Source organism: Podarcis cretensis, assembly GCF_951804945.1.
Source record: "Podarcis cretensis genome assembly, chromosome: 1".
NCBI classification, from domain to species: Eukaryota; Metazoa; Chordata; class Lepidosauria; order Squamata; family Lacertidae; genus Podarcis; species Podarcis cretensis.
In genome coordinates this window covers 88,668,429-88,810,528 of record NC_137170.1, presented here as the reverse complement: position 1 = coordinate 88,810,528, position 142,100 = coordinate 88,668,429, and the positions used below count along the sequence as shown (strand labels likewise).

Genomic DNA, 142,100 nt, shown 5'->3' with positions numbered 1-142,100 from the left:
TTCATTCCCTCTTTCCAGTTTTTCAGGAACATAAGCACACATTTTATTTTTATTTAATGACCATTGGTTTGGGAGTAGACAACAGTCAACCGACTCATTGTTTGACCATGGACAAATAGGTCCCCAAACGAAGTCCTTGCGAAAATGATAGCCTTTCTTTTTCATTTGTTCTTTTTTATTGCATCAAGATGTCATCTGATATAGAAGAGGCCAGAGGGATCGTTCAAACAAATTGTGTATTTGTTGCTGGAGAGATCCACTGCCCAACTCCCAGGCTGATCTATTCAACCAACCATAAGATGATGTTTCCAAGACAATGTGTGAGCGTCAGAACTCTGGCTAAAGCCGATCCCTCCCTGCCAAGCCACACGATTTGCTCACCCAAACCAAGGGCAAAGGTTTCAAACAGGGGAGGTGGGAGGACATACTTCCTTGTCATTTCAGAGGTTGCGAAGCCATCCACCTGTCCCAGCTTATGCAGAAGCGGATGGAAGCCAATGCCTTTGATTACCAGGGTTTTTGCACACTCCTTTGCAAGTTATACAAGGGGGGGCCATACCAGAAAAAATGCAGAAAAAGGCATGGCACACCTCTCCCACCACAGTCATGCAGATGATCTATCCCCCAGACCAGACACAGTGTGTTTGCACACCTTTGTAGCTCTTCAGAGTACTAGGCAGGGGGAATAATTAAAAGCTTCTCATCCAAAACTCCAAAATATTAGCCCTCGGACAGTCGGGGAATAGGGTGGCAAAGCTTTCCCTTCCCAAAAACATTAGATGCCCTCTTAGGCGGGATGATAACCACCCTGCCCACCCCACCACAGTCCCACTGGTGTGGCCACTTGCATCCACACGGGGCTGCTTCTTCACAGTGCCAATCACTGCTCGAGAGGAGCCCTGTTAGCGGTCAGGGCGCTGCACACAGAAGACCTTGGCCTGGTGGTCACCAGAAGTGGTAACCACAATGGAAGCGTCTCTGCAAGAAAGAGGCGACAGGAAGAGAAAAAGGTTTACCCCCAACAATGATTACTAATCACAGTGCAAGTTTCAACGGCCCAAGCCTACCCTGGTTTTACTCAGGAGCAAGTCCTGTTCACCTCAGTGAGGCTTAATCCCCAGCAAGCAAGCAAAAACCAACCAGAATCACTATTTCACTTGCCTTCACAACTCCCGGGTGGGGCAGATATCAGCAAGTCCCATTTTACATATAACAAAGGAAGGCAGGGAAAGCCAAAGTGCCCAAGGTTACCTAGGGATGAACCCTTTTTCCAAGTCCATTCTTCTCTGTGCCAAACCACATATTTCCATTTTAGTGTACGTGCACCGCTCTCTGCAAGAACCACCGGTGGAGCCCTCCCTCCAAATGAAAAGGACAACTCTGAAGGGAGCTGGGAGGAAAAGAGCCTTAAGAAGACAAGATGCATTTCCTTCCCCAGGAACCCTACTCACACCCACACAAAAACAAGCCATAGCTTAATGTATACTGTTCCGTATATCCTTGCCTTCCAATGCTTGCTTTCTGTGCTTCCCTCTGCACCCCTCCACACAGCACCCAGCACCTCCCCAAGGGCTCTTGCTCCAGGAACTCACTTGTTCAAAGCAAAGTCCAGGATTTCCGCTGAGTGGCCCCGGTACTCGCTGATCAGCTTGCCTGAGCGGGCGTCCCAGAGGCACACGGCCCCACCCAGGGTGCAGGTGTAGACCACAGGGGAACTCTCTTCCCATAGGAGCTGCACAATCCCCGACTGAAAATACAGAAGGAAAGGGTCTATTAGTCACCAGCATTCCCACCCGCTTAGCATTTTTAACCAGGCCTTTTGTTGATTTGACTGACATCCTATGCCCTTTTAAAATGTGGGGTTTTCTTGGGGGGGGGGCGTTACTAGGTTGTTGTTTTTATTTCGATTATGTATTTGGTGGTTTTGTATTTTGATTTTGTTTTGTGAACCACCCTGAGACCTCCAGGTATGGGGCAGTATATGAAGAAGAAGAAGAAGAAGAAGAAGAAGAAGAAGAAGAAGAAGAAGGAGGAGGAGGAGGAGGAGGAGGAGGAGGAGGAGGAAGATCCTTCGCCCACCTAAGGTCTTCCTACCCTGAAATGTTTAATGAAACAAACTCTACTGACTACCTAAATCAGAGGTGGTTGGACGCCAAGCCTGGACTACAAACTCAGTGCATGTTGCAATCAACCTGTCACAGCACAGTAAGCTTCCCGGGAAAGAAGACCGCTCACCCAGGAGAAGAGAATGAATTAAAGGAGACCTTAGAAAATATGACCCTTCCCTCCATTATGTGCTCGCCCATAATAGGGTTTTTGGGTGCTGTTTGCATGTAGGGGATTTAACTCAGGAAAGTTTCCTGCTGCAGCAAAGAAAGGGAGCCTGTGGCCCTCAAGATGTTGTTGGACTCCAACACTCATCATCCCTGACCACTGGTGATGCTGCCTGGGGACGATGGGAGTTGTGGTCCCAACATCATGTGCGGGTCACTTCCACCCGAGGCACTAGGGACCTGTCTGAAGCTCCTGTCAGCAGCAGGGCTGCAAGGCAGAGGCCAGGACCCAGGACTTCTGTGAACAGCTGCCCTTGGCTATTGCTGCATTCCTCCTGGATTGAACTGCTTCCTCCTGCCAACAGCAGCTCTTCCCAAAGCCCCCAGCAATTCCCAGAAGGGTCTTCTCCACTACCTCATGCTGGCAGTTGTGTCTCAGGGTCTGCGTGGCGACGTCATAAATGGCCAAGGTCCCGTCCAAGTAGCCAACAGCAGCCAGCGGCATCCTGCATGACAACAAAGCCAGAGAAAAAGGAGCTTTTTTTTAATGGGAGGCTTCTGGGTGCAACTTTTTGTGGAAAAGTAGGCAATGCGCTTTAATAAATAGTCCAAACCTCCCTGCAGGAAGGACAGTCATTCAGGAGTCACCAGGCTGGCTCTTGTTCCTTCAGAAAAGGAGCAATGCAGGAGCTGCCTGTGAAGGAGTCTTCTTGAAATTTGGTGACAGCTTTCCCCTTAAATGAAGGGACGCAGGTGGCGCTGTGGGTTAAAGCCTCAGCGCCTAGGGCTTGCCGATCGAAAGGTCGGCGGTTCGAATCCCTGCGGCGGGGTGCGCTCCCGCTGCTCGGTCCCAGCGCCTGCCAACCTAGCAGTTCGAAAGCACCTCCGGGTGCAAGTAGATAAATAGGGACCGCTTACCAGCGGGAAGGTAAACGGCGTTTCCGTGTGCGGCTCTGGCTCGCCAGAGCAGCGATGTCACGCTGGCCACGTGACCCGGAAGTGTCTCCGGACAGCACTGGCCCCTGGCCTCTTAAGTGAGATGGGCGCACAACCCCAGAGTCTGTCAAGACTGGCCCGTACGGGCAGGGGTACCTTTACCTTTACCTTTTTCCCCTTAAATGCGTTCCACAAAATAGCACTTGACTTTGGCAGAAATGCTCACAAATATTCTCTTATTTTTTTCAGTCCTTCTGGCAGAGGATAGCCTTGAAAGCCTGTGGGCAATGCCTGGTGAAATCTCAGAAGCCAGTAGGCTTGCAAAGACTCAACCATCCCAACTACCGTGGGCAGGCCTTTGCCTTCTTGGGAAGATGCTTCCATCTGAAGTTTGTTTTCAAAATAGTCTGCCTCTTTTCCAACGTAATTTTACTTGATACAGTGGTACCTCGGGTTACATACGCTTCAGGTTACAGACGCTTCAGGTTACAGACTCTGCTAACCCAGAAATAGTACCTCGGGTTAAGAACTCTGCTTTAGGATGAGAACAGAAATCGTGCTCCGGTGGTGCGGCGGCAGCAGGAGGCCCCATTAGCTTAAGTGGTTCTTCAGGTTAAGAACAGACCTCCGGAACGAATTAAGTACTTAACCTGAGGTACCACTGTATAGTGGTTTCAAGATATTGCTGTTTAATTGTTGTAAGCAGTCCCAAAGGATGCGTATGCATTCAAAGGGTGGGTGAAGAAAATGCCATGTAAAATAAACAATTAAGATTTCATGATGCAGTGGTATCTAGCCCATATTGATCTTATACTAGATCAGACTTTGGCAACCTGGTGCCCTCCAGGTACTTTGAACTGCAACTCCCATAAGCCTCAACAAGCACTATCATAGTGGTTGGGCTGTTTATAATAGTCCATAACATCTGTAGGGCACTGAGTTAGCAAAGGCTGCTCTACATTATGTTGCAGGCAGTTGTCCCCTTCCGTTCTGTTCATGCAAACCAGGGATGGGGAACTTGTGGTCCTCAAGACATTGTTGGACTACAACACTTATCACTCCTGACCACTGGCCAGGGCTTGTGGGAACAAAATCCAGCAGGGCTGCAGGTTCCCCATCCCTGATGGAAACATTTCACTTATTTCAGCAATCAATTCCGGGCAGTTCCCACAACCCAGAAGGCAATACTCACACATTGCAGAAGCCCAGAGATTCAACTGAGTTGGATTCAGCCTCCTCAGCAGAAGACTTGGGGACAATGGCCTCCTCCTTGAAAACAGACACAACCTGCAGGAAAGAAACAGCCAATGATAAGATAATGAGGGGTGGCCAACTCCCAAGGGACTGCGATCTACTTTCAGAATTAAAATCTGACAGTGATCTACCCCCCTTCCTAAGGGTTCAGGTATAATCTTAATATTTACAACGAGATGAAGGTTTCATTTTTGGAATAATAAATTTTCAGAGTAGTTTTTACAGTTATATCAAAAATTACTGATTTGGTTATACTATCAGAAATACATAGACTTTAAAAAAAAAAAAAACTTAGACTGAGTTTCAGCACTCATGAAAACTTAAAACAAATCCTTATTCCCTGATGGCCTTTGGACTATAATGTAACTTAAATAGAAAACTATCTTTAGAAAAATGTTTTCCTCCAAAAACATTTTATTTTAAAAGTCCAATTTAAATTTAAAAAAAATTATTAAAATAAAAAACATCCAATTTAAATTTTTAAAAATCTGCCTTTTTTATTATTTTTTTAAAAATCATTGATTTTTATTCACCCTGGTGTAAAATCTGGACTAGGAACGGGGAGACCCAGGTCACTTTCCACCCAACCTACTTCGCAGGGTTGTTGTGACGATGAAAGAAGGAAGGGGACAGAACTCCGGAGCTCCTTGGAAGAAGGGTGGAGTAAAAATGCAACTTCTATCCAAATGGGCAATACAAGATTGTGCCGCAACAAACACAGTTTCTCACTCTCACACCCTGTGGGCTAAGGAAGTTCCCATGTATATTCATTCCAGCATGGAGGGGAAGAAGGCACCCACCTTGCCTGTTGCAGAGCTCACTAGCTTGGCATGGCAGTCAACAGAGCCTGTCAGGATTAGGCTGCCATCCTTATTGCTGGCCACGCACGTCAACGGGCCCTGGTGCCCGTCCTGACCTAGAAATGTGAGAGAGCAAAGATCACACATCAAAGGGTGCCTAGGCGTGTGCTAAGACCTTCCACCTCCTTCATTGCCCTAAATAGTTGCTTGTGTCTTGGCTCACCATTTTTATTTTTGGATTTGCCAATTCTGAAGCACATTACAGCCACAAGAGAAAATAACAAAAAGACTATGACTTCATATAAGAACATGAAAACCATGAGACAGGCTTGTGGCCTTTGCCTTGACTCATAATATAACACCCTGTTATCTGCAAGCAGAAGTGGCTCAGTGGCCCTTGGGTGATGCTATTTCACAAGAAAGATTGACCAACGCACCTCTCTCCTCTGCACCAACCCAGTGACTGCTGATACTTTTCAAAGCAATCCATCTCAGTCTTTGTTGCAGTTTAACTGATTCTCATAGAAAGGCAAGCGGATTCCTGCTGGATCAGACCAAAGGCCTCCAACATCCTTATTCCACAGTGACCAACCAGATGCCTCTGGGAAGCCCACAAGGAGGTAGGAAAAAGCAGGCAAAATCACAGGAACCCCCCCCCAAATGACCTTTGTCCTGGTTAAGCTCACAAGGACAACACAACGGCCTCTCCCAATACTATTCCCCAGTAACTGGGGTTAAGAGGCATACTGCATCAAATGCATACGGCAATCGTGACTAAGAGCTATAGCCTCATCCTCCATGTCTTCTTCCCGTTTAAAGGCAAATAAGTTGGCGACCATCATTACATTCCCCCAAGCAGAGGATGCCAATATGCCAAGGTACAAAGAGAAGAAATCCTGCAGAGGCTGCACAGTGAAAGCAGGGTTTTATTGTTTTTGTTTAGGCCTTGGGATTCCATGTTTCTTGAAAGCCATCCATATTCCTCCCCCTCCTCAGGTTCTTTCCTGCCTTTACAGTCCCCGTGCAAAGCTAGTACTCTGAAAGAGGCTTCTGAGCAACACCTCCCCTTGCTCCAGCTTCCTGACAGCAAATAAATGGAAACAGGCAACCGAACAGAACCTTTGGTACCTTTGAGAACGTGCAGCGAGCTGCCCTGCTTCAGATCCCAGATGCGCACGGTCCCATCTTCGTAACCGACCACAGCTCTCCTCCCTGCATTAAGCGTCTTTGTGTTAGTCAAGAGTCAACCCCGACTGTAATATGATTCTTTGCTATTACAGCCTTCCCCGCCAAATGTTTTAGACTACAGCTTCTTTCCCTGCTGGCCATAGGCCATGCTGGTCAAGGTTCAAAATCTATGGAGGGCACTAGGTTGGGGAAGGCTGCCTCTGTGCATAAAGAAACAGAGGATGTGCTTGGAAGAGGCAAATATCACAGCAGCTGCAGTCACACATGACAGTAAGCTATGATTTGTTTTAACCATTCCACCCCCACTCTCAAAAAAATCCAGGAGTTGCCTTATAATCCAGCAAACAAGCCATAGCTTGTTCCTCCAAAGCTTGGTTTGTTTTCCATCTAGCCTTGCCTTCTGCCTCTGTAACTTGGCCAGTATCTGGGACGGAGTGGCTGAAAAACTGATTAAGCAATGCTGCTGGGTTCAGGCGTAACACAAAATCATAGTTAAAACGGCCAGGAGTCGTAAGTTGCCAAAACACAAACCATGGTTGCTCTGTTGGCTGGGTTCAAAGATTCAACCAACCAATAAGCCAGTGTGGTGTAGTGTTTAGAGTGTTGGACTAGGAACTGAGAGACCAGAGTTTACACCCCCTACTGAGCCATAAAGCTCACTGGGTGACACTGGGCCAGTCACTGTCTCTTAAGCTTAACCTACCTCACGGGGTTGTGTGGATTAAATGAAGAAGGGGAGAACTGTGTAGACCACCTTGAGCTCCTTGGAGGAAAGGTGGGGTATAAATATAACAAACAAACAAACCATGCTTTAGCATCATGGGTGAACCAAGCTGATGTATTCTGACATTGGACAGGCCTATAACAATTGCCAGGCCTATAACAATTCTACAAGCCCATCCCCATATCCCAAGCCCTGCTCCTCACCATCAGGAAGGACATGACCACACGTAGCTGGACAGGATGGGCCTTGGAAGGTCTTACACTCTCCACTAGGGATCTTCCACATCCAGGAGTTGCCGTCAGCAGTGCCAGCCAGAAGGACATGGGACTGAGGGTGCCACTCCATCCACTGGGGTCAAGAAGAGAAAGAGAAAGCAATAGGCTGGGAGCTAAGCAATACCAGAAAGGAGCCTGCTGCTTTGCACATGACCAACAAATTCTTTCTCACTGTGCAAAAGTTATCCAACAGCCAACTCTTAAATACGTACCCCAAAAGTTTAATGTATAGCATTTATACAACACTTGAGATGGTGAAAATAGCTTCCCGTATGCTCTTCTCAGTATTCCGTGCAACCACACTTTAAGAGAGGTCTCCATACAATGCCAACAGGGGAGATGGAGAAGGGGCCAAGGCTGAGATGGGAGCTTGCCTAACATTACCTAGCAAATCTGCAGCCAAGGCGAGATTTCAGCTGGAGACTTCCAGCCTCCTAGCTCCCACACTTTAGCCACAACATCACACCATCTCACCAGTACACCTTGCTTACGACTGCAACCTAACATATAGGTTGTGCAATTGGCACGCTATGACATTGCCATGTGGTTTTGTGAGCCTTTGTATGACTAGGGCAGAGTGGCAAAGAACACGGAATGAGTGAAACTGACAGCCTTGTTGTAGCAATCGTAACACTGTAGCTTGCACAGAAAGCATCAGTTTGTTCCATATTACATTGTTGCACCCAAACAAATTAGAAACTGTTCCAAATGACAGGCCTATAAAGCACTGCATTTCTGTCAGAGGAAATAATTTATCTGAATTATCTCACAGTTTTCTCCCTAGAATCAAGATCATGCTTTCCCCTGGAAAATCTTCTCATGGTGAAACTTTTGCCCTGGAATTTATAGGCCCTATTTCTCACCTCCAAGTCGCCTGCTTCGAAAGACCAGATGTCCTCTTTGGCATCCACCCGCCAAACTTTTATCAGTCCACTCATGTCACCCGTGGCCACGAATGTGGAATCATGGCTGAAACCAGCACAAGTGACGGAATCTTTGTGTCCTGGTGATAATGAAAAGAACAAGAACATGCATATTCTGAAATCAATCCCTTTAAGTTCAATGGAGAGTCCTCCAAGATAAGCAAGTATAGCATACCAGGAAGTGCCTGATACCTCTCCTTTGCCATGAACACACTTCAAGGCCTGTAGGAAAGCCACCATCTTTCTCTACATCATTCTCTCACAGCCTCAACCCACTCCCTGCCAACATCAGGGTAATAATACTAATCTACCTTACAGGTCTGTTGTTGTGAAAGATAACGCAGAGAGAGTGCTCTGGACACTGTAAAGCACCATATACTTTGTGTTTGCAACAGTGGAAGTATTAGTGTCTTGCTGTTCCTCCAGGGAGCTCAATAATATCACACACATCCTGCCTCAACACAATGAACAGTCCTGAAAATAATCATGGTGCAGGCAGGTTATATATGGCTCTTTCAGGCTCTAACTCCCGTGAACCCCAGCCACCATTGCTAATGGTCAACAATGATGAGTGTTGTAGTCCAACAACATTCAAAGCCCACAGGTGCCCCAGCCCTGTTGGAATTATTATTTCTTCAGTAGAGCAGGGCCATTATAGAGTATACCCTTAATGTGGAGCTATCCACATATGGCAATCTGCAGGCAGTCCTTTCAATGCCAGAAGTAAAAGGAGGGGATATTCAGTCACCTCAAAAATATAGATGTTTTCCATTGCTACACCTTCCTATCCAAATCACCAGCTGAAGAGTTACCAATATATATATTTTTAGATATGGATCACTTTATCCCCAGGGCTATCCAAGATAGAGTGAAGTATTTATTGTTAAAACTGTTTTATGCTGACCCCAGCAACACAAAGCAATTCAAATATTGGCATTAGAGTTGCAAGGTATTACCCAGAAGAGCCTCACCTGAGCATTCAAAGAGGAGCTCACCATCACTGAGGCGCCACACAAAAGCCTTGTCATCTTCACCGCCTGTCACTGCCAGTGTGTTTGTCTTGGGGTCAAGACTGACGCAGAAAACAGATGCTAGGGGGAACAAACAGAACAATGTTAGCGACAGAAGCCAGACATACCTCTCTCACACACTCATGGTCCTATTGTGGGCATCCAAACAAGAGGAACCAAAAGGACCAGAGATGCAAAACCTGCCACCCTCCAAATGTCATCATTGACCATGCTGGCTGGGAGCTGATGGGAGCTGGGAATCCAACAATATCTGGGGTGACACAAGTTCCCCATCCTTGACTGGGGCATAACTGTGTTGCTCTCTCCCAGCAAAAGGTTAACGAAAGAACAGTGAAAGTGAAGCACACTCTCAGCTGAAACAGCACCATCCTGTAGCCACAACAGCGCAGCATTATAGAGAATGCAAAGGTGCTTCCCCTCCATTCCTTGCTCAAGGGCACCTGGCCCTTTTAAGGTAAAAGAGAAACATGGAAGAGCACCATCTTGGAAAATACCAACAGAGATGATTCACATCACCACCCCTGGCTTTAAATTAGCAGGGCTGGGACTTAAAGTAGAAAGCAGGCTCACCAGCTAGTGTGACCTTGCGTCAGCAACCCACCAATGGAATACCGTGCTAGCCACTGACAAAGAGCTGGTTAAATCCTTTATCAACCAGGTTTCTTTAGCAAATAATAATAAAGTAGTCTTGCCGGGCCACAAAATAGGCACAGAATAGGTAGGCCCAAACCTAGGGCACTACATAATGAATGAGATGCCTACTCTCATTCCTCTACCAGCTCACCCGTGTGTTTGGAGAACGTGACCTCACTGTCATCTTGGGCCTCCATGCCTTCCTCTGCCTCAACGTCCTCCCAAGCAGCCTCCTCTTCATCTAAATCCACATCTTCCATTTCATCAGCCAGATCATCTGCAGACGCAAACAAAAGAATGCTATTTTACAAGTCAGCATGAAGGTTCCCCCCACCAACCCAGCATAAGAAGTAAAAGCAGGTGTGCTAAACTGCGGCATCTCTGTGTGCGCTCACCGTCCTGTTTAGAGGAGAAGAATGAACCTTATGTGGTAAACTGCCAACATCAGTTCACAGCTAAGTGCCGATAAGTCATAGTCGCAAAGGATTCAGACAAGTTGTAGAAATCACCAACCCTCATCTCCTGAGCCCCTTCCACTCCATGTGGTCTGAAATGCTGCTGTCACTAGAACCTGAGCCCCTCAATTATATTCTTATGTCAAATTATAGATTGTAATGCATAATAGCCTTCCCTAACCTACATGAGACATCAGTTTTGATAATTATGGACCCCATCCTCCCTCTCTGTTCTCTTATTCATTGCCTCCAAACAGCTCCCCTTCTTCCATTCCCCCTGCAATTGCTACTCCATCACCTGCTTTGTACCTATACCTTTTTTAAACCAAGGCAGCAATCCTATAGCAAAACCCTAGCTCAACCAAAAATAACTCAGTGTACCTTGCTCATTCTGGCTCATTCAGCAGAGCTAAGAGCTAAGGCCAATATAAATCCCTCAAAAGGTGTGATGAGGGGGCAGAATTTGGACTGCACCCTAAGCCCATTCAGCTCAGTCATGTGACCTGGCAACCCAGCATAAAACACTACTTTAAATGCTTGTTTTCTCTCTACCAAGCTTAGGCAGAAAGCAGCCCCCCAATGCCCCATGATGTTTGGACCTAGTGTAACTTTACGCTGGCTTAATTTACATCAGCTTACTTTATGGCAGCTTCTTGCACACAGAATTTTTCCCAAAGCCAAATAGGATGCAATTGAAATAATCACATGTATTTCCCATGACTCCATTTCCCCCTTTCCCTGTTGTTTCACTGTGTCCATTCTAGATTGTAAGCCTCTTGGGGTAGGGACCTGTCTTTGTAATATTCTTGAGCTAGAGCACCTCCAAGTGGCCAGCTCTAAATCCATCCTATCTCTGGGTGTATAAATAACAAAGATGTTGGTGAACACCAGAATATCGGTAAATGTATGTGCATCTGTGACCAAAAGATTGTTCACAGTGTATTATACTGTTTCCTGTATAATCCCCTAGGGATGGGTTGTGAAAAAGATTCAAGGGCCAGTTTCCTCTTTTTTTTAACATTAGGGAGAAAGCGTGCTATTTACTACTTGACAGGCATATAGTATATTACATGTAAGGTTTCTAGGGTGGCTCTAGGCACCCAACGGATGAACCAATGATTTATTGCACAAAACGAGGTCCAACGTGCTAGGGGGTGATTTATGTTAAAATGTTTCGCTCAGCTAGGCTGTAGTTGACCAAAGTCTCCTAACATATAAATCTGACAGACTGAGTGACGATAATGAGGATGGGGGTGATGACACCTAACCGGTTAGCCCTCTTACTACTTTTCAGGGTGGTCACGTTTTCCTCTGCAAAAGTCCCTGGAAAAGGACCTCGATCCCAAGTCCCCGTCCCAGCCACCCAGTCCCTCGCCTCTTTACCGGGTCCAGCCGCCTCAAGGTCCACCACCTCCACGATCTCCTCCGCGGCCCCCTCCTCGTCGCCGGCTGCCATCAGCAAGAGCCCCTCCGAGGCCGCCTCCAAACCTGCCCCGTCTGCGGGTTCCGCCATGCTGACGACTTCAGCCTACCAGCAACCCGCACGCGCCTACGCTGATCTCCTCCTCCCTCCCTCCCGTCGCGGGGGGGCGGGGTGAAAGTCTCCGCCGCCAATCAGCGAAGCGGATCGGAACGGGCTAGCGAATCGGAGGAGGGGTCATCAGCGCGGACTGCCTCATTCGCCAGCTCCGCGTTACGAGCCAGAGGGCCGCCTCCTCCTCCTCCTCCTCCTCCTCCTAGAAGGAGCGCCTTCGTTGCCCATGTGACCCCTCGCCGTCGCGAAAGGGAGTCATGGGAGTTGTAGTGTCGGGTTCGCTTCCTTCTCCTCGACCTTGCTAGTACCTGGCGCGCAGCGGGAGGAAGCGAGAGAGAACTTTTCCCCGAGATGGCGGCCGCTTGCAGGGTTCGAATGCAGGGTAGGGCGAGGAGGCGCGGCTGCCCGTGCAATGCGACCTTGGTGGGGAGGAAGCGGGGTCTGGCATCGGGGAGGAAACAGCGAGCGGGTCGGCTGGTGAATTAGGCGGCGGAGGAGGAGGAGCAGCTGCTGGGGCTGGTTAGGAGAGGAAGAGGTGTCGCCCAGAGAGCTCTGTGGTTGTGCTGAGATTCCCAGCCAGGGCCCAGGGCTCTGCCCCACAGTAGTTGTTTTAAATGTCACTTTTTGGTGCAACTCCCCCAAAAAACAGCGGCGAGCGGCAGACTCAGACCAAATCCGCTGCATAAATGCCGTCAATCAGCTGGCAAGCAAAACAATGCAGGGCAGCAAAGCCCCCGCCCGGCACAGGAGGGTCAGAAAGAAAGGCTTCCCAAGCTGGAGGATTCTGTACTTCTGCCCTCCGTAAAATATGGGGGCTGAAACAATGAACATTTGTGAATAAAAATATGTGTTGTTTCCCACCGTTAGGTCAGGTAAACGGAAGCAAAGGAGTAACAGGGAAAGTATACCTTGGCTGTACCCACACTAGGGCATTGATACATAACGGGGGTGATTTTTTGTGTGTGTTGTCCACACAGCACTTTCAATTTTATGCCACTTTTTTCCTGTCCCCATTAGTGGGTGGCACTTGGTGGAATATATTCACACTGTATGTGGTTGACCCTCCTCTCAATTAGTATTTACCTCCATAAGTTTTGGAAATTGGAGGTCCACTGTAGGCATGCATGCAGGAATTTATTTAGCTATCCGCATACACCTTAAGAAAATTGTCTGTGGGATAGCCTGACAAGCTTTCCAACAAAACCAACTTTTCAGGCAAGTTTCAAAGTAGGCAAAATGACCAATGATTGATTGATTTTTTTAATACAAGGGGTTTTTTTTATTCTACCAGATGTGTGCAAAAAAAGCAGGTTTAAAAATGCTCCCTGTTTGTTGTGCCATGCTGCAACAACAGCCCATGGAGGAGCACTTGGCCAGGTAGGTGAGGGCACAGACACCTCCAATCCCCAGAGCCTTGTTTTTATTTTAATAGAGCTCCTTTGCACTTCAGCAGCTCTGTGAAGAAGAGGACAGTCATGCCTGCCAAAATATCCTTCCATGGAATTTGTTCAAAGCACAGAAGCCGTATTAATTTTCTGCATCTGACTGGCATTTTAGTCTCCTGCCAGGATTTGTTATACCAGAATTGTCCCAAGGATCAGGCACATTAAAAGACACTTTGCAATATGCTGACAAACACACTATGGGTGACCTCTTAAAAGACAGCTTAGGAACTTTGCTGAGGCACACCTAGAAGCACAAATGCATAGGATCAGACCACTAGGCACATTTTCATGTACATAAACTAAAAGGGTCAACGTTACTCAGTGAGTTTAGGACATAGCATTGGTGGATAAATCTGGATGAAATGTTTAAAAGTACAATTTCACTATAGTGTGTCTCCTTTGCAGGCCTTCTTTCTGCCACTATGAACCGAGCTGTAGGCTTAGGTGTGCCTTTCAGAACTCCTGCCCGATCCTTCCACAGGAGCTGCAGGGCTTTGGAAGAATTACAGACAAAACCACAGTCTGGTGGAAAGACCTATGAACATGTGGAGTATATTCCCACAGGGAGGAAGGGCAAGAACCCCATGAAGGCAGTTGGCATTGCTTGGTGAGCATCATTTCATCAGTTTGTTTTATGATCTCCCCAGGTTAGCTGTCAATCTTGCAGCCTACAATGCCAGGCAACTTAGTCTGATGGAAATGCTAAGGAACCCTTGAATATATGGGCTGAGTATGGGAGTGGAAGGATATCAGGCTGTGGTGTGAGACTGAACAGCCCCAAGCAAAATCTTCCTGGGAGCAAGTTGTGGCTTATGTATTCTTTGCCTCTGTCCAGGGCCATTGGTTTCCCTTCTGGCATCATCCTTTTCCTCCTCACTAAACGAGAAGTGGACAAGAACCGTCTGAAGCAGCTGAAAGTCCGCCAGAAAATGAGGGCATCCAATGAGGGAGACTATGAAAGAGAGCGATACAGGACGGCATTGCGAGAAACAGAGGGACTTGCTCAAACGAAGTCCTAGCCCTGGGATGAAAGTGGCTAGAACTCTCAATCGTTGCCATTTTTAAGATGCTCTATCTCTGTACCAGAGTACTTTGCAGTGTATTGGAGTACCTTGCAGGTATTGGCTTCTGCCACCATCAGTTATCCTGGTGCATTCTCTGAATCTGCGTGAGACACCATACAGCGCTGTATGAAATATGGTCAGCTGATTTCTCATGATGCCTTTGTGTGGGGTTAAGCAGAGGTTATCGATAAATTCCCTACCATCACCAACATTAGATGTGTCCTAGGAAAACAGCACTGCAGTCTGGCTTGGCATCAAGTTGTAGGTATCTTGGGTTGAAAGATGATCTTCTTGTGGGTCTGAGTAATATTTAGGCGGGGTGTGGAATTATAAGCGCAGGGACAGTAGTTATGTAAGAAATGTTTGGCAGCGAGGACCCATTAAGTCCATCTTCTTGTACTTTCTAGATCAGCAGCATATTTAGGAATAAAACTGTGTTCTCATCACATTTTTTACAAAAAAATTGGCCAGAGGGGAGACCTGGTCTCACCATTCACACCTTGTCAGATTGGCATAAAAATGTCCCATTAAATCCTTGAAATTGAAGTGTGAAGTCTGATTCATTGCAGATGCAGGTTTATTTTGAGCATGCGGTGAACCGACTGGCTATAATCCAACAATCTGTCATTGATGCTTTAGCTCAGATTCCTGCTTTGCTGGGGGTTGGACTAAATGACCCTTGGGGTCCCTTCCAACTCTTAAGATTCTATGATTCTTGTGTGTGAATAGCACAATATTTGATTTCCTAAACACTGGCGGTATCATTACAGGGTCCTTTCTAGCATATTAAATCAATTGCTGTTTATAACCATTTTTGATAGTCAAATATATTGTTCCCATGTCTCTTCCACAGAGTGCCTTCTGCCATCCTGCACACCTATAAAAGTGTGGTGTTAGTTCCACTGTAATGTTACAGTTGGCACAAACACCACTCACAGATTTCAATAACTTCCCTAATGACTAGGATTGTGTAGCAATACCAGCAAGCTGCGAGATGAAGTAAAAGGAACAGCTGTTTCTAGTCAGTTCCACAAACCATTAAGTGTCCAGACACTGCATTTATGGTATTATTAAATTACATAGATTAAATGTATAATTTTTCAGTGTTCTTCCCCCACCCCATACATGGGTTTTAGAGCATGTGTTTTAATTCTCATAATTAATAGTTGGGTGCATTTCATTTTTTTTAAAAGAGGCGTTTGTATTTTTTGTAACTCATGCCAATTTGAGGGTGGGTCAAGTAAGATAGGGGGCTAACAATCCTGCAAAGGTCATCCTTAATCATTCTTGCTCTCTACAGGGGAGGCATTTGTTTTATGAGAAATAAAAGGGACTATGTGGTCTTATTCTTGACAAAGAATCCATCTTTCACTCATTGAGGGCCGTGTTCAGAGACATATATATATATAATGCAATAACTTTTAGGAAAGATTATTTATTACAACAGCAGTCATAAAGAAGAAACACACGGAAAAATTGCATACACAGGTTAAATTGCCGTGTTGGCACTTTGCGATAAATAAGTGGGTTTTGGGTTGCAGTTTGAGCACTTGGTCTCTAAAAGGTTCAACATCACTGACCTACGTCAAACCAGTGGCGTAGCGTGGGTTGTCAGCACCCGGGGCAAGGCAAGTAATTTGCGCCCCCTAATCTGTGGATTTGCGCCCCCTAACCCGTGGATTTGCCCTAACCCCAGATGTTGCGCCCGGTGCGGCCGGCCCCCCCTGCACCCCCCACGCTACGCCACTGCGTCAAACAGTGCTATATTAAGACAGTTGCCGTAATCTCTAATATGTAACAAGAATGGACAGTTAGCTTATTTTAAATATATATATTTGCAGTTACAGCTAAGAGAGCGGAACTTCACTGGAAGGTCTATATTTCTTGCCTGCATATGTTGCAGAAAAATGTAAAAATTACAGGCTCCAATCCAGGAAATCAATTTGTGCCCATGACACTGAAACCAGCGGGGTTTAAATCAATTGTGACTATAACACATCTCATGGATTTCAACATGACCTAAGCGCAACTAACTCTCTGCAATTGAGCATTTTCATGCAGTCAAATTTCATGCAAAATTTTAATGGCCATACAAAAATGCCTTAGTGGCGGAGTGGTTATGCATCAGCTTTGTGTACCATCAGTATAGGATCTTTGCAAACAACAGACTCATGTGCTGGTGAAGAGGGAAAAGGTGAAGAAACTTTTCGCCCAAATGCTGAGACAAAGTCCTGGCCCTAAGTACAGGTCCCACAGTCCCTAATTCCTGCCCACAAGCCTTGTGAAGGAGAGGAAGATGTAGATGACATCTATGTAGATCTGGATGGCTCCATAAATGTAATCCTCGGGACTGATGGCGTATTTCCTGTTCCCCAGCAGCAGCTGAGTATCATAAGCAAGGAACTGTAAGGAATCACAAAGCAGCATTTAGCCACATCATTCAATAAACGGTCTATCTTTAAAGCTTCCTTCTTTCCCCATCAACAGCCTTTGATTCCCACCTCAACCATTGGGTAAAGCTGATTTGATTTCCTGCTCCCCACCTGTTCCTGATGTAACTCTCCACTCACTGCTTCTTCCCTGGCTAGGGAACCATTTTGTGGTTTGCCTCAGGTGCCAAAATGTATTGGGCTGGGGCTGCCATGATCCCTCTGATTTTCCCCTCCCCACACCAGCTATTAATTAAGGTGCAGGGGGCAGCTATGTGGGACCAAACTAAATGAAAAATGCTGTGTCTAGTTTGGTCCAGAGTTTCCCACTTAGTCATCTGTAAACTTTTCTTAAGCCTATTGCAATATAGCAAGGCCCTGTCTGTACACCCTTTAAAGCCCACGTCTTCAGCAGCTGCATGGGATGGGTGTTGGGAGCACTTTCACCAACCCTCTGATCACAGGAACGCAGGAACAGCAGAGCACAGCATTCCTCTGGAACAGGTCCTGGTGCAGTGGACTCACATTTGCTATTGTGAGCACCTCAAATGCAGCAGAGTAATGGAAACGAAACAGTGGAGGTTTTGTTGCATACCTAACTTTATTACTACTACAAAACAAAAGAACATAACGGACATGCATGAGAGAACCAGCTCTCTCATACTGCCACCTAGTCTCTAGACAGATCAAAGAAAAACCAGCACAGTGCTAGGGACGGAAGTCTGGAAGAGTGGTTTCTGCCCCCTCCTTTCTCTGAGACAGAAAGTAAAACAAACATGATCTGGTGATCTTTGCAATGGGAGGGATGAAAATACTGACAGGCCGAAACCAATTCAAAGTAATTTGCAGCTGTAGTTAAGCATTCGTTGGTGTCTGCAAACATAGTGAAAGCTACAAAGCCAAGGATCTTAATGTTCCAGCATCTTCCCACAAAATTGGTACCCACCTCCTCAACGCAGTTGCCATTGGATTTAGCACACATCTATTTGCTATGAAGCTACATTGCATACAGTAGTACTGTCAGCCGTACTTGTCTTTTGGCTGAGGAGCAAGGTAGAAACGTAAGCAATAAATAAATTTTGCTAGAAATCTAAAGATGCTAGACAAAATCCACTCTCCAAAGCCTTTCCTTGTTTTTGTGCCCCTCTAGCTTCATTTGCCTGTTACGCTGCTAGTCTGGGACAGCCAGAAGATTCTTGAAGGGTCTCCACCTCAAAGAGGTGGTGGCGAAACAGGAAACTCTTGAGTTGTTGCCTATCAGAATTAACACAGTACACCCAGAATATTCAAAATGCTGCACGTATATTATTTCAGGAAAAGGGGTACCTCTATTCATGCAATCAACAGTAAATCTCTACTAACCAGGGTGAAGACTACAGCAGAAATGGCCGCATAAAGCAAGTCGAGCCAGTACATCTGCAAGAAGAGAAAAAGAGCGTCAACTAATGAGTTTCTACATCTCTGAATGAAAAAGGTTAAGAGACCTGCCGATATGTATTTATTTATGTTTACGAGTCGCTGTTTCTCAAAATGGTCCAAGGCGACTTAACAGAAATAGATGTACATTTAAAAAACAAAAATATTCCCATGGAGAACATATTGCGTACTGAAGGGATGCTTAAGGCAGCAGGCAAAGGGAATAAAGCTGAACTTCTAAACAGGCCTTGGTCCAAAGGAAGGGAATGAACTCTTTCAGGAAAGTGAGAGATTGGGCAAGGGCAGCCATTGCTCAAAGCCTCCTGAAACAATGCAGCAGCCCCCACCGAACACACACACACACACACATCAACTGGGATTGCTTTGCCACTGGAAGCTTTGTTGTATTGCTGATCCCATAGGCTAGCAAGTTCCCCAGCCACTTACGTATTTGCAGCTCAGGACAATGGCAGTGGCAATGCCAGTCACCATGAAGACAATGGCCATGATACAGAAGAAACCACGCCAGGTTGTGAGATCCACCTGTCAACGGAGGAAGTGACAAAAATACCTTATTACCTCTGGAAGTATTACTGCCCAAATGTATTCAGTTATGAAGTCCTCCGTCAGGGGTGGGCAACCATTTTTGTACTGAGGGCAACAGGTGGGCAGAGCCAAAGACAACAGTGTCCTGGATTAACTAACCTGACATAAAAACTGTCCACTTTCCACTTTCAGCCATGGCTACCTCAGATTAGAATTCCCAATTCTCTGCAAGTCTGTTCAGAAGCCCCACTAGGTATGATGGAGTTCCTCTCAAATCAGTAAACAGAGGAACTGTGGGGGCTTTTTTTTTTAGCACAACAGACAAGAAAGCAAGAGAAAGTAATTCTTTTCTGATTTTAGTGTGTTACATACACATGGCGGAAGCCTACTAATTTGCTCCCAGATGCCTGGGGGGGACTTAAGAACAGGATCCGGCCAAATGCCCATATAGTCCAGCATCCTCTTCTCACAGTGGCCAATCAGATGCCTGTGGGAAGCCCAAAAGAAGGAACTGAGAACAACAACACTCTCTCCTCCATCCCTTTCTGCCCCCACCAAGCCATGTAACCAGGTTTTTACAATCAATTTATTTTAATGAGATAAAATATTGCCTGTGCAGTCTGAAACTACACACAAAGAAGGGTCTACAATATACAGCTGATGTGAAAGTTTAAGGCAAAAAGCAAGAACCGCATAAGCACCCTGGGAGACAACTACTTTGTATTGAGTGTTTCCATGTTCCTATCCATGGAAATCCAGTGTGTGAGGAAAAGGAAGGCCTCTAGTTTAGAGCTCGCCAGGCTGGAACCAGTTTTCTACCTGCATACACCATTTTTTAATGGAGGGTAGTCACAATTGCAGCCATTAGCCTGCATTATTATATCTATGGTGTCCCCCCCCCCCCCGAAAGATCAGCTCATGGGAGCATACAAAAGAGAAGGGTGGCTGTCTAGCCTAACTCATGAAATGGAGGGCTGCATGTTGTAATGACAGGCCAGGTGTACATAACACCATGACAAGGAATTTCTTGTTTATGACAAGGGCCTTGTATTGTAAGGGTGGGATCCAAACATGCTTAGCTAAGTCACCATTTCCACCACAGGGCAATCACCCTTCCTAAGCCTGCTAACTGTACTGGAAAAAATGGGCTTTCTCACCTTTGTCTGAAAGGAGAAAACAGTGACAGTGATGGTTACAACTGCTGTGATGATCATGGCAATGACTACAGTCTTGGTATCATACACGCTGGTAACAAAAAGGTAAAAAAAATAAATCATACATTTTTGTTAAAATAATTTTATTATAATGCAACAACAACAAAATTAGGCACAAGGTACTTTTCAAACGGTCATAGTGGAGAGTTTTGACCAAACGTGATCCACCTGGAGGAAGAACCGGCAAGCCACTCCAGTATCCCTGCCAAGAAAACTCCATGGACAAAGACAACAGGCATATAAAAGTTATGACGCTGGAAGATGAGCCCCTCAGGTCGGAAGGCATCCAACATGCTACTGGGGAAGAGCAGAAGACAAGTACAAGTAGATTCAGAGCTGATGAAGCGGCTGGGCCAAAGCCGAAAGGACGTTCAGTTGCGGATATGCCTGGAAGCGAAAGGAAAGTCCAATGCTGTAAAGAAAAATATTGCATAGGAACCTGGAATGTAAGAACCATGAACCTTGGTAAGTTGGATGTGGTCAAAAATGAGATGGCAAGAATAAATATTGACATCCTGGGCATCAGTGAACTAAAATGGACGGGAATGGGCGAATTCAGTTTGGATGACCATCATATCTACTACCGTGGGCAAGAAACCCGCAAAAGAAATGGAGTGGCCCTCATAGTCAACAAAAGAGTGGCGAAAGCAGTACTGGGATGCAATCTCAAAAATGATAGAATGATCTCGATACGAATCCAAGGCAGACCTTTTAACATAACAGTAATCCAAGTTTATGCACCAACTACCTTTTAACATAACAGTAATCCAAGTTTATGCACTGAACCACTGGGCCGGTAAGATACAATCTAAATCAAATCCCTTATGAATACACAGTGGAAGTGAGGAACAGGTTTAAGGATTTAGATTTGCTAGACAGAGTGCCTGAAGAACTATGGATGGAGGCTCGCAACATTATATAGGAGGCAGCAACGAAAACCATCCCAATGAAAAGGAAATGTAAGAAAGCAAAGTGGCTGTCCAATGAGGCCTTACAAATAGCGGGGGAGAGAAGGCAAGCAAAATGCGAGGGAGATAAAGATACAGGAAACTGAATGCAGATTTCCAAAAAATAGCAAGGAGAGATAAGAAGGCCTTCTTAAACGAGCAATGCAAAGAAATAGAGGAAAACAACAGAATGGGAAGAACCAGAGATCTGTTCAAGAAAATTGGAGATATGAAAGGAACATTTCGTTCAAAGATTGCCATAATAAAGGACCAAAGTGGTAAGGACCTAACAGAAGCAGAAGACATCAAGAAGAGGTGGCAAGAATACACAGAGGAATTATACCAGAAAGATATGGATGTCTCGTACACCCCAGGTAGTGGGGTTGCTGACCTGGAGCCAGACATCCTGGAGAGTGACGTCAAATGGGCCTTAGAAAGCACTGCAAATAACACGGCCAGTGGAAGTGATGGTATTCCAGCTGAACTATTTAAAATTTTAAAAGATGATGCTGTTAAGGTGCTACACTCAATATGCCAGCAAGTTTGGAAAACTCAGCAGTGGCCAGAGGATTGGAGAAGATCAGTCTACATCCCAATCCCAAAGATGGGCAGTGCTAAAGAATGCTCCAACTACTGCACAATTGCACTCATTTCACACATTAGCAAGGTTATGCTTAAAATTCTACAAGGAAGGCTCAAGCAGTATGTGGACCGAGAACTCCCAGAAGTGCAAGCTGGATTTAGAAGAGGCAGAGGAACCAGAGACCAAATTGCAAACATGCGCTGGATTATGGAGAAAGCTAGAGAGTTCCAGAAAGACATCTACTTCTGCTTCATTGACTATGCAATAGCCTTTGACTGTGTCGACCACAGCAAACTATGGCAAGTTCTTAAAGAAATGGGAGTGCCTGATCACCTCATCTGTCTCCTGAGAAATCTCTATGTGGGACAAGAAGCTACAGTTAGAACTGGATATGGAACAACTGATCGGTTCAAAATTGGGAAAGGAGTACGACAAAGCTGTATATTGTCTCCCTGGTTATTTAACTTATATGCAGAATTCATCATGTGAAAGGCTGGGCTGGATGAATCCCTAGCCGGAATTAAGATTGCTGGAAGAAATATCAACAACCTCAGATATGCAAATGACACAACCTTGATGGCAGAAAGTGAGGAGGAATTAAAGAACCTTTTATTGAGGGTGAAAGAGGAGAGCGCAAAATATGGTCTGAAGCTCAACATCAAAAAAACGAAGATCATGGCCACTGGTCCCATCACCTCCTGGCAAATAGAAGGAGAAGAAATGGAGGCAGTGAGAGACTTTACTTTCTTGGGCTCCATGATCACTGCAGATGGTTAAGAGACGCCTGCTTCTTGGGAAGAAAGCAATGACCAACCTGGACAGCATCTTAAAAAGTAGAGACATCACCTTGCCAACAAAGGTCCGTATAGTAAAAGCTATGGTTTTCCCAGTAGTGATGTATGGAAGTGAGAGCTGGACCATAAAGAAGGCTGATCGCCGAAGAATTGATGCTTTTGAATTATGGTGCTGGAGGAGACTCTTGAGAGTCCCATGGACTGCAAGAAGATCAAACCTATCCATTCTTAAGGAAATCAGCCCTGAGTGCTCACTGGAAGGACAGATCGTGAAGCTGAGGCTCCAATACTTTAGCCACCTCATGAGAAGAGAAGACTCCCTGGAAAAGACCCTGATGTTGGGAAAGGTGGAGGGCACAAGGAGAAGGGGACGACAGAGGACGAGATGGTTGGATAGTGTCTTCAAAGCTACAAACATGAGTCTGACCAAACTGCGGGAGGCAATGGAAGACAGAAGTGCCTGGCGTGCTCTGGTCCATGGGGTCACGAAGAGTCGGACACGACTAAACGACTAAACAACAACAACAACTTTTCAAACTTGAGGGGTTGTATCCAATGCTCCAGCCACATGATTTTGCTGGTGCAAACACAGGTAAATAGGAAGCTGCATTATGCCAAGTCAACCTTTCAGTTCATCCAGCTCAGTTATGCCTACACTGACTGGCAGCAGCTCTCGAAGGTTTCAGGCAGGTTTCTCTCAGCCCTAGGAATTGAAGCTGGGAGCATCTGCACGCAGAACAGGTCTCTATCATTGAGCCAAGACCCTTCTGCTTCCTCTCCTCACCCTGTGCACCTACAAAATGTGCTCCATAGGACCCCCCAATGCTCCAGAGCTGATTTTGAGGGCATGCAGGGGGCTGGAGGGGACAGGAGAGGAAGCAGCTCTGTGGCACACAACCAAGTTCATTGTGCCAGCAGAGCTGCAGCATTGAATATCATCCTCTTATAGCCAAAAACAAGGCCACTTCGAAAATTGCATTATCAAAAACTTGCCCATATTTTTTCACCAAGAAGGAACACCATTTATTTCATCAAGAATCCACTTGATTGTTTGCTTCTCTCACAGTGCAATCCTAGGGATGTTTACTCAGAAATAAGCTCCACTATGTTCAGTGGAATTTCCCCAGTAGCAATTAAAGAATCTAGTAAGGGGGGGTTGGTTAGTGGTTTTTTTTAAGGAGAGGCTGGACAGCCATCTCCCAGGGAAGCTGTGGCAGCAGACTGCCTGCATCAGCAGGAAGTTGGAGTAGATGACCTTTGGTCAGTTCAACTCCAAGCACCCATAATTCTAGGTTTGTTTAGGATTGCAGACTTAATTTTGCATTATTGGCTATTGTTTCCCTCACTACTACCTCCTGTACTTTCCACCTGCTGAACTTTTCACATTCTGTCAGGATGTTAAATTATTTCCACACTTTTGCTATGCAATTTTTTATTTTATTTTATTTTTTTGCAGCCACAACCATAGAAATGAGTTCCATGCAGAGGGGTGAAAAGGGATGTGCAGTAGCGTCTGGGGATATGACCTATTTGGAGACATTTTCTAAATCCAGCTCAGAAACAGCTTCCCACTGTGTAGGCCTTTACTGTATCACTTCCATTTACCACTTTGCACAGTACCTTGCGATTGTGCCAGTCATGAATGCCGTGGACATGGTCTAGGGAAAATCAGAAAACAAAACAAAAATTAACAGAGCACCATCTGCACTAGAGATGGTGAAAATGTGGCCTTCCAGATCTAACAGATTCCGTAATCTGTGGCCACTGACCATCATGGCTGGGACATATGGGAGTTGGAGTCCAACAACATCTGGAGGGTCACAGGTTCCCCACTTCTGACCTACAGCATCCTTTGACCCCCTAGTTACACATCAGGACAAATAGTTTCGGCTTCTTCCATTATTTACATAACAGAAATACTTTATCTGCTACTCTGTGCTGGCCCTTTTCCTATCACTATGGCAATCATCCAGTCAGCACAAGCTTTTCACCTCACCAGATGGAACAACCCACCCCCACCCCACTTTTCCCTACATACTTTTCTGTGTCTTCTCTCATACACACCCAAAGTCAATTTTGGGGGTGTGGGGAGAAGAAAAGGGGGAAAGCCCACTTCCACTAGCAAGGCTAGTTAGTTGATCCCAATATTTGATATACAAAGGTGTTCTGAATTTATGAAAAGGGGATAGAATTGCAAGTATTTATTTTTTACATACTAAACCAATTTGGACAATTTATTTTGCTTGAAAATTTGTGGCGAGTCAAATGCATTGTCCTACACTTCATCTTAGACCCTTCTTCCACCATCTCCCCCCAATAGAGATTTTGCATCATTCGAATGCAAACCACACAAAAAACTGTACTTACAAAGATAGTCATGAGGATTATGTTCCATGGGAAGCGCCTCCTGAAAGACACCGGCAAGAGAGTCAGAGAGTACGTGCAGGCGGTCTCACCTCAAGAAAAGGAGCCTTCTGAGAGAATTCAACATACTGATGACACTGCACTTCAAATCTCCTAATGCATGGGTAGGCAAACTAAGGCCCGGGGGCTGGATCCAGCCCAATCACCTTCTAAATCCGGCCTGCGGACAGTCTGGGAATCAGCGTGTTTTTACATGAGTAGAATATGTGCTTTTATTTAAAATGCATCTCTGGGTTATTTGTGGGGCCTGCCTGGTGTTTTACATGAGTAGAATGTGTGCTTTTATTTAAAATGCATCTCTGGGTTATTTGTGGGGCATAGGAATTTGTTCATTCCCCCCCCCCAAAAAAAAATAATATAGTCCGGCCCCCCACAAGGTCTGAGGGACAGTGGACCGGCCCCCTGCTGAAAAAGTTTACTGACCCCTGTCCTAATGGCTGCTCCCAGCGGCTTTATGGAGATGTTAACTTGGGGAAAATACAAGTTCCCTGTAGTACCCCACAGCACAACTGACAGGGAACTGAGTCAGCCAGTAGTTCTCTCTCTGAACTGGCCCTATGGACAGAAGTGAAGCCACTGTACCAGAGAGCTGGCCAAGTAAGATACCAAGGCAATTTATATCCAAAGCCATTGTCCTTTGACAAGTCCATCTTCTGTCGTTGTCCCCTCCTTATGAGTCCCAGCAAATGTTGAAACTCTGTTTTTTGTGTGATCACAAATGTCGTCAACAGATACGTACTGGATGCTTCTACACAAGGCCAGCACAAGGTAGCAGATCAAGAATACAGCACTAGGGATGAAAAAGAGAGAGAGAGATGACTTATTTAAAACTAGCTGGCAACTCTAATAAATAAACAGCTTTCCAAATGTAGGAGCTCCCTCAAGCCCTTCTTGAACCATGAAGGGAGATAGCCTCCATACAAAAATAATATCCCTCCCATCAATTGACTATGCATGTTTGTTATTTAATTTAATAGAATTTATATACTTTCTAAACATCAACAGCATTTTACATAAAATATAAAAAGCGCATTAAAATTACCAGTAAAATCAGATGTCAACGTTTCATCAGGAAACTATGGATGAAGAAGGCAGGTTTCCTCTAGGGAAGGATACCATGTGCAACTTATTCCCCAGAGGCCCCCTGCACAACACAGCCATTGTGCTGTTATGAAATGGTAGTGATGGAAGTTACAGGAGAGACAGGGTGAGAGAATCTGACATGAAGCAGCTTAGCTGGCCAGTAGAGCAATCTGTCTTGGCAACAGGTCAAGAGTGGAATTTGGCTCTGCATCTGTATAGGGAGTGATACTTACTAAGATACATAGTACAGGGCAATATTCCTTTGCACATAATGGCTCACAGGGTGTCTGTGGAGAAGGAAGAGAGCACAAGATGAGATACCTGCCCTGGTTCTTGCAGTTCTGTACTGCCAGAATAGTTTCTGGATCAGAACATTGTGGGCAGAATCCAGCTGGATTTTGGAGGGGCATTTTGCCATTTTTCCGTAGTGAAAATGATGAAACTTTGAAAGGACAAGGTTTTTAAATTTATGTTTTCCATTTAAAAGACAAAATTATAACAATGGAGAAACGATGCACTGGTGAAATTCTTTCATTGCATAATTTTGCATGTTTTTTTTTAATGGGCAAAAAGAAAAAGGGGGAAAGAACCCATTCAAATATCTCTTTATTAAAGATTTTGAGAAAAGCCAAGGTCACAAAATAAAGTATCCCCTCCCATCTAGAAAAAAGTTCCACAAAACAAGCCCAAATGACAGAGAGGCAGATATTTGAATAATTTCACCACTTTAAAATTGCAGGACAGATTAAAAAATAAATAAATAAATAACAAATCAACATAAAATACTTTTTTTCCTGATTTTAGGGAAATGGCACAGGTACAGAATTTCATCTTCTACAATCTAGAATATGAATTTTCAAATGCAGCTAAATGGGAACAGAAGTAACCAGATGTCAGAATAGTGGGGTAGAACTGGTTCATTCTGATAACCCCTACCTTTAGAGTCCCAGAACCCCTCCAGAGTTCTAGCAGAGCACCAGAAAACTTACGAAAAAGTGAAGAGTGCAACGATGCCCACAGTCACCAACAGCTGAAGGGTGATGATGCTGTAGACCTGGTCATGAAGACAAACAAGATGTGAGCATCTGCATATATATATAAATGCAAACAAGCATGTTGCAATTTACAGATGCCAAGATAACCCAGTAGCAAGATCAGATTCCCATGAATGGTGACTGTTGCTGAACTGTGTACTAGAGCACCTTGACCCTATCATATATGCCTTCTCCCTCTCCCTCAAAGTGCCTTCAGACTTACCTTGCAAATGAAAGTTTGCCGGACATTCTTGTCAACCCAACAAGCAATGCGAAAACCCCCATCTTCCTCTGCGAGACACTCCAAATCTGTTGTATCTGATGACAAACAGCAACATTTGTTAATGTAAATTTCAAAGCCACAAGATCTGGATGGTACAGATTCCACCCTAGGGCCCATAGACGCTGCTGAAGCATTGCTTTTCCACACTTAGCATGAAGTAGAATTCAAACAGTGGTTCAACAGGACCTTTAACATGGCACTATATTATCCATCAATACCCACTGCCATCCCAATAGTTGTTGGTAGCCCCCACTAGTGGCTACCATTTGTAGTTTAAGAAATATACATTCATACCTCGGGTTAAAGTTCCTTCAGGTTGAGCGTTTTTGGGTTGCGCTCCGCAGCAACCCAGAAGTAATGGAACATGTTACTTCTGGGCTTGCCTAATACCTGGCGCCTCTCTTCATACCAGCTCTCAACTTTCCTCCCTGTTTGTGGAGATTCTCCTGTCCCCAGCAATTCGCAATAATCTCACCCCTCACCCCTCTGCCACCGTTCTTGCAGAATCTCTGCTTTTAACCAGGTGAATCGAAGTATGCTCTCGCACCTGCAGCTCCAGTTTTCTTGCCATCATAGGGAGGTGGACTCTGCTCTGCCATGATGTGTCAGGGAGGCTTAGCACAGCACCTGGAAAAAACCAAGGAAGTAAACCCTCATTATCACTTGGAGAGTGAAAACAAACATAAAATACAGGATGCAAAATACAACATGCCCATCCCTGAGGCAGCACCCCTTCTCTGAACTGCTGGTTTTGGGAAAATTGGCTTCCAGGTGGAGAAATCGAAATTGGAAACAGAACTGTTAGAACCCAATACTAAGAACGTATCAAGAATGTACAATTTGTTGCTGAAGTGGAATACAATAGGTGAGACAGTTAAATCAGCCATGATTAAATGGGCACAGGACATTGGTCATGACATTATGTTTGCTGACTGGGAACAGTTATGGACCACCGGTATAAAATTCACGGCATGTAATGCCCTAAGAGAAAATATTATGAAAATGATTTACAGGTGGTACATGACCCCAGTCAAACTTGCGAAGATTTATCATCTGCCCAATAATAAATGTTGGAAATGTAATGAGACTGAAGGCACCTTCTTCCACCTTTGGTGGACCTGCCCAAAGATTAAAGCCTTTTGGGAAATGATTTATAATGAAATTAAGAAGGTACTTAAATGTACTTTTCATAAGAAACCAGAGGCATTTCTCTTGGGCATGGTCGGCCAAGTGGTGTCAAGGAGGGACAAGAATTTTTTTACGTACGCCACTACAGCAGCAAGGATTCTCCTAGCAAAGTATTGGAAGACACAAGAATTACCCACACTGGAAGAATGGCAGACGAAAGTGATCGACTTTATGGGACTGGCAGAAATGACTGGCAGAATCCGTGACCAAGAGAAAGAGACGGTGGAGGAAGATTGGAAGAAGTTTAAAGTATATCTTAAGAACTGTTATAAAATTGAGGAGTGCTAAAATGTCAAGGGGAAGGAAGATGCAGAATTACAGCTGAAATTGTTTGATGATTTAAGGTGAAACTGAGAAAGATAACAAGTTTAAATTTAATTGGTAAAAAGGGTTGCTGAAAAATTGTAAAATAAGGATGCAAAAAGGGTGAGGTATGGGGAAGTCCGAGAAAGGAGGTTTATGAAAATGAGGTTAAGAATTTATATTTGTGTGTTTGTTTGTATTTGTTGATGTTTTTACGTTGTTGTTGTTTTGTTTTTAAAATTGGAAAATTAATAAAAATTATTATAAAAAAAAAAATGAACTGCTGGTTTTGAACATACCAGGCCAAAGGAGCCCAGCAAGGTGTGCCAAGCATAAACCGTAAGGGAAAAGGTGTTGAATCCAGAGTGCAGCATTCAAAATTCACCAGGTACCAGGGGAATTTTGCTCCTGGCTATCAGCCACTTGCAACCAAGTGAAGATGCCCAGGTGCCAGGATGGTGTCTGATGTCTCCACCATCTGGAGCTGCATGCCTAGGCATCCTTGGATCTTGACTGTTTTCACCCACAAGCAACACATTCTGTAGAATTCTATCCATTATATTTGAATTTCGGAAACCAAAAAGTCATATTGAAAAATACAACTTCCAAGCCGTCTGGGACCCAAATGACAACTAGGCATTCTGTTTTGGCAACTGTAGCCCTGGTTTAAAGAGCCATTTGAGTTTCTAACACTGCCAGAGTGACTGCTTATTTCCAGAGAGGCTAGCCTTCAGGAGGCTGTAAAGGCAGGACTATAAAAAACAAAGATGAGGGAGTTTCTATAATGCATGAGTTCCTGGTGGTGGGAATTTGGACAAGGGGCTGCCGCCTACTGAAATGGTCTCTGAGGTAGCCTATCTGTAGGTTCAAACTCCTGTTCTTTCCCCATAGCCTGTTGCCTTGTCTTCTAGGCCCATGGAGGAAAGGTGTCTGCACTCCATGACATAGCTTGGGCGCGGAGAACCTTTAGCCCTCTAGATGATGTTGCTGAACAACAATGCCCATCATCCCTGGCTATTGACCATGCTTGCTGGGGCTGATGGGAGTTGTGGTTCAGCAATATCTGGAGAGCCAAAAGTTCCCCACACCTGACATAGCTGAAAGTATCCATCACGACACTAGCTGCCTGATTTGCAATGTTTCTTCAAAGAGCCGTACATTTTTAATAAATGGAACATTGCAATGAAAAGGGGGGTGGGGGAGACATTCTGAATTGGACCCTGAAACTAACCATCCTTGTTTCAGGACTGACCCTCTGCAACCCATCTCCCAGCAGCCAGATTCTGAACTCTTCAAAAATAGCCCCAGGAAGAGATCTGTGATCTGGCTGTCACTAAGGCATGACTCAATGTTGCTGCTCAACCTATTAAAGGAAGGGCATATGGTGGATATACCCACCTAAACTGAGGGGAAAGGCAATCCTGGCCACCACCATCACCTGCTCATTTAAAAGCAGTTCCATATAAAAAAAAAAATACTCACATTGTGAGTTCTCACAGGAAGCGCAACCCTGAGCAAAACAAACTCTGTGGTTAAGTGGGGAAAGGACTGTCTGCTATTGGTTAGTCATCGCCCCCTTTTTTCCTTAGGGGTCTGTCACTTCTGAATGCAAGTATTCTCAGAATAGATACATATATTATTGTAATCTTAATACACTACCACCACCACCACCACCACCCCCCCGACATCTGAACAGCACACTGGCAAAATGGAACAGCATTTGGTTCTTTCCCCCGCCCCCCCATTTCCTCACTAACTTTACTGGACAGGTTCAGGGACAGCGTGAACAAATAATTAACAATATATATACCATGTTTCAGTTCTTCTTTTCTTCCAATTAACTTCCTTCATCCTCAACATGGTTCTCTTTTCATTTTTTGTAAACTGTCTCCTTATTTCATTATTACCGCTTTTTCCTTTCTGTTTTTTAACTTAAAGGCCATAATTTATTTTGCAGAAGTTAATTGAAACAAGTCCAAGTTTTAATTTGAGGGCACTTCTTTTTAAGGTATTCTCTATATTTTCCCCATTCTTTTTGAAATTTTTGTTTGGACTGACCCCTAATAGCCTCTGTCAATCTGCCAAATTGATAGCGTTTGGTTCTATGGCAGAGGGGACATGGGCCTGACAGTTCTCTTTATTATATATTCACATTCCAAATCTTTTAGAGAATGTGTGGGGAACTTTTAGCCCTTCACATGTTGCTGAACAACAGCTCCCAGCATCCCTGGCCATTGGCCATGCTTACTGGGGATGACAGGAGTTGTCCTTCAGCAATATTGGGAGGCCCAATGGTCCTCCATCGCTGTTTTTGAGACTATCAATGTTTCTAAGAACAATTAATACAACTACAAGAATACCATGATATGTTAATAACATACATGCTTTAAATTGGCACTGCATTTTACATCCGTCAAAGTCATGGAAACACAGGTGCCTATCTAGTTCTGTATCCTGTTCTTATGGTGGTCAACCATGTGTGTGGAGCAACAGGTGATTTCCAGCAAACAGTTATTCAGAGGCATACTTACCTAGTGTTATCTGGCTCCCACAGATATACTTATCCCTCCATGACTTTGTCTAATCCTCTTTTAAAGCCATCCAAGTTGGTGGCCATCACTTCCTCTTGTGGGATTGAATCCCATCGTTTTGACTACATGCTGTTTGAAGAACGTACCTTCTTTTACCTGTCTCGAAACTTCCAGCATTCAGTTTTGCAGCCCAGTTCCAGTATCAGGAGAGGGGGAGACGAACTTCTTTCAATCCACTTTCTCCACATCATGTATAATCTCATACAACTCTATCTTGTCCCTTCTTACTCAGTTTTTCCAAACTAAAAAGCCCCCAAAGTCGCAACGGTTTCATCCACACAGGAGAGTTCCTCCACCCATGATCATTTTGAGTAATGGAGATCTACTTTCTGCAGCAATTCACAGCAAGCAGCACTGCACATCAAAGAAACCTCAAAATACCTCACTGACAAGGCCATCTTCCTCAAACAAGTATCTTCCATAAACTTTGAAACACTGCAATTCAAAGGAAATGGCTTCAAGACATACTCAAACTTACGACTCTCTGGGGCATTTCTTAATATTATTTCTTAATAGCACAATTTCATGGCATACTTTTGCCGGTTTGCCTGAATCAGCGGCTTACATGAACGTGTTGGAGCAGGTAAAGAACCATTACTGCTCCATTATGGAACAAGAGCATTCGAACAGACTCACCATGCTTAGTATCAACTGTTGCATGGCACAAAAGCTACATTTCCACCTCAATAATTAGTGCATTTGCACAGAAAAGGAAAGCTTCCGTTATTTTTTTTTAATCAAATGACGTCTCACTCTTTTTTTAAGAGCCTTATTTTGATATTTTTGCATTGTCGTTATTATGGGCTAAGGATCTCTGAAGCTGGAAGTGTCCTGGCCCTGTCTGGACCCGAGAGGGTCTGCTCGCACGTGCGATGATGTGGGTTTGAGAGTAGCGTTTATCCCATAGTAGGTCCCGTCGGAAAAGTCACAGCCGAACACAAGGCGCCGGTGGTCCTTGTGCCAGTCGGTTTATTTCCAGGCAAAAATGTGCTGGAAGTTATTGATCCCCTCAAGATCAAATTAGACTCCACCCCCGCCCCTGAATCTTAGCGTGGGAATTAAAATTAGACCTGAACTTTGGAGACTGAGACTTTTTCGCTGGCTAGAGCGATGCCCGTCCAAACCGAAGCGACCCCCTACGCCATGTGACCGAGCACAGGTACCCAATCCCTTGCCCCAAATTTCCCAGCATCCTTACCTTAACCCGTGTGCCTAGCTCCGGCACCCTCGTCTCCCGTTGCCAAAGTTTTAGACCGAAAAATGACCTACGGCTCTTCGAAGTAAAATCCCGAGAATGATGGGAGAAAAGTTCCCAGAAATGACGAGGAAGTGATGGGAGGGGGAACGTTTGGTCCCCTCCCTATTGCATGAAGCGGGCTATGGGATGGAGCGGGAGTGCCCCCAAGAGGAGAGCTGGAGCTATTGCAAGCTCCCCTTGTGTCGAGAGCTCAGAGAGGAAATGTTAGCACTGAGGTCAGAGGAAATTCCCTGGTCACCTAAAAAGTAGCACTAGAAGTCTTGGAAGGCCCCACATCAGCAGATTTCCTTCTGGATTCATTCCTTGTCCTGGAATCATGTACTAGCCACTACTGTTTGAACCAACACGCTGCTTCTGATAAACACTTTGGGCAATTGCAAGGTTAATATTCCTCCAAATTGCATAAATGCATAACACTTGCAGATAGACACACTTCTGGTTTTTGAGCACATCAGGGACAAGTCATTAAGGTAAGTCATAAATGGAGTCTGGTGTTGTAATCCATGCAAATAGACCGCGTAGGCTTCTAGTAGTCTGGGAGTATAATACATGAGACTTTGTGGTGTCAGAGTGATCAGACCTTTGTGCCTTATTGAGACTGCAAGTGCACCTCAAAGTTGAAGAAAAAAACAGAATGCAAACACAAAGGAAACAGGAAACCCACAATAACAAAAAAGATTAGTTCAGAAACCACACTATGTTTCCCAGATCTTCTGAGACAGAAGGAGGAGTCAACCTGCTAAGCAAATGGGCAACCAGTGTATATCTCTTGCCTAAAGGCTTTACATGCTCAGAGTCCCACTCCTGCCAGCAACAAAGCTGCAGTATTCTGCATTAACTGCAGTTTCCAAGGGAAGTACAAAGTAAGCCCCACATAGAGTGTACTGCAGTAATCCAGTTTTGAAGTCACCAGTGAGTGCACTACTGTGGTCAAGCTCTCCCAGACTAAGAAAAGCTGTAGTGGTTGCACCTGTTGCAGTGTAACATTGCATGCCAATCTGGGGAGACCATAAGTAACAAAAGGCACAGCCCTTTCAATCTCTGACTTGGGTTCCAGTTGCTTCAGAACAGGTACACCCTTCCCCTCCCTTTCTCACTTTTTTTTGAGCATGAGTCTGTGGCAAATCGTCATGCTTAAAGTCTCTCTAGACTTTTGGGATAGATAGGGATCCTTTAACTCTTTAGAACAAGGTGTGTATGCTGTATGATTTACTGTGCACATAACTACTGTCTGAAGGAGCACCCAACTATTGTCAACACTATCCTTTCCCCAACGTGGTGCCTGACAGATGTTTTAGACTACAACTCCCATCAGCCGCATCTGCACCTGGGTGACCTCATCAAATTCCACGACTTTCAGTATCACCCAGTTGTATTACTTGTTTTTGAGAAACCCATGCTCGGTCTCGGTAATCACAGCATCCTTTTCTAAGTGCATTCTTTATTCTAGGACCTTTGCTGGTATTGATGTCCAGCTGACCAGTCGGTAGTTATGAGGGTCTTCTTTTTTCTCCTTTTTGAAGATGGGGACTGTCATGAAGGAGTGATTCTGTAAGCAAGTATTTCTGGGTGGGGGCCCTCAGAGAGGTGTTAACAATTACCGTATTTTTTCACCCTGTAGGATGCACCGGCCCATAGGATGCACCTAGGGTTTTTTTTTGGGGGGGAGAAAAAAATTTTATTCCCCCCCCCCGCCGCGGGAACTCCCGCAGGGCTCCCTAGGCTGCGGATAGCTTCCCGAAGCACGGGGCGCTCTGCTTCAGTGTGCCCCGCGCTCCGGGCAAGCAGGCTGCTATCCGCAGCCTAGGGAGCCCTGCGGGAACTCCCGCGGGCTCCCCAGGCTTATAGATAGCTTCCTGAAGCCTGGAGAGAGAGAGGGGTCGGTGCTTCAGCGAAAGCCTGCATTCGCCCCATAGGACGCACACACATTTCCCCTTCATTTTTGGAGGGGAAAAAGTGAGTCCTATAGGGCGAAAAATACGGTAGTCACCAAAGTGGGAGCAGATAATGGGGCTGCCTGCCAAGGGGAGGGAGAGAACGTGCTGTAGACTAGACTACCATTTGATTTCTGTAGCTGGTGCCAGAGAAGATGGCAATAAAGCCTGATAACCCATTCAGTGCCTACGTGTGAGTTATTAGAAGTATCTCCTCCTTGACAGGGACAACATTTGCCTGTCTCCAGCCTGCAGGGACACCGCCTGTTCTTCTCAAGAATTCTCATAGAATTCTCAAGAATTCTCAAAGATTATATAGATAGATATAGATTATATAGATTATATAGATAGATATAAATAGATAGATATAGATTATATAGATTATATAGATAGATATAAATAGATAGATATAGATTATATAGATAGAGGCTCTGAGTTTACAGCTGCAAGCTCTTCTAGTTCTCTTATGTTTGTTTTGTATTTCATGCTGATGAATGTAATTATTACATTTGTATTTTTTATAATGAAAGTTAATAAACATTGTTTTAAGAATAATAATAAATAATAATAATAAATGCAACCCACATAACGCTGCCCCCATCACATCAATCTGGGAGATCTTATTCAAAAATATAAATTTTATTTGCAGTTGTATAGTTGAGCCCTGGATCTTTGGATTTTCTAGCTGGAAGGGCCATCTACATTTTAGATAAGTAAGCTGACCAAAAACAAACAACCAAACAAAAAATACAAATAAGAGATAAGTCGAGAGGGCTAGGATACATCACTCCAAAGCAGTGATACAGATTCCTGTATCCAGGGCATCAGATACAAAAAGGGTATTCCACATGTGGAAATGGAGAAATAAACAACATCTTACAAATTAGAGTCAATATCTACAGCGAATACAATGTATCATATCTTATCTTTAGCTCTGTCCACTATGTGAATCCCTTAGTAGCGTCTATACATTCTAGGAGGCGAGAGCAACGCGGCGGAATATTATATTAAGAAAGTCGAAGTCAGGGATCCCCTGAACTTCTAGGGAGGGTTGCCAAAGTTCTAGCACAGAGGCACGGCCTCAGCTTCCTAATCTCTGCTGCCCACAATCTGCAAGAGGAAGGTGAAGATGTAGACTATGTCTGTGTAGATCTTGAGGGCGCCGTAGACATATTCCTCAGGGCTCATGGCGTGTTTTCTGTTGCCCAGCAGCAACTGGGTATCATAGGCAAGAAACTGTCAAAAGCCATGAGGAAAGCAGTTAGTCACAAGTTTGAAGAAATTACCAAAATTTTCTTCATTCCCCGAGTTAGCAGCCACAATCCATGCATTATTTTGGTACACACATACTGCGTTTGTCATATTGCAACCACACCCATTGCCCTAATTACTACACCTACGCTCTGAGACACTTGCAATTAGCAACCTACCCAGTCACCCAAGATAACTAAAATTATATCTAGGTGGTGAGGCCAAGTCTTCACTGCTGCAGAGGGTGAGCCACAAATGTAGCAGCCGTAGCACTGCCCATCACACTATGATGACAGCAAACCAGAATGAACCAGAAAGACATTAACTATTGTTTGGGAGGGAGAGCCACCACACAGCCCCAATTGAAGCTGTGCACTGGGCTCTTTCTTGCTCTCTGTTCTTACAGCCGTAAGCCTTTAAAGCTATCAAGGAAGTTGCTATCTACCCCAGCTCCCCTCAGGGCATAGCACAAGATACAGGCAAGGTTATGTTCTCCCACCAATATTGACTGCCTTGAGTCCTATTGATGTAGAGCAGGCAAGAAACCTAAATGACCAGTAATTATATATACACACACAATTATATATATCTACTAACCAGGGTGAAGGCAATGGCACCAATGCCTGCATACAGCATGTGGAGCCAATAGACCTGCAAGGAAAGAGAACCAAATGAGTCGTTGGCCTGCAAGCGGAGTGTTCTGATTGAATTAAAACTTCACTGATAGCATCTCTAGGCCTGTCCACGGAGCACAAATAGGAGCAGCGGCTGGGAGTGAAATGTGAGCATCAGTACAGAGTCAGGACCCATTTGGAGGAACTGGAGAGTGCGATTTGAACATTTCAAAAAAGAAGGTTGGCAGGACACTGATTATCCAGAACCCACACATCACTGAGCCAGACACTTGGTTAGTTGCAGTGATTTATCAGTATTAGCTGGTAACTGATGGGAGCATGCAGTGGTCAAATGCAAATCACACACACGTGACCAATTGCTTGTAGCTGTAAAGCAGGGTAGGGAACCTGTGCCCGCCAGATGTTGCTGGATTCCCATCACAGCCCCAGACAGCATGGCCAATGGTCAGAGAGGATGGGAGTTGAACTCAAGCAACACCTGGAGGGCAACAATTTTACCATTTACATCACCAATCCCTTGCCAGGCCAAGCTTTCAGTGTCAGCTACTTACGTATTTGAAGGCCAGAACAATGGCTGTGATAATCCCAGTCACCATGACGACAATGCCCAACACACAGAACAAGCCGGTACAGGATGTGAAATCCACCTGCCAACAACAGCAAGACACATTTTGGGGGAAAGATGCAGATAGCAAGTAGCCCGCTCTACACAATACCACAATTTGCAGGAGACCTCTTTGCTCTACCAACTCCATGATACAGAAGACACACACACCAGGGTGGATTTGATTTAAATCACTAGTCAGTAAGACTTGATTTAAATCATATTTTCACAGAAAGACTCATTCTCGCTGGCATAGTCTTAATATTTACAACCAGATGAAGGTTTCATTTTTGGAATAATAAATTTTCAGAGAAGTTTTTACAGTTATATCAAAAATTACTGATTTGGTAATACTATTAGAAATACATTGACAGATAATTATAAAATTATTGTGAGGTTTAATAAGTTAACTGTTTATATATGGACAACTTTTCTGCTGTACTTTATTGGAAGGAGAAAAATAATCATTTCCTTAATAACAATTTAAACAATTTATTTAACTAAAACAATAACATTATAGCATATATATCCATGTTTGTTAACTGATGTGGTTAAACTTAAAAAAAAAAGCTTAGACTGAGTTTCAGCACACACAAAAAACTTAAAACAAATCCTTATTTCCTGATGAATAACCTTTGGACTATAATTAACTTAAATAGAAAACTATCTTTAGAAAGATTTTTCCTGCAAAAACATTTTATTTTAAAAATCCAATTTAATTTTTTTAAAAATACAATTTATTTTTTTTTAAAATCATTGATTTTTATCCACACTGGACCACACCAATGTTACCTTCAAGGAAGAAGCAAGCCTCACCTTGGTCTGGAAGCAGAAGATGGTGACAATTATGGCCACAATAGCTGTGATTATCATGCAAATTATAACAGCCTTTGTAGAGTACATGCTGAAATAGAGAGATAAAGAATTATTTTTACCTAAGGGTCTGGGGGGGTTGTTTTTTACTTTATGATAACTCTTTTGCCACTGAATCCTAAGTGCACAATTTAGATCTAAACTCAGGACAATTTACATACTGAATAGCAAGGAAATGCAAAGTTGAACATGTCTCAATAGAGCAGAATTAATACCGTTTAGTCATTAAGAGACAGAACATTGTTTTGACTTAGCATTTCAGTTTTAAATGCATTTATTTAGAAGCAAGTCTGCTTACAGCTTTCTTTCCAATATATACCAGTCTCAACCCTTAGGATTGCAATCATACCTCCCTGCCGCAAACACCTCAAGGCAGGGAACCTACAAACCTTCCTTTCTAGATGGGCTCAGTGTGGAGTGAGACTTAAATGAATGATTTCGGTGTAGGCTGGACACACCAATAAGGCTCAGGTATTGGAAATAGTTATATAGCAGCAGGTGATACAAGCAGCAGAACTATACTTGGGCCAAAGTGGCGTCCTTGAGGTGATAGAACAAGAAGTTTGTGTAGCATCATCAGGGTCCTCAGAATCCTGTACCTGATTTAAATCACAGCTGTGAGATGTGAGAATGGATGTCATCTTTGTGAAAGTAACCTCTAACCAGAAGCTCAAGTTTAATTGCTAGAGAGCAAGCTAACGATGATGATGATGATGTTTATCTTACCTAGCAATGGTGCCCGTCATGAATCCCATGGCCAGTGTCTAGAAGAAAAATAGAAGGTAAAAGTGAACATTGCCTTCCTGGCATATCACTATAACCTCAAAGAGCTTCAGTTCTGCAATAGCTTCAGATTAGGATTTGTCAAGTCTGAAAACCAGGTGAAACTTTTGTTTCTCATACTTTCTTCTTGCAGATGCTCTCATCAAGTAAGCACAGTCCTGGGAAACAGCACAAGCTAGTAAGACAAGGAGGGAACTGTAGCTCCAAAGCCCTACACATCTTAAGACCAGGGTGCCTTAGAGCAGGTGTGGCTAACCTGTGGCCCTCCAGATGTTTCTTGACTCCAACTCCAGCCAGCCCCAACCAGAATAGCCAAGGGTCTGGACTGAGGAGCTGTAGCCCAGCAACATCTGGGAGGTGCATGTTAGCCACATCTGCTCTAATGTAACCTGGTCCTAAGCTGTTTGTCAGGCCTCCTCGTTGTGTCTTTTTCACTAGTAATGGAAGGCACTTGTATGTAGACAAGTTGTTAATGTGTAACTTCTCATTTGATTGCTGCCAGTTTTAAGGTGCAACATCTTTTATCTCTGCTGCTATTTTGAGTTTGTCTGACCTTTATTTTTAAGTGTTTGGTTGTACTAAGTTCTTTAGAAACTGGTTGTTTTATTTGTACTGATTTTGGTGGAAGAGTGGGATATAAATAAATTGTTTTATTATTAATCCCTTAACAATAACATTTTTGCCAATCCATGACTACATAGTCCCTGATGACACCTGTTACATTCACAAAGTGGGGCCTCAAGAGAAATATAAATCTTTGACTGAACTGCATGGAGTTGCTGCAACAAAGAGTCTCCAAAATTTAATATGGTGAGATATCCCCAGAAGAGTCTTGTGTACATAATTAGACATAGCCTTCAGAACTAGACTGGGTGTACATCCAAAATAGCTGATTAACCTTTTGCTCAGGTTAAGCTACATACAAATAGTTTCAGGTGTTGACTGGAGTATAAAGCAAGACTAGGCATAGATAATTTAGTATCCCTCAGCGCTCTGGTTTTTCTGGAATTTTTATTTTTTAAAAGTTTCCATCAAAAACCCATCGTATCTACGCTACATAGTCCATCCCAGGACTGTGTACACTGGCATCACACTAGGATCTGTGTTCAAATCCAAACATAGCCTTGAAACTCAGTGAGTAAGACCTTGACTCAAAACAACCCCTCAGTCTAAAATGCATGTAAAGATTCAGGTAGGTAGCCATGTTGGTCTGACACAGACGAAATAAATAATAAAAATTAAAAAATTGTCCAGTAGCACCTTAGAGACCAACTAAGTTTGTTCTGGGTATAAGCTTTCGTGTGCATATGCACATGAAATCTTATACCCAGAACAAACTTAGTTGGTCTCTAAGGTGCTACTGGACAATTTTTTAATTTTTATTTATTTATTAGCATATAAGGCTACAGAGAGGATGCTATGGGGCTAGACCCATGTAAATGACTCTGAGCAGTGAGGAAGAAGAGTGGAATAAAAATGTTTAAAATAATAATAAAAAAAAATGCACCACCACCACCACTGAGGGAATTCACGGAAAATTCCATTGCCCAAGCCCCATGAACAACTTGCTTACTTACAAAGATGGTCAGAAGGATAAGATTCCATGGGAAGCGTCTCCTGGAAGAGATTGAAAAGAAAGGAGATATGTAAGCAGTGTCACCAGGGCCAAGTGTTTCAGCACATCCTCCCAGCTGTAGGCATTTTTCACCAGAAGCAAAGAGGCCAAGTGAGTTGCAATCCTACTCTAGACTCCAAAGCAGCCTCTGGGTTCAGGCTTCATTCAAAGTGGATGCACACCCCTCCAGACACTGCACCGCTGGCTCCAAACCACCCACAAGTAATGGAAGAAAACGGTGTTTGGGAAATTGTTGCACAGCCTAGTTTTCCCATGTTGCCCAGCTGCCACTCATTTCAAAACCCCGCCTCACATTCAGCCACTCACCTACCTATACATCCCACAGTCACCAAGAATATCCAATGTAACACTCACCGTGGGCCCTCACAGCATGCCAGCACCAGATAAGTGACGAAGAACACAGCACTGGGGGAAGGAAACAAGAGTGAGATGTTTGAGTCATAGGAGGACCTTGCATCTATCAAGAACTTTGCATCCCTCCCTAAAGACACAAAAAGGCTGGGATTTCAGATGCACAAGAGTTGAATATTAACCACTAAACCCTGTTTAGTGGTTAATTTGGCTTCAATTGTTGTGGTGTGGGACCTTGATATGTGACATTTGCTGACTTAGGAGAACTCAGGGCACTGGTGCCACTCCTGAGACCACTTCTGACGCCTCAGGGGGAGTTTAGTCTCTGTGGTTTTCTCTCTGCACATCACATCTTAGCAGAGCTAGGCTTGTTTACCACTGCTTCTACTACGAGCTCTACTCTCTTGCACATGGAAGTTGGTGGGATAGACCAGGGACAGGGAACCTATGACCCCCTGGATCTTGCTGAACTACAACTCCCATCATCCTTGGCAATCAATCATGGTGGTTGGGGCTTATGGGAGATGGAGCCCAGCAACATCAGGAGGGTGATAAGTTTAACATCCTGGGACAGATGCCCAGCTATCTCCAGGCTCGTTCCACTTCTCATAGGATATAGGCTATTTGCAGCCCAATCTGATTTCCAAGTAAACATGGGTAAGTCCCACAGAGTTGGAAGCGACTGCCAGGCAAATGCTCCTCCTACGCACCATGTTCCATGGCAAAGTTCTGTACTACTCAAAACAGCACTAATGAGAAATGGAGGGGGAAATGCAACCACATAGGACACATCAGCACCAAGGCAGGATATCATTGCTGACTTCTAATGATCATGGACCTTCTGCCCCACCAATCATGCCAAAGGGTGACAACAGATACACACTTGGCCTTTGGGTGATGCCTGTAAACATGCAGTGGCGTGCCCTTAACCCTGTGGTAGCAAGCTGTGTGCCTGCAATGCCTGGACGGGCAATGAGTTGATTTAACCTGAAGTTCCATCCCTGCTTCCACAAGCAGAGTTGCCAGCTTTCTGGAGAACCCTGGACAAGAGGCTTTCCCATCCCCAAAGAAGGGTGTATCTATAGTCACCCAGATCCACGATAACAGAAAATACTGATTTAGCCCAAGTTGTGCCACGGAGCTCAGAACAACTCCATGAAGGCTACTGAAGGCTACTAGCCCTGGTGGCTGCATTCTGCTTCCATTGGAAAACCACAGGAATGCTCTTGTGCTCCGGCTTGCAGGTTTCCCATGGGCTTCTGGCTGGCCACTGTGAGAACAGGATACTGGGCTGCATGGGCTATTGGCCTGATCTAGCAGGCTCTTCTTATGTTTTTAACTGAGCAGACAGACAGCACAGCCCTGTAAGCATATTGGAGAGAAGCCAATACTTACTAAGATACGTAGTAAACAGCAACATTTCTCCTTACAAAACTGGATACAGGTTCACTGTGGAGGGTGAAAATTATGTAATATAAATATTTTCTCTCACATTAATTATCACGGGAGGCAGGATGCTGCTTCTGCAAGAAATGCGTATGATCCCTTCATACTCCAGTCTCTATCCTCACTGCTACGTATTAATATTTCCCCCGTGTCATCCTCATAAGGAATAGATCATGAACAGAAGACAACTGTTAAGGACATGCTCCAATTGCAGTGCAAGGCCTAAGATAGAGGTCTCCCAAACTGTAGTCTGAGGGTCACTGGTGGTCTGCAAGCTTTATTCAGGTAGACTGTGGTATTTCCACATTAATGACACGATTCATATTTAGTTTTAATTGTATTTCTATTGCTTCTTTTATTTCTTATATTGTATTTCATTGTACTACAGTCCTAATTCTATGGAGTGCAAATTGTTATACAATATAAGGAACAAAATAAGCAATAGAAACACACTTAAAAACATACAGCATCTAGCACAGCGCATTGCAATTGCTACAACAAGCAGGGAGGAAATCATTAAGTGGCCTGACAAGACCCTCAGCAATTTTCAAGTGGGAGTTTGGGAACCACTGTTCTAGTAAGTATCTAGAATAAAGTCAGAACCATTTTTTCCTGTGGTTGTAAAAAAAGGTGTTTCTATTTCCCTGGTGGTACTAACTTGAGTAAATAATAATTCCAAGCATTTAGTATAGTGCTACAACTAACTGCTAGAGCGAGAATTATGGCTCTTTTAATTTTACTACCAAAGATGCCCCTAAACTGTTTGTTCTCTTTCCTTATCACCATAGACTGGGTTGGAATTGAATAAGAAGTAAATTATAGAACCAGTATTATTCCAATAACACTATTAACTATTCTGGTGTCAGCATGGTTAATACTACTGGTGGAAGCTGAAAATAAATGTCCTGAGCTTCAACATGAACAAAGGGGAAATAAAAAAATACATTGCTTAGCTGAGCACCATTATTTTGCGGACATTTCTCAGTAGGGAAAAGCACTACTGGTCTGTGACTGCTGGAGCAAAAACTTACACAAAGGTGAAGACTGCAATGATGCCCACAGTTATCAGCAGCTGCAGAGAAATGATGGTGTAGACCTGGAAATGAAGACATGTGGTATACATGAAGCTGTGTAAATGCACAGCAATGCCAACCTAGAGACTGGAAATGAATGGTGCTCATTTCACTGTCTTTTGAACTGCAATAAATCTTCTAAAGCAGTGTTTCCCAACCTTGGGCCTGCAGCTGTTTTTGGACTACAATTCCCATCATCCCTTGCCACTGGTTTTGCTAGTCAGGGATGATGGGAGTTGTAGTTCAAAAACAGCTGGAGGCCCAAGGTTGGGAAACACTGTTCTAAAGAACCCCTGATTACAGAGAGGGCCAGATGCTTCCAACAGATTATGCTGCAGCCACCTGCAGTTCACCTATCTGTTTGCGGGCTAGGAGTTTTTTCTAGACTCTTGCCCTAAAGCACAGGTGGGTACCCTTTGGGCCTTCCGATGTTACTCAACTAAAACTCCCATCAGCCCCAACAAGTATGGCCAATGATCAGGGATGATAGGGGTTGTAGTTTAGCAACATCTGGAGAGCCCCAGGTTCCCTACACTTGCCCTGGGGGATATAAACTGAGTTTGCTACCTACCACATACCATTTGGGAAAGCAAGAAACAATGTATTTCTGAACTGCTTCTCACCTAGGTGTTTGGATGCTGTGCTCAGCTGTCCTTCCTTACAGTTCTGCATTTCTGAAAAGTTACACAGTCACCCAGGGATAGCAGAAGGGGGTGCTTCAAAATGCTAGCTGAAAAAGCAGCATGGTTTGTTTTATTAACACTGTTAGCAAAACTTTCAGTTCTCTAAAAGGAGGCCCTGCCCCTATCGAGTCTAAATGCCTAGTTGTCGCCTTGTAACCACAATTCATTCATTTCTGCAGAACAGAGCAACACTCCTCCTAGCAGAGTGAACAGACTCCTTTGCAAAGATACCAAGGATTGCTCTCTGCAGATTCTCTCCCTCTGACACAAGGCAACAGACTAGCTTCTTCCAAGAGAAGTATCCATTAAAGCAGAGGCTGCAATGGGGGACCATGCAGTGGTAGTTCCTCAAGTTATTACCTTGCGGATGAAAACGTGTCTGACTTTCTTGTCATCCCAGTCTGCTGTAGTGAAAGTCCCATCCTCTCCAGCAGCGCCGCCACCATAGACATCTCCTGTCAAAAGGAAGACAAAATTGTCGTATTTATTCTACATTAACTTCACCTGCTCTAACTAGAGAAGAGGAGAACCAGGAACAATTTCCTGGCCTGGGTTGGCATAGTATTTTCAGAACCTTCTAAGGTGGGTGTGCAAAGACTTGCCTCCCATACAGTCAACTCTTTGAAAGGCTGAAAGTCTCTCAGTGCCCTCTGAGCTCTAAATTCACCCTCTCTAGCTACTCATTATCTTCCGCTAAAATCACCATCTCCCATATGCCTTTCCTCTGCACTGATCATTCAGGTTACTTAGATCTCAGCACCTGGGTATTTACTGCCAGGGAGCTGCTACTGAAACCAAGCCGCTTGATTGCAAAATCTCCTGAAGCTGTGCATTAAGTACATATTCTTCTCAGACCACTTTATGTGGCTAGAAGTGTATTTGCCTCAAAAGGCAATTTTAGCTGCAGATCAAAAGGAGTGGCCTATTATAGCATAAGCCTTTCTTTTTAATGCCTCCTCCATGATACACACACCCTTTAACTTCCTATTAACATAACCTAGATTTGATTACAACACCATAGTTCCATATTCATAGTCACTAGAGCAAATGAGAATATTCACTTTACCCATTCATCCATATAAGTATAATGTAAGCATGAAGGAAACCCACCCTTTTAACCAGGTTGTTTGAAAGTATAATATGGCAATTAAATCAGGCAAATATATCAGAGGTAGGGAATTTGTGTCCCTCCGGATATTGCTGGACTACAACTCCAGCACATGCATGCATGCACACGCACACACATACAATTCTGTCCCCTGCCAGTTGCCCTGGGACTACAAAGCTGGATAGAAGCACACTCCAGCCCCAACCACATCAGCTAGAAGATCAAGGGGTCACTGGGAGGCTGGACTCCCTGCCTCTCAAGAAGACCATAATGGCAAAGCCCAATCTGGCCCCTTTTCATAAGCTGCAGAAAGGAGCAGCTGCTTTTGTGCTTGCTTTATTCTTCCCTCCCCATTCTTCTTTCCTTTTGTGTTATCTCCATTAGATTGTGAGTCTGCGGGCAGGGCAGTGCCTAGAAAAGCTAGGAGGAGGAGCAGAAAGAAGAGGAATATTTAATACTTCCTGCTTTTGTAGCCATCTAGTTGTGGCATTTCGCTACTCCCTTTTCCATTTGTTTTTCAGCTGGCCAATCCCCCACCCACTCATGAATGTATTCCCCCTTCCCCATCATAGGAGGAAAACATATCAAAATGCATACCAAAGCCCATTGGGACCGTAGGCATAATAGGAACCGGCTGTGGATAACCCCCTGGTTGCGAGTAGCCTCCAGGCTGTGCGTACCCACCACCGTATGGTGGGGGCTGTGGCTGGGGCTGTGGGTAGCCTCCTGGGTACCCCGCAGGATATCCCCCCGCTGGTGGAGGATAGAGGGGGTTCCGATCATCGTAGCCTGGCGGAGGAGCAGAGGGGCGTGACATGTCTCAGCGAGGCTCCCAGCACTGAAAAACAAAAGAGGTAAAACCCTAATAGCGCACCTGCAAAATAAATTCCACCATACTGAACAAAAAACCATGCAGATCACCCTTTATATATATGCATCACCTCTTGTGTCTCGATGGTGCATCAGAACCAAAAATGGCCAGTGGAGGGAGCCAAAAGGAAGTCACAAGGCAGCAAATGTCATGCTGAATAGAGCAGTCCAGCAGAGCAGGCTTCACCAACCTGGTGCCCTCTGGAATACAACTCACATCAGTGCTACTGCTGATGCAAACTGTGCTTCGAAACTCCTGGAGGGCATCAGGGGGATGAAGGCTGTAGTAGCAGAATCCTAAAACTAAAGGAAGAACATATTACTACCTGAAGTTGGCTAAGCAAGGGTTGGAGGGCATGTATCCTTCAAGCGCAATGCTTTGGCACTTATTAACTGTTTAATTTTTAGGCAGTGTCATTGATAACCTCCACCAACTTTGCTCTTTATTTTTTGTCCTCTGCTTTTAAAGGAATGTGTGAATTCCATATAGGACTTGAGAGAGAACTAAGTGACTAGTAACTTCTCAAAAAACCCAAGTAACGTCCCTTTTTTCTCGTCCCAAGAGTCCTGCGTGCATCTTATGATCCGTCTTGCATCTCAAAAGGCGAATCTAGCTATTTCTGAGAAACCCCTTCCTTCCACATTATAGCTCATGATTGTTACGAAATGAAGACTTTGAGAATGGCACCACACAGACACAGCTTTTTCTTCGCCACCTCCTCTTGCCTGATAGGGTGCTGCTGCCTTATTCCAGATCAGACTATTAGCCTATCTAGTTCACTGCTGTCTATATGCTGATGAGTGGTTGCTCTCCTGGGGTTCATACGGCTGTCTTTCCCAGTCCTACCTCAGGGAGGTGGGCTTCAGCATGCAAAGTAGGAACTCTTCCACTGATATATTGCCCTCAAACCTCCCTCAGACCATAGTTACATAGTGGAAAACATATATAATTCGGCTTAAATAAATTTGAAAAGCTTAATAAGGGCAACAGGCAAGATGGCATAGTATATTTTCATTGAATCACTGCCTGCAGCCTAAAACTGTACAGCACATTCAGTCATTTAAAATTGTGTCCACAATTTAAAATACTGTATTTATGTGAATCTAATGTGCCATCGAATCTAACACACACTTCAATTTTCAAAAACCTTGAAATGAAAAGCAGTTTTTTCTGGCAAATGTAAATGCAGCATCAAATATAATGCATATCCTAATTTTTGCGACATAAAAAGGTAAAGGTAAAGGTACCCCTGCCCGTACGGGCCAGTCTTGACAGACTCTGGGGTTGTGCGCCCATCTCACTCAAGAGGCCAGGGGCCAGCGCTGTCCGGAGACACTTCCGGGTCACGTGGCCAGCGTGACAAAGCTGCATCTGGCGAGCACACGGAAATGCCGTTTACCTTCCCGCTGGTAAGCGGTCCCTATTTATCTACTTGCACCCGGAGGTGCTTTCGAACTGCTAGGTTGGCAGGCGCTGGGACCGAGCAGCGGGAGCGCACCCCGCCGCAGGGATTCGAACCGCCGACCTTTCAATCGGCAAGTCCTAGGCGCTGAGGCTTTAACCCACAGCGCCACCTGCGTCCCATAATTTTTTTTTGCGACATACTTCAGCCCAAAAAGGAGTGCATTGCATTTGTGTAAATACGGTATAGGCAATAGCTGTTTTGCACATGGGTTGCATCCCTGACCCCCACACTTGTCGGCAGAGCATATATAAGCTCGCCATGCTACTGTGACGCTTCCTTTTCCAGCCACTTCTGGGTTGTGGTGATGTGCACGTGCATGGTTGTGCATGCTTTGAATGCACATAAAACAGTCATTGCCTATATGCACCTCTGGCCTGGTACTGGCAACGTATTTACCGTATTTTTTGCTCTATAAGACTCACTTTTTCCCTCCTAAAAAGTAAGGGGAAATGTGTGTGCATCTTATGGAGCAAATGCAGGCTGCGCAGCTATCACAGAAGCCAGAACAGCAAGAGGGATTGCTGCTTTCACTGCGTAGCGATCCCTCTTGCTGTTCTGGCTTCTGAGATTCAGAATATTTTTTTTTCTTGTTTTCCTCCTCCAAAAACTAGGTGCGTCTTGTGGTCTGGTGCGTCTTATAGAGCGAAAAATACGGTATATTGAGCAGTAAAGAAGGAGTTTCTTTGCTCCACAACTTCTGATCCATTACATTTCACTGTAGAACAGCAAGTGGTGTACAGTATATGTACAGCAATGCGTTGGCATGTCAGCAGCATATCTTTTAAAAGAAGCCAAACAATTCTCATTTCAGATTTCTCCAGTGACTCCCTAAAGGAGCTGATCTATTTTATCTGTTGCTCATATATGTATGACCTCCCAGGAGATAGGATGGCCCTTTCGAATGCGTGTGGTGCCAGGGCAAGAAGAAAATCAGAAGCCTACCCTGGACCAAAAAGCAGCTGATTACCCAGCAGTTAGGGACGCAGGTGGCGCTGTGGGTTAAAGCCTCAGCGCCTAGGGCTTGCCGATCGAAAGGTCGGCGGTTCGAATCCCTGCGGCGGGGTGCGCTCCCGCTGCTCGGTCCCAGCGCCTGCCAACCTAGCAGTTCGAAAGCACCTCCGGGTGCAAGTAGATAAATAGGGACCGCTTACCAGCGGGAAGGTAAACGGCGTTTCCGTGTGCGGCTCTGGCTCTGGCTCTGGCTCTGGCCAGAGCAGCGATGTCACGCTGGCCACGTGACCCGGAAGTGTCTCCGGACAGCGCTGGCCCCTGGCCTCTTAAGTGAGATGGGCGCACAACCCCAGAGTCTGTCAAGACTGGCCCGTACGGGCAGGGGTACCTTTACCTTTACCTTTTACCCAGCAGTTAATATTACCGGTGTTATAATTCCTGTCAAATGATTATGCACACAAGGACTTTGTGCATGATGCTGGTCAGAAGAGAGAGAGGGAGGGAGGGAGACCAAGGGAGAGAAGTACAGCCTCAGGATAACTCAGGTTTGAGACACAGGAAGAAATTGACAATCATTTCCACTACTGGCCTGAGATTCCTTTTAACATTCTTCAGGGTGGACAGCAAACCAGCCCTTTTGTGCTGATGCCAGTTAGCAATTCCAGAACCATTTCTCAAGAGTGCCCTGCCCACAGTTGGGCACTTGAATGCACAGCTTTTATTTATTTATATAATATATTTATATATCCCTCCCTTCTAAGGGAAAACAAGCACAAACGAGCCCAGTGTTTTCACTTACCACCGTACATGGATGGCCACAACAGAAAGATGCTCATTAGCAAACCCCTCCCCAGCCCCAGCGCCTGCTTATCCCATGGCTTGTCAGCGCTTCTTGCATGTAAAAGGAACAGAAGCTATCGCTGGGGTGAAGAATCTTTTTAAGCATTGGTTTTGGGCAATCTTCCAGGGGCTGCATGTCAGTGGGTGGTGGGGCCAGAAGCATAAGCAGGCAAAGCAATGAATGTAACATTTCACCCTTGTAGAGTAGGCAAGATTTCTACACACGCTTAACCCACCCGCCTCTATCCTCCGCTCAGGCCAAGTTCAAGGACACATTTCAACTGGGCAAAACCAATTGAGGAGAATGTGAAACACGGCCAGTGAAGGGCATGGCCTGGGGAGAGTCCCAAAGCCCAGGCAGAGAGGCCTAGGAGGCCACATTTTGCCTTGGGGCCTAAGATGCCCCACCCTGTGCTATGGTTGTGCTTGTATCTACAACAGGACAATGCCAGAGTTGTATACCCAGTTGCCCAGTCGTATGTACACACCATACGTTTAAACTATGTGGCTTCCTTCTAAGGATCTTGGGAATGGTAATTTATCCAAGGTGCTGGGAATTGTAGCTCTTTGAGGAGCAAACTACAGCTCCCAGGATTCTGTTGTGCTTTAAATGTATGGTGTGCATGCAGCCTGTGTGGCATGTTAGAATCACACCAGGCAATCAGTGAAGGAAGCTTTTGTGAAAGCTGGAAGAAATTTGGTTGCCTCCCCATCCCAGTCCCCATTCAGGGTGTTGATATGCTACAGATGTGTGGGGCAGGCAAGGCAAGCAGAGCAGTTACTTCTGCAGACTTATTCACAAGGCTAGAAAAATTCCAATCAGGAAAACAAGTCCTTTTTTGAAAAATTGTATCGTCCACAATCTTGCTACGATGCTAGGCAATGACTGGATATACTAAGGCTACAAACTCAGGGATTAATGAATCTGTATGTCACAAATTCAGCCTTAATGGCAGAGCATGTGTTTGGCATGCAGAAGGTCCCAGGTTTCAATCTTCTCCAGGTAGGGCTAGGAGAGACCCCTGCCTGAAACCCTGAAGAGCCTCTGCCAGTCAGTGTAGACAGTATTGAGCTAGATGGCAATTTCCTTCCTATGTCCCAATGAATATAAAAAACAGATGTTGCTGCTCCTAGGCCTCTTTAGGAACAAACTGTACCTCAACGGCGGCTGCTTAAACAAAAGTGCCGACTATGAGGCCAAAGGCTGCCAAGATGGTACGCTCCCTCAATTGCAAAACACTGACACTCCTTTCTAGCTTGTTCCCACTCACCCACAGCTTCTAAGCAAGCTAGTTCTCTAAGCAAAGAGGGCAACTTTCTCCTGAGGAGACTCCTTGCGGAGAGGAGAACCTGTGTGAACAGATTAATTTTGACCAGTCACAGGTGGGCAAACATATGGAAGCCCCCTGGGGAGGAAGAAGAGAACATGGCAGCCAGCCATGCCACAGCAGATGCAATATTTTCCGTACACACACCCCCGTACACCCCCCCCTTTTCCAAAAAAAAAAATTCCCTTCCAGGGGCCTATGGGGGGAAGAGGGAGAAGTGAAAGAAAGTAATTTTGCAAGACAACACAACATTGTGAGTAGCAGTTCAGAGGAAGGGCAAACAAATCCTTTCCGGGTGTATAAGGGGGCACTCGCCGAATAAACAGGGAGAACTTGAACACAGAGAAAAAGGAAGGGTCTGCTTGTTTTGCAGAATTGACATTTGCAAGGCAGTGCTATTATTCCCTAGTCAGTTCTGAGTACTGAAAAGAAATGGAAGGAGGGGTCACGATAAGCAGTTTAATGATTACTTTAAAAACTGGTGCAAAGGGCAGCATTCTTCCTCATTTTCCATGGCTTTTTAGTTGGAGGGAAAGTGAGAGAGAATGTGGTCGGGTCCAGAAAGACAGATTTGTCAGGAAAAGCTTTTTGCCTGACAGATATAATTGGGTTCTTCCAAAGTGAGGTTGTTGAGATCTTGGCCTTCCCGTCCACCAAAGACTAATTTGCACTTTATTGTTTATCCTGCCTTGTGTATGTACATAAGAGGTTGGGTACTGGCACCTCTAACTGCTGCTATGACAATTCATATAGTTAAAGGAAGCGGGAACTGATAGGCCAAGGAAGTTACATCTGCCAGACTACTGACGCTTATGTAAAAATCACCCTTTCCTATCTCGAAGCATTGCTTTCATCTTCAGCACATGTTATCTGCTCTCCATGTACATGGAGGAAAAACACACAGAAAAGATGCCCCATTCATTTCCTGTCTGGCTAGAATGAGACCAAGGGAGATCTCCTAAATCATAATGAAAAAGGTACTGTGACTATAAAGTATCTTCTCATTGATATCATCTGATCAAACCCTAACAGGGTCGAGGAGTGAGGGATAATGAAAAGTACTAATGTCAGTTTCTGCAATGGCTTAACAATAGTACAAGTCAAAGGAATTAACAAACTGAGAGAAAAATTCAGTGGCAAACCAGGAGTGGGGAACCTGTAGCCCTCTGGAGGGTGTTGGATTACCACTTGCCATATTTGGCTGGGGCCGATGGGAGTGATAGAATCATAGAATCATAGAGTTGGAAGAGACCACAAGGGCCATCGAGTCCAACCCCCTGCCAAGCAGGAAACACCATCAGAGCACTCCTGACATATGGTTGTCAAGCCTCTGCTTAAAGACCTCCAAAGAAGGAGACTCCACCACACTCCTTGGCAGCAAATTCCACTGTTGAACAGCTCTTACTGTCAGGAAGTTCTTCCTAATGTTTAGGTGGAATCTTCTTTCTTGTAGTTTGGATCCATTGCTCCGTGTCCGCTTCTCTGGAGCAGCAGAAAACAACCTTTCTCCCTCCTCTATGTGACATCCTTTTATATATTTGAACATGGCTATCATATCACCCCTTAACCTCCTCTTCTCCAGGCTAAACATGCCCAGCTCCCTCAGCCGTTCCTCATAAGGCATCGTTTCCAGGCCTTTGACCATTTTGGTTGCCCTCCTTTGGACACGTTCCAGTTTCTCAGTGTCCTTCTTGAACTGTGGTGCCCAGAACTGGACACAGTACTCCAGGTGAGGTATGACCAGAGCAGAATACAGTGGCACTATCACTTCCCTTGATCTAGATGCTATACTCCTATTGATGCAGCCCAGAATTGCATTGGCTTTTTTAGCTGCCGCGTCACACTGTTGGCTCATGTCAAGTTTGTGGTCAACCAAGACTCCTAGATCCTTTTCACATGTACTGCTCTCAAGCCAGGTGTCACCCATCTTGTATTTGTGCCTCTCATTTTTTTTGCCCAAGTGCAATACTTTACATTTCTCCCTGTTAAAATTCATCTTGTTTGTTTTGTCGACTTTAGGAAAAGTGTAATGAGCACTGTTGTTTAAGTATTTGATGTCTAATTTTGAATATAAGGATTTGTTGAATTAAAAATTTAAATTGTAATACAAGAAGGGGAGGTGAGAGGAGGTCTGAGAAACAAGCTAATGGAAATAAGTATTGGAAATTGTATCTGTTTTAATTTTTGTTTTTTGTATCTTTGCTGTTTTTTCTTTCTTTTTGTTTTTAAAACTAATTTTTGGAAAATTCAATAAATATATATCTTGTTTGTTTTGGCCCAGTTCTCTAATCTGTCAAGGTCGTTTTGAAGTGTGATCCTGTCCTCTGGGGTGTTAGCCACCCCTCCCAGTTTGGTGTCATCTGCAAATTTGATCAGGATGCCCTTGAGTCCATCATCCAAGTTGTTGATAAAGATGTTGAATAAGACCGGGCCCAAGACAGAACCCTGTGGCACCCCACTAGTCACTCTTCTCCAGGATGAAGAGGAACCATTAATGAGCACCCTTTGGGTTCAGTCAGTCAGCCAGTTACAAATCCACTGAGTGGTAGCATAGTCAAGACCGCATTTTACCAGCTTCTTTACAAGAATATCATGGGGCACCTTGTCAAATGCCTTGCTGAAATCAAGGTAGGCTACATCCACTGCGTTCCCTTCATCTACCAGGGTTGTAATTCTGTCAAAAAACGAGATCAGGTTAGTCTGACATGACTTATTTTTCAGAAATCCATGCTGACTATTGGTGATCACAGCATTCCTTTCTAGGTGCTCACAGACTGTTTGCTTAATGATCTGCTCCAGAATCTTCCCTGGTATTGATGGCAGACTGACTGGGCGGTAATTATTTGGGTCCTCTCTTTTCCCCTTTTTGAAAATAGGGACAACATTTGCCCTCCTCCAGTCTGCCAGGACTTCGCCTGTTCTCCAGGAATTCTCAAAGATGACTGCCAGTGGTTCTGAGATCACATCTGCCAGTTCTTTTAATACTCTTGGATGCAGTTCATCTGGCCCTGGAGACTTGAATACATCTAAACTAGCCAAGTATTCTTGTACTATCTCCTTAGTTATTCTGGGCTGTGTTTCCTCTGCTGAATCATTTGCTCCAAATTCTTCAGGTCGGGCATTGTTTTCTTTATCGGAGAAGACTGAGGCAAATAAGGCATTGAGGAGTTCAGCCCTTTCTGTGTCCCCTGTTTGCATTTCACCATCTTCTCCTCTGAGTGACCCCACTGTTTCTTTGTTCTTCCTTTTGCTACGAACATACCCATAAAAGCCTTTTTTGTTGCTTTTAACCTCTCTAGCAAGCCTGAGTTCATTCTGTGCTTTAGCTTTTCTGACTTTGTGTCTACACGTGCTGGCTATTTGTTTGAATTCCTCTTTGGTGGTTTCCTCCCTTTTCCATTTTTTGTACACATCCTTTTTTAATCTTAACTCAGTTAAAAGTTCTTTAGATAGCCACACTGGCTTCTTTAGGCACCTTCCATGTTTCCGTCTCATTGGTATTGCCTGAAGTTGTGCTTTTACTATCTCCCTCTTAACAACTCTTAACAACTCTCCCTCAAGAGCTCCAACAACATCTGGAGAGAGTGGACACAGTTCTCCCACCATTGCTAAACACATTTGCAAATAAACTGAATTTATACTGCTGCAAACAGCACCCACACCAGGGAAGAAGCTGCAAGGTCAGGGTTAAATTAGGTTTACTTAAAATATTTACAGATAGGTAGCCGTGTTGGTCTGCCATAGTCAAAACAAAATAAAAAATTAAAATAAAAAAATAAAAATAAAATAAAATAATAAAAATAAAAAGGAAGGAATTTTTTTATTTTGTTTTAAAATATTTAGAAATACAAAAGGCATTTTGGATCTATAGTGTTGACACAGGGCAAAGGCATGCCCGTTATCTCCTGCGGGAAGTTTATTTTAAAGGACTATCCCTTATTCTCTAATGTCACAATTTCCTATCACATAATGCTTTCCTAAACTGGCTTCACAAAGTAAGGATTGATCCTTTGAAAACAGAGCAAAGGACATCTAGCAATCCTAATTAGGCTTAAAGAATACAGTTGAGGGGAGACGCCCAGTCACATTAGCAGAGAATGAACCTTGCAGTGTTTGGAGAGCATGGGTGGGGACCCTCAGGCCAAATTCCTTTATCGGGCCTCTCCTCAAGCCACAGCCCTCACCAGCCCTGCACTGAAACCTTCTTCAAGGTTTTTGCTTGGCTGGAATGCGTCCATGAACTTTGAGAATACTGCATCTCCTGCTTGGATGGATCACTGGGAAAACGTGCACTTTTGTGTGGCTGGAACACAGCCTATGGTACAAAAGCAAGTGTTACTTCTGTTGTTTGCCCACTTTTACCTCTGGCTACGCCCACCACAGGTATGTGGTTTCCCAAAGATTTCCTATGAGGAACTGGGGCCCTTGGATGGAAAAAGCCCACCTCTATAAATTTACAATTCTAGGCAGCTGCAAGGACTCGAGTCAAAAACAAGACTCCAGCAGAAGTCAAGGGATATAAAGGTTTAGATCCTCCATACTAAACTGAAATTAGACAACACTTAAATCAATGGGATGCACTCACCTTTACTTAAGCTTCTGTTGAAACTGATGGGCCTTAAGTGAATAGAACTTGCCACTTGGTCCAACCTCATTTTTCTTTTTTTGCACTCCCCCTCCTCTCCTCAATAACAAGCAAATTCTTTTATCTGACAGTAAAGCAAATAGTTCAACTCCAAAGGTCATAAACTACACTGGATCAGATGCCCAAAGAACTGCCAGAAGGAGAAGATGTTGCAGAAATGACCAGTTAAACAGGTAATGGGTGACTGGAACATCCCTACCTGCCTGGAGCGGGGCATGTGTGTGTATGTTGTTGAAATCCAGAAGGGGGTATTTGTGAGAACAATTATCAAGGCCCCCTGGGCAGGCCAGGGAGCAAGAGCAAAGCCAAAGGAATGGAGGAAATAGTGGTTCCTATTCCCGTACAGTACTTAGAAATATAGGTAAGGTAAAGGTACCCCTGCCCGTACGGGCCAGTCTTGACAGACTCTGGGGTTGTGCGCCCATCTCACTCAAGAGGCCGGGGGCCAGCGCTGTCCGGAGACACTTCCGGGTCATGTGGCCAGCGTGACAAAGCTGCATCTGGCGAGCCAGCGCAGCACACGGAAACGCCGTTTACCTTCCCGCTGGTAAGCGGTCCCTATTTATCTACTTGCACCCGGGGGTGCTTTCGAACTGCTAGGTTGGCAGGCGCTGGGACCAAGCAATGGGAGCGCACCCCGCTGCGGGGATTCAAACCGCCGACCTTTCGATCGGCAAGCCCTAGGCGCTGAGGCTTTTACCCACAGCGCCACCCGCATACTTAGAAATATAGCATGCATTAAAAAGAAACTGCCAGAGTTGTTGGGGTTTTTTTTTTGTAACAACTAAACAATAAACACAAAACTATATGGTGCAAGACCTCTCTGTCCAAGTACCAAAATACTGTGGAGCTACCATACAGGAACTAGTCAAGATTAAAGCAGATACAAATACTTAAACGCACTCAGGTAATTTTCTCTAATGATCATTTGTCATCAAGGTCACATTCCAGTCGTCACTCTTTGTTGTACTTGGCAAAGTGCCAAGAGTAGAATGATGTCTTATGCACCTCCCTTTCCTATCCTTGAAAATTTGTTTACATTATGTTTAAAGAGCGATTTACAGAGCAGATTTCTAGAACCAACAGACAATGATCAAAGGATTTAAAACAACCATTTCTACTGGCCTAACTCACCTCCTGAAATCATTTTGGAAATGCTTTGCTAGATGGGAGACCTACTTACGTTGCAATACCACTACTCTACAGATTTTATATTCCCCCTGCTGTCGCTACCACCACCCTGGCAGATATATGTACGTTTGGGATGGTTCAAGCCTCTCTCTTTTTTTTTATAAAGCTCTTTTGTTCAAAATTAAAACAAGAAATATTATCCAAAAGCATATCATCCTTGTTCCCCCCCCCCCATTTTTCCTCCCTGTGCTAGAACAGTTTCAGGTTAAGAACGGACCTCCAGAATGAATTAAGTTCTTAACCAGAGGTACTACTGTACAACAATTAGCAAAGAAAACAGGCGGTGCAACTATTAAGCAGGTTGCAGCTCCTTGTGTACACTGGTGCCACATGCAATACAGATGTCTCTTCCTGCAGAGTTTGTTCTATTCTTGGCTCTCCAACCTGGCAGCGGGTCCCTCTGAGTCAGGCCTCAAGCATGAGACTAATTGAGGCAAAGGGAGTGGCGCAGAACTCCACCTCCCAACACACTCGGCTCAAAGAGAATGCTCTGGAGGCAGCAGCTACAGTATGAAGTAAGGCGCTACCAAGGAAAGCCAGGGAACTCTGTGCTTGAAAAGCCTCGGTGTCCAAGGGCTTCATCTAGATTAAACAGCAACTGCTGCAGCAGCAGAATAAACCACCAGTCACCACCTTGTCTACATTTATCTGTTAAGTTGTGTTTTCTGCATTTATGAAGCCGCCCCATCGTAAGAAGTTCTATGGATGGCTCACAAAGTGGCCTGGGAGAGCAGGGACGGCACAATTAACAAAAGTGACACAATTTAAAAATACAATTTAATGCTCAATTTAAAACTAAGACCATAAAAAACAGGGTATTTAGAAGCTTGGAGTGAACAGGAACATCTTCACCTCCTGGTACCCAAAAGGCCATTATGAAGGTGGAAGAAACTCTGTAGGAAACTCAGTCCCTGAACAGGGTGCCAGTGCTAAAATGATCCTCTCACCAGTCAATTCCCAGGGCCAACTGGTTTTTCCCACCCCACTTCATTTGGCAGAGGCACTTTAAGCCAGGGCTTTGGCATGGGATCTTACAATGTAGTTAGGTCCATATGGCAGAAGGCATTATTTCAGGTAACTATATCCATCATTGCCCTACGGTGAATGACTAAGGAAGTTATTTAACCACGTAGCTTCATGGGTGGGGAGTTGTGGTTGGCTCCAATAATAAGGAAGAATCTAAAGACTCGTCTAAAGCACTGGAAAAAGCCAATGACTAAGTTCACGGCTTAGGATGCAAAACCAGGAGGAAGTCTAGTCTGACTGGGCCCATGTGAGTTCTGTGAGCTCCCTCCATTTGCCTTGCTTATCTGGGTGTGCTCAGCACCCTGTCCGATAACAGCATAATGTTACCGGCTGCAACTCAGCCAGGGGAACTCTCTTTCATAATGAGCACACCACAAACTTCTTCAATGAAGGACGAAAGTCTCTCCTTGGGAGGAAAGGGGGGGCGTAGTAGAGAGTTTCTGGCTTCAACAACATTAAAAGAGCATATGATTTCAGCACTTAGATCAAGAATACACCAGCCAACCCCCCATCCCTGCAGCTTCAGAATCTGTTTTGACTATTCCTAGTTTACCCAGACAAGTGTTATATTAAATGTAATTGAGGGTATCTTGGGGGAGCATTTTCACCACGTCAGGAGCTGGTGTTTCAGAGGAGCTGACGCTCTTTCTTACTCACAACCAGCTCTTAGGCATCTTACACACAGCAGCAAAAAATGCTGATCAGCTCATGCATTGACATTTCATTTATGGTAGCCATCATCACATTCCTCAGGCAGCAGAGCACTAGAAAGGAAGCTGTTAGTGGCATGTGTTGCACCAGAATTAGGTTTGCTTCCCCTCGACCCACACTTCAGAAAGCCAAAAGATCACAGCTGGGCTCTCTTCTGCTGCTCTCTCCCAGAACAGAGCTTTTGTTGTTGTTGTTAAATACTTATTTCCAGACCTGCCTAGAAATCTCATGAGACAGGTGGTTATTGGGGCAATTATGAACATATCAGTTGCATTTCAGATTTGCATAAAGACTGAAATGAGTAATAATAATAATAATAATAATTTATTTTTTGTACCCCGCCCATCTGGTTGGGTTTCCCCAGCCACTCTGGGCGGCTTCCAACAAAAATACTCTAAAATGTCACACATTAAAATCTTCCCTGAACAGGGCTGCCTTCAGATGTCTCTTTGACATCTGATGGGAGGGCATTCCACAGGGCGGGCACCACTACCGAGAAGGCCCTCAGCCTGGTTCCCTATAACCTCACTTCTCACAATGAGGAAACTGCCAGAAGGCCCTTGGCACTGGATCTCAGTGTCCGGGCTGAATGATGGGGGTGGAGACGCTCCCTCAGGTATACAGGACCGAGGCCGTTTAGGGCTTTAAAGGTCAGCACCAACACTTTGAATTGTGCTCGGAAACGTACTGGGAGCCAATGTAGGTCTTTCAAGACCGGTGTTATGTGGTCTCATCAGCCGCCCCCAGTCACCAGTCTAGCTGCCACATTCTGGATTAGTTGTAGTTTCCAGGTCATCTTCAAAGGTAGCCCTACGTAGAGTGCATTGCAGTAGTCCAAGCCGGAGATAACTAGAGCATGCACCACTCTGGCGAGACAGTCTGCGGGCAGGTAGGGTTTCAGCCTGCATACCAGGTGGAGCTGGTAGACAGCTGCCCTGGATACAGAATTGACCTGCGCCTCCATGGACAGCTGTGAATCCAAAATGACTCCCAGGCTGCGCACCTGGTCCTTCAGGGGCACAGTTATCCCATTCAGGATCAGGGAGTCCTCCACACCAGCCCACCCCCTGTCCCCCAAGAACAGTACTTCTGTCTTGTCAGGATTCAACCTCAATCCATTAGCCGCCATCCATCCTCCAACTGCCTCCAGGCACTCACACAGGACCTTCACCGCCTTCACTGGTTCTGATTTGAAAGAGAGGTAGAGCTGGGTATCATCTCCATATTGATGGACACCCAGTCCAAACCCCTTGATGATCTCTCCCAGTGGCTTCATGTAGATGTTAAAAAGCATGGGGGAGAGGACGAAACCCTGAGGCACCCCACAAGTGAGGGCCCAGGGGTCTGAACACTCATCCCCCACCACCACTTTCTGAACATGGCCCAGGAGGAAGGAGCGGAACCACTGTATAACAGTGCTCCCAGCTCCCAGCCCCTCTAGACAGTCCAGAAGGATGTTATGGTCAATTGTATCAAAGGCCGCTGAGAGATCCAGCAGAACTAGGAAACAGCTTTCACCTTTGTCCCTAGCCCACTGGAGATCATCAACCAGCACGACCAAGGCAGTTTCAGTCCCATGATGAGGCCTGAATCCCAACTGGAAGGGATCCAAATGGTCCGCTTCTTCCAGGCGTACCTGGAGTTGTTCAGCAACCACCTGCTCAATCACCTTGCCCAAGAATGGAAGATTTGAGACTGGGCAATAGTTGGCCATATTGGCCGCATCTAAAGATGTTTTCATAAGAAGTATTTATTACCGCCTCTTTCAGCGGGTCTGGGAAGGCTTCCTCACAGAGAGAAGCATTCACCACCCCGCAGAGCCCATCGCCCAGCCCTTCCCGGCTTGCTTTTATTGGCCAGGATGGGCAAGGATCAAGGAGACAGGTAGTTGGTTTCACGCGTTCAAGCAGCCTGTCCACATCCTCGGGGGTAATGGATTGAAATTAATTCCATGCAACTTAACCAGAAGTCTTCTTCGCCGTTGCTATCACCACTTGGTAGGCTCGACGTTGAGCTCTAACCCGTGTCCGGTCCGATTCAGAATGAGTTTTCTGCCACTGACACTCTAGTTGTCTCAGCGATTGTTTCCTTGCCCTCAGCTCTGAAGAAAACCACGGGGCTGTCTGGGCTCCATGCAATCGGAGAGGGCGTTTCGGAGCTAGACAGTCGATAGCCCTGGTTAACTCCGCATTCCAGCGGGCCACCAGGGAATCAGCTGAAAGGCCATCAACATGGGATAAAGCATCCCCTACCACTCTCTGGAAACCATTTGGATCCATTAAGTGGTGGGTGCGGACCATCCGAGTAGATGTGATCCCAGCAAGGGACAAAAAAATAAGAGCACTACAAAGTCTTATCTGGCAAGAAATGCTAAACTGAACAAAATAACAATCGGCATGGCCTAATGGAAATGGCTCACCACTGATACTCCAGAGGAAACCAAGGCCTCTTGCTGATACCTTTTTAGCTCCAGGTGGCGCAATATTATGAAAAATGTGTCTGTACTTTGAAAGAAAAGTACAATCAATTAAAAAACTTGCTGCAGGAAGTGAGGGGAGGTACATGCTCATTGCTTTTCTCTACACCAAGTCAGTTCAATAAATTGAACTCTCAGCTTACACTACAGCCAGCTAGCTAAAACTCAGATAATGTGTTCATACAGAATGGACTGATTTAGGTTGAAATGAACAGAAGTTGGCTTTGGTGTGTAGTAAACAGTCCATGTCTGTGAGATTTTGACCAGCTTCGGCCCATCTGAAGCTGATACAGGCTCGTCTTATCTTGAGCCCAAGCAGAGCGTCGTCACACAGCAGAAGGATAAGCAGTATGTGCTACATTCAATTTTTATTTACACTCTATGCTGAGAGAATACAAACATGCATCTTGCCTCTGTGAGAGCAGAGAAGCAACTCCTCTCGGAAACAAAGAACACCGAGAGAACAGTGAAAAACAGGAAACCAGTGAACGTCACATCCAGTCTCCCATTCCCGTGGGAATCCAACAGTAACTCTGACTGTGGAATGCAAAACAATGTCTTGTGACTGCAGTTGCTGCTCAGTGAGGGAAATAGAAACTAACAATGTCCACCTTCCCATGTTAGCTTTCTGCAATAGGAGCCACTGCAGAGCAACTCCTTGAGGAGTCCCATGTCACGTGGAAGAAATCTACTCCAGCTATGGCCCTCCCAAAGACAGAGGAGGGGCTGATGTAGAGAGGCAGCACATAGCAGACTTCTCTCACGTACCAAGAGGCTTTTCGAACCACTGCTTTATGTCGCGGAGGCACCCATGTCACAGAGAGGCAGAACACTAGACATCCAGAAAGCCAACAGGCATGCAACAGAGCTAGCTGTCTTCTGCCTGGTAGTTCTCACTCCCTTGTCCCTCTGACTCACCACTGCTGTCACCCCATTCTAAGATACAGCTGTACTTTCTATGTTTGTCCACTACAAACTCCCCTTGTTCAACCTCTCAAGATAGCAATTGTTTCCCTGAAAACAAAGCATGGCTTCTCCATATCACTCCGCTGCAGGCAGTACAAGCCGATGGAGCTTGTTGTTGTGGTGAGAGGGAGAAAACTTCCCACATCTGTGTATAGCGGGGAGAGATGGAGAGAGAGAGACAAAACTACTTCCTTCTTTTTGCCCCGCATTGTCACCAGCAACTGCATTTGCTTTTCAGAAACCATGGAATCAGAAGCCGAATACAGGGAGGAAGTAAGTTAGCAAAGCGCCAGAAATAAAAACATGTCACTCTTGCATTCTTGTTGCAGCAACCTTGGTCTAACCACCAGCGATGGCTTGCTCGGCATACATCCTTGGTGTTTTCTGCCTTTAACTGGACTCTTTTAAACAGTCTGTGGTTCTTTAAAGCATTTATAGCACATGCCTAATCGCATCTACTCAGAAGTAAGCCCTACTACATTCAGTGGGGCTTTCTCCTAGGTCAATGGGGTTAGGATTGTAGCCTTAATCAGTCTCCTTGAGTGAAGGCTGAAGTGCCAACATGTAGCTTTGTTGAACAGTTCTTCCCACACAACCATCACAAGGTCTCCAGCACACCAGGAACTGAAAGTACAGCATAGAAGTACCATCTACTTCTCGAGGAAAAAAAAGCCTGGGACTCACTAATTATCTGCTGAGTCACAGTCACATGTGATTTAGGACTTAGGTGTGGTCCTACTTCTTCCCTTGGAAAAGGAGTCAGGAGGGGAGGAGCCTAAAACGGAATGGTCAGAGAGAGAGAGAGAGAGAGAGAGAGAGAGAGAATGGGGAAGCTTCTGATTTTTTTTTTCTAGGTTTCTAGAGGAACAGGTGTCTGTTGCAGCAAAATCAAGCCTTGTGGCACCTTAAAAACAAACTGCTTTTTTATTGCACAATGCCAAAGCCTCTCAGGGCTGTAGCTCAAGGGTAGAGCATCTGCTTTGCATGCAGAAGGTCCCAGATTCAACCCCCAGCATCTCCAGGCAGGGCTGAGTGAGATTCCCTGCCTGAAACCCAGCAGAGCTGCTGTAGTCCGTGTAGACAATACTGAGCTACATGGACCCAATGGCATCAGTCCGTATAAAGCAGCTGCCTATGTAAGAGCTTGGAATACATGGCATTTCATACTATGAATAGTGCAGTGAACAGCAGCAGAGGCCTCGCACCAGTCTGTTTTTAGCAAGAGACTCTAGATCCCAGAAACTGAATAATTCTGAAAGTGACGAAAGTTTTTTTGGACAGCGTCCACTGTGATCCTATCGGCCTTAACACAAGCTGCAATTCTTTCTAGGTCATGAGACACCAAAGCTAAAAGCAAAACTTCTGACTTCTGCAAAAGCAAAAAGATCTATGGGAAACGCCTGCTTTTGTTTTCTGCCCTTATTCCTTAATATTTTTCTTCATAGCTGTCAACTTTTCCCTTTTTTTAAGGGAAATTCCCTTATTCTGAATAGGATTCCTCGCAAGAAAAGGGAAAAGTTGACAGCTATGCTTTTCTTTATACTTGGAACCCGGCGGGTGCCTTATACAAACGTTTCTGTTGGCTAAGTTTTCAAAAACATGAACAATACTGGGCTGTACCCAGCTAAGTTTTACTCAGAATATACCCACTGAAATTCAGGAACATGACTAAATTGGGTTCATGAATTTCAATGGGTCTACTCTTGTGTAAAACTTGATTGGTTACAACCCAGAACTCCCACGGTGTCCATTGGGGCTTATTCCCAGGCAAGTCTGCTTTAGGACTGTACCCTCAGTAACATATCTGCAAACGGCTACTGCAGCTATTAGTCCATGTGTCTTACTATCCTCCTCATTATAGATGACTTTCTCAACCTAGTGTCCTCCATTCATTTTGGACTACAGCTCCCATCAGTCCCAGCCAGCCATTTAGAGACAGATTACATATTACACAGGAGTTCTGCAATCAGATCTCCTGATATTTTTGGGTTTTGTTTTGGTGCCTTTGTGGGGGGGGGGCTCCAAAATTGGAGCTTCAAGAGAGGAGGGAGGGGAGTAAATACCTCCTCCACCTGGCCCCACATTGGTTCAATAAACTTTGAAGGACCTCATTAAAACTACAGGAAATCCAACCACAATTCTCCAGTGTTACACGTACACTAAGCTTGAGTCAATATGTTATATAGTTCCATCTCCCTTTCATGTTTTCTCATAAAACTCTCCTCAAGTCACTCCCCAGTGTTCTTTTCTCTCTCTATTCTCTTTCCTTTCCTAGGTACAAATATAATATTGCATTTAGCTGGGGGGCTCCGGACATTTTGAATCCTGATGCAAAGTTTTTGCTCTGCTCCCAGGCTCAAGAAAACTTTACAAAAATCCCTTTCAGAGCTAAAGCTGGGGCAGGGAAAACATGACACCTCCTATTATGAATAGGGCAGGGCAGGAAAGGCCTCACGGTTCCATCAGTCTATTTTTAACAAGAGGCTTCAGGACCAGAAACTGAACTGTTCTGCAAGTGAAAGAAGCTTTTTCTGGGTGATGCTTTTCATGAAATAAATAAGATGAGCACTCATAGTTGGGGATGGAGGAGCAATCCTTTTTAAACAGATGTATGCATGGAATTTGTCCACACTGAACCATTCTTTCCATCAAGTGCAAGTCATTCATGCACTGCTGGTTAAAGAAAAAGAAAGCCTGGCTAATCATATGCAAAATTATAAGCAGGAACAAACATATATCATACATATAAAAGTCATGCCCCATGCAATACAGTACTACATTTCTACAATATAATTTTTGTAAATATAGATACCTAAGCACTTTTACAGAGTTGTATGCATTGTTGTATGCTAATGTGCTGGATACTTTAGGAAACTTGAAGTGCACATGTACATAATGTTCCAGTATAATAATGCAAGAATTGTTTGTGGTTTTAGCAAAACCAGTAAAAAAAGTAACTTGCTCCTCATCAAGATCAAGGAGCAAGGCAGAAACTAGAAAAAGTCCTACGGATAAGTTTGGCATCAAGATTTTCAGAACATGTTGATTGCTACTCACAGTGTTCATTTCCTTTAAAAAGAAAGTTTTGATGCCTAAATTTGATCCCCAATGCCTCTGGTCTGGATGCTCAGACCCAACCCCGCTCCTTTTGTAGCTTCAACACACATACAGTGGTATCTCAGGTTAAGTACTTAATTCGTTCCAGAGGTCCGTACTTAACCTGAAACTGTTCTTAACCTGAAGCACCACTTTAGCTAATGGGGCCTCCTGCTGCCACCGCACCGCCACTGCGCGATTTCTGCTCTCATCCTGAAGCAAAGTTCTTAACCTGAAGCACTATTTCTGGGTTAGCAGAGACTGTAACCTGAAGCATATGTAACCTGAAGCGTATGTAACCCGAGGTACCACTGTACAAACGGAGCTCTGTAAATTTGCTTTGTCACTTATCATACTGACATTCTCAGTTTGTGGATGTCATATCCAGACCATTTGGGGTCAAAAAAGAAGGTCCAATGTTCCATTTTCTTTTAAAATAATGGTTGTTACAGTAGTGTCAGGGCCGGGGGGTGGGGGTTGCGGCACACCTCTCTTGTGTTGTTTCAATATTGCTCTTGGATTGAATCCTTAAACTAAAGGGCCAGACCTCTGCACGACAAACCGGTTTTCCCTAATGCAGCTACCCTTTTAAAATAGTAGAGATGGCTTAGGAGAATGTGAAACTAGCAAAGCACAGAGAAGTGCTCAATCAGCTCAGACTCAAAGCCTCTGCCAACAAGGCCCCAGAAGTACAGCTCTAATTGAGAAAGAGCTGGGGATAGTCCTGTCAGGGAAAGAGGCTTGTTTGCTCTTGCCAAGTGCTTTGATTGTTTCCTACTTCTTTCCCGGCAAAGGCTTCTAAGCCTTTTACAGCAGCAAAACTGGAAGAAATTTAACAGGTGCAGCTTCACGACAAGGAAACATTTCTGCCTCACGACTGGAGTACCTGATACAGTTGCCAAGGAGAGCTTCCGGCTTCTGGAAGCTGTGGAGAAAGTCAGCAGATGTCTGCAGGGAGCTGATGCAAACCAGCAGCTTCCCTTATAGAGGCAGTCATCACAAGGACTGATTAAAAGCCATGTTGCACATGCTGACCAAAAGGCAGACAACACAAGACAGCACTGCTTTTATACTCGATGTTCTGAATGCAAAATATTTTTTTAATTTTAATTGTTGTTTTAGTAAACGTTCTTCCCCAGGTATGGGTATACAATAATATTTAACGGGGAGGGTCATCTTCAGATGCAATCCACCAATATTTTCAAGCTTCAACTTGGCAACAGCAACAAAAAATAATTGACAGTTTTTCTTTATAAATCTCAGCACTGGAGTAGACCTTTTATTTTACATTATGTGACACTTTGCTCAGAACCATATAAGCAGGCCTTCCAATACCCCTATAAGCTATTTCTGCAAAGAGTTTTAAAACCTGTTTTCAAAAACCCACATCACAGAGCCCATGCTGAATCTCTGGGTCATGGGTGGGTACCGTATTGGCCCGAATATAAGCCGCACCCAAATATGAGCTGCACCTTTAAAACTGGAAAGGGGGGGGGAGAGAAAAAAAATATCTGAATATATGCATACCGTAAGGTTGCAAATATAAGCTGCACTTTAACTTTTCATGGTCGGGATTTGGGGAAAAAGCGAGGCTTATATTCAGGCCAATACGGTAACTCTCTGCCCAGTCCTGCAAGTACATTTTTCTCTCTCTCACCCACATCCTTACTAGACCCCCCACTTGGGAGAGGCAGGAAAAAGAATAAAGGTAGACCCAGCACTGGGATGGGGCAGAGACCTCTCTGCTTAGCCCAGTGCCCTGATGGGGATGCAAATTGCTCCTTCCTGATTTGATAAGTGAAGAGGTAACAAGAGTTGTGTAGCAGTTAGATTGTCAGACTCCCCACTCAGCCATCGTTCAATGGGTGAACTTGGGCCAGTTATTACTTTTATATACCACTCAGCCTAACCTATCACACCAGGCTGCTTCGAGGAGTGAATGCAAAGGAGAAAAGCACATATTCCTGCAATGAGCTCTTTGGGGGTAAGATGATATAGAAATGTAATAATATGTAACTAATTGGGCACAGATCAGCTGAGAAGGTGAAGTGTGTGCGCATGCTGTGTTTATGCACACATTCAGGGTGTGTGGATGTTTACACAGAAAGGTTTTTTTAAATCCAATTGCCTTTCCCAGACCTGGGAGTAGGAAAGAGCGTTAGCCATTTCACATCTCAGCACAAATTGTTATGTGTAGCCCCCGCCTGCCCATCTGACTTCGGGAAACAAAGAGGTCAATTGAGGGAAAGGAATCCCAAACTCCCAGCCAAGTTGGAATCAATCGGAATGGAAAAGTCAAGTCATGCTTCCTCACTCGCTTTGCTCCCTTCTGCTCCAGAAGATGTAAGTTGGGAAAAGAAGAACAAATGCCTGGGAAGAAACTGATCAGGAACATTACAGCAAACTTGTGCCACAGAAATGTTTTAGTCCTGTACACAATTTGAGGAGCTTCAGCTGATCTGCTGGTCTCACTGTCCTCCTCCTCTACCAAATATGGTGGCTGGTTAGATTTGGCTTGTGTTTGTAAAAAACACATCATGTTTTAATATTTTTTCTACCACATGTTTTTGATTCCCACCATGGCCTTGGGCCAATCTGGTTGCTAACCCAGCAAGCCAATACATGTCTCCTTAGAAGTAAGCCTTGTTGTGTTCAATGGGGTTTATGCCCAGGTAGGTGGCAACTGGATCTCAGCCTAAGCTTGAGCCTTCTTTCTTCAGCTAGCCAGCCTTTTAGAGCAGAGGGTGCATGAGAAGGCCTGGGGGAAAACCCAGAAAAAATGGGGGGGACCAGGTTTTTTCCCAGGCCACCCCATCTCTAAACATGTGCATATCTGAGCCATGCTACTTAGACCTTTGCAAACAGGAGCTTTTCAATTTAAATCTAGGTCTTCAAAGCTAGGCGATGCTCTTTTCTCAAAGAGGCCAAGAGAAAATAGTTACTATTTCCCAGGTCCTTATTTGAAAGTTCAAAAGAGGGATGAATAGGAGAATCCCCTTAGGGAAATGAATGCCCAAGAAGATGCAGAGTGGCTAAAAACCTTCAGGTTGGTAAGGCAGGACAAGTTGCCCAGGTTCTTTACTAAGCATAGCTGCTTGGGAAGGACTGGTGATCACCCTCCCTGCCCTGGGGCTGAAGAGATTCTATAACTCTGTTTTAAAAAATGTCTGAGGAAAGGGCGGGGCTACAGCTTCAAGAAGCCAAAGCGTTTGCTTTGTATGCAGAAAGTCCCAGAGAGCAGCTGCCAATCATCATGGAAGACAGCAATGGGCTAAATGGGCCCAAACTGCCTGCCCTGAAATATGGCAACATTCTATGTAGCTCAAGGGAATTCTCAGCCCCCAGATATCCTTGGAATCTCACATGTTCACTGCAACTGATTTGTTACAAGAAACAAATGTATATGTGAGAAAGAAAGAACTGAAGTATCCAAGGATGAAAAGGCCCATTCTCGTGTTGCCACCCTCCAGACCTCATGTGGAGGAGGCATATGAAGAAGGGCCTCAGATGAAGAACACAGAAACTGGGGTGGTTTATATGGGGAGGGGCAGTCCTTCAGGTATTGTGGGCCTGAGCCATTTAAGTACTTTGAATTGGGTCCAGAAGCTAATTGGTAGCCAGTGCAGTTGGGCCAAGATTACCTGTAAGCCTTAGAATTTCTCCAAGCATCCATCTCCCTCTTGCTACTCCCTAGCCCTGCTTTGGTTACACAAGCTCACTATTAAGATTCATGACTCCAGACTGTCACTAATATGTAGGAGGAGTTCAATGCATACTGTAGATTTAGGTTTCCCTAATTAAAGTGGATTAAAGCCCTCTCTGCTCTAGAGCAACAAATCGACATATAAAAAAAGAATCAACATTTTTAAATGTTGAAAAGTGACAGGGAAATACATTAAAGGCTGTAAAATGAATGAAGGACTAATGGGAAGACATTCAAACACCCCACACGCCAGCCAAGATGAATGCAAGATAAATGCTCATTGTTGTATAACCACTCCATAAACAAGTAAGAATAAATGCTCAATCAAGGCCATTTTCAAAAACATTTTCAGTAGGCATCTAAAATAATACAGCGAAGAGGCAGGGAGTTTCAAGCTACAGATTCCAATCTGAGGTGTGATTGCCAGTTAAAGTGGCCCATAGTACAACAGTGGGCCATAACTTAAGTAAAAGTCCAGTATGTGATGGATACAAAAATGAATTTTAATTGAGGTTTTGGTTATACAGTATACATGTTTGTTCTGGGTAATAAATCTGTTGACTTAAAAAAAATCAACAGATTATTTGTGAGTGCCAGTCCAAAAAGAAATTTAAAGGATTACTAATAGTAATACATTTCTTCTCAAGGATTAATGTGAGAACAACATGACCAAACTTAGCAACCATGTCTAGTTTGTTTGTTTGAGGTGTGTGTGTGTGTGTGTGTCTGTGTGTCTGTGTAAAAAGCCAATGAAATCCAGGCCATGCATTGAAGAATTCAGAGTTTTCAGTCTTAGTGACCCAACTAAGTTGGGGAATCCCAGGCATGGGAATGGTAATCTCTACTGAAATGGAAGAGAAGGTTAAATATTTTACTGTAAAATGACTGCATTTGACAGATCTAGGGAGATGGGATGGAACAACAGCAAAGGGAGACTGGGACAGAAAGGAATCAGCAAGGCTGGGAACAGGTTGGTCAGGCAAGGGAGTAAAATAGCCTTGTCATTTCAGCAGACAAGTGGAAAAACCAAGGGATGTTGTCAGCGGAGCAAATGTCAAAAAAGGTCACCCAGCCGTTGCCCCACCCCATTACATCACAGTGTTTCTATGAGCATGACTCTTTCACAAAGTTCTGAATGGCTTCCTCTTCTTCCATAGAAGCTGCATCTTTTGCTAACTCCACATCTCTTGTCCCTGTAGGCTTGGCACTTAGGCAAAGTTTCACTAGAGGGAGGGGATTCTGTGGACCCACTGCAGAAAGAGCAGGTCTCTCCCTCCCTCCCTCCCGCTGTGCCCCCAAAAGTCCTCCCCCACTTAAAAGCCAACTCCCCTCTCCTGGAAAGGAGTCTTAGGCTACAATCCTAGCCCCACTTACCAGGGCTTGCTTTGGCACAATGCCCACCCATTCTTGGATGGTGGGAGGGCCTCTTTGCTGAATATCTTAGGAATGCAAACATGAAACAGACAGATGACTGGTGTAACCCCACCCATCATAAACACTAAAACTAAACCCATATTCTAAAGAAAAAGTAAAAACCAGACTGAAAACTTCCATGATCTAATATTCCAGCCAAGGAATAAATGCAGTCAGGTGACTGGAAATAACAAGGGAAGACTGAGCTTCTGCCTCTGCTTCGGGTGGGGAATCGAAGCCAACCAACTACGCCAATCTCTCAACCCAGATATTTTACCGAAACCAGTCCCTGAAAAGCAGGACGAAATTGCCATACCGAGAGCAGGCTCCCTGGGAGAGCCACTTAGGTATAATATGTGCCAAGGCTTAGCCACAGAATCTTTCCGCGCCCTGGCTACGTCTCGGAATATGTGCGGTAATGAGCTCCTCCGGGCATAGGCAGAGAGTTACCAGCCCCCCTTGCGCAGCAAAAACGAAACCGCCAGGCTCTGCTTCGTTTACACTCTGGCAACGATTTCACAAGCAGCGCCAGGACGTGCCTCTTGGCCGTTCAGCACCAGGTGCCAACCAGGCAAGGCGACCCAATGGCGGGTACCGGCCAGCGCCAGGCACAGGAGCCCCGCGCTCGGCTGCTTCCTGGAGCGGCGCAGCGCTGGCTGCAGTCAGGATCAAAACAGAGCAAACTCCGACCAAGGAGTCAATAACCTCGGGAGAAGGAATAAAAACCCGAGTGTGCGTTTTTCAGCAAAACTTCAGAAGGCGCGAACGCACCAAGGGCGCACAGAAAAACTTGCCCGGGAGGGAGGAAGAGAACGCATCTCTTCTGGGTCCCCATCCGCACCTGCTAGGGCGCCCGGGGATAATAATAAAAAAAAGCCACAACCCCCGCAACGCATCGGGCTTCCTCACGAGCAACCCCTTCCCGAAAGCGCAGGCCCTCCTTTCCTTACCTTGGTGCTGGCGCTCGGTCCCCACAGACTTAAGTTTTCTTCTCTCGCAGCAGCCGCGACTCTGACAGAACTTACTGTAACAACACTTCCCTCGTCCCAGCCCTTGGGAGGCGAGGGCGGGGCGCGCGGGGGAACGGAGGGAGGCGGCGCCCGGGAGAAGCCCAGCCCCTCCCGTCCAAAAGGAATATGTTGCGAGCAGCTGCGTCAGAGGAGCTCAGGGTGCCACCAAGTGGCTCGATCGGGTCCTGCCGCCGGAAAGTTGCGCCCATTTGTTGTTTGGAATGAGCTTTCTTTGACGTGAAAGCGCGCAGAATCTGCAACATGTCACAGCTTTAGCCCAGCGAGATCTATTTCGCCTAGGGCAGTGGTTTTCAACCACTGTGTCGTGGCACCCTGGGGTGCCTTGAATGATGGTCACAGGGGTGCTGCGACTGCAAGCAACATTGGCCTCTGTCCCTCTTCCCTTCCCTCCCTTGCAATGGCCTCCTCTTATGGCCTCTAGCATCGCTGCCTCCCAAAGGATTGCACAGCTGTTTGTTGCAGCAGCACTGGATATAAACTCAATGGTGCCTCTAGGGTTGGCCAGGGGGTGTTTCCCAGGGCCCTGTGGGCAATGTGAGGAGGCACCTCTCTTTGGGGCGGGGCGGGGCGGGGGGGGCAGCTCAGAGACCAGAAGATTCCCAAGGAGAGAGGAGAAGAAGGGAGACTGAGGGATCACTCCCCAAAGGAGGGTGTTTGAAAAGGGGTAAGGAGCTGTCAGCTCTGCAGGCAAGGGGTGACATAAATGGGCTCCTGGGCCCCACAAGGGTGCCACAGAAATAATGTAGTTGGTCAAGGGAGACAGGGACCCAAATTGGTCGAAAACCTCTGGTCTAGGGGTGAGGTTTTGAAGGGTGTGTGAGAAACTTGTTTATATGGGGTGTCTTTTTTCAGGCTGAGGGCCACATTCCCCACTAGGCACCCTTCCAAGGGCCACACAGCATTGAGTGGGGGGCTAAAGCAAAACCGGGCGAATAAATGAATTGTACAAACGCTTCCCTTAGTGAAGTAGGCTACCGTCCAGACAGGAATGGGCTCTTTCAAGTTCTGCACAGCAAGGTTGGCCTGACAAGGGGTGGTTCAAGAGTCCCAGGCAATCTCCATCCAATACTAAAATGGATGGTTTTGGTTTTTAGAATTAAACATTCAACACATTGTATACAAACATTGGTGTACTGTTCAAGATCTGCCAAGGTGTTAAAGAGCTCCTCTTGGGGGATCCCACAGACACCGTGGGGATGCAGGAAAGGGCCTTCTCAGCTGCAGCTCCCAGGTTCTGGAATCTCCTCCATGGAGAAGACAGACTGGCTGCTTCCTTGCTGTCCTTCTGCCGGCAGGTGAAGACTCTGTTGTTCAAACAGGGTTTTGGAAACTGTCTGCTTTTAATGAAAGGGCTGGTGCCGCACTGTTGTTATCATAATTATTTGTAAGTTTTAAATAGATTTTTTATGTGTATGTAGTTTTAATTCTTTAATTCTTTTTAATCATTTTTAATTATTGATTTTTTCCCCATGTTTTTAGCGATTCTTGTTTTTATCTTTAAGCCATTTTGAGTCCTGCCAGAGGAAAAGGTGAGGTATAAATATATAATAAAAATAACCATTAATTTCGTAGAAAAATTGGTCCATGCAGACATTTGGAGCACAGAAGCCCATCTAAATGATCCTACTGGCCATTATAAGTGTTTTTAATGCCCACCCACCTTACCCCACTATTTTGTTCCTCAGCTGAACAGTAGTTATTAATTTGAGTAGCTTCTGAACACTCAACTCTTGAACTGCTTCTGCAATGCAATCCTATGCAAGTCTACTCTGCAGTAAAGCTATTGACTTCAGTGGAACTTAATCACAGATAAGCAGGCTGCCATGCAATAGGAATAGGCAATAGGTTGCCCTTCTTATGTTATACTACAACTCCCAGCATCCTTGACTGCTGATCATGCCATTGGATTCAGCCTGAGCCTCTTTCATTTGCAATTATTTTAGCATTTAAGCTCCTTCCCAAAAGAGTTTTAGACTTGATAGAAGTCAACTACCATAATTATTTTACATTTCTTGACTGAACATTTTTGAAAATACAAATTGAAGCGATAAATAAATAAATTAAATAAATAAATAAATGCAAAGGGTGAATATTAACATGAGGCCTAAGATAGCTCAATTATTATACATACTGATAATCTTTATTCTTTTTCTCCTTTACAGGGTTTCAAAATGAAAAGAGAAAGTAACTTCAAAAGATCCATAGTGTAGCCTATAGCAAGGCTAGAGGACAGGCATTATCCTTTATACTTGTGTAATCAGTAAACGCTTTCCATTTTTTATTGAATGAGTCCTTTGTCTTCTGGCCCCTGCCTACCCTTAGTTTGTGTGTTAATTTCTCCAAAAAATCACATCAAAAGCATTTTGGTACCACTGGTCAACATTTACGTGTCTTCCAGTTCAACAGCTGCTAGTGCAGCCAAAAGTAAATGACTCAACAGTTCTTTGTAATTAAGATCTAAATTTCTGTCCAGAAACATGTTTAGAAACACTAATGCTGAGACTCAACTATTGATGTTTTTACCCGTCAAGGGTCTAGTGTCTCACACTTTGCCTTTCAAAAAAATGTTTATTCGGCTTTACGCCCATCATGAAACACAACACAACAAAACAAAACAAATAAAATAAAACAGCGGACTCGTACAAGCCACAAGCAATACAACACAGTTCACAACTCACAAGGACTCACTTTGCCTTTATTCTGGCTTCTACTCAGTTCAATTGCAAGTTTCTTCATGGAAACTTTCCTAAACAATGTCTTTTAACAGTTGCCAGAAAGGTATCACAAGAGCGAGCAATTGAGTCATACCTAAACTCCTTCTAAAACCACTCCACTAATCATAGCCAAAGCCCCTATTATGATAAGTCCTTCCACTGGCTTTCTTGAAGTTGTTGTTTTTTTTTTCTTAAAGTGGCTGCAGAGAAACCTGAAACAGAGCAGGGCTATGGAGTTGCAGAAGAGGAAGTTAATCCTTTACACTAGCCTTCAACAACCTGGTGCCTCCAGAAATTTTGGAGTACAACTCACATCAGCCCCAGCCACCATGTGGGAGTTGTAGTCCAAAATTTCTGGAGGGCACCAGATTGATGAAGGCTGCTATAAACACGGACACTGCCATTTCCCCAGCTGAACTCCTCCTCCCTTGCTCACACCACCACTGCTATTTATCCAACATGCACTTGCCATAAAAGTCATGGCCCAAATCTGATTCAGGGTCTCTACAGCTGCTTTGACCTTTCCCCTCCTGTTAAAAAATGCCTGTACAGGATCCTACTGGTAGTTTATCCCTAAGTAAAATTTATACTACCTGTCTTCCCAGCAATATATATGAAAAGGATCTAGGAGTCTTAGTAGACCACAAGCTTAATGTGAGTTAGTGTGATGCAGCAGCAAAAAGAACTAATGTTATCCTAGGCTGCAGCAACAGAAGGATAGTGTCCTGATCAAGGGGAGTAATAGTACCCCTCTATTCTGCCTTGGTCAGACCACACCTGGAGTACTGGGTGCTGTGATTTAAGAAGTTCTGGGTGCCGCGATTTAAGGAGGATATTGACAAGCTGGAACATCTGCAGAGGAGGGTGACCAAGATGATCAAGGGTCTGGAAACCAAGCCTCATGAGGAACAGTTGAGAGATAGCTGGATATATTTAGTCTGCTAAAGAGGTGATATGATAGCCACCTTTAAATATATAAAGGGCTGCCATATGGAAGATGGAGCAAGCTTGATTTCTCCTGCTCTAGAAGGTAGGACTTGCAACCAATGGCTTCAAGTTACAAGAAACGAGATTCCAACTCAACATCAGTAAGAACTTTATGGTGGTAAGAGTTGTTCAACAGTGGAATGGACTCCCTCAGAAAGTTGTGGCATCTCCTTCACTGGAGGTTTTTAAAGCAGAGGTTGGATGGCCTTCAGTCACTGACGCTTTAGTAGAGATTAATGCATTGCAGGAGGTTGGACTAGATGATCCTTGGCGTCCCTTCCAACTCTATAATTCTCTGCTTCTATAATATGACATCTGCCAGCTGCTGGTAACTTCAATAGAGCACCTTAGCGTGAGTTTCTTTGCAGGAAAAGAATGCTGGAGACAAAATTGTGATTCTAATCATATAGATTTAATTTACAAACAAAAGGTAGAGTAAGGGCCGGCTGGCAGGCTAAGACCATGTTAGTGTCAACACATCCAATTCCCACTCACCCCCCCCCCCGGCAAAAACAGCAAAAGGACATCTTTGCATCTCCTTAAGGCTACTTCTTGGAGACAGCTGCAGGAGATCAGTCCCTCTTTCCCCCCTGCCAAATTTAAAACGGAATCTCCCCTCACCCGCCTCCCCTTTGTGGCACACACTGTCCACAGCTGGACATGTATGATCCAACTTCCATTTCAAGCTGGGATTGTTTTCCATTAATCGTTTGTCATGGGCTGCCAAGCCACTAAAACAGAAGAGCATGATGTTCTTATATAGCCCTATAATATAAAAGCTGTGCTTTACAAGAGATCAATGGCAAGCCAGAGAGGTTGGAAACTGATAAACAAGCCATACTGTCCCATTGCTGTACATTTAGGAATGCAGTTCAAATGAACGCGAACATTATCAGATCCATCATAGGTTGTGACATTTTTATTTGTTTTTTTTTTCCATAAAGATAACTTGGGAAGGGGCCAGCTGCCTTAGGACATGTAGGGAAACCTCAAATTCTAGTAGCTTCCTTGCCACCTGACTCACTGAGATTTTAAAATACACAGAATAAGGGGGAGAAGTGAGAGCCTAACCTTCAGCCTTCAAAGTTTTGAAAGGAGAATCAAGCTCTTGCCCAGGAAAATGTACATCCCAGCTCCTCTCCTTCCCCACGGTTGGTGCTGACTCATTCCAACGGATTCATTTCCAAGACTGCAGAGACACAAAACCTCCACGCGGTGGCATCCTCTCCCCATCAACATCTTGTAAGGATTTTGGTACAATTTCAAGTTCCTTTCAAGCAAACTGATCTCTTTGACAAATGTACTACCAGGTATATGATAAATCAAAGTTGGCTGCTCCCTGAGATGGAGCACCCACCACAAAGGGACCCAGGTTTTGGCCCTCCCAAGATTGTCAGGACCAGACTGCAAAAGAGCTGCTATATAACCTTTGAGAGATGCTTGGAAACCAGGAATCCACCCGAGTTAGATTCTCATGTACCTTGCGAGGGGAGAAGCTGCACTTTCTAGAATTCTCCCTCTCATACATTTGTTTGTGTTTCTGGTGCCTGGGTGGTGATGGGAGAGCTGAGGAAAGAAACTATTGTAGCTGAATGAAAGCCCTTATCATCTTTCCACAGAGCCAAGTAGCATCTCTTGAGCCTGAGTTTCTTTTATATGGGTAGTGAGCTGCCTTTACGGTTACAAGCCATTATTCTAACAAAGCCCTCCGCCCCCCAGACTGTGGAATGACTGGAAGGAAATTCTTCAGGCAAAGTATCTCCCTGTTGGCAAAACATTTCCATTTTGCCTCTCTTTCCCTCTCTCTCATATAGTGGTACCTCGGGTTACATACGCTTCAGGTTACATATGCTTCAGGTTACAGACTCCGCTAACCCAGAAATAGTGCTTCAGGTTAAGAACTTTGCTTCAGAATGAGAACAGAAATTGTGCTCCGGCGATGCGGCAGCAGCAGGAGGCCCCATTAACTAAAGCGGTGCTTCAGGTTAAGAACAGTTTCAGATTAAGTACGGACCTCCGGAATGAATTAAGTACTTAACCCAAGGTACCACTGTAGTTCTGCTAGAAAACTGCCACGCCTACTCTGAAGGTTCGCTGTGAAGATCAGTCCGAATCAAAGAGCTGGTACTCACTTACCGAACAGAGCAGTTTCCTGAAAATCAGTACATTTTCATAAATCTTGGCTTGTGCCAGGGATCGGAAAACTGTGACCCCTCTAGATGTTGCTGGAGCTACACTACCCATCGGCCCCAGCACAGGCAATGCTTAAGGCTGATGGGAGTTGTAGTTTAACAAGATCTGAAGGGCCGCAGGTTTGCCACCTCTGGCCTACATACAGTGGTACCTCAGGTTAAGTACTTAATTCGTTCCGGAGGTCCGTTCTTAACCTGAAACTGTTCTTAACCTGAAGCACCACTTTAGCTAATGGGGTGTCCTGCTGCCGCCACGCTGCCGGAACACGATTTCAGTTCTCATCATGAAGCAAAGTTCTTAACCTGAAGTACTATTTCTGGGTTAGTGGAGTCTGTAACCTGAAATGTATGTAACCTGAAGTGTATGTAACCCGCGGTACCACTGTACAGTGAAATCCAGGTCAACAGCGGTTGCTGCATCCATCAAGACACCACTTTGCAAATTTCCTATGGAGAAGGGTTTCTTAGCTCAGTTGTCAGCAGCTTATATAAGAGGAAAACATCTGGGAGAGAAAATGAGGAAACTTGGCAACTGTTTTGGCCTCTAGAGAGAGGCTTCTTGCCTCCAGAGAGTTCATTGATTTCTCCCCAGCAGGAAACAAGACTATAATAAGTTTCATGTCCTCTCTCGCCCTGGAGGAAAGATGGGAGGGATCAATGTAGGTGGGAAATACAGAAGCAAGGATCAGGAAAGGCTGGCTGCAGCTCAGATATAGGGCACTGGATTTGCATACAGAAAGTCTCAAAGTCAAGGCAGTTATGTCTCCAGAGTCAAGGCATTATGCCTCTGAATGCCAGTGGCTAGGAATCACAAGAAGTGAGTATGTTGGGGTGTGTTCAGGATTGCTTTTGGGGTTCTCATACACATCTGGTTGGCCACTGTGAGAACAGGACCCTGGACTAGTCAGGTATTTGGTCTGACCAAGGTGGTCTCTTCTTGATCCCTGGCATCTCCAGATAAGGCTGGGAAGACCCATGCCTGAAATTTTGGAGTACTGCTGCCAGTCCATGTAGACAATACTAATGGACCAATGGTCTAACTCAGTATAAAGCAGCCAGTTTTGTAAGTTCCTGTAATCAAGACAAAAGACCGAGAAGCCTCAGAACTAGGAAACTCAGTCAGAGTGTAGCAACACAGGACTTTTAGACAATACCTTTTATGGTGTAAATGTTACTCAGAAGTAGCATTTTAAATATCTCTTGGACTGTACCAAGTCATCTTGCAGAAAAGGAGGGGGACACATCTGAACGCTTCACCGTGTTGCAAAAAAATCTAGCATATGTGAGGGAGTGTTGCTCAGTCTTCTCCCTGCTGTGAGAGCTTTTCAGAGACAGCAGCCCATTCAAGCATGCCATTTTGCCACCTGCCTTATGGAAATGTGTAAAGCCGAGGAAGGGCAAGACCATCTCACATTGATTTACGCACATGTTAAATTTGTCCTGTCATAAAGCATCCAAGTGCCTTTCCTCAAATTAATGGAGTTCTTAAATCAGCTGCCATGGGAGACTGACACATTTCCTGAAGTTTGAACTTCTGTTGTTAAGAACAGAAAAAGATACCCAAAGCTCCCCACCCCTTTATGCTGTTTTGCGTAATGCTAACGTTTTCATTGCAATTCAGAATACTGCTTGCATCAAAGATGTGTTACACATGCTGTAAAACTCTTATCAGCTGGTGTGCATGGAAACAGTGACATCCAACACACACACACACACACACACACACACACACACCTATGCCTTTTGGTGCAGTTTTATTTTTGGATTTTTAGCAGCAGAGCATTTCTCCGCCGTCCTTGATCTTTTAACAAATCTACCCTCTCTTGTGTACTGAAATGTCCCTGGCATTTTGTGGATTACGTTTGGAAGGCTGGATACACTGCTGCACTGCCCATGTCTTGGAAACATGTTTTTAAAAAGGGAAGGAAGGAAGAGACACTCTGGAGTGAAACTGACATACCTTTTTAGAAAGGTGTTTCCCTCCCTACACATTCTATATCCTGCACTGTGGAGAATGAATTAAGACTTTTGGGGGAGGTTGTGCAATGAGGGGGGACACTGCGCACTTCTCAAGATAACACAGGGTAAATAGAGGCACTGGCAAGTAAACCCATAGGGCTGCCTACCAGTTCCTACAAGCTTGGTTGTATCAATTCCCCTCCCCGCTCCAAAGCAGCATTTTAAAGGCTTGTTAGATGACATTTCTTTCAAGAAACCAAGCAAAAACCAATGTAAAACTCAAGAAAAGCCCAAAATTTATTGGGAGATTCAAATCCAAACAAATATCACAGTGTGTGCTACATAAATCTTGGGCCCTATCCCTTATATCAGGTGTGCGGAACCTTTGGCCCTCCAGATGTTGGTAAACTACAACTCCCATCAGCCCCAGAAAGCATGGCCAATGGTGGGAGTTTTAGTTCAGCAACATCTGGGGGGCAAAGGGTTCCCCACACCTGCCTTTGATTATCAAATTCAGAGCCACCAGACTGTCAGCATTTTGAGGGAATAGTTCAGCTGCATACCAAAACATTAGGCTTTATTTAGCATTTAAAGTGGTTGAATCAATCGTCGTCCTAGTGCAACAAGTCCACTTTTTGAAAAAGAAAAAGGACACCAGACTTTTTGCCGGTTGGAAAGTGACAGGAAATGCACTGATGAACAAATAAATAAAGGGAAAGAAATGTAAACACACTGCAAAGAAATTGGGATGAATTCAGGACAAATGCTCATTGCCTTATGACCTGCCCTCCACAATAAACAAATCAGAAGGAATGCTCATTAAAGACTTGCTGAGACTTGGCTGGAAGAGCTGGGAGGCACAACCTACCTCAGCTGTGCCCATATGAGCACTTGGCACAGCACAAAGGTACATTGCATGGGGGTAGAGCGTCTGTGTGTTCCTATGTCCACAGAACCACCAGAAAAACCACCAGAAAAACTCTTAATATTGGGATGGGCTTGGAAAGTCTGCACTTGGGAGTTCAGCCAGACAGAACATTAGGGATGCTGCTGGTCCCTCAACCACCTTGTTGCCCAGCAGCATCCCTGACCGAGCTGACAGCTACACGCCCCTGGGCAAGCCAGACCCTCTCCTCTGCTTCTTATCTCCAGAGAGTTTGGTATCAGAATTATCAGTTCCCTTACATGGGCTTCCTATAGGAAGGCAAGATAACAGAGGCTCCTGGGTGTGACAAGAAGGTTGTGTGACCAAAGCCACTTTCCCCACCCCAGAGAGCACAGATTACCAAGCAAAACTCATGGGCCTCATGCTGCCTCTTGTCGTGCAAAGAGTGAGGGTGAACTAGCTTATGCACCTGCCCTTGTTACAGCAGCAAGCTTAGAGGAATGAAGTGTAATCCAGGAGCATAAAATTTCTTTTCTCCGAGTAAAAGACCCTGGCGGAGCCAAGGTTTTGCACCGCCCATCATCAGCTTTTCCTTCCATTGTAGTCCTACACATGCTAACTTGGGAGTAGGCCCCATTGAACTCAGTATGACTTATTTCCAACTGGCCTGCACATTCTGCTCCACTGAATCCAGGGACATTAGCCTACACTGATGTATACACAGAGAGAAGGCAGAGCTATCCTGTGGTTCTGGTTGTCCCAGCCCCTCTGCTAGGGACTTGGATAGGGTTGGGAACCTTAGGCCTGGGGGCCAAATGCAGGCCTTCCGGCCTCTCCATCTGTTCCTCAGGGCTCTTTGCAGGCCACCCACCTTCCAAAGGCCATACCCCTTACTGGCCCTGATCAGCAACCTCCTCCATTCCTTCGCATTTCTCCCCCTGGCTGGAATGTTTTTAAATGGTGGTGGTGCTTCTTTCTTGCCAGGATGAAGCAAGTGGGGGAGAAGAGAGAATATAGAGAATTCAGGTTGTGCTTGGCTAGAATGCAGCCTACTGTACAAAAGGTGAAAGAGTCAGATCTAATGCTCTGCGCACTTTTGCCTCTGCTCCCACCCATAAAAGGAAGGTGGCCCCCAGGAGGTTGCACCTTAAGGGAATGTGGCCCTTGGGCTGAAAAAGATTACCCATCTGCTGTAACAGAACAACTTGGGTAGGTCTTGAGAACCAATTTTCATTCAAATGAGGGTCTCAAGACACCATTCTTCCAAGATCTGTTGCTACGCCTGGTGGCCTGCAGGTAATGCCTTCTCCTGCCAATACTTTGCTTTCATGTTTCAATACAGAGCAATCCTTGGTATGTTTACTCAGATGGAAGTCCCTCTGTGTTCAATAGGCCTTACTCCTTTGTCACTGTGTTTAGGATTGCAGCCTAAAGGTGATGTCTCAGTGACCCAGTCATCAGCTACTCACTCTTTATCCTCCTTCCTGCAGAGTTAAGACTGTGTAGGTGTTCACTTCACAGTGCAAAGAATATTTTTTCCAAAGTTATTACTGATCTTTGAGAGGCTCTGCAAAAGAAACACATTTTTCACCTACCTGAGGTTAAGCACACTGCATGTGCAGCATTGTAAGCCTCCATTCTCAGCTTTGTTTTACTGACACCACAAAGCCTCAGCATTTGACAGAAGAACTGAAGGTGCAAAGTGAAACAGCAGTTCTCTTAAAATTTCACAGCAGTCACTTTGAAAAACACACCCACCCACTGTTTCATGTCTTTGCAAAATAGAGCCAAACATATGTAGTGTCCACAATGGAGAATACATTAAAATGTGAAGTGGACAAAAAAAGGATTCCAAAATAATCTATCGTGCTATTTTATTTCATCGCCAATGAATTTTAAAAAAGAGATTACGCTCTTTTGAGCCTCTCCTTAGAACAACCCTGCGCTATAAAACTCACAGACAGTAGAAACTCAGCTAGCAGGAGCCAAACTCAACTATATACAGATAAATACCAACCATACGGCCACAGTGCTGAGCTTCAGTTAAAAACACCCTCACAGCCATTAATGTACAATCTCCCTTGCGAACATCTTGCATGTGGTGCCGGTGGAAGAAAGCCATGTATGCCATGGGGGACTGGCAACATATTCTCAGAGGTAGGAGGTGATGGCATGCCTCCCTGGCTTCGTTCTCCTGCTCCCGTGGGAAGCACAGCCATTGCTGGCCTGAACTCTATGCATTCCTGGTAACAGCTTGTGCTCTGAGAGGCAGCTTGGAGAAACACTAGGTGCACCACAAGCCTGGAAACCTGCCTTGCAATTACATGGAGCACAAATCCAAGCTTGGCCCGGTTGCAAGAGCTTATATGCCCACCTGGCTCAACTGGAGAGAAAGTTTTAAACATTTTTATATTAACAGGAATCAGAAGAGAAGGAACAAGTTGAAGAGGCCAAATGGCAGGACACCTTCTCTCCTTGGATGTAGATGATTTTTAAAAAGTGCTCAGCTGCCCAAGATTTTGGTTTTGGGGAGTAGGAATATTGGGAAGGCAAAGGTTCCTCCTGATGTGCTCGATAAGAGATGGAAGACCGTCTCACATGTGTACACCTGCCTCTCCAGATGAGGGGACAAAGTGACAGGATTGTGCTTATAAGATGACCCCCCTGAGCTAGAAATAGGCTGGCACACTCAAAAACAAATACACACATTCTCTAAATAAGGATGCACGTTTCAGCATCTCATCATCCCAGGCGCTGCCTTCTACTGCTCCATCACTTCTCCCTCCCACCCACCACCGCAGGTATTCTGAAAACAGCAGGGGATATGGAGCCACCCAAGCACACCTGGATCCACTACCAAACACCTTTGTAGGTGAAAGGCTGCAAGTCCCACTCGCCATGCCTCATGGATAAGCAGCAGCACCAACAAAACCTTCTGGGGGTCGGGGAGCTCAAGAAACGAGCCTGAATCCCTCCGTTTTTTTGCCATTTCACTTCGCACTGCGTGAGAGATCAGCATCCAAGTAGATCCCTCCTCATTAGCATAGTAGAGCCCATTATGTGATCAGGCTCCTCCTTGCAGAGAGGCCCTGCCTGGCCCCTGCCTGTAGGTACACCCTGCATGTGGCTCCAGCCTGACACCACCCGAGATTGCTAGTTTGCTTTGAAGACGTCCTTCCGCAGCCGCACCTCCTTCAGCACCCGGGCCCGGAAGGTGTCCCAGTCCTCGTCCCTTTGGCGCTTCATCCCCACGGCTTCTTGCACCTCCAGGCAGTGAGTCCGCAGGAAGGGATTGTACTGCTTCTCCTCGCCGATGGTAGAAGGGCACTTTAGGGGAGAGAATGAGACAGGCACACACTTGTGAGCATGGACAACGGGCAGCACAAAGCAGTAACTCCTCCTAACTGCTTTCGCATTTGCCGCTTTCCTTTGAATGGAGGGGAGGCGAGGCCAGGACCTTGGCATGTTGGGCAAATTGGACCACCCCAGCTTTATACCTGGCGCTTTTTGCTCTTTCGAATTTGACCTCAAATGCTTTTGATCTTGGCCCTTGGGTGGCTTTTTGCAAGGATGTGAAAGCAGTAAAGACAACATAAAGCTCCCCGTCGGGCCCTGCCAGCTTTGGGCTTGGTGATGTTTTGCATAGATCCCAACCAAACTATTGCAATGGAGCCTCGGTTCTCGAACGTCTCCGTTGACAAACAATTCGGAACCGAACGCCGGAAACCAGGAAACTCGGAAGTAGAACGGCTTGCACTGCGTGTTTTTCCATTTTTCCCAATGGATTTTGCCAACTGCCCATTGATCCTCGGTTCTGGAATGTTTCAAAAGTCAAACAGTCTTCCGGAACAGATTACGCCCGAAAACAGAGGTTCCACTATACCAGTATTGCTACTCAAAAATGTAATTTAATTCGGTGTTAGGGTTATGGCATTGCAAAGGCCACCACTGCTCTCTGCACAGATGGCTCACAGTTATTATTATCATTTATTAAATTTATTAGTCACCTTTTTTTGCCATGGCAACTCAAAATGACTTACCAAAAGAACAGACGTACCTTAAAACCACGGAACATTCCACCCACTCTAAAAGGCCATAGATAGTAAAAAGCCAAAGGCCTGGTTAAAAAGGAATGTTTTTGCCTGGCGGCCAAAGATATGCAAGGTTAGCCTCCCTGGGAAGAACATTCCAAAAATGGGGAGCCACCACCAAAAAGGCCTATTCTCATGTTCTCACAATCTGGGTAAGTGGAACAGTGGAAGGAGTAGACACATAGATGCAGGTGAGGTTCAGGTAACTGCAGAGAGAGATACTATACAAGGGCTGGTGAAACTAGGCCAAGCTCTGCAACAGAAATGAACCCAGAAGGAATTTAAGATTTAGGTAAGCAACAATGATGAAAATGGGCAGCAATTACAGGCACAGGAACATCACAATGAAAGAGAGACTGAGGTGGAGGGGGCAGGGGACAGTGGCACCCAGCAAAACTGTGGATGGAGTTTCCACACGCATGCTTGCCTGAGTACTTGCACACTTGGTTGGGTGTGGTTAATTCCCCCCCCCCCCGGGTTTTTTCAGGTGATACCTGAAAAGCAAGCTATTGATATCTCACAGAAAGGAAGGCAAAGTGCATGGCAAGCAACTGAGGCAGCGAGACCACAGCATGAAAGAATTTGCCAAGAGACCCACAACCTCCCAGACAAGCAGATCCCAGCTGAGAAAGTACCACCTGCCACATTCCCCAGGCTGGTTTTGCACCAGACAACCACCCCACTCCAGACTTCCAGAAGGGAGGAACCAAAATCAGAAACCAGATGCCTGCAGTTAAGAAGACAGAGGCAGGAAACTCCCTGGACAGGTGTTACCCAGCTGCACAAGAGAGCCAGGAAGCTGTTCTTGGATGAATGCCATGGCATCTGCAGTGGATGCAGGCGGCTGGACAAGGAGGGCCTTGGAGAAGTGGGCATGTGCCCGATGCACAGGAAGGGAAGGGGAATGGAGGGAAACAAAGAAACACACACACACACACACACACACACACAGTGCCAGCAGGTTGAGTCTCTTGTCTATAAGAACACTCCAAGATCCATCAATTCCGCCCCCCCACCCCAGCCACTTTTCTCCAATTCTCTCTTGATTCTACAGGGACCACAGCTGATCTGAAAGAACCATCTCATGCATGCATACACCCAGCCCTCTCACCGTGCTTCTCTTCTCAACCCGCTGTTGATTCACCCACTGTAGCTTCTGCTCCAGGACGGGATTCTCCAGCTCCAGAAGGCGTGCAAACATTAAGCACTCTGAAGCATACTCGTGCCCTATTAAAAAAAGAACAGGAGCAGGCAGTCAACAGGGGCTGCGCTGATGCAGAGCTTCATCCTGCTGAGTGTCCCTCCCAGTGACCCTCTAGTGCCTTCACCTCCTCTAATTCCCAACCAGCCATTGCCCTACTTCAGGACCAGCGTAGAAGGTGATGGGCATCTTTTCTGTCCGTGCAGCTATTCCAGCTCCTACCTGGCCAAAGCAGTGTGTCTTCAGCAAGATCAGCTGCTGTGTCCAGCGATGCCAGCATTGTTTCTGCCGTCCCTTCAAATATTCGACCTGGATGGTTAAGGAACAAGGAGTTAATTTCTACAGGGAAGAAGCACAAAAATAAAGTGCCAAACAGAAACAAAAGGAGTTGCTTTATACCAAATCAGACCACTGATCTGTCTAGCTCAACATTGTCTCCACTGACTGATGGCGGCTTTCCATGATTTCAGACACGGATTGAACTTGGGGCATTTGCACGCAAAGCAGATGTTCTACTGCTGAGCTACAAGCCTTCATCTGACAGCTTTTCTCCCCTTAAGTGTCTCCTCTCTCACAGACACTGCACACCTCCCAGAGACGAGGACCAAATCACCTCTCTCCTATTCCCACCAACAAACTTGGAGCTTGTTGTAGATGTCTCCACACAAATTAAGCACTGGGAGCACAAGTGCAGCTGCTGCCTTCTAGTGCCTTGGGGAGGCTTTCATATGTGGAGAAGCACAACCTCCCAGGAAGCAATGGCTGTCCTATATCCCCCTTCCCCACTGACTTACCACAGCCGGAGAGGAAAAGGAGGTCTCCCGAGAAGAGAGAGGCTGGCCCTTCGAAAGGTTTGCCATCCAGCACGTACACCATATGCCCCACAGTGTGTCCCGGCGTGAAGAGGGCCTTGAAGTTCAGACGTCCTATCACAATGGTCTCTTTATCTGAGAGGGGACTGGAATGCAACAGTTGGGTTTGTGATCATGAGGAGGAAGGAAAACCATATTGCCAGCCTGGAAGACCTTAGCATGGCCCATAGGCCAACCTAGATGTTGGCCCCCACTAAGGGCGCAGAAATCACACCTCCGTGGCTAGGAGGCTGCCCACCTGTCTGCATGCTCCTCCACTGCTCTTGGTGGCTTGGCCGCAAGCATTGGAGGGGGCGCCAGTATAGCTCCTTACCAATGGTGCAAAAGAGCCTAGGTATGCCTCTGCACAGAGGAGACCTGGACCCCAGTTCTTGACTGGCCAAATGCTTCCTATGGAAAATGTCATAGCAGCTTGCCATAGAACGAGGGTGGGGGGACCTGTGCCCTGTCAAGGGCCACATTCCCTTGAGGATAATCTGTCAGATGCCACACCCCTTTCCCCTCTCTTTCTCTCTCTCTTTTTTCTCCCCCTGCCCAATGGGATGTTTAAAGGTAAAGGTAAAAGGACTCCTGACCATTAGGTCCAGTCGCTGACAACTCTGGGGTTGTGGCGCTCATCTTGCTTTACTGGCCGAGGGAGCCAGCATACAGCTTCTGGGTCATGGGGCCAGCATGACTAAGGCGCTTCTGGTGAACCAGAGCAGCGCACAGAAACACCGTTTACCTTCCCGCCGGAGCGGTACCTATTTATCTACTTGCACTTTGACGTGCTTTCGAACTGCTAGGTGGGCAAGAGCAAGGACCGAGCAATGGGAGCTCATCCCACTGCGGGAATTCGAACAGCCGACCTTCTGATCAGCTTCCATTGCTCCATCCATTTAGTGATCCCACCCCATATTTCCACTCCCCCTCTATCTGGGACCTTCCAGTCTTCATGAAACTGGGCTGAGGGGCCACAGATTGCCCATCCCTGCTTAGGAGGAGGAGGAGTCAGGAACACTAGCAAATGCTGCAGCTGCTCCCCAGGAACCTTTTTAGCAGATATTAGAGAACTTTGGATTATTCTTTATAGCCTCCCGACAGATCCCCAGCTAATGGGAGGATTTGCCTTTACATTCCAGGCTCAGCAGGGGAACATTTTATCCAACACTTATCCACAGGAGAGGAGAAATAAAAAGGTCACTTACTCTGTCAATTCTGGGATGTCGTCATAGCTGCTGCCATAGACTCGGCAAGAGCTGTGGCGCCGCCTCAGCGCTGCATTGCCTCCACTGTGATCCCTATGAGAGAAAACACGCTTGTTATAAAGCCACAGTATAAAAAAAAAAAGTTCATCTACCTAGCAGTCCTCATTTCACCTGCCGGATTTCAGTGCCCAGAGCCAGAGATGTGTTCCCAAACAAGGCATGATGGGGGCAATTCCCTCCCAGCTGGGTCACGGAGAATGAAGAGTCCCAAATATTATATTCTTTCCCTGCCCCCCTCCGCAAACGTCTGCATGGATGGCACCCAAAGATGGCTGCAGAGCATTTGCTCAGCACACCTGTATTTTGAGGCCTTCTAGGGCCCATCGAGGTAAAGGGAAGGAGGGAGCCCCCTTACCAATGCTTGTGAGTGCACAGGATGGCCTCCAGCGTCACCCCCTCTTCCTCGATGACCGACTGCAGAGAGAGAGAGAGAGAAAGGTTTATAGGAGAGGCTCATGTCCTGCATCCCCAGAAAAGGCAGGAAAGATAGCTAGCCTGAAACAGAGGAACATCCTCCTGCTCTGTATAAGAGAAACAGGTTCTGAATGGCAAAGGCAGGAACCAGAGTCACACAGCACAGCCAGAGGGACTGAGAAAGGCAAGGCAGCTGATCCCTATTTCAGGGCTTAGATAAGTCTAGCAGAAGGCCATTCCGATAAGATATGTGACTCAACAGGGCAGGAGAGAGCAGTCTGGAAAGCGACAAACACACAATAGCATCACAAGCAAATGTGAAGGGCAAAGAGGCTTGGAAATATCAACAATGAGATTTCTAAACTGATTCTTTAAAAAAAAACAACGCATGTAAATGTTTTTAAAAAACAATTACTTGCAGAAAGTGCTGTCTTCCAGAACTAATGTATGTACAGATATTAAGTCTTGTATGCAGACATCCACATGGCATCAAATTAAGCTCACATCCACAGGGTATACTTCAATATAAAGCAGTAATATAATTTGTCCATAGCGGCTGCTGTGACTAGGACAGAAAGGGGATTACTGTCCTATTATATTGTTAATAAACCATATAAATAAACTGATCTTCAGTTAGTTTTTTAACTTTTTTGTAAATGTTTTTAACTGTTTCTCTCTCTCTCTCTCTCTCTCACACACACACACACACACACACAGAGAGAGAGAGAGAGAGAGAGAGAGAGAAGCAACACATGAAGTGACAACACGAACTGATTAAGAATAAGTCTCATGCCAGCATACAAGAAAGCACCCAGGCCAAGCTGAACTGAGGGATCTGCAATTGATCTCTTGGCAGGGGCACTGGGCAAAAGGGATGCTGCGCTGTTTTTGTGATCAAAATCCCCACCTGCATTTCTACGCAAGAAAGCGGGTTGGTGGTGCACGCAGATGTGTTTTATCACAAAAACTGAAACCTCCAAGCCTGCATTAATCCGGGGGGTGGGGGTAGAAGAGAGACTGCAAAACCTATCATGGCTTTTGGCTTGGCCCTCTAATCATGCAGACTCCTGTTACCACATATGAATTAGGGGATAAGGACAGGGCTTACTAATGAGAGTTTAGTAGTATTTGCAATTTAAATTGCATTTAAACTGGGAGTTACTCCATTATGCCCAGGTGCATAATTGACGGTCTCTTGGTCTCAAGGCAGCAAGGGCACTTCCACCGTGTCACTATTCTTAGAATCATAGAATCATAGAGTTGGAAGAGACCACAAGGGCCATCGAGTCCAACCCCCTGCCAAGCAGGAAACACCATCAGAGCACTCCTGACATATGGTTGTCAAGCCTCTGCTTAAAGACCTCCAAAGAAGGAGACTCCACCACACTCCTTGGCAGCAAATTCCACTGTCGAACAGCTCTTACTGGGTCCTCACTCACCTTGACAGGCCCATTTCCCCCAAAGGATCCCATGCATCATCTAAATTGGTTAGTCACTCAATGTCTCCTCCTCTGGGCAATGTACAATACATTAAAGGGCCAGTATAAGGTTTAATGCACAAGCCTTCAGCTACTGGGCAGTGCCACCTTCCCCCATCAGAGTTACATATTCCCAGGCCATCTGTCTTCTATCCACTCTGTTCAGCTATAAAAAGGTTACTGGAACTGGAGCAACAGAGCACTAAGTTTGTGCATTACATTCGCCTCCCAGAGTGCGTCCAGGCAATGCTGCTCCTTGGCTAGGATTCCTTCCGGTTTGTCTTTGTGGAATTTCCTTGCAGGTACGGGCATATTTTGTTGCTTCTGCTTCAGCATTAAGCTGTTACTTCAACTGCAATTCACACGGCATCACTCTCTATCAGAACAGCACCAAGACAAAGCCCCTGAACTGGGTCAAGGAGGGAGGAATTGCTTCCAGCAGCCCTTCACCCTCCAGTTCCAAATCTGGATCCCCAGCTTTTCCTCTCCGGGTCACTGGTCTGGCTGTCTCATCCGGCCACCCGGCATGTCTCCGCCGGCTGCATCTGAACAAAGCAGCACAGCCGCTTCTCAAGTATAACAGGAAGAGCCAGCCGGACGGGAGCCTTTGAAGGGAAAACACGAAACAAGCCCCAAGCAGGAGGGATGGTGCGCATCATGTGAGGCTGCCGCTCTAAACTTGGAATGACCTTGGCCGTGGCCAGCTCCTACTTAGCCAATTGCAGATGGTCAGGAAAGCAGGGTGGCAGGAACCAAAGCCTCAGGCAAGAGGCAGTGAGGAGCAGGCTCTGGGGAGCGGTCAATCACAGATTTAAAATTATGTGGGGTTGGGGGGGGGCTGAAAGCAGCAACTAATACCACTGAAGGAAGTCAAACATGTGCATCTCTGGGTGGGGCGGCTGGCCCCAACTGAATGTAAACAGGGCTCCACATGCCAAGGCAACAGTACAAATTGCATTATCAGTTTTCAGTCTCTGCTTTAACAGCACTTGCCCCTGCAGCAGGGGGGCACTGTCCTGGCAGTTCCCCCAGCCACCCCCAAAAGCAGACGAGGTCTCAGTCAGGGAATGGGTGATGCATGCGCAACCACGTGAGAGAAGTTTGGGGTCTGAATGAGCGGGAGGCCCAGCTGAGCGAGCAGGAAAGCAGCTGGGTGGGTGGCCAAGCAGACCTTAACAGGCTTCCCATTGCTGCCCCCAGTTTGCCCAGAACTCGCCCCTCAACATATTTATTCCCCTCTGTGAGTGACAGCAGGATCTTGGGACTGGGGTGAGCTATGAGGGGCTGAAGGGGCTGTGAAAGAGTGGCATCTGAAGGGGGAGGGTTGGCAAGGAGGCTGTGGGTTGGAGACGAACATGAGCAGAGGCAGCAACCCCTAGTATTTTGTAAAAGGCTAAACCTGGCTTAGTTTACAACTGATTTAGTGAATGCGGTTTCTTTCTTTTAATGCAGCTTCCTTTTTCTTCTGCTCCCTTTTCTTCTGTTTTAAATAAAATCTGTTCCTTTCATATTTTAACCTTGAAGTTGCTTACCTTTTTTGTCTAGCTGTAGGAACTGGATTACTTGCATTACCTAGAGTGCAATTCCCTCCTGCTCTAAGCTTGGTAAAGAGAGGGGAGTGGAAAGGACAGATGGAGGACTTGCCTGGCCAGATCAAGGGGCTTACTACGAGGAATCCTCTCGTCTCATATTAATCCTCCACAGCTCCAGGCGCCTCCCAGTATGGGAGCAAGGAGGGGAAATGGGAGGTAGTGGCATTTGAGGATTAACACACACACAATGCTTCCCTACCTGCTTTTTCTGAGAGAAGCCAGGTGGGCTATGGGCCTCTCTGCCACATTCCCATACTGGGAATGGGTGCTGAGAGATTTGCTACCCATAGCAAATGATTCCTGCATTGCAAGGGGGTTGGACCAGATATGACCCGTTGAGTCCCTTCCAACTCTCCAATTCTATGATGCCATACTTCCTGACTTGCAGCACAGCCAATTAGCCACTGTGCTATGCTAGCTCTTGGTTTAATTTGCAAAGAATCCCAGGAATTATAACCTGCTGATGACACCAGGAACTCTCTAGATTTCTACCCCCTCCCATCCACCTATACTAGAGCTCCCTGCGGAAAGCAAAACTGCTGCCATATTAGCAAAAAATATACAGAGTAGCTGCTCCACCTGCTCTGTTGGAAGTGCTGTTCCTATGCATAGAAAGAGTCACCCATGTATTTGGGATACTGCAAGTGCAGTGGCTGAACCAGATGATGACCAAACATGCAGATGCCTTCAATGCTATATTATTATTAATAATAATATGTTTATAAGATGCCTTCCTGGACCAAGTCCAGATATCCCACATATAGGGATACCTGCCAGGACCTTCTGCGTGCAAGACCACTGAGGTACAGCCCTCCCCCTTTAAATCTGAAGAATCAAATAAGGAAGGAAATGCTAGTCTTGCTCCACAGGGAGAGAGGAGGGGCGATAGGTGTCACATTTTGTCTCTCTCACCTGTACCGCCAGTGGGTCAGAGGGGTCTACAGCTGCAGCACAGTTTGAGCCAGTATCAATAACAAGATAGCTGTAGTTATTGGATAGGACAGGGATGGGAAGAATCTTCACTCCTAGGATGACAGAGGCAGACATAGAGCAAAGGAAAGCAGGAAAGTCAACACAACAGACCTTAGCAAATGCTGCAATTTTTATGTTAGCATTTATTTTCTTAATACTATCTCTTGTAAAATCACCTTATTTTTTTAAAAAAGACATATAATATCATCTAATGTCACACAATACAGACAAAATTATCTATTATCAATACATGCTAAAGTATTAATAAAATTGCAATATTATAGTAAAATGACACCAAGTGCCTTCTGTGCTGCAGCAGACAGGCAGCTTATATATATATATATATACACACCCTGAGCTCCTTTGGGAGGAAGGGTGGGATATAAACTTAATAAATGAATAAAATATACTTTTAAAAGGACAAAGAAGCACTAAATAATACCACTTCAGACTGCTGGAAGGGTTTCGTAGGAGTGAATGCTCCTCCATACAAAGGTGTTCCCTCCACACAGAAAACCAGCACCTCAGGCTTTTCTTTGACAGACTAGTTTCCTACATGGAGGGAATTATTCTGAATGGAGGAGCATTTAGCAATACCCCCCCCCACTGCCATCTGAATAGTATAGACCAAACATAGGACTAAGATACCCTGTGAGAACAAGGCTTGAACTTCATGTGGGTGACCACTGTGTGGGAGGATTGTGGAGAGTCTGTTAGGGCGGTTTGTTGGGGGTTTTCCTTTTTAAAGGAAACACTTGCTTGTTTCTTATGCTGATAAATAAACCTCTGCATAATATAAATACAAGTACAAACACAAAACAAGAGTTAAGCAAAACTGTTCAAAGCATTTTGGGTACTCTGGAGCAGGAGTGGTGGCAGTTAACAAACAAGTTTATTTAAGCAACTGAAGTATTTCCCCTTCTGAAATAGCAAAGTGGGGTGGGGGAGAGAGAAAGAGAAAGTGAAATAATAAAAAAATAAAACCCCAGACACTAGCTTGCTGCTGCATGTTCATCTTACTTCAGAAATCAAACTTGCTTATGCCCCTTGCAAGAGCTTAGGCACAAGGAACAGTGTTTAGAGTCTTGCACGTATTAAAAAAGAAAACCTAAACTTGAAACAGAAAGCCCCAGTTCTTCCAATTTCAGGTGTGGTGTGTAATTAATTTCGGGCGTCAAATGTCTGGATTTTCAGGAGGGGTTCATGGGGGAAGCATCTCAAGCAGCTGGATTCCATAAAGGAGTCAAGATTTTGCACTCTGCACACACCACTCTGCAGGTGTTGCCTCTGGCCATTAATCGCCTGGAAATTTCATCAAAAGAAATACCCAAGCAATGCACCTCGAAGCAGCAAAGCACACAGGCTAATCGGAAGTGCATTGGCAAAAAGACTGGGCACTCACCGCTGAACACCACAGGCTGAGGAACAGAGTGCCCCTGCGGGTAACGCTCCCGCGCTTTCTTCACCTGACGCTTGTAGAACAGGTAGCCCAGCCGAGTGTGGGCATACAGATTATACCTGAGGGACAGGAAAGACCAACAGTGAGCTGAGCCTGAACATGTTCATAAACATCATTGACATCATTCCTTCCATCGAGATTATGCTTAACCATGCAGAGAGCTAATAGCTGTTTCTGTCTGGCTTCTACAGCAAAGCCAAGTAAAATTTTATAGACGGCTGCAGGCTGCAGGGATTAAAACCCTGGGAATCTAGCACAGCACAGATCCACCCAGCCATGCTGGCGATGCTGCTTCAGATTAATGGCTTGTACTTGGAATATGCCAGGTCTCTCTCAGCCTCCTGCATTATTATTTCTTTTCAATTAATATTTAAATAAAATTATGATAGCACTATTTTGCTTTGCACTTTTTCACAAGCTGTCACCTAACCAAGCGGTTAACTTGTTAAATGTTCTCCCCTACCACTCCCAAGTGTGAATGCCAGGAGAAGAGAAGAAGAAGAAGAGTTTGGATTTGATATCCCGCCTTTCACTCCCTTTAAGGAGTCTCAAAGCGGCAAACATTCTCCTTTCCCTTCCTCCCCCACAACAAACACTCTGTGAGGTGAGTGGGGCTGAGAGACTTCAGAGAAGTGTGACTGGCCCAAGGTCACCCAGCAGCTGCATGTGGAGGAGCGGAGACGCGAACCCGGTTCCCCAGATTACGAGACGACCACTCTTAACCACTACACCACAGTGGCTCTCATTTCAGCCAGTGCTCAGCCCTGCAAAGCTGCTTTCAGCACAAAACTTTTTACATTCAAAGCAAGTTTGGTAATATGGAAGAGTGCATCTGAGGATGAGCAAAGTGCCCTTTCCTTCCTACTATGTGAGCAGGCCTCCACAAAACTGAGGTAAGTGAGATGGCATAACTCTCAGGACAGTCTAAACTACAACTGTAGGATCTTCAAAGTCTGCTGTGGATTCTGTGTTGCTCTACTGTGGAATATTGTGTCTCTTATCACAGGCAGGGTAGAGTACTGTCAAGCACTAGTAAAATCTGCTGAGCTACGAAAGTAAATAGGCAGTTACATGGAATTGAAAAGGGACCAAAAAAACCAGCTGATTTGGTTAATATACAGGACAAAACAAGTGCACTACAGAACAGTGTAAGAAAACTCTTGCTATGCCAAGCTACCTGCTCCTGCTACATACTTTTCTTTCCTGACATTTTTTAAAAAATTGTTACATTTGGTATATTTTTCTATAATGCACTTCACACCCACCATTTGGAAGGCCATGCAAAAGCTCTAATTATTTCTGAACCTGTAGACACTCCCCACATATTTCCAAGCTTTGCTCCATAGCCATGAGGGCTTAAAACTTATAATTAAAAAAAAAAAAAAAGACTGCATGCTCTCATAAACTCTTTAGACTTTTCAGCCAAAAGTCTGAGTTATACTATTGCAAGTATTACATGTGAATTTCAGAAGCCAAGTCGTCTCAAGATGATTTGTGGGCCACACACACATTAAGCAATCTGAAGGAGTCATGGGTATCACTGTTGCTCTGGACTCCACTATGCCTCCAGGACCATCAACTTCAGAAACCACCATGGTCCAAAACGAGGAGGAAAAAGAAGAAGCAGCAGAAAGAATCAAGCTTGCTATTTTGTGCTTGCTGATGCCTAGTCACACATCACATGAGACCTTGGTATCTTGGATGATGGAAACCTTGTAAGATTAGAAGACAACGCAATACCTTCACATGCAAATAGCATAACAATGGACGTGGAATGATATAAACTGTTGTAATGTTTCAAAGAATGTGTCAAAGTGACCTGACAAAAGTACTGCCAAGAAGAAAGGGGTCCCAGTTCTACTTTCACTCCCAACAGGTTACAGTGGTACCTCGGGTTAAGAACTTAATTCGTTCTGGGGGGCCGTTCTTAACCTGAAACTATTCTTAACCTGAGGTACCACTTTAGCTAATGGGGCCTCCTGATGCCGCCACGCTGCCGGAGCACGATTTATGTTCTCATCCTGAAGCAAAGTTCTTAACCCGAGGTACTATTTCTGGGTAGCGGAGTCTGTAACCTGAAGCATCTGTAACCTGAAGCGTATGTAACCCGAGGTACCACTGTATAGAAATGTATAGTCCATGCCAGGGGTATAGAAGCTCAGGCCTGCAGGCTTATTTAGCCTGAGCAGGGGGCTCACAGAGTCATCAGAAGAGAGGTGACATTTTCTTCACAAATCCATTCTTGACATCTGTTCCTATGATTAAAGAGTCCCAGCAGTGCAATGTTTCCCTTTGGCGTATACACAACACAGTTGAAGTGAAACCATTAATTGCTCTTCAACACTGCATTTTCCCTGAGTATCTCAGATTCCCAGGAATTTACCCAGAAGTGACTACAAACTCCCAGTGGTTCTCTCCTCAACACATCAGCTTCCAGAGAAACATGCCAGCATTTTCTCTGATGTTCTGTTGTAGAGACAGCAAGAGGCAGCTACAGTTCATGATCGCAGTGAGTGGGCAGAGTTGGGGGGAGAGAAGAAAGATCAGAGAAGCACTGTGAGGTAAAGCTATGTGAGTGGGACCTGCCAATCGGAAGGTCAGCAGTTCGAATCCGTGGATTTGGGGTGAGCTCCTGTTGCTCTGTCCCAGCTTCTGCCAACCTAGCAGTTCCAAAGCATACTAGTGCAAGTAAATAAATAGGTACTGCTGCAACGGAAAGGTAAACGGGGTTTCAGTGCACTCTGGCACTTGTCATGGTCCTCCGTACACCAGTAGCGGTTTAGTCATGCTGGTCACATGACCGGGGAAACTGTCTGTGGACAGATGCCAGCTCCCTCGGCCTGAAGCGAGATGAGCATCGCACCCCATAGTTGCCTTTGACTGGACTTAACTGTCCAGAGGTCCTTTACCTTTACCTTACCTGGTAGAGATGAACACAGGTTCATCCAGCAGACTCTCTGAATAAAATTTCAGGCCCTATAGCTGGAATCTGCCTCTGCATTAACCAACATCCTCTACTGCCAAGACAGAAAAACCAAGCACTTTGCATTACACAGCCAACGTTCTCTCCAGCATGCCAGCCAATTGCACCAGCAGAGACTGTTCAGTCAGAACTGTACAGTGTGTTACACAGAGCTACACTTTGTCCAGTTGCTTTATCTTAGAAAAGCAGGGCCTTACAGAGTATTAACTTCAGAACGCTTTGAAATCCAGCCAGCTTCTCTCCCCCAGAGCCATTTCCTGGAAGAAAGACCCATCTTCAAGCTGTGTCCACAGTAACTTCCTCCAGCAAATCAAAATCTGAGAGCCGCCAACACTCCATGAACTGTCAGCTATTGTTTAGGATGAACTAGTTCCAACTGAAATAATGGAAGTTCTTGCATGCCTTCGGTGCACATCTAGAGCAGAAGCTGCAGGGACCGTGTAGATCAGGGATGTGAAACCTCCAGCCTGCGGGCCAAACATGGCCCACCAGGCCTCCCCATTTGCTATGCAAGGCAATTCTGGGCACACCATGCCCACCTATCATACCTGACTGTCTGAAAGCATTTTTCCAAGCAATGTTGAAAGAGCAGTAGGGGGCTATTTGCAGAAGGAATTTCAAGCAGCCCCATACTGCATCGTTAAGCCCAGTGTTGAAGCTTCAACACACAGCATCACCTGTCAAATTTGGACCAGCACACGTGGGAAGAAAAATCCTGGGTTCAGGATCATTCCCCATCCCTGACCCACATATTCAAACTAATTTTGCCAAAGCAGAACCCTAACAAATCAGCAAAGGTTAGACAATTGCAAATTGCAAAAACATCTCCTTAGGGCAAAGTCACAGGAACATAGAAGACTACTTTATGATGTGTATATGATAGACGTTGGTCTATCTAGTTTAGCATTTGTAACATTACTGGTGGCATCAACCTAGTACTCTTCAGCTGTTCTTGATTACAACTCCAATCCTGGCCAGGGGAGATAGGTGTTGAGCTCCAAATCACCTGGAACATACAAGGTTAAGTGAGATCACGCTTAACTGTGGCTTCCTTTCTCCCAGTCACACCGGGGGGGGGGGGGGGACACACACACAAAAACAGGAAAAATCCAAAAACATGCACTAGCATGAAATACTGGCTTGCCACAATGTGTGAATGAGGGTGATCGATCAGTGTATTATCCCCGTTCTACAGATAAGGCAGACCAAGGCTAAGAAATGGCAGCTTTCCTAAAACCACCTAGCAAATCTGGGGCAGAGGCTTCACAATTCAGCCACTGTGCCACACTACTGCAGGTGGGACACTGCAAATGAAGGATCTGTAAAAGCACACTTCAGCATTAAAAACATCTGCTCAGTATTTGATTTCAATTCAGTTGTCAGAATAGCTTTATATAACAAACTATGCTGGTTCCACTTTTCTGGCAAATCAAATTGCCAGAAAAAAGCCTTTTATATTTGGGGAGAGGAGAGACAGGGTTAAAACTGCTGCAGCCCCATCATTCCATGGGGTTTCCTCATCTTAGTGGATTCTTTTTTCTTTAACGTCAACAGTGGCTGATTCACAGGAAGTATTATGTCCCACCAAGGAGGAGGACGCTAAGCAAGCTCAATAGAAAGCCAGTGCAATCTTGGCATATATCCACCAACCCCACTTATCTTCCACCCACATAGTCTTTTTGTTTTGGTAACCTGTCAATAACCTGTCAACTTGCCCTCTTCTCAAGGAAGAGCTACAAGCTGCCTGGACCTAGACTGGAGACCAAGACACCCTTTCTGAGAACAAGTTGCTTTTATGAACTTGCCCAGGCTCAATTCCTTTGAATCACCATATTTTTTGTTGGAAAAACTGTCTGCAGAGCGGACAAACGCCAGCTCCCTCGCCTGTAAAGTGAAATGAGAGCCGCAACCCCAGAGTCATCTGTGACTGGACTTAACTGTCAGGGATCCTTTACCTTTACTGTTTTTAGGAGGATTATTATAACTTACTGTCTTATGGCATATTTGATGGGCCCTGGATTAGATGGGTTTAAAAGAAGATTTGTCAAATGATAGCTAAACAAGACCTCCATTTCAGAGACAGAATACCACTGGATATCAGCTGCTGAGGAGCAACAAAGATGGAGGGAGCTCCTTATTGCCCTCATGCCCTGCTTAAGGGCTTGTTAGAAGCCCTTGGCTAAACCTAGAAGCTAAACCTGGATGGACCCTTGGTCTGATGCAGCAGAGGTCCACTTATGTTCCTAACCAAGTCCCTTTCTGTAGCACAGAAAACAGACGTGGCAGAACAGGCTGGGAGGGAGGAACTTATGCATGATGCTAATGAAACAGATGGCTAACTAGATGTAGGATTATAAAGTGAACACACTGTCCCTGCTGTGAAGGGCTGCCACCCACCTCCCCCAGGCTCGAACAGAAACCAAAGGTGCAAATGAAGGCCAGATCAATGCACGTGGGCAGGGCAGAAGACACACATCAAGCCATGGTAAATATATAAGAATGCACAGTTCACTCTGGGATTACCATGTCAGCGTGTCTTTCTTCATATGTCTGATGACAGCCAGAAGGGTGGATTTAAACACCATCTCCTAAGCTATGTCCGATGGGAGGAATGTAAATTGCGCACTTATGCTACACTGCAATCAAGGGATAATGCCAACACATTCTTTGATACTGCAAACAAAACAAAGGCTAAAAAGAGATTAAATAATAGTAATAATTCTTAGGCCAAGATCATTGAAATGTGTACCATTTGCCAGAACAGAAACCTCTTCACCAAAAGGAAAGAGGCAAGAGTACAGTAACTAACTGCCTTTAGGAGACAAGCTGAAACCAGCATTAACAATCTACGGAAATTTGTGCCAACTGCTGCAGCAGCTTCTAGTGGAACTTGTGATACTGATTTCCGCAGAATTTTCTCTTTCTCAAAACCCAAAGCAAACTTTTCCATGCCTACTCTTTACCACTGTGCAATTTGTTTGTGTGTGAAAATCAGGCCAGTGCTAAAACAACAGGCAGTCAACTGACACCAGCGAACCAAAATTAAGTATGCACAAATTCTCCTCATATTGGGCATACAAGGTTGCAATATGTAAAGTTCTTGACAGAATAGTTCCTCTGAACTGGATGCTTTAGCATGCACCAATGGGTGAGAAAAGACGCACTTGTATCTTTAAGGCTTCCAGATACAGAATGGCAAGATTTTGCTCAAGTGAGGAGCAAACAAAAGTTTGAGTGTGGTGATAGAAACCACCCACTAAATCACCACCACAGATCTGCCCACCCGCAAAAATGCCTTAGCATGTTTCCACACCAGCAGTGGCCTCAGATGTCCAGCAGGTCATGTTCACTATAAGAATTTTCTGCAAAAAGAGGAAATGGGGATTTTAAAAAGTACAGGCTGGCATTTTGATGATGGTGACAACATGATGTGGGCAGCGTGATAAAACTGGATGCATGAGCAGCCGTTAGATGCACTAGAATTCTTGTAAGCCCTCCCTGAGAGTTTATGTTTGCCCGGAAAGGTGGGGTATGAATCTATTTTTAAAATACATAAAATGAAAAGTAAGTGTGCTTATGACCCACCCATTTCAATGGAACTGCACTTTCTCACAATCCATTTTTAAAATGTATACTTTTTTTCCCTTTTTCTTTTTTGCGCTTACACAGCATTAACAATAGACTGGGGAAAATACACCAGGTTCCTAACCTCAAGTGTTGAAGGCATGAAAGTAATTAGAGGCAAGAAAGTAATTAAAAACCCAGCACCAAATTGTGGGGAACCCAAACATCATAGTGCTTTGAGCCCTACAGCCAGGGAGGAAGGACTGAAACTGCAATGTCTGTCACCATCACCACCTGGCCTCTAATTTTGAATTAGTACTTTAAACCAATGGAGCCATTTAGGGTGGGGTGGGCACTGCCCTCTGCAATTATTCCTCAGGAACATCTATATTTATAACCAACTCACTGGCTGCATCACAAGGTGACCGCCATTATAAACTATTAAATCTAAGCTATTATAAGCATGTGAAAGACATAACACCCTGCGTTTAAAATGAAACAGTGTGAGATTTACTATTGGATCCATGTTAAAACATTGCTATGGCTATTACGAAGTATAAAAACATATGGCCTCAAAAATACTATCTTGCCATTTAATTTGATTGTGACTACATCCGAGAGTGCTGAGAATCTTGCTCCACTGTCACAGATGTCTTCCTCTTCACCCAATATCTGAAACTTGAACCCCTGACTCTCAAAGCAAAGGTTGCATTTCTAAGACGTACATTTCCCCAAATTGACAAAAGCTGCAATGTTTAATGGTACAGAGTACATGCAGATGGGAAGGCAGCTTAAGCAGGTGGGTGGGAGAAAAACCAAAGCAAAGCCCTTTGTAGAATTAAAAAGCCCCCACCTGTACCGATGGAACACAGTATCTCCACTGTTAAACTCAAGAGCTGCTTAAACACACGAAACAGCATGGCAAGAATAACGCTTTTAACTTGGATAAAAAACAAGTTTTGGGAAAGCGTGTTCTCCTTCATGGAGAGCACGTGTTGCAGTGGGGGCTGCCAGGACACTCCAAAGTTGGGGGGTGGGCTAATTGATCATTGGCCACTGATGCGATTGGGGCTTCCCTTGTTGTTGGGAAGAAGTTAATGTTGCCATTTATTGATTAACAGCCAGAAATAGTAAAACTCCTTGCACGAGGCTAGGGCTTCCTCTTTTAGCCCGTGCATTGGATTGCCCGTCCCTCCCTCCCTAGAATAGGGTTGTTCGCTTTGACCTTGCTATGCCTGTCATGGGGTCGTCTGCTTTGGAGCGGGGGCCTGGTAGGAATTTTGTCCATCTGGCTGATTGGCTGGGGCCATTTGGTTTTTGCCTACTGCGTAGCAAATCGTCACAACTTGTAAGGTTTGCGGTTAGGCATTGGTTTATGGTTTGCTTGGTTGAGGGGCATGGATTGGCTGTGCCTGCCCCTCTAATGCTGCTGCTGCAAGGGATTCCGTTAAAGGAATTGGGAGCTAACTATTGCTTGTCCACTCTGTAAAGGGGGCTCGGGCCATAGCAATGAGCTCCCGGTTGCATTTGGGGTGAGGGCAGGTTCCCTGCCCGCGTAACCCCCAAGTGTATTCCCCCATTCTGACTTTCGCATCGTGCGGAATGTCAGTCTGTCCCCCATGGTGGGGGCAGATAGTCGCAACCAATGCCTACGCAACCACTCACAAATTTGTATTTTAATAAAGTTGTGGCCAAAATTATGCCAAAAATCTTAAACAAAAATTTCTGTGTGATGTGTGAGTTATTGGGGTAGACCTGGGGACCTCGACACGCAAAGAAGAATCTTAACTACAAAAAGTATTATTAAAAAACAATAAGAAAGTATTATCCAGAACTTATGATTTGATATTGGAATAGGACCTAAAAGATGAAGAAATAAAAGAAGTAATGGTCAAATGGGCCCAAGACACTGGCCATACAATACAGATACATCAGTGGGAAAGGCTCTTGAGGTAGGATATTAGGTTTACCGCCTGTTATACCATTAAAGAAAACCTAATGAAAATGTTTTATAGGTGGTACATGACGCCTTCCAAAATCGCCAAGATATATAAGTTAAAATCCAATTTATGTTGGAAATGTAATAACATGGAGGGGACTATGCTTCATGTATGGTGGGGCTGTGAAAAAGTCAAAAGATTCTGGGGATGTATTCATGAAGAGTTAAAAAAGATGTTTAAAACCTCTATAGAAAAGAAGCCAGAGGCGTACTTTATTGGGTATTGTAGGAAAGGATATCCCACAGGATAAGAAAATACTATTAACAGCAGCCATAAGACATCAGACAAATCAGAAACTAAAATCGGAATGGCAATGTTTTGAGGATTATATAAAAAAACACTGCTCTAAGGATAACATTGATATGCATAGATTAAGTATGTAAAGTAGAAATAAATAAAATTAATATACTAGGAGTATCAGGGATAAGATATATAAGATGCAATGTCAATAAGATGTTAAAGAATAAAGAATGTCGAGTTGTGGAGGAGGGAAGTCACATGGGTGTAATATCTCTTGTTATTATTTAGTATTTTTGTTTGATTAGCGTATATTTTTGTATAACATAGCATAAGAACTGTAATCTCCCCCCCCTCGATTCCAAAATAATAAAGAATAACGCTGCACCTGAGAACTGTCAGCAATAGCCCCCCTCAAGGAGCCTGTTCACTGCAGTGCAATGGCATTTGACAGCAATTAAGCAGGCGACAGTGACATAGTCAGCATCTTGATCAGCCAACACTGCAGCTTCAAACCATCCGGCCTACTGCACTGATGACAAGCTTGGGCTTATCTTTCTTCAGCCCCACTGTCCTGCACAGAGCACAAATCAAAATTGCTCCCTGGAAATGTTTCTAGCAGACTAGGGAGAATCTTTCGTTCCACTCTATTTCCCCCTCACTGCCTGAGGTCTTTGCACTGAACCTCCAAAAGTCCAAACACACAGAAGATTAGGATCAAAAGGCTCATTCTCTCCCCCCCTCCCCAACACCTTATTGACTTTAGAGAAAGACACGAGTCAGAAGGAGCAAAGTCCCTCCCCGTTAAGCATTTAAAAGCATTAGATGAAATTCCAGCAGCCTGGCAGACAACCAACAATGCAAGCTGGGTACCTTGGCAACAAGACACGCAGAAATATGCTTTCTAATGTTTGGGGGTTTTGTTTTTTTCAGAGAAAGACAGCTAGCAGTCTCACCAGTCTGTAATTTCCAGAGTAAGTGGTGCTGCAAGCAGTTCAAGTGTTGGTTCTTTATTACTGAAGGAAGGAGCTCTTAAGTGTACACACTTTGAGGCACATTCAAAGTACATTTCCTCCCTTCAAAGACCCTTTTATGAGTTCCAGGTCTAATTTGTTTAATGTTTGACATCGTTTTTATACTGTTTTTATGTGTGTTATTGAGGATCTGCTTTATTGTCTTCTTCTTCTTCTTCTTCTTCTTCTTCTTCTTCTTCTTCTTCTTCTTCTTCTTCTTCTCCTTCTTCTTGCAATCCACCCTGTCAACTGAGTTACAAGGCAGCATATAATTCTCCCCGCCCTACCCCCCTTTTACTCCTGCGCTTCCTCCAAGGACAAGTTGAGGAGGTGGTGGTTGCAACACTGAATACGGCAGTACATATAGTCCCCCCCAGACCTTTTATTAAGTTGAAAACAGGCAAGCTGTTTCCTCCAGATGTTTTGGACGCCAGCTCTCATCAGCCCCAGCCAGCGTGCCAGTGGTTAGGAAAGTCTGAGTTGTAGTCCAACAACATCAGGAAGAGGCAAAGGTTAGCCATCCTTCAAACAACCCTGTGTGAGCACAGCATCCTGAGATATGGAGAGCCCAAAATCAGCTTTTTGACCCTGCTCCTCTCCCTGTGATCTAAGGCTAAGTACACATTAGTGGCTTAAAACACACCATGGTTGTTTCCCCCCAGAGTGTTTCAAGTTGCTTTTTTACATTGCTGTACACAATAAAGATGGGTTGGGGTGGCCTTCACCTGATGTACATTACCCAATTTGTTTCCCCACAATGAACTCCAACTCGCTGAAGCTGTCATCTGTGCCTGCACAATGGCTGCCGTGATAATGTGCGTGCCTCAGCTTACGTTTCCAAATTGGATAGGGGCTGCTTTGAAAGAAAGTGCATCAGACAGGAGCAGAAACTACAGGATACTTAAGGCTTGTGGCTATGGCTAACATAATGTGTACCTGGCTTCAAACAACAGCGGTGGGAGCACACTGGAGCCAGAGTAAATGGTAATGCGTACGCAGCTTCAGTTGACCATTCTGTCCACTACTATACCATAGTAGCTATGGTTGTGAGGTGGGGAGAAAAAGCACTGTATACATGCTCAAAAACTATTCTTACTTCATACACCCCAGAGCTAAGCCCTATTTCCAAGGACTTAAATGTCACAGAGGCTCAAGTTTTGTATTCAGAGTTATTTACATCAGCCCAAGGCACTCACTGTGCCGAACTTCAAAGACTCAAGAGTCCACACTACTAATAATATTTCAGGCTTTAATCATGGAAAGGGAGAAGGGGAAGAGTGGAAGAGAGAACTAGGAGGCCAGGGAACGTAAAGGCAGGGGAGATACACAATGGTGTGCTGAGGAGGCTTGTTCAGACAATTCTGTTTTTCAGGTCATGGAGGCACAAGCAAAACATGCAGACTGGATGCATTTCCTTCCTGCAGCAATGTTTTATAGAAACGGTGCCTTTCGGGCAACTAGGGGTGCTTCTGAATGAAGTGTTCACTGAACAGTCACCCTGTTTTTATGCAGGGAGGTTTTATGCAATGTTGGCTATTATAGTGAGCGTCCCTCATGATTTGTTTGTGGGGAGGTTATATGGTGGTGTGTCAAAGTCAGTGCTATCCCACGCTTTCCAGGGAATTTTCTCGCCACGTGCCTTATTGCAGGAAGTTAGATCTTTTGGGGAAGACAATATGTTGTGCAAGACCTTCCTATCAACTGTAATTGCACAATCCTAATTAGCTGGTTTATTGACTGAATCTCAACCAAAAATTGTGACAGTCTGGAAACTCCCGAGAAAACTTACCCCAGGCTTTTAATAAAACAAAAACTGCAGAAGTAAAAGTGACATCCTAAGTACGCTATCTATAAAGAAAGCTGGAAGGAACCCAGTCAGTCTTACTTTTGGTAAACAGATTTCAAGACTGGGCTGCAAATTGTGTGTCCATGAGTGTATGAATATACTATAAAATGCCTAACACCTGCCTCCTCGTGGTTGTTGAAGCTTAGCCATGTGATTTAGCCTTGTAAATAAATTCACATCTGGTATCCCACAGAAGAAAAGCACCTTAGGGTACTGTCACACCACTTCTTAAAACTATAATTTCCTAAGGCTGCTTCATATTAAAGTACTCAGTCAGGGGGCTTCATCAGAAGCATTTGCAACATGTACCGTATTTTTCGCCCTATAGGACGCACCTTTTCCCCTCCAAAAATGAAGGGGGTGCACACCGACCCCTCTCGCTCTCCAGGCTTCAGGAAGCTATCCGCTAGCCGTGGGAGACGCAGCTCTCCCACAGCTAGCGGAGAGCTTGCCTGCACCTAGAAGCTTGGGGCGCGCTGAGCTCAGCACACGGTTGGGGCTTCGCGCAGCGCTCCGCTAGCCGTGGGAGAGCCGCGCGGCTCTCCCACGGCCAGCGGATAGCAACCTGTTCTGGGGGCTGGGGTTGGGGGAAGCTCGGGCTTCCCCCGCCCCAGCCCCGTACCTGGGGGGGGGGATAATTTTTTTTTTCTTTATTTCCCCCCCAAAAAACTAGGTGCGTCCTATGGGCCGGTGCATCCTATGGGGCGAAAAATACGGTAGTTGGGCCCCCTAGTATAATAGCTACAGACAACAAAATACAGTATTTGCAAAGCAGAGCATTGGTGGTTCAGATTTAAAAACCACATGCTATGGAGCAGAGTTGCAAAATCCAGAATCTTATCAGCTATAAGGAAAGACAGATTTCCAGGGCTTTGTCAGGACTAAAACAAGGACATAAACCATCTGCAATTGGATCTCTGGCTGTTTTAAATGTAACCTAAAAGCAGCCAGAAGGCCGCAAATATTTTGAATGGCCAGAGTAAGGGGGGAGAGGACAGGACTCCTGCACTTTTAAGAGTTCTATAGAAGAGGGAATTTCAGCAGGTGTAGAAGCTACAACGTGCTTAAATTTCCTCTACTACACACAAAGGGATAGGAACCCTGTCCTCTCAAATCTGGCTACCCTACCCAAATTGGATTGCAGAAGTGGGATTTAACACTCCATCCCAGAACACTGATTTTCTCCAGTCTAAATTCCCCAGCCACCCTCATCCCCCACAATTTTCTTCTGTGGCATAAACACGATTGGGGAAACTTTGCTAAAGAGGAAAATGTAGAAAGGGAAAGCAACCATACAAATAAAAAATGGTTCCTAAGGCTTTTTGAGGAACGCTTAACCCAGTGCTTCTTGATAAAACTGCTTGGGAAAACTTTTTTCCTCCGGGGTGTCATTCCTTGGACTTCTCACTCTTGTGAAGTGTATAGCAACATCTTCATCCCAAGCCTGCTCAGATAATACCAGGTGTCTAGAGTACTTCTATGCTTTCCCACCATGCAGCATATTTATAATTAAATTAAGTAGGCTTGAGTCACCAATCAAATGACAGCTCATTATTTGGCCACAATCAAGAACATGCTTGTGTAAATAGTCACCTTGTAGCACCCTGCTTGTGGTTAACGCTTAGCTGGAATGAAATATTCAACGCAGCAATAGAGAAATTAAAATAATAATTTATTTGTCAGACAAACAAATATTAGGCACAGTGGTATATGGTTACCAAGCTCTGGCCTGGCCTCCTGCCATTCTGGCCAGCACTTATATTTCCTTAATCCAGCCCCCTTGCTCCTCCTGTGGCTGCCTCTGTCCAATCAGCCTGGTTGAAATTCCTATTGGCTGTTTGCTAGAACCAATCACAAAAGATACACCCATTTCCTCTTGTCCTTTTATGGGAAACAAAAAGCTATATATTCTTCTATCTATAAATGACAAATAAGTAGTAATATATCTTACATGTGTCTCAACAAGGAACCTTAATTACCAGCTCACCTCGCCCTATTGCCCTCCAAAACAGATGGTTAATCTTAAATTTTTATCTTAAACAGATGTCAAGGATCATCATTGAAAGATCTTCTCTTGAAGGTCTTTTAAACAAAGGCCTGACAACCAGTGCTCTAATGATGTTTCCTGCTTGGCAGGGGGGCTGGGCTGGTGGCTGATGGCCCCTGTGATCTCTTCCAACTATATGAAATAAGAATCTAGCATAAGGATTTAACATTTCTTAGCTTCTAATTCCTTTGCATAATTACATTTAAGCCAATATATTTAATACATAACATAGATAGCTTTTTAAAAGAATAAACCTTTTCAAAGTAAGGAACAGTTTCCAGCCTCAAAAATAGAAAGAAAACCTCTTCTCCAGCCAAGCCAGTTGCCTTTTTCACTGCTCTTGACCTTTCAACCTTAGGAAAATATGGCTCAAGTTGAATGGGAGGCACATGGTTTTATTTTACTATTTACCCACTCTTAATTATGTTTTTCTCTGCTTTTTTATCTTCTGTAATATGTAGGGTCAGTGTAACCTTGGCTCTCAGCCTGTAATTCCCTTTGACTTTGAGAATTGTTTTCTGCTATAAATCAGGGGGCCCCCTTGTCCAGGAGAATAAACATCTTGCCAAGGTTCTTAGGCAGCTGGTCTTCTGCCTGGCATGAACATTTGAAAATCTTTAAGCTCATTTTAAAATACAGGCCCTGATCAAGCCTCAATAAAAATGCAGGTTTATGATTAGATGCCTCAACCTGTTGAATGATTGATTTACTGGGGTGAAGAGGAATTGTATACCACTTTTACTGCCCTAAGCTGGCATCCAAGGCAGCTTAATAAAGCCTCCTAACGACACCAGTATAATCAAAAAGAAATAAATCAAGCAGCAGGTAAATTCCAAAAACATGCCAGAAGACAGAGAGACCAATAAAAGCAGCAGTGACTCAGCAGTTGGCTGACCAACCCTAGCCCAAAAGAAAAACCAGAAGTAAAAGTTCAACAAGAACCATTTAATTCAGCAGAAGCCACAGTAAACAAAATGGGCCTCACCTGGTTCTTAAACAAAGATGGCAAGGAGATCTCCTCTTGGAGGAAGTTCTACAAATAAGGGGACAGTGACAAAAGTCTTTCCTCTAGTAGTTTAGTGACAGAACTACAGGGTCCCTTTATGACAGTCACAACCTTGAAAGATTATACAATGATCTTCTCATTGTACAATCGTAATAAACAAGCACCGTAACAAGCAATGGCATGCAAGTCTCCATGATCAGCTAGATCTACTATTTTCTGTGCCTATGCTTGGAAAATGATTTGGCATGCTCCAATATCTTCTCCCCTATCATGCTGATAGGGTGATGGAAGCAGGGACACTGCTGCAGAAATAGTAATAGGTCTTTGGCCCTATGCAACCCTCCTGGACCACTACACCACTGGTTCTCTCTAAAGTAAGGGGCATCCCAAGTAGGTTCACTGGTGACGATCTCAGCTGCTGGGCAGGTTCAGAAATGAGCAGGCATCTATTATAGTGGCTCAAGACCAGGCTTTATTACACTGATCCCCAGTACTGAAGAAGTCAGGTTGTGGGCCTGTGTGAACGTCCCCAGGGCCACATGTGCACACACCCTCCTTTAAGAGCAGGCAGGCACAACCTGCCCTGCCACTCCATATAATTCATTGCATTAACTTGCAAGGCCAAGGCTTTCCAGTTGGCATCTCTTTACAGTAGCAGGAGATTCCCAAATCCATTTGTCAGATGCAGCGGTGTCTTTTTGGGGTGGGGTGTGGGGTGGGGTGGGAAAACATTCTGACTCTGTCTTAGTGCTATGTTTCCAGGAATGAACCAAGTAGGACTTCTTATCTGGCAATTTCCCAACACAAGCACCATATAGTTCAGCACTCTTTGTCATCGCTGAATAGAATGCTATGTTCTGAAAGGTCATGCCTTCTGCCTGATCATGTGAATAAACTAATTAGTGTATGAAATGAAGAACTAGAACTGCCAGGCATTCAAGAATTGGCTGAAAATGAAAGCATTGCATTTGAGCAATTCATTAGCAGGGTTGTGCACAATTACATCAAGGAAGCAAAAGAAGATGCAAGTCTAGCTAACTTTAATGCATACTTTTGTGTTAAATCTAATGAAATATTCATAATCATGTGACCTTCTCTTTTTTACTACAATCCTATACTTCCTGGGAGCAAACCTTCTTCCAAGGGGTTTGTTTATGCTTTGTCTCTGGAATGCAACAGATTGGGTTTTGCTTTAAATAAAATCAAGGTTGCGTACACATTACCACTTACTTTGGCTCCAGTGATCCCCTCACCCCCAAAATATAAGTTTTTGCTTGGAAGAATGCCAAGATAAGCCCATCACAGTCTTAAGCTCCCCTTAATACTTGTAGTACAAGTATTAATAACATTGCCCTGCCTTATAGCATCATAAAGATTACTAAGATACCATGAAGTGGTCAGAGCACAAAGGAAAAGTGATATATGCATCATTCCTACTATTATGATGTGAAAGCTGAGGGTATAATTGCTTAGGCAGCCAAAACCACCCACACAAAAGAGAGAAAGGCGTCAGCCAGCTTGGAGGAACCTCAAGATTTGCATAAGTACAAATTTGCAGGTGAGGAATGAAGTGAATGGAAACCTAAACACCACCACCCCATACTGCAACATTTTGTTGCAGATCTCACTTCTGATAACTGATCACCCGGGCAGAGCACTACATTTCTAGATGCCTGTGGATTTATTTATTTTCTGAAGTACCAGCTACTTGCACAAAAAATGGTACCTTATTGTGAAAAGGGAAGAGCCACAGCTCAGTGGTAGAACATCTACTTTGCACGTACAGAAGACCCCAGGTTCATTCCCTGGCTTTTCTAAGAAGGGCTGGGATAGACTTCCTGTCTGAAAACATGGAGAGCTGCTGAGAGTCTGTGTAGGCAATATTGAGCAATATGCACTTCTGGTCCGACTCAGTGTAAGGCAGTTGTATGAGATATTTTGATTACAGGTCCAGGATTTTAACAAAGCCTTCACAATAACGTTTTAGCAGTTAGCTTCAGAGTTTTTAGGCAACAACAAAGAGTTAGGTGCATCAGTTCTATGAGACATGCATATGTCACCACAGCACAATTCAAGTGTCCCTTAATGAGAGCATCTTTTTTCTGGTTCACAAAAGGTACTTCACATTTACTTGGATCAGTACAGGGGGAGGTAGGAAGCCAGCAGCAGCGAGAAAGTCCTTGCCTGGAATTAAATCTTCTTTCCAGAAACATTCTGCTGTCCCCATTCAGCAGATGGCATTCTCATATTCACAACGCCTTTTCCTTATATGTTCCAGGGCTGACCTCTGTTCCGTTACTACCGAGTCATGCATCACCAACCCCTCAAACACTTTTAGTAAAATCATCTGCTTTGAGAGGGTGCCAAACTTGGATATGGATGAGGAAGTATCTAAGGGGAAGGGCTGTTGTTCAGTGGCAGACCACACACATTGCATGCAAACAGCCCCTGACACCAATCCCCAACACTTCCATGTAGGGCATGAAAGCACCTACATCTGAAACACTGGGTAGCAGATGCCAGCTGTAGACACCATTGAGATGGATGGGCTGACAGCCTTTGACGCAGTTAAATATGTCAGATCTCTTAAAAGAAATCGGCATGGCTTTAAGACGCTGTGGCTTGCTTGCCACGATCCTCAAGTATCTTCTTTTTCCTTCTTTTAATAATTTCAATGGCTGGGGGTGACAAGAAATGTTCTGCTCCGGGTACCACCTGACTTTGCTACGCCACTGGTCACAGTGCAAGAACCTTTTAGCACCGAGTACATCAGGGATGAAGAATCTGTGGCTTCCACATATTGCTGAACAACAACATCTGTCCTCCCTTGACCATCGCCATGCTGGGAGCTGGGAGTACAACAACAATCAGAAGGAGCCAGGTTCTCCATCCCTGGTGTGCATTAAAAAACTGTGAAGAGAGGGGGACTCAACCAGCATATCTAAGCAGTGTAGGACTTTGGAAGACCTACTATTAGATACAGTGGTACCTCGGGTTACATACTGTCAGGGGCTTCAGGTTACAGACTCCGCTAACCCAGAAATAGTGCTTCAGGTTAAGAACTTTGCTTCAGGATGAGAACAGAAATTGTGCTCTGGCGGTGCGGCGGCAGCAGGAGGCCCCATTAGCTAAAGTGGTGCTTCAGGTTAAGAATGGACCTCCGGAACGAATTAAGTACTTAACCCGAGGTACCACTGTATAGGAAAAAGGAAAGCCTCTTTTTCCTGCGTCATCTCCCACATGGTGGATGCTGCATCCACCTTTTCTTCTTTCTGTTTCTAAAAGCATATGGTTCTTTTCCTCAAGCAACCTAAGGGCCTTTCCTTCTGCCTCTGTGCTCTCCCTTCCTACCTTTCTAGTTTATGTGCCACTTCCTCACCATCACCCCTCACCCTTTCTCTTCCTGCAGACTGCAGTTTCTGGCCCATTCTGTAACTCCATACTCGGAGGCATGGAAAGATTTGTAAAGAATGAATACACGCACACACAAACACAAACACAGGGAGAGCATTTCCAATAGCGAATGAATGGGAATCTCCAGAAGCTGCAGGATATGCATTCATGTCAAGCACTGTATGGGCCCAGAAAGCTACCGCTGCTGTCATTCTGCTCTCCTGTGAACAGCAGGGAGCTTTCTGGATATCACACACATGTCAGATGTTGCAAACAGCTGACCATTCCCAAGAAAAGCAGGCAAAATGCAGCTGTGGCAGTGGAAGGCTCTGCTCATTTTTATCTACTAGGATGCAGAACAAAAGAAAAACTTCACAGTCCATTAAGTGTTCTGTAGCAAGCTAAAGGTAAGTGATCAGAGCTTTGCAGAACTCAGACATTCTTTGGGAATTGAGGAAGGTGCCATTCCAAGTTAGACCATTGACCAATCTAGCTCAGTTTTGTTTACGATGACTGCCAACAGCTTTCCTGAGTTTTAGATGGGGGAACAACCCCAGACCTACCTGGAGCTGCCAGGGATTGAACCTAGAAGCTTCTGAATGCAAAGCAGATGCTCTACCACTGAGCTACGGCTGTTCCCCAATCCCCAACATGCATAGATGCAACTGCTTCTGCCCACCCCCAAAGTAATCTTAGATGTAATCCCTGAAAACCAGTTATCCAAAGTACTTATTGTTCCATTTTTTTAAAAAAAGTATATTGCCAATGTAGCAGAAAGGAGGGGGTGTCAGCTCATATTAGCAATATATAAATTTATTATTATTATTATTATTATTATTATTATTATTTATACCCCAGCCACTCAGGGGGGGCTCCCAACAGATTATTCATAATAATAATAATAAAGCGATAAAACATCAACCAATAAAAACATCCCTAAACAGGGCTGCCTTCAGATGTCTTCTAAAAGTCAGATCATTGTTTATTTCCTTGACACCTGATTGGAGGGCGTTCCACAGGGCCCTCTGCCTGGTCCCCTGTAGCCTCACTTCTCGCAGTGAGGGAATTGCCAGAAGGCCCTCAGAGCTGGACCTCAGGGTCCGGGGCTGAACGATGGGGGGTGGAGATGCTCCTTCAGGTATCAATACTAATTTAAACATAACAGAAGTAGCTCCTATGTCCAAATACATATCTAAACAGGACTGAAGATAAGCTACATATTTTCAGTACAGAAAAGCCACTGCACCATGGATGGTGAGTATCTATCCTTCCAGCCTTGAAGCATTAGACTATGTATACTTTAGTACTGTATCTTAAAACACACAGAGGTCATTTTCTCCCTGTGTTTCAAGTTTCATTTTCACATCGCTGTACACACCAGAGAGGTGTGGGGATGTCTTCACCCAACACACATTACCCAATTTGTTTCCCTGCACCTGTAACACCCCCTCCAAACTCATTTTCAATGAAGCTGTCTGCACATGTGCAAGGGCTGCCTTGAATGTGCACACCTCACCTTCCATTTTCAAATCAGATGGAAGCTGGTTTGAGGAGAAATGCATCAAAACAGAAGTATTCCTTTAAAAACTACAGCATACATAAGGATTGTGGCTAACATCTTGTGTGCTCAGCTTCAAACACAAGTGGTGGAGCAAACTGAAGGCAGAGTAAACCATAAAGTATACACATCATAAATCTCTTTTGCAACCATAAGGTCGCAAAAAATATTATCTATTTTCCTTGTCTATCTGTTAGTCCCACATCACAGAAACAGGATTTTTCCAAAGCAAAGTTAATACAAAGAACAATTTCTGACCAAAACTAAACACCACAGTACAAGCCAGCATCCGATGCCTCAGAAAGGCATTCTTAGCATTACATCATGCATACCTGTAACATAAATCTCACAGTCCCCTAGATCAGGGGTGGGCAGAGTTAAGGGCTGAAGACGTATATAAAGGGAAGAGCTGTCAGTCAACTGTAGAGAACATGCTTTGCATACAATAAGTCCCAGTTTCAACCCCTGGCATCACTAAGTAAGGCTCTGCTTTTTAAATAGTGCTCCAAGATTTACCTGCTAAAACCAGGTGCAAAAGATATACCTTAGGGAGATCTACAGTGCACGTTTAAAGTACATACAGTGCACATTTGCAGCACATTATTTCCCCCAAAGAATATTGGAAACTATAGTCTCCCCATCACAAAGCTACAGTTCTCAACACCTTTCAACACCCTTTACTAAAGTTCCCAGAATTCCTTGAGGGAAGTCATGCTACTGTATTTAAATGTGCATTGCATGTGAACATTTGGATCTGCCCCATTAGAATTAAAAGGGCCCCTCAGAGCACATTCTCACCTAAAGCATTTGTTTTCTGTTCCAGAAGTGAACTCTGTTCACAGTCCTTTCACACACAAAGGCCAGCTCTGGTTAGCTTTCTTCACTTCAGCAGCCCAATTTGGGTGGGAAAAATATTTTTGTTGTTGCTGCTATAGTCAATCTACTGCAAATCACAGAGATCTACCAGTAGATCCCAAATCTACCTTCCGCGCGCACTCACCAATTTCAATACAGTATATATTTCTGCAGGGCGATTTCTTAGTGCACACCTGCATGCATGCATATTAAGGCTCCGTAGATATTCCTCTGATGAAATGCATGCAACTGAAATCTCTCTCTTCCAAAACCAATTCATTTACCGGGTTCCAGAGAGGCAGGCACCGATCCACGCTTCTCCTACAGCCAATGCACATTGGCTCTCGACGGGACTTTTAACTCTAGCGCTTCAAAGCTTCCCTTCATTAACCTCCCGCAGAATCGCACAGGAAATTCCTTCACGCACTACACTCTTATACCTTGGCTAATGGCACTTTGGTCCACGACTGTTCTATCTATTCCCCCAAACCGACAGACGCCCCCCGGATCCGTACAGCCCGGCTTCCCCTCGTACCAAAAGCAACCTGGCTTATCTTAAAAACCGCATCACTCTCGCTGCCCGTTAACATCGCCACCAAACCATATTGACATTCCACTTGCAAAAATTCATCGTTATGTCTAGGAGCGCGCGGCGCGCACTCACATACCCGCTCTTTCCCCCCGCCCCATCTTAACAGATCCTCTTCCTACTCAATTATAAAGCAAAATCTAAACAGGCAAACAGATCCCCCCAAACCCGATGCCCCCCCCCCCGCATGCAACCTTTGCTTAGACATCTCCTTCTGCTACAATACAACCGTTGGGACCCCTTAAAAAAACACCAGGCCTCCCCCTAGTAACCTCGGCAAGACTTCCCCATTTGCAGCACCCGCCGGATCAGAGAAATGATCTCCTCGTCCTCGGATCAGAAGGATCCAGCCGCAGAGTTCTCTCCGGGTCTCCAAACTCACCCGATGCGGAATAGGAGGGGACCCGCCAGAGCCATGGGCATTCGGGGAAAGCGCTGCCTAGCCGCGCACCGGTGGAAAGCGCCGCTCAGGGCCCTGCAAGAAGAAGCGGCGAAGGTTGCAAGCAGCGCTCGGATCCGCAGCAGCCAGCCCAGCCAAGCCATGCTCTGCGGAGGGAGCGCGGCAAGCATCGGGCCCGCCCCCCGCCCCTGCCTTTAAAACAGCCCGCCCACCTCCAGCGCCAAGCACGCAGCCGGGCCCGCCCCCTCGGAGCGCCGTCTGGCCCGGAGCCGCTTCCTGCGCGGCTTGGGATACAGTGCCCCCTGAGGGATCTGGCCGTAAATGCCAGCGGTGGTACCCTAGGGGGAACGCGTAAGGAACTGGTAAACGAAGAAGCCCAAGGCATCGGGCTTTCAGAACAAAACAAAACAAAACATTTTTTCACAGCCTCTTTATAAATGTGTTGAGATAATAGTATTAGTCAGTGCTTTTTTTCTTAAAAAATGCTTAGGGGTACTCTCATTTTGACTCAAGAAAATGACCATTTTTTAGTTCAAATCAAGAAAAATAAAGACAGTAAATAGACAAAAGTACAGAGATTCACAGTATGCATCGTCCCCCCCCGAAAAAAGCATTGGTTTTAGTATTAACAATAATTTTATTAAATTTATATACAGTACCAACCTTCAAGAATCACAGTATTAAAACTCAAAAATATGATGACAAATCTGGTTCATTTCCACAACAGCAAAATTGGATTAAGTAAACTTTTTTCTCTCCCTGTGTCTCTTTATAATCCTGCCCTATTACATCATAAATGTGCAGCCTTGACCTGCTTTCAACCTGTTGTTTTCTCCAGATGTATTGGGCCACTGCTCCCACCAATCACTGCCAGCATGGCTTAATGGCCAAGGAAGATGGGAGCTGTGGTCCAACAATAACTGGAGGACGTCAGGTTGGAGAATCCCTTCTTCCCCAAGATAACTGCAGTATACCCGCAATTAAGAACACAGAACAGCTGTATCATAAAACAATGAAAAGTGCAGCCAAATCAGACAAGGTATATAAAAACAGCTGATTATCTTTGAAAAGACAAGTTGAACCTACTGCCCCAGCCTCCTTAATGACGGGGCTTTCCTCCCCTGTAAAGAAGTCAGTGGCATTTCCCTGGTGCAGAAAGAGCAATGTAATATTTTCCCACAGTTCCCTGACTCCACATGAGTGTGTTTGTTTTAGTTTCGAAAGGCAGTGTGAGCACTGTGGCATCTACTGATTAGAGTCAATAGCATCAAATTTCCTTCATTTTTGAGCATGTAAAACAGAGTTTACCCAGTAAGTACAATTCATTGATAACTTAGGCTGCAAGTCTATGCATACTTATCTGAGTGTTAAACCCACTGAATAGAATGAACCTTACTTCTGAGTAAACAGGATTGCACTGTTAGGACACTGCTTTCTGCTGCACCACTTCATAGGCTTAACTGCATTTTTAAAAAGAGATTTGTTGCTGTTTTTGCAAACACCTGTGAGTTTAATCATTGCACTGAGTCACAATGCATGTTTGCAGAACAGTAGTGCCCTCTGAACGGTATTTACGCTAAAGTAAATATACCTAGGTTTTTAAAGTCCTTCCCTTCCCAAGACTGTTGCATACATTATTGTTATTATAAAGTGGTATGGAAATGAAATTAATAATATTTTAAAGAAAAAAAATCTCAAAGTGGTTTTCAACCTACAGTAAAGCATCAAACAAAACAACCCAGAGGAAAACATTACAGAAAGTCAAATATAAAGTATACAATCAAAGCAACATAATTAACAGGAAACAAACATATTATCTTAAAGATTTTAAAATAAAACATTGCAAAGGTGGTCAACCACAGAATGCACATTTAAAGCAGCAAAGTCAACAACAACAAAGTTATCGTAAGCATTTCAAATGACAACATTACTAAAGGAAGCCAAATATAAAATGCACATTTAAAACAATGTATGTAGTCTACAGCCACATGTCTACTGTAAGGATGACCATGGACATAGTCAGGGGGCGGGGGGCAGCTGCCCCCCTAAATCGAGTAAATAAAAAATACTTAACTAAAGTAGAAATTGTAGAAAGATTTTGACTATTTTTCTGAGCACTTGGAGTAAAAAGAAATTAATTTAAAACAACTGTTGTTGAGACATTTAATTCTTAATCTGTTAAACAGAGCCAGACAGAGGATGATGACAGGTGGGTGTCCTGCCCCCACCCCCCAACATAAATCCTGGCTACACCCATGAGGACAACTACCATAACCAAGGGAAGCTATACTTACTTCTGCCTATCCAAGTGTTGAAGCATATATTTACTTTCTGATGGAAGCCCTTAAGGTGCTTGATTCACAGCAATAATTAATCAATTTAAGAGCAGGGACAGCTCAGTTGGTAGACTTTATTTTTTAAAAAACCAAACTCACCAAATGGCAGAGCATTGCTCTGGAGAGAAAAGTAACCTTGGGTGATTGTTGTTTTTTACCAGTATCTTTTTATTTTATTTTTAAGGTGCTGTATGCACATTCATTCACTTGGGTATAATCCTAGAGGCGAACTCAGTCTCCAAAGAATTGTTTGTGTATAAATTCAAACTTGCTTATATATATAAGTAAAGGTAAAGGGATCACTAAATGCCATGAGCATACCAAGAATTGAATGGTTTGCTACAATTATCTTGAACTTGATATTTGTATGATTGTGGCATGCTTATCTATCCAATATTATTTTTCATATTATTTCATCATCCTGGAGATCACTGGATTATCTTTTTTCCTTTTCATTATTTATCTTTATCCATTAGTTCCTCTTACTTAGTCTTTCAGTACTACTAATAATATCTATGCTAATGATACCCAGTTGTTTCTACCTCTCTCCCCCTTCTTTGCTGATCTCTCACCTCTTTTGCATTTACCCCAGTCTCCAAGCTGCTGGCTTATGGCTCACTGACTTAGAGATTGACCCCAGCCTTCCTAACTGGGTGCCCTCCACCTGTTTCTTCTGCAATTCCCATCAGCCCCACTCTGAACAGTCAATAGGTCATGCTGACTGGAGGTGATGAGTGTAGTCCTAATCAGGTGGAGAGGGCCAGGTTTGGAAAGGCTTTCTTAGACTACAGAGCCTTTCAGATTCTTACAAAGTAGGCTGGGCAGAGGAAGGAGACAACATAAGCACAGAACGGGGACATCTCACCCTGCTTGATCGTAGGATTGACTCTCAGGCACATCTAAAAGCACTTCTTTGTTTGCTTATTGATGAAAATGTCAAATCAAAAAACCAGACTTCCAGAAATTCTTCCAGGCATATTAAGAAATATCCCCCTCATTCCTTGACTGTTGTACTAGCCTGAGCCACCAGATGGTGCAGCAGTACAGTGGCAATAAAGTTTGTTTCTGTCTCCATGAATGAGCAAACAATGCGTACACACCATTTTTATTTATTTTTAATGCAACTTAGCCTGTTGGGTTTGTTTCTTGCGATGCAGAATCTTCAGTGCCAACTGTGAGCAGAATTTGCTTCTCGGATGAAAACTCTGGGAACTGAGTTGCTTCCTGGAAACTATCCTGACATCATTTGCTCAGAGCTCTCTGCAAAGGCGGGACTCACCCGTATGCTGGTGTTCGCTGATATCTCAGGGAAGATGCACAAGGTCGAAATAAATATGCACAGAACAGGAGGGAGTAGTCAGGCTTAATGAATGGTTTCCCCAGTAAATACTTGCAAGGTATTATGCTTATTTTCAAAAGATGCTTCTTCAAGATCACCTTCATCTGCGGCTCACATCCCATTTTTCAGCTTCATTTGCTTTCGTTGTATTTTGTTGTCGCCCTTATAATCTACTCTGTGCTCCCCCCCCCCCCCGTGGGAAGCCTGTCTGTTTCTATGGCAACACCGATATCATGAAGATGGCTTTAGAGTTTAGTGACAGCCGCACAAGACATCAGACAATTAAGGATCTCTAGTAGGGTTTGGCATTGCTGACACCTAGAACATTGGCCTCTAAAGCTGTGCACAATATATTTAGAGCAGTGCAGTGCCTTAACTAGCCTGGTGCCTTTCTGCATCTCTGTAAATGAGTGAGGGACAAAACAGATAGATTTAACCTTTGCTTTGTTAAACGTTTCATCACTCAGTTCCTTCTCTCCCCTCACTATTGCATACACATACTCCAGGCCAACTCCATCCCTGCAATGACCCACATTCATCCTGACAGCTGCTCATAATCTTGACAGTGCCAGCTGAGCCCCAGCAATCTCACCTTCCTGTTTTCAGGAGGATGGAGAGAATGAATGACACGCCATACATTTAAAGCACACAAGTTCCCCCAAAGAGCCCTGGGAACAGTAGTTTGCTAAAGATGTAGCTCTGTCCAGGTTAAACTACAGTTTGCAGAATTCTTTGTGCTTTAAATGTATGGCCTGCATGCAGCTTCAGTATGGGAATCTGTCGTGCACATCTGTTTGAAGGTGGGGGAGGGGTTGAGAACTGCAGTCTTTTGCCCTGTTACTTGCAAGTTACTTCTGAGTAGATGTATCTGGGATTCCCTTACCGGGTGGTGTTGAGCAAAGTAGACCCATTCATAGCTGTCAACTTTTCCCTTTTTTTAAGGGAAATCCTATTTGGAAGAAGGGAATTTCCCTTTTAAAAAAGGGAAACGTTGACAGCTATGGACCCATTGCACTTAATAGGTCCATTCATTTCAGTGGGTCTGCTCTGAATAAAATGTAGCTGAATACTCTAAATCAACAACAGAGCTATCATTTTACTGAAAGCTTAGGGCTTCTTCCTCCCTCATTTAACCAAGGTGCCTCCAGGCATGTGCTTAACTTGCAGTATTGGTAATAATCCAATCTTGCCTGAAGGCAGAGAGGACATGGTTGAACTGGCTGTAGTTTGATTTTTGCTTTGGGGCATAGTGGACAAGACACAAAGAATAAAAGATGGAGATACAGAAAGGAAAGTACAGTACAGGTATGGAAAAAAGGAGACTGAATATATAAAGAGGGGTTGATAATGGATACATTTGGCAGATGGATGTAGAAATGTCCATGTGGGGATGTTTCAGGACAACTTTCTCCCACCAACTGTATCTAAAGTAACTTAACAGTATGTATAACAACCAGCTGTTTATATATATTAACTATCTGTGTAATGCTAGAAGTATCCTCCAGCTGTACCATTTTTTTAAATAGGATACTAGTTCTTTTCTGTTGGCCCTAATAACTTTCCATTCATAAGGATGAACTGAAATTCTGAAAAAGTTTACAATACTGGATTAGGTAAATGGTAAAGGTGAAGGACCCTTGGGCAGTTAAGTCCAGTCAAAGACAACTATGGGGTGCAGCGCTCATCTCACTTCAGGCCGAGGGAGCCTGCATTTGTCCACAGACAGTTTTCCAGGTCATGTGACCAGCATGACTAAACCACGTCTGGCACAATGGGACACCATGACGAGTGCCAAAGCGCACAGAAATACTGTTTACCTTCCCACTGCAGCAGTACCTATTTATCTACTTGCACTGGTATGCTTTCAAACTGCTAGGTTGGCAGGAGCTGGGACTGAGCAACGGGAGCTCACCCCGTTGTGTGGATTTGAACCACTGACCTTCACATCGGCAAGCCCAAGAGGCTCAGTGGTTTAGACCACAACACTACCCACTCCCCTAAAATACTGGGTTAGCGTTGAATAATGTTGTAAGAAAAGCCAGATTTGTTAACCACTGAAAAAAAGTGTTTAAGATGACAGAGAGACGGACATGGTGCTGTTAAAAGTTCTTCACTGAAGTGTCCTACTCCCAAAGAAGAACCAGTTTATTCATAGAACTCTTTTTCGTTAGTCACAGTGATGAGTTACTCTTCTACTTAGAACTTCTCTGTATGATATATTCTTGTGTAACATCTGTGGCTGGGATTCTGCATGTCCTAAGTCCTCAAAAGTGCCATGTTTTGCATTTAGGGACATGTGATACTTCCCCCATAAGATTTTGTAGCCATAAGATTCTGTTTGATTCGACTAAGACACAAATGCCATCAGTTGTTGAGTCCTTTGCTACTGGGATGGCTTTATGGAATGTGACTACATGCATGTCAGGGGTGCCATTGCACCATTTTTCTATTATAGTAATAGAAAATGCCCACAGTATTTTGTGAGCTTCCTTGTTAAGGTATTCATTTGGTGACTTTGAATTCACTAATTGTGTGACCCCAATGCAGGGGTACTTAAAGGTAAAGGTAAAGGTACCCCTGCCCGTACGGGCCAGTCTTGACAGACTCTGGGGTTGTGCGCCCATCTCACTTAAGAGGCCAGGGGCCAGCGCTGTCCGGAGACACTTCCGGGTCACGTGGCCAGCGTGACATCGCTGCTCTGGCCAGAGCCAGAGCCGCACACGGAAACGCCGTTTACCTTCCCGCTGGTAAGCGGTCCCTATTTATCTACTTGCACCCGGAGGTGCTTTCGAACTGCTAGGTTGGCAGGCGCTGGGACCAAGCAGCGGGAGCGCACCCCGCCGCAGGGATTCGAACCGCCGACCTTTCGATCGGCAAGCCCTAGGCGCTGAGGCTTTAACCCACAGCGCCACCTGCGTCCCGCAGGGGTACTTAGCCAGCAATAAATGGAGAAGAACAGCAGCAAGGCTATCTGTAACCCACAGTCTGGGTGTGGGTGTGGGTAAAACACCACTAATTTAATTTTGCTTTTCTAAGGCAACATTTGGAGGTCTTTGTCCCCCCATCTATGTTCAGCAAGGTCTTTCCTGTTGATGAGCTATTCTTCCCCTCAGCCATTACATGCAGTCATTATACTGTCATTGGATCAGGAAGTGTGAGAATATTGTGCAAAGGATGGTGTATGTAGACGTGCCTTGTTTGGTTGTGCAGACCACTGAAAACAGAATTCCACAACTATACCTTTTATATTCTGATTGCCTGTTCCTAATTCCCAGCTCATGCCCTCCTCTCCCTTTGTGTTCTTCCCTGTTAGAATTCCATGCATGCTAGAATCCTGTGAAAAGCTTCTCTCAATGCTACCAACTCATTCTGTCCCTTTAAGAGGCGGGGAGGAAGGCTGTTGCTGCGGAAACCAGTGAATACATTGTAACCTCACTGTGGAAGGACAGGAAAAAACCCGCAGTGAGTCTAGAGTGGGAGGCTTCAGGTCTAACATGAAGCTGACTTCCACTCGTTTCTCTAAATTTACCCCCATCCTGGGAAGCTGCATGGGCGGGGAGGAAATAACTGGGGTGGATGCAACTGGGGTTAGCATTTGAGGCATTCATTGATGAGGGTGGAGGGGCTTTGTTGCTACATCAGGATGCTGTACAGAAGGACGGAGGACAAGTGAGTGGAAGGAAATAGGGGGTCTTTGCAGCCAATATTCTCCCAAATTTATACAAATGCTTTATTGATTAATTGATTGCCAGGCTGGGAGCCATCCAATAAAATAAAATGAGCCAGTTTCAATGAGAAAAAGACAGAGAAAGCACATACCTTATCTCAATTTATTTATTTTTAAATTTTAAATTTTGTCTACCACTTAATGGTCAAAACCTGTACTGTAGATGGTTTGCATAAAACATAAGATAGACATTAAAATCATCAGAAGTTAAAAATGAGTTGATCCATTAAAAAGTATTTATAAAATCACCAGTTAAAAATATATGTTATGAAATACAAAAGGGAATTACCAATTAAAATGCTGACCCTGCCTATCTGGCTTAGGCTTGCCTAAGCAAAAAAGTTTTTAGAAGGCGCTGTAAACAATACAGCAAAGGTGTCTGCCAAATACCAGTGTGCAGGGAGTTGCAGCATAGGGACTGCCCCATTGCGAGACCGATTCCTTATTTGTGCAGAACAGGCTTCCCCTAAAGAATCCTGAAAATTGTAGCTTGGTGAGAATTCTCTGTTAAAGACCCTTTGAAGGACTACCTTTCTCAGAGTTTCATGGGAAGAGGGAAGATGGCCGATGGCCCTCATCCTTCCTACTATTCTCCGGGAAGAGCCTGCAAAAAGCTTGACCATAGAGCTCTATCTTAGCACCCACCAAGGAGATGGCACGAAGCACAGCAAAATAAGAGCCATTGCTTTGCCTGGATATCTGACTTTTAGACATGCAGGGCCCATTAGCAGGTCCTGATTCCTAGCTTTCATTTTCAAAAAGTTTGTAGTGTTTATAGCCTGGGAACTTGGTGGGAATAATGGAAAATGTGCATTGCCTCTGAGGGAATATGGCAATCCTGTTAAAGGGGTCCATGAGGAGGTGCTTTTGTCTGGATGCCCATGCAAGGGGCTAGGGCCATAGCACTCCTTGTGGAGTAGCACCTATTTGATACAAGTCATAGGGTCTCCTCAACATCGGTTCGACCCCTTGGTTGATAATTCAGCAGTCAGGTTGGTTGAGGTCGGTTACAACCCAATGCCTTCACCAAACTCCTTACAGCTGTAATCAATAACCTTGTGGCCTAAATTCAAACCATACAGTTTTGTCACGAGTGGTCTTTTGGTCAGCGATGTCCTGTGGGGTGGTGGGCTCACAGCACCTGAATGAGCAAATGGCAGATCCCCATGTCTTGGACACATTAGCTCAGTTCTTTCTGGTGTTGATTTCATGCTAAATTCTTCACTGTGACTCTCCCTTGTATATATCGTCAAAATTAATTGAAACAGTATGGTAGGCTGGGACTGTTCCCCTTATCTCACACAGTATGTGGCTAGAGCTATGTCCACTCCAGCTAATGTATTGCAGGCAGGGTTTGCATCCAGTCTGCTTTCATCATCCATATCCTCTCCCCCCCCCCCACCGCTTCTTCTTCCAGATTTCCTCACAGCAGACCTCTGGGAAGTGTCCTCTTCTACACCCACCTGCTCCAAGGCTTTAAGTCCTCATCTCTCCACAATGCAAAAGAAGACCTCAGACGAGGTGGCGAAGGAGGTGCCAATACCGAAAGTCCCAGCTGCCAACAAAGGGGCAGTGGAATTCCTCTCGCTCATTGGTGGGTGCCCCTTTTGAGGAGGGAGGAGGCTCTCCTACCCTGTTCTCCCCCATGTAAGGGAGGGGTGCTGACAGCCAGGAGCTTTTTCACTATCAACCTTTGAAGATATAGGAGTCTTAGGGCCAAAGAAGACTGACCCTAAAAGCACCACTGGGAAAACCTTTTTTCTTTTTCTTCATAGCAGGCACTGAGGGGGGGGGGTTATTGGTATTGCAGCAGACATGGAGGAGGTTTAAACCTCTCCTCATCCTGCCACCCAGCTGCAGTTCTAATGAATTTCCCCACTCCACTCCACACTGGGGGCATTTTCATTGGGATTTCAATAGGGGGGAGTAAATGATCCCCTGCCTGCATGCTGCGGTCCCAATGAAAATGGGAGGGTCCCCCTGCACCTGCTATTATAAAAAAATGAAATGGAATAGGAATATTCTCAGTGTTAATGTCGTGTCTAGTTTCCTCAGTTCCAAACCACTAAGGAACACTATTGGTCAGCGTGGGCATGATTGTATCAGCAAGTTTGCTGCTAACTCCTAAGGCAAAACCAAGTTTCCTATCTTCAACAGCCAATTTTGTGAGCCACCTTTTAGACCTGGTACAAGGCTTTGCCAGACTGACTTGCAAGATGGTATGTCCCAGGGCTGGGATGGGGAAACTTCAGGGCATGGAGCCAAATGCAGGCTTCTCTGTCTGACCCTCAGGACTTTTCCCAGAGCCCTTTCCCCTCTCTTCAGGCCACATGCCTCACCAGCCCTGAACTGCACCTTCCTTGAGAGCTTTTCCCTCACTGGAATGTGTCCTCAACCTCAGACAATATGGGAATGTTCAGGGTGGCAGGAGAGGATATATTGTTTATTAATATCCTTCCTAACTTGCGCTAGCAAGTTCCTTTATGTAGCAGAGTTACATTCCCCCTTTTATATGCATAGCAGATAGCTGGTTGCAGGCTCATGTGAGCCTCTCACTATTATACAATTCAGTCTGTCTCAGATTGAATTGTATGTTCCCAGTAAGTTCCCTTGAATCCCTCTTAAAAGAATAAAGACACAACAATCTTATTCAAAGTCAATAAAAGAAGTTTACTCACATCAGTTCACAGTTGGATTCCTGAAGACAGACTCAGTTACAAATATGTACATGTGGCTCTACCCCATATGGGGGAATAATCCCAGTGCTTCGGCTAGCTGAGAGCTAGCAGAGCAGTCCTAGCTAGAAGCTGGTCAAACAAAGAAGGAAGTCAAAAAAAGAGGGAGTTGTGCTGCATGACTCATCCTTTCCTTACCTGGACAGGTTAGGTCATGCCCACCTTCTATCACATGCAAAAGGAAGGATGTTCTAGCCAGGAGGAACAGGAAGTTTTGACTGGCTGGACCAAACATTCCCTTGCAAGTCTTCTCTAGCATTACAAGGAATGTTGTACTTGACTGCCTCTCATGGATCACACCCCACAGACAATGCTTCTTGCTTGTCTGGATGCGGGACAGAGAGGAGAGTATGAGCATAGGTAAGAAGTAGTTTACTATACAAAGGTAAAATTCACACATGTTGCTTTGCTCGCTTTTGCCTCTGGCCCTGGGCACCATTGGCATATGGCCCCTGGAATGCAGCCCATTTTCCCCACGCCTTTCCCTGGCTGACCATCCTTTCAAATGCTGTAATGGATCATGGAAAAAACACCAGGCACATCACAGGCAAGCAACTGGCAGGCCTTGGGGAGAAGCCGGGGAGAAAGGAGGTCAATATGACCCAGATGACTCCAAACTTAGTGGACTTATTCCTTCAGCTTTTCAGTTAAACACTTCCATATAGAATCTGGTTTGATATTAGGTCTCTGCTCATGAGTTTTAGGGTTGGATCTACCTTTGTTGCCAAAATACTCTGCATCCACCACCAACTGGTTTTTGCTATTGGGGGATATTTTCCCATTCTGTGTGGGAACAGGCTTTTCTCTCTCTGTTTCCCCCAAATGATAATGTTCTGCTCTCTCATCTTGCAGAACTGAAAGAGATAAAGTACTGCATTTTTGGGGAATCACTGGTTGCCATCTCGGAGAGCGGAGAGACTACAGGGACATTCACCATCTCAGTGGAGGAGACCAGCTATTCACCAGACGACTGGGACGAAGAAGACCTGTACCTGGTCCGTGCCAACAGCAAGGGGACCATTGATGGCATCCCTTGCACAACGTCCATTACAGGTAACTTCACTGCGATAATTTGGCAGGAGGAGGGTGGTGTTATGGAGAAGAGAGAGAGTCAGCCTACTCCTGTGTCCAAATAACAGCCTTAGGCCTCAAATTATACAACTGGCGATATGGGACCATGAAACTATGAATGCAGAGATGGAGCTATAACATGAGAAGAAGAGATTTAACCATAGAGTATTTGTAGCAAGTGAATACAGTCGTTTTTTGGTTCCTAGTGCCATGCTTCCTTAGTCTGATAACCGTTTTAGACCCAAGGGAAGAAAAAGCTGAGCAAGGTTATAGCCACACAGTGTGGACATAGCACTTAATATTCTGCTATATCCCCAATAAGGCCCTACAATTCCTGTTCCTGTAAGCTAAGGTTGTCATACGTCTGGAATTTCCTGGCCATAACCAGCAATTGGCCGTCAGAAGCAGTGTCATGGCGGAATCTGTTGAAGCATCCAGGAAAATCTGAAAAATCTGAAAAAGCTAAACAACTTTTCTGTCCACATTTTCACTTTTTGAAATATGGCAACCATACTATAAGCAAGACTCTACTATGTTTAAAATTATTCCCACTTCATTTAATGGGACTCATGGGCTATGAAACTTGTTCAGAATTGCAGACTTCAATCAGCAAAGACCTCCTAATTTTGTGATGTACTTATTTAGCACATTTCTTTCCCACCTTCCCTCGAAGGAGCTCAAGGTGGCATACATGGTCTTCCCTCTTCCCATTTTATCATCACAACAACCGTGTGAGGTACGTTAGGCTCAGAGACAGTGACTGACCCGAGGTCACTCTGCATGATTCACAGCTAAGTGGGGACCAGAACCCCAGTTTCCCAGGCACTCTAACCACTACACCACACTGCTGTTCCTTCTCCCAGCTATTCCCTTGTCGCTAACAATATGCATTTAATTTTTATTTTATCTTCTTAATGCAGCTGGGGTACTATTTGTGCATTCACACCCACCCACCCTGAGCAATCACGTGTTTTGGTAGGTTCCCTAAAACCCATTGAAAGGAATGAGATGTAAGTAGTTCATGCACAACACTAGTCATTGTACTTTTCTTGTGTAAATATGTTTTGTTTGGATCTGAGAGTTAGTACAAAGCTGATGCTTAGAACCTTCTGCTCTCCTTCAAACACCTCAGTTGAGCTGCTTGTCTCCCTGGAAAAGCAACTAGGCAGAGAATGAAGAAAAGCGAGGCTTCACCAAAAGCAGACCACTCTTCCCCGAGATGCATCAGTAGTGCTTTGCCATTTCATGGCATTAGACAGAGTGGTGTTACAATTGTATCTTAAGCAAACAAAGAAATGGCACGAATTAGGTTGGGCTGACAGCACAGAAAACACTGGTTGGGCTGACAGCACAGAAAACACTGGAATGCAACATTTTGGAAGAGAAATCATCTGGATCCTCCATAAAAACAAAGTGAATGAATGATATCCATTCCAGAGAAAACAGCTAGTGTGGAATCAACCCAGTCACAGTAGGTTTGGCAGCCGTCACAGTGGTTTCTAGCAGCTATCAGGCACTACTTCAGGAAAATTCTGAGAAAGGTAGGCAGCTTCAGGAACTCTTGGTAAAAACTGGAGTATTTCCAAGGGTAATAAAGAGGCAACGTGGGCTTGCAGGGAGTGTTTAGGTGGCATAACCTTTAACTGTTTGTTTTTTAAACCTTTATTTCTTTCTTTATCAGGATATGTAACAAAGAAATTGGAAACTGTAGAGCAGCACACAAAGGAAAGTGTGAGGGTAAATATCTTGTTTGTGTCCCCTTCACCATGGCTACCTGGATGCAAGATAACATCTAAACACCTGAAATGAATGAATAAATAAGAAAATTGTCCAGTAGCACCTTAGAGACCAACTAAGTTTGTTCTAAACACCTGTAATCCTGACAAGATTTCTCCTCTTCATAGTGAAGCATGGGGGTAGGGGAAATCTTTTCAGTCCCGCCCCCCTTTTGCAGGTTTCCTTCATGATCTCCATTTTCTGCTCTCCTGGTTAAACTGACCAGGATAGTTGGCCTTAGGTTAAGGTTACCAGACGTCTCCGTTTCCCAGGGACAGTCCCCGGATTTCCAAATCAGTTCCGTGACAAAATCCATCTATTTAGTAGGAAGTTGAAAAGTGTCCCCAGATTCATTGAAAAAAATCTGGTAACCTTACCTTAGGTCCCTTTGAAATCAGTGGAATATCCAGCCCATTCAAAAGCAGGCTGTTGGAAATGCAGTTGTCAGCCCACCTTCCCCCTGTGGGGACTGGGATTTAAAGCAACACTTTGGTCTTGCCTACATGCACACACCAGAAGCAGGAAGCAATCCAACAGGACTATTTATAGCCACAGCCTACATAAAGTCAATTTAAGACAATATGGTGCCTGAGACAGAAAATCCAAATCATGTCAGCAGGGCAATTTAACAATAAATAAATAAAATAACCGACCTGCATATTGGCGCCTGACATCTTCCTTCTAACATAGCTGACTCCACCTACTTGTAAAGCCTTAAGGTAAAGGTAAAGGTACCCCTGCCCGTACGGGCCAGTCTTGACAGACTCTGGGGTTGTGCGCCCATCTCACTTAAGAGGCCAGGGGCCAGCGCTGTCCGGAGACACTTCCGGGTCACGTGGCCAGCGTGACATCGCTGCTCTGGCGAGCCAGAGCCGCACACGGAAACGCCGTTTACCTTCCCGCTGGTAAGCGGTCCCTATTTATCTACTTGCACCCGGAGGTGCTTTCGAACTGCTAGGTTGGCAGGCGCTGGGACCGAGCAGCGGGAGCGCACCCCGCCGCAGGGATTCGAACTGCCGACCTTTCGATCGGCAAGTCCTAGGCGCTGAGGCTTTAACCCACAGTGCCACCTGCGTCCCTTGTAAAGCCTTAGATCTCTTCATATTTCCGGGGTGGGGAACAGTGTGTCATTGAAGGTGTGATAGATCAGCCTATAAGTGCTCTGAATTTCTTCCGAAATTAAACTTTTATACTTATCAAGGACTGGACAGGAGGGCCATTGGCCGAGATGGGCTTCCTCCAGACAATCTTTCTTTTGTGGGTATAATTTTTATTAATTTTTCTATTTTACAATTTATAATATTCATTTAAACCACCTTAAAATGTCAATGACTTCCCTTCTTCTCTTTCTATGGTTCATTTTGCATATAATAAATCACTGCATATTTTGCATAAACTAAACCATTCAGTATTCCATTATTACATCCATCAAAACTTGTTTACACTGTTGAATTTACCTTAATGCTGCCAACGTTTTCAAGTGTACACAATTTCCTCCCATATATTCAATAAACATTTTCCAATGTATGTTCTTCTTGTTGTCTTATTCTATATGTTAGGTCCATAAGCTGTGCATATTCCATCAGTTTAAGTTGCCATTCTTCTTTAGTTGGGACCTCTGCTCCAGACAATCTGTACATTCAGCATCCATCCCAATTTGCTTATTTGGTGGTTAGACTATGGGTGGGATTCAGCTAACAACCCCCCTCCCACTAGAAGCCCAAACAAGGATTTCCACAACAACAATTTATTTGTACCCCACCCTTAGCCACTCTGGGTGGCTTCCAACATATATAAAGACATTGGTTTTTGGGGGGGGGGGGTCCAGGAGAACCCTTGGAGCAACACACAGAGGGAGGAGAAGGGAGATTAGCACTACATTGAATTCCTTCCTATGCCTGGTCTTAATTGGTCCTGATTTGTTTACAAAGCAGTTATATCAGAATAAGCCTTCATCCTGATTTGCTTTTGGGAACTGGTCTTGCAGGCCAAACTGGGACCCATAATTAGGCCTTGGGCCAGAGGTTCCCCACCTCTGCACTAGAGGGACAAAGGGCTTAGACATAAGTACTCTTGGGTAATTTTTTTTTTTTTAACCCATCTGTCTGGCATGGATTTATCATATTGTTGTACTTTTTTCTGCAGTTCAGGGAGCACCCAGTGGAAACCAGGACCCATGTGGTGAGACGCCAAGACCAGCTTTTTGTGAGCAAAACTGTGGTGGAAAGAGATGTGAGTAAATTCTGATCCTTCTTAAAGGATTTGGGAAGTCAAGCCCAACTCCCTCCCTTTCTAGGTTAAGGGAAATAATCACACTAGTAATTCAAATCCATGTCACTTTCATGTCTGTTCACCTATAAGTCAATTCCAGCGTGATTTCCCTATTAAATCCACACAACCAAAATTGTGTGTTATGTACCGTATTTTTCGCCCTATAGGACGCACTTTTTCCCCTCCAAAAATGAAGGGGAAATGTGTGTGCGTTCTATGAGCCGAATGCAGGCTTTTGCTGAAGCTTGGAGAGCTAGAGGGGTCGGTGTGCACCGACCCCTCTCTCTCTCCAGGCTCCAGGAAGCTATCCGTAAGCCTGGGGAGCCCGCGGGAGTTCCCGCAGGGCTCCCTAGGCTGCGGATAGCAGCCTGCTGCACGGAGCGCGATGCGCACTGAAGCAGTGCGCCCCGCGCTTCGGGCAGATATCCGCAGCCTAGGGAGCCCTGTGGGAGTTCCCGTGGCTGGGGTGGGAATAATTTTTTTTCTTCAATCCCCCCCCAAAAAACTAGGTGCGTCCTATGGGCTGGTGCGTCCTATAGGGCGAAAAATACAGTAATACTTATTTTTTACATCCCCCCTTCCTCAAAATACAAGTTTCTAAGTACATTTTCTCTTGAAATAACATGTTTTAAAATGCATTTTGATTGTGGCTGTTGTTGAATGAGAACTACATAGGAACAATCAAGAAGTGAGTTCTGACTCACACATGACTTATTCATTTAGAATATTTATTTCCCACTTTATAAGCAGTTTACAAAATATCCTGAAATAAAGATTACATTCAAATCTAAGCCCAGGAACAGAAATAACACAATGTCCCTGTGGTGCTAGGATTATTCATAACACTGGAAGGTCTGAATCTGGTTAGTTCATACTTAGTTTCGCAAATACTGTATCCCTCAAGCATTCCTAGCTACTGTCCTTGAATGTTATCTATAATAACTTGTTCCACTGGTTGTCATCAGGGATTAACAGACTATGAGATTGTTATGTTACTTTCCACTATTTTGTAGTCTAACTACCTTGGAGTCTAGCCTTGTTGCAAGGCTTGTAACGCAATTTGCACCCTGTTGAGTATTCTAAATAGACAAACAGCAATATGGCATACTATATGTATTGCCTTTATACCCCTTCTTTCTTCCATGATGGAATTCAAGGCAGGTGGTCTCCAGACACCAAACAGACCCAGATCTCCTGAGCATCTCCTTCAGATCATGTCCCAGAACAACATTTCTCTTGCACATTTCCAAACCCTCCACCTTCATTATCTCAGTACTTACACCAGCCCACTAAGAAGAACAGCATTGTCCTCATGTTGCAGATATGAGCTGGTCTGAGGCCAAAGGAGTCATGCTTAGTACCAAATGCCACCTAGTGAATTTGCAGCTGAGATCTGATTTGAACTGAGGACTTCCCAACTCAAAGTCTTCACCACTATGCTGCACAAGCCCTCATAACAGTCAGATGACAAAGGGCAGCAAGATCACAGTTTCCCATTCTTGTCCCACGAATGGCTAAGCCTGTCTTGAAGCGCCAAGGAGTGCCATCTATAAGTCCCAAAACAATTTCCCCAGAATGACCTGTTGTTGTCTTGGATTTGGTGAAAATGTCTTTCCTCTATTCTCTCTCACAGGAAGAGATCCACGTTGACACATTTTCTTACAAACGTGCACAGCTTCATGGTCTAGTCTCAGAGTCTGCCAACTTCCTGGTGATGCGGGTGATGGCCAGGAGGCAAGCTGTACCACAGGATGCCATTTTCCTTGCATTTGGCATTGACCAGCACATCTGCCCCTGCACCTATGTGAGTGTGTCTGGTGGAGCACCCTGCAGGTGTTGGCAATGTATGAGGAAGTTTGTCTCGGGAAGGGCTGTGTTACAGCACATATTGTGCTGACCTATCCAGCTACACAGGCCCAGCCCTCGGTAGATTGGCAAAAAAATCCACGTGAAGATTTGACCAAAACATGCAGGCCAGCTGACTGTCTAAAGTTAACTATATGCTGGCAGGAGAGAACAAGGCTTTGCTGCCTCACCAGCAGCACTATTTTTACTCACCTTTCTCGTTCTTCAATTCCATTCCCAGAGTTCCCTGGGCATCCAGAAGCAGAAAGTGGGCAAAGAGGAGGTGGAGGTGTTTGTCATCGAGAGAGTTGTGCACTCCGTGGACGAGGTCCCCCTGTGCTGGCAGTTCTACTTCCTGTCGGATGGGTAAGGAGGACCCAATGCAATTGCTTGTGTCCAGCCCTTCCTTGCAGGAACGTGGCTCACTCCCTCTGACCTAGAATAGCTTCTGACAGTCTTTTCGACAGCATTCTTACTGTAGGTTTCCTAGCGCAGCCTGGTTTCCTTTGAATGCCAGTGCTTTAAAAAAAACTATTATTATTATTATTATTTATTATTATTACAAATACATTGAGTGAATGCAAGGTAACCTAGTTCTTTATTTCCACTCTCACAGTACACAGGTTATGTGTACTAAATTCCCCGTCTCTCCCTTATTCCACCCTAAGAACCATAAATGAAACAACTCAGTTGCATTTCGTATGCAAAATGACGTGCAAAATGTGGCGAGGAGAAGAGGAGACAGAAGATGTTTGCATCTTCAGTATCCACCAAGATACATTTGTCATTTGATTAACTAAAAGAAATGCAAAGGTAATGGCAGGAGAACTTCCCGTTCCTAGGCCTGGCATGCCTCATGATGATCCATTCACAGCACATCATGAAGGCACCAGAGTCGCATGCAGCTACAGTCTTGCAGGGCTCCTGCCTATCTCTTACAGTTCCCAGGCAAATATGGGAGGGTCCAGCTGGCTAGTTTTCCTTCTTGCCTCCTCCACCCAGGCATTTATCTCGCCGCGTCCAGGTTGGATCCCCGGCCACCATGGTGATCCTGCAGATGCCCATTCTGATTGACACAGGTAAAAGGCAGGAGTCTGTGAAATTTCCCTCCCTCCACCCTGTCAGCGGTTGGGAATGGTCACCAGAGGCAATTGGGGCATTTGGTAGTTGAACCCCCTCCAGACATCCTTTTTTCATTGGACATTTGTGATGATCTGCAATTGAGGTGGTCACATCAGCTATCCATACTGTCAGTGCCTGCAAAAGTTTTGGCGTCCTCATGCTGCTTCATTTCCAAGCGGTGCATCTCTCATAATCTCCTGCTGAAGTTTCATACCTTTTTTATACTACAAATGTTCTAGTTAATTTTTGTTTTGATTCCGTTGTGCTATTGCCTCTTTGGAAAGCAAAAACATGGTAACAGTTGGGGAAGAATCCCAGAGCAAACTAAAGTAGACTAAATCCACCACTAACACACTATTATTGTGTCAAGAACGCGTTGCAGGATACACCCACAACAAAACACCAGTCTGGAGAGGCCCAGGATCTGTGTTGGTCTCCACTGGGGACAGCCTCTGGGAGTGAATCAACTAACGGGCAAAATGGCATTCTCTTTCATTTGGGCATGGATTAAAATTTAATTGCACTGTTTATTTTTGTTTATTTTTAAGAGCCATTGATTTCTAGTATGTGATGGACATCTATCTCTAATTCCTATGTTCCTAACTCTCTGCTTCAATTTCCACCTCTTCCCAGATGAATCAGACCCTCGTCCAGTCTTTGAGAAAATCCCGCTGGATTGGGAAGAGGATGTGCAGCTGTATTCCCAGTTCTTAGACAGAAAGGTGAGTTGTGTGGCAGCTAGAGTCTTGCCTACGCTCTTAAAATGTGCCAACTGTTGCCAGGGGTCAATTAGTGGGCCTCCAAATACATGTAGTTTTACCTGAAGTACTTGGGTAGGGCACCAAACTGGACAGAGCAACAACCTGAGAGCCCCTCCTCTAACGGGGGTTTGGTTTCCTCCCTTCAGGAGGAGCTGCAAGCAAGCCATGCCACCTATGTGCGTCGCCACCCAGAGCTCCGTGCGCTGTTGGCAGATTTCTTACAGCTGCTGCTCCTTCGCAAGCCCGATGATGTGGTCACCTTCGCTGCAGAGTTCTTTGCCCCCTTTTCAGCGGAGCGCCCACCCTGCAGGTCGTTTCGGTCATCTGACAAGCCCAGCCCCTTTCGCAGCCACGTCTAAACTATTCCAGCAGAAGAATAAAGACCCAGAGAATGATGCTGGGGTTTGCGGGAACTGTTTTTGGAAGTTGCTCGGGGCACACCCTGCCCAAAGGGGTGCATTGTGACTACTGCTGTGTCCAGGGCAGAGGCTCAGTCCTGAGGTACGCTGCTTCCCAAAGGGTGTTAGGAGTGCTGCTGGGAGTAGGAACTGAAACCGCTAGCATTTCCACACCCAGCGCAGAGCTGGCGCCTCTGCAAAGTGGGAAGTGGTGGAAAACCTCCAGAATGTGACATTTTGGATCAAATGTATCCTTAAAAAAGAAAAAAGAAGAAGGCAGGAGTTAAACTTTATAACAGACTTCTCTGAATTTAAAATTTTGTCTTTAGAGACGAAAGCTCAGCCAATAAATAATTGAATCAATTGATAGAAAATTTATGAAAAGTGAGACCAAATAAAGTTGTTTTTTTCCAATTATTGAAAACAAAGAGTTTAAAAGGTGCATCCAAATATGTAGACTTCTGCGTGGAGGGACAGCTAATGGCTGTGGAAGAAGATGCACTGGCCTGATTCAGATGTAACTGAAAACTATGGTCAAAAGTGGGAAGCTACTGTTTATTGCAGGGACGCGGGTGGCGCTGTGGGTAAAACCTCAGCGCCTAGGACTTGCCGATCGCATGGCGGCGGGGTGCGCTCCCGTTGTTCAGTCCCAGCGCCTGCCAACCTAGCAGTTCGAAAGCACTCCCGGGTGCAAGTAGATAAATAGGGACCGCTTACCAGCGGGAAGGTAAACGGCGTTCCGTGTGCTGCGCTGGCTCGCCAGATGCAGCTTGTCACGTTGGCCACATGACCCAGAAGTGTCTGCGGACAGCGCTGGCTCCCGGCCTATAGAGTGAGATGAGCGCACAACCCTAGAGTCTGTCAAAACTGGCCCGTATGGGCAGGGGTCCCTTTACCTTTACCTTTTTTACTGTTTATTGCAGCTAGAAACTTATCACCTCCTCTCCTCCCGCAGCAGGGGGAGGAGGTGAAAAAGGTAGGTTTAACTGTACGAACCGATGGCTCATGCCTGCTCATTGTTATATTTGAATCAAACCTTGAATAAGGTATCAAACAAACGTTAATTCAGATAAATCTGCAAGTGGTCTAAAAAAAATCAAGAAGTAGATATCGTTCCAGAAGAATGGAAGGAGATGGAAAACGTGGCATCAGTTCTGTTTCTAGTATATCTGTCAACATTAAGAGCCAGTCATTCTCACTCAGGCAGGTCCTTTTTTCCAGTTACATCTGTAGGGAGCCAGCCTTTACATTTGAAATATGTAAGTAGCAAGATCCCCATCAAACACAATTTTGTTGTTTTGTCTAAATAAATATTAGAAGTTACAGCATTTAAACATGCACCAAAACCTTAAAACATTTAAAATTGAAATTGTCCTCAACTATTCTCTCACAACACCCCATCTGAAAGTTCAACATTTTACAGAGCACCAGTTATGTTCTCTTCATGTAGGTAGATCTGGCAAATTTTTTTTTGTACTCACTTAGGAGAAGGGCGATGTTTACATGGGCCGTTTTTGTCTTGGGAAAGTGAACACAGGAAATGTGGGGTTTTTAAAAAAGAAATGTTGTGCCTATTATCAAACTATGAAAGTACAGCTTATTCTTAACACAGTTCTTTCAGCACAGTATCTCATCCCCCCGGTAATTGTTCCATAAAGGGGTGTTTGTTTGTTTGTTTGTTTGTTTGTTTGTTTGTTTGTTTCTGTGAAACTGAAAATGTTTTCTGTACAAAAATATTATGTCTGCATAGAAAAAGCAGTGTACAGAGACAGTCCTCAGCCACCCATAGATAAATGATGATACTACTAATGGTGGTATTTGATTCCATAAGCACAGTAACCCATAGCTAACAGGGATTCTTACAGTGCATTTTAGTGTAATAAACACAAGAGTTGTAACCCATTTCTCACGTTTTCCTTTGGTTTTGCATTTTTGAAGCAGGGATGCCATTTCAGCACTGGCCACCATGCTGTTTAAAAAACAAAACAGGAAAATTAAAAACTTTCCTGAAAGGATTGCTGAGTCCCTCTGATCCCCTAGGTGTTGGGCAACTCCTCTCTGCTCCTCAAAATTACAGGACAGATACCCATTTCATTTTGCTCCAGTGTCAGGGCTCTGACTGAGTCACCCTGGATGAGAGTTATGAGGCAGGGGGTTTTGTTTTTTTTTTTGCCTTTCCCCCCTTTTCCCCCAGGCCTTGACATCTGTACTCCAGGGGGCAAACCAGCTGCTTTTGAACTTACTAGCCTCCTTCCTTCCTCTCTCTTGCCTACTGAGAAACCAGAACCTTTCCAGCTTCAAAAGAAAGCAGCATATTAGTAAGCATCGCGGCCTTCATACAGTCAGTCCCTCAAGCTTGATAATCATTCAACATTTTGAATGATTCAACTCAGTGGTCACTATGGTCCCAGATGGGCAACAATTCTGTGAGAAGGACCTGCACATGACCTCGTTGTGCTGGGCCTTTAAACATTACACCAATGTTGTGGGATGAAACTATGGAAATATACCCCCCCACACCATTGTTGTAACCTCTTTTAGTGGGCATGGGGAACCATTGGTCCTCCAGATGTTGCTGGACCACAACTCCCATTGTCCCTGGCAATTGGCCATGCTTGCTGGGGCTGATGGGAGCTGTCGTTCAGTGACATCTGGAGGGCCACAGGTTCCCCACAGCTGCTGTGAAGGGCACAATAATTAACCAAGAAAGATCCCTTTGAAGAATAAAGGAGAACAGTTGGGAGATATGAGAAGAAGAACCAATGTTCACAGCAAAACGAAACATAGCTCTCTTGCTCACCTATATTTGTACTCCTAGGCCAGGAATGGTCCAGGAGCTAAATCCAACCTGCTGAGGAGTACTTAGCTGCTTGCCTTCATCAAAACCAGTCAATAGTAAGGTGGTGGGTACAAGGACCAGTGGCAAGGGCATGCTTGCCATCTGTTTTCCACAGTGAGCTTGGAGTGTAGCTTGTCCCTTTAAACAGGAGGTGGACAGGTTCTGAGAACTGGGGATGTGACTGAGATGATGACTCAGCATCATGTGGGGCCAGTGTTCAACGTCCTTCACAAATAAGCTCAATGTGATAAAGACAATTTGCAACCATTTATGTTTCTTCAAAGGAGGAAACAGGGCTCTCTGGAATCAAAGATAACGCTCTTGTACAGATGGAATGGATGCTTGTGGTTTAAGAAAATTAACACCCCCAAACCTCAATTATAGTTACTCAACAAAAAGGAATTCATTTCAATAGAGGTTACTGCCATGTGATCTTTAGGTTTGCATCAGTGAAGGCCTTGTGTAATATGAGAACAAAGAAAAGGGGTCAGTGACTGCCTAGGGCCTGTCAAACCCTATCAAATGTTTGCGTTTATATGAGCTATAAAAGTATATGTGCATTTACATACAGCCATATGCTGAAAGCTTAGCGTAGCTGTACATAGTTGGTAGCCTGCCTGCAGCCAAAGAACTGTCTAAATAGTGAATTTAAAAAAATCATAAGAATACTTTAAAAATTATATTTATTATTTATACCCACTTTTCTGTAGCATGCATCGAAAGTAGCTTGCAAAAATTGAAGCAATCAGTAATACAAGACAATCTTTTGCACAATAAAAATGCAGCACTGAAGTCATTATATGAACAGCAAGCAGCTGTTACCATAACCCACTATCATCACACCCATCAGTGTACATGGTGCTTTACAGAGAACCAAAAAAAGGCTGGTCTCTTCCCCATGGAACTTGACATTCACTTTATGTCATGGTCCTCACTGCCCCTCTGTTAGGAATTCATTGTCTTCAGAAGAGTCTTCCTGGATCTTGTACAGCATCCTGCTTCCCAGAGGGCCAACCAGATGCCCCTCAGAAGCTCACGGAGAGGACACGAGGGGGTGGGTCCAGTGGTGTTCCTCAGCGACTGGTATTTTGAGGCATGCTGCCTCTGATACTAGAGGTAGTATACAGCCATAATTACTAATAGTCATGGTTAAAGGTAAAGGTAAAGGTACCCCTGCCCGTACGGGCCAGTCTTGACAGACTCTAGGGTTGTGCGCCCATCTCACTCAAGAGGCCGGGGGCCAGCGCTGTCCGGAGACACTTCCAGGTCACGTGGCCAGCGTGACATCGCTGCTCTGGCGAGCCAGAGCCGCACACGGAAACGCCGTTTACCTTCCCGCCAATAAGCGGTCCCTATTTATCTACTTGCACCCGGGGGTGCTTTCGAACTGCTAGGTTGGCAGGCGCTGGGACCGAGCAACGGGAGCGCACCCCGCCGCGGGGATTCGAACCGCCGACCTTTCGATCGGCAAGCCCTAGGCGCCGAGGCTTTTACCCACAGCGCCACCCACGTCCCACATAGTCATGGTTAGCCTTCCACAAATTTGTCTGATCTCTTTTTGAAGCCATATAAATTTATAGCCAATGTCACACTGAGTAGAAGTGAAATCTGCATTGTTTAACTGCACTGTATGAAGAAGTACTCAGTTTCGTCTGTTCTGAATCTCCCATCATTCAACTTTATTGGATAACTTTTCATTCTAGCTTTATGAGCGAAGGAGAAAAACTACTCTTCATCCACCTTCTCACCATGCATCATTTTTATAAACCTCTACAGTGTCCACCCCTTGCTCAACTTTTTCTGAACTAAGAATCCCAAAACTTTATAGCCTCCCCAGAGTTACACCTGCTTCTTAATCAGCCTTTTCTGAACCTTTTTGAGCTTTTTCACCATCGGCAGAAGTCTCCTATGCCTAAAAGTATAGGACTCCTTTTTGTCATACATCCAGAATTTCCCAGACATATCCAGAATACTGCAGTCAGCAGCAGTGTCTGGGCGGAAATCAGCAAAATGTCCCGGAAAATCCAGACATATGGCAGTATGGCAGCTCATGTTGGCAGTGCCATTTTTGTCAATTTCCCATAAAAATACCTGGGATCACGAAGTGAGTGTTCTGGTTTTCGAATGATTTTTTGGGAGCCAAATATCCGTTGGGGCTTCTGCAGCTTCTGACTGGCTGCAGGAGCTTCCTGCAGCCAATCAGAAGCCGCACTGTAGTTTTCAAATGTTTTGGAAGTCAAATGAACTTCTGGAACGGATACTGTTTAACTTCCAAGGTACAAACGACTATAGCTCAAAAACTGCAATTTTTATTGCAATTTTAAAGCTCAACAACTTTTCTGTCCAGATTTTCACTGCTTGAAATATGGCACCCCTATTTTAGGACCTAGAGTTGGTAATAATGTATTTTGGCTTTCTGCCCCATAGTCCACAGCCTTCAAAAGATCCCTTGCTAATCCACTTTTTCCCAGCCTATTGCACACAGCCTTCCAGTCCCACTGTCGCTGGGACCTATGCGACCTTTGGGGCACATCTCACATTCTCCACTCAATCTTTTTTCCCTCCAGCTCCACAACCCACCATTTTCCTAGCCCAGTGTCTATTCCATCCTCCCTTCTTTAACCACCCTGTCTGTCTGTCAATCATTTCTAGCATTTTAAAGTTGTGCCTGGGCCCTTTAACACCTGTGAGACAAGCAGAAATTCAATAGGTAAATGTTTCCCCACTTATATCTGCATACAGGGATATCTCTCTCTCTCTCTCTCTCTCTCTCTCTCTCTCTCTCTCTCTCTCTCCACAAACAGGAAAAACACAAGTACAGAGATAATAATTTAATTATGGGGGCTGCTTGCTTTCAATTTGGCCTAGTGCCTTAATGGAGAGTAGTGACATGGCAGGGAAAGTTTGCTTTCAAACAAAGAAGCGACTGTTACTATTGAAGTGAGCACACGTGAGTGCCAGGAATATGAGGTTTGTTCATGGATGACTAATGCAGTTGTGTGTCTCAAAGTGTGGTGAAATCTGGATAATTCCTCTACCACACAAACACCATAAAATCCCTCAGTTCTTCAGCTTGGAAATCACATGACTTATTCTACCTACAAATGTTATCAGCCGGCCAGGGAGGAAAGTACCTCCTTGGTGAACTTTCTGTCTTTTCTGTGAACAGCTTTATGGGCAAAAAATAAATCAGGTAAAACTTTTCATTGTGCAGAGGTAAATGCCAACAGCTCCAAACGTCCACTAATCAAGCTGCTTGGAAAGTTACAGGAGCAGGATCCAGGAATCGTAGAATTGTAGAATTGGAAAAACTGACAAACTGGAACGTGTCCAGAGGAGGGCAACCAAAATGGTCAAAGGCCTGGAAACGATGCCTTATGAGGAACGGCTAAGGGAGCTGGGCATGTTTAGCCTGGAGAAGAGGAGGTTAAGGGGTGATATGATAGCCATGTTCAAATATATAAATATATAAAAGGATGTCACATAGAGGAGGGAGAAAGGTTGTTTTCTGCTGCTCCAGAGAAGCGGACACGGAGCAATGGTTCCAAACTACAAGAAAGAAGATTCCACCTAAACATTAGGAAGAACTTCCTGACAGTAAGAGCTGTTCTGTAGCACCCTGCTTGTGGTTAACGCTTAGCTGGAATGAAATATTCAACGCAGCAATAGAGAAATTAAAATAATAATTTATTTGTCAGACAAATAAATGAGAGGCACAGTGGTATATGGTTACCAAGCTCTGGCCTGGCCTCCTGCCATTCTGGCCAGCACTTATATTTCCTTAATCCAGCCCCCTTGCTCCTCCTGTGGCTGCCTCTGTCCAATCAGCCTGGTTGAAATTCCTATTGGCTGTTTGCTAGAACCAATCACAAAAGATACACCCATTTCCTCATGCCCTTTTATGGGAAACAAAAAGATATATATTCTTCTATCTATAAATGACAAATAAGTAGTAATATATCTTACATGTGTCTCAACAAGGAACCTTAATTACCAGCTCACCTCGCCCTATTGCCCTCCAAAACAGATGGTTTAATCTTAAATTTTTATCTTAAACAGATGTCAAGGATCTTGAGTTCACATCATCATTGAAAGATCTCCTTCTCTTGAAGGTCTTTTAAACAAAGGCCTGACAACCATATGTGTGCTCTAATGATGTTTCCTGCTTGGCAGGGGGGCTGGGCTGGTGGCTGATGGCCCCTGTGATCTCTTCCAACTATATGAAATAAGAATCTAGCATAAGGATTTAACATTTCTTAGCTTCTAATTCCTTTGCATAATTACATTTAAGCCAATATATTTAATACATAACATAGATAGCTTTTTAGAAGAATAAACCTTTTCAAAGTAAAAAAGGAAGGAACATTTTACAGCCTCAAAATAAGATAGAAAGAAAACCTCTTCTCCAGCCAAGCCAGTTGCCTTTTTCACTGCTCTTGACCTTTCAACCTTAGGAAAATATGGCTCAAGTTTAATGGGAGGCACATGGTTTTATTTTACTATTTACCCACTCTTAATTATGTTTTTCTCTGCTTTTTTATCTTCTGTAATATGTAGGGTCAGTGTAACCTTGGCTCTCAGCCTGTAATTCCCTTTGACTTTGAGAATTGTTTTCTGCTATAAATCAGGGGGCCCCCTTGTCCAGGAGAATAAACATCTTGCCAAGGTTCTTAGGCAGCTGGTCTTCTGCCTGGCATGAACATTTGAAAATCTTTAAGCTCATTTTAAAATACAGGCCCTGATCAAGCCTTAATAAAAATGCAGGCTATGATTAGATGCCTCAGTTCGACAGTGGAATTTGCTGCCAAGGAGTGTGGTGGAGTCTCCTTCTTTGGAGGTCTTTAAGCAGAGGCTTGACAACCATATGTCAGGAGTGCTCTGATGGTGTTTCCTGCTTGGCAGGGGGTTGGACTCGATGGCCCTTGTGGTCTCTTCCAACTCTATGATTCTATGATTCTATGGAAGGGAACCTGAGGGGCATCTAGTCCAATCCCCTGCAATCCAATAATCTCAACTAATTGCACATGACAGATGGCCATCCAACCTCTGCTTAGAAACTTTCAAGGAAGAAAAGCCCACTGCCTTCTGAGAGACTGCATTCCACTCCGTTGAACAGCTCTTACTGTCAGAAAGTTCTTCCGCTTGTTCAGTTGGAATCTCCTTTCTTGTAACTTGAAGCCATTGGTTTGGGTTGTAGCCTCTGGAGCAGAAGAAAAGCTTGCTCCATCTTCCATGTAACAAAATAATTCCTCTTTTGCAAACAAAGCACTATTCTATGATGTCAGATTTACCTTCCAACCAAGCTTTCTGAGTGGTTTAGAAACCCCATAGAATGCAAAATGCAAGCAATGATCACACGAAGATCAAAAGAATAGGATAACTTTATTCACTAAGGCCGGTTACGTTACTGAACATTCATGTTCCATTTTCATGTGCATTTCCATTTGTGTCATTGTGTTACCCTCACGCCTCTGTGGGAAAGAGGACCACAACAAGAGGGGGCCCCCTCTGCAAGACTGGTTTGCAAAAATGTGAAAGCCAAATGCAGGCAGCCAAAATTTTCCAGCAGATGGCACAACTCCCATGCAAGGAGAAGTTGCAGCATTT

The 142,100-nt window shown here is 44.8% G+C and overlaps 6 protein-coding genes across 8 annotated transcripts; 2 read left to right on the top strand and 4 right to left on the bottom strand.

The window, feature by feature from the left end:
* Positions 1 to 18: 18 nt before the first annotated feature.
* Positions 19 to 12,055, bottom strand: AAMP (angio associated migratory cell protein). Its single transcript, XM_079969121.1, has 11 exons — positions 11,876 to 12,055; positions 10,189 to 10,314; positions 9,345 to 9,464; positions 8,314 to 8,453; positions 7,379 to 7,523; positions 6,392 to 6,475; positions 5,264 to 5,379; positions 4,402 to 4,496; positions 2,689 to 2,779; positions 1,593 to 1,747; positions 19 to 978 (listed from the first exon to the last, which is right to left on the bottom strand). Exons 1-11 carry the CDS (start codon positions 12,003 to 12,005, stop codon positions 903 to 905), a joined length of 1,278 nt encoding a protein of 425 aa, XP_079825247.1. The 5' UTR covers positions 12,006 to 12,055; the 3' UTR covers positions 19 to 902.
* Positions 12,056 to 12,251: 196 nt separating this feature from the next.
* Positions 12,252 to 15,081, top strand: LOC307212395 (uncharacterized protein). Its single transcript, XM_079969699.1, has 3 exons — positions 12,252 to 12,408; positions 13,877 to 14,078; positions 14,307 to 15,081. The coding sequence occupies exons 1-3, from the start codon at positions 12,378 to 12,380 to the stop codon at positions 14,488 to 14,490; spliced, it is 417 nt and encodes a 138-aa protein (XP_079825825.1). The 5' UTR covers positions 12,252 to 12,377; the 3' UTR covers positions 14,491 to 15,081.
* Positions 15,082 to 15,954: 873 nt separating this feature from the next.
* On the bottom strand, positions 15,955 to 32,726 carry LOC307212305 (protein lifeguard 3-like). Its single transcript, XM_079969472.1, has 12 exons — positions 32,569 to 32,726; positions 27,836 to 27,915; positions 27,229 to 27,323; positions 26,961 to 27,025; positions 26,205 to 26,258; positions 25,628 to 25,678; positions 24,832 to 24,871; positions 24,085 to 24,122; positions 20,084 to 20,171; positions 18,828 to 18,923; positions 18,327 to 18,380; positions 15,955 to 16,938 (listed from the first exon to the last, which is right to left on the bottom strand). Exons 2-12 carry the CDS (start codon positions 27,885 to 27,887, stop codon positions 16,795 to 16,797), a joined length of 777 nt encoding a protein of 258 aa, XP_079825598.1. The 5' UTR covers positions 27,888 to 27,915; positions 32,569 to 32,726; the 3' UTR covers positions 15,955 to 16,794.
* A 2,456-nt stretch (positions 32,727 to 35,182) lies between these two features.
* On the bottom strand, positions 35,183 to 70,784 carry LOC307212167 (protein lifeguard 3-like). Its single transcript, XM_079969226.1, has 12 exons — positions 70,638 to 70,784; positions 45,603 to 45,843; positions 44,258 to 44,352; positions 43,173 to 43,237; positions 42,091 to 42,144; positions 40,699 to 40,749; positions 40,286 to 40,325; positions 38,652 to 38,689; positions 37,869 to 37,956; positions 37,000 to 37,095; positions 36,411 to 36,464; positions 35,183 to 35,798 (listed from the first exon to the last, which is right to left on the bottom strand). The coding sequence occupies exons 2-12, from the start codon at positions 45,820 to 45,822 to the stop codon at positions 35,652 to 35,654; spliced, it is 948 nt and encodes a 315-aa protein (XP_079825352.1). The 5' UTR covers positions 45,823 to 45,843; positions 70,638 to 70,784; the 3' UTR covers positions 35,183 to 35,651.
* An 8,059-nt stretch (positions 70,785 to 78,843) lies between these two features.
* On the bottom strand, positions 78,844 to 114,955 carry LOC307212145 (putative hydrolase PNKD). 2 transcript variants are annotated; one of them, XM_079969169.1, is made up of 10 exons: positions 114,937 to 114,955; positions 114,256 to 114,348; positions 92,726 to 92,841; positions 91,264 to 91,376; positions 87,223 to 87,281; positions 86,808 to 86,900; positions 85,543 to 85,706; positions 84,971 to 85,057; positions 84,659 to 84,774; positions 78,844 to 82,783 (listed from the first exon to the last, which is right to left on the bottom strand). In XM_079969169.1, exons 2-10 carry the CDS (start codon positions 114,294 to 114,296, stop codon positions 82,610 to 82,612), a joined length of 963 nt encoding a protein of 320 aa, XP_079825295.1. In that variant the 5' UTR covers positions 114,297 to 114,348; positions 114,937 to 114,955; the 3' UTR covers positions 78,844 to 82,609. The 2 variants fall into 2 exon arrangements, with proteins under 2 accessions (XP_079825295.1, XP_079825294.1); XM_079969168.1 differs by lacking the exon at positions 114,937 to 114,955 and having other exon boundaries at positions 114,256 to 114,478.
* Positions 108,969 to 133,651, top strand: CATIP (ciliogenesis associated TTC17 interacting protein). Of its 2 annotated transcripts, XM_079969145.1 has the most exons (11): positions 108,969 to 109,036; positions 121,262 to 121,617; positions 123,093 to 123,269; positions 125,263 to 125,463; positions 127,163 to 127,218; positions 129,403 to 129,489; positions 131,162 to 131,332; positions 131,615 to 131,739; positions 132,376 to 132,452; positions 133,129 to 133,217; positions 133,403 to 133,651. In XM_079969145.1, the coding sequence occupies exons 3-11, from the start codon at positions 123,173 to 123,175 to the stop codon at positions 133,613 to 133,615; spliced, it is 1,116 nt and encodes a 371-aa protein (XP_079825271.1). In that variant the 5' UTR covers positions 108,969 to 109,036; positions 121,262 to 121,617; positions 123,093 to 123,172; the 3' UTR covers positions 133,616 to 133,651. The 2 variants fall into 2 exon arrangements, with proteins under 2 accessions (XP_079825271.1, XP_079825272.1); XM_079969146.1 differs by lacking the exon at positions 108,969 to 109,036 and having other exon boundaries at positions 121,262 to 121,421; positions 123,105 to 123,269.
* Positions 133,652 to 142,100: the final 8,449 nt, after the last annotated feature.

What these genes read in the sequence shown, in the direction of transcription:
- AAMP (XM_079969121.1), bottom strand. Translation starts at nt 12,005, where the DNA reads ATGGCGGAACCCGCAGACGGGGCAGGTTTGGAGGCGGCCTCGGAGGGG. An exon ending in GACACAACTGCCAGCATGAG is followed by an intron (nt 1,748 to 2,688) that starts GTAGTGGAGAAG and finishes CTGTATTTTCAG; the next exon opens with TCGGGGATTGTGCAGCTCCT. An exon ending in CTGGACTTTGCTTTGAACAA is followed by an intron (nt 979 to 1,592) that starts GTGAGTTCCTGG and finishes TCTTTCTTGCAG; the next exon opens with AGACGCTTCCATTGTGGTTA.
- LOC307212395 (XM_079969699.1), top strand. Translation starts at nt 12,378, where the DNA reads ATGGCGGCCGCTTGCAGGGTTCGAATGCAGG. An exon ending in TTGCAGGGTTCGAATGCAGG is followed by an intron (nt 12,409 to 13,876) that starts GTAGGGCGAGGA and finishes TCTCCTTTGCAG; the next exon opens with GCCTTCTTTCTGCCACTATG. An exon ending in AAGGCAGTTGGCATTGCTTG is followed by an intron (nt 14,079 to 14,306) that starts GTGAGCATCATT and finishes GCCTCTGTCCAG; the next exon opens with GGCCATTGGTTTCCCTTCTG.
- LOC307212305 (XM_079969472.1), bottom strand. Translation starts at nt 27,887, where the DNA reads ATGGCAGAGCAGAGTCCACCTCCCTATGATGGCAAGAAAACTGGAGCT. An exon ending in GCCCTGTACTATGTATCTTA is followed by an intron (nt 25,679 to 26,204) that starts GTAAGTATCACT and finishes TTTCATCCCTAG; the next exon opens with TGCTGTATTCTTGATCTGCT. An exon ending in ATGACTGGCACAATCGCAAG is followed by an intron (nt 20,172 to 24,084) that starts GTACTGTGCAAA and finishes TTTTGTTACCAG; the next exon opens with CGTGTATGATACCAAGACTG.
- LOC307212167 (XM_079969226.1), bottom strand. Translation starts at nt 45,822, where the DNA reads ATGTCACGCCCCTCTGCTCCTCCGCCAGGCTACGATGATCGGAACCCC. An exon ending in TACGGTCCCAATGGGCTTTG is followed by an intron (nt 44,353 to 45,602) that starts GTATGCATTTTG and finishes TCCTTTTGACAG; the next exon opens with GAGATGTCTATGGTGGCGGC. An exon ending in TTATCCTTCTGACCATCTTT is followed by an intron (nt 38,690 to 40,285) that starts GTAAGTAAGCAA and finishes TTTTTCTTCTAG; the next exon opens with ACACTGGCCATGGGATTCAT.
- LOC307212145 (XM_079969168.1), bottom strand. Translation starts at nt 114,443, where the DNA reads ATGCTTGCCGCGCTCCCTCCGCAGAGCATGGCTTGGCTGGGCTGGCTG. An exon ending in CTGTGCACTCACAAGCATTG is followed by an intron (nt 86,901 to 87,222) that starts GTAAGGGGGCTC and finishes TTTCTCTCATAG; the next exon opens with GGATCACAGTGGAGGCAATG. An exon ending in GACATCCCAGAATTGACAGA is followed by an intron (nt 85,707 to 86,807) that starts GTAAGTGACCTT and finishes GTTGCATTCCAG; the next exon opens with TCCCCTCTCAGATAAAGAGA.
- CATIP (XM_079969145.1), top strand. Translation starts at nt 123,173, where the DNA reads ATGCAAAAGAAGACCTCAGACGAGGTGGCGAAGGAGGTGCCAATACCG. An exon ending in ACATCTGCCCCTGCACCTAT is followed by an intron (nt 131,333 to 131,614) that starts GTGAGTGTGTCT and finishes TTCCATTCCCAG; the next exon opens with AGTTCCCTGGGCATCCAGAA. An exon ending in TTCTACTTCCTGTCGGATGG is followed by an intron (nt 131,740 to 132,375) that starts GTAAGGAGGACC and finishes TCCTCCACCCAG; the next exon opens with GCATTTATCTCGCCGCGTCC.